At 50.4% G+C, this 121,058-nt stretch overlaps 5 protein-coding genes, 2 long non-coding RNA genes and 1 pseudogene across 17 annotated transcripts; 3 read left to right on the forward strand and 5 right to left on the reverse strand.

The window, feature by feature from the left end:
- Nucleotides 1–4,138: 4,138 nt before the first annotated feature.
- On the reverse strand, nt 4,139–15,459 carry LOC114503186 (zinc finger protein 77-like). Of its 3 annotated transcripts, none has more exons than XM_036032185.1 (4): nt 15,259–15,459; nt 7,997–8,123; nt 5,988–6,168; nt 4,139–5,568 (listed from the first exon to the last, which is right to left on the reverse strand). In XM_036032185.1, exons 1-4 carry the CDS (start codon nt 15,442–15,444, stop codon nt 4,491–4,493), a joined length of 1,572 nt encoding a protein of 523 aa, XP_035888078.1. In that variant the 5' UTR covers nt 15,445–15,459; the 3' UTR covers nt 4,139–4,490. The 3 variants fall into 3 exon arrangements, with proteins under 3 accessions (XP_035888078.1, XP_035888077.1, XP_035888079.1); XM_036032184.1 differs by having other exon boundaries at nt 4,139–5,571; XM_036032186.1 differs by having other exon boundaries at nt 4,139–5,571; nt 7,997–8,311; nt 15,259–15,385.
- A 7,802-nt stretch (nt 15,460–23,261) lies between these two features.
- On the reverse strand, nt 23,262–37,631 carry LOC114502710 (zinc finger protein 77-like). The gene is made up of 4 exons (XM_028519843.2): nt 37,282–37,631; nt 29,380–29,506; nt 27,945–28,134; nt 23,262–27,540 (listed from the first exon to the last, which is right to left on the reverse strand). Exons 1-4 carry the CDS (start codon nt 37,282–37,284, stop codon nt 26,115–26,117), a joined length of 1,746 nt encoding a protein of 581 aa, XP_028375644.1. The 5' UTR covers nt 37,285–37,631; the 3' UTR covers nt 23,262–26,114.
- A 5,875-nt stretch (nt 37,632–43,506) lies between these two features.
- Nucleotides 43,507–53,466, reverse strand: LOC118501986. Of its 2 annotated transcripts, XR_004904654.1 has the most exons (5): nt 52,943–53,466; nt 52,164–52,349; nt 48,973–49,314; nt 47,800–47,977; nt 43,507–46,857 (listed from the first exon to the last, which is right to left on the reverse strand). It is a non-coding gene; the product is annotated as an uncharacterized LOC118501986 (long non-coding RNA). The 2 variants fall into 2 exon arrangements; XR_004904655.1 differs by lacking the exon at nt 52,164–52,349 and having other exon boundaries at nt 43,508–46,857; nt 52,943–53,463.
- A 10,428-nt stretch (nt 53,467–63,894) lies between these two features.
- Nucleotides 63,895–74,451, forward strand: TLE6 (TLE family member 6, subcortical maternal complex member). 3 transcript variants are annotated; one of them, XM_036032193.1, is made up of 17 exons: nt 63,895–64,016; nt 64,555–64,646; nt 65,111–65,184; nt 65,562–65,607; nt 66,639–66,680; nt 70,303–70,365; nt 70,484–70,772; nt 70,889–70,923; nt 71,207–71,267; nt 71,385–71,449; nt 71,553–71,590; nt 72,184–72,436; nt 72,532–72,782; nt 73,079–73,220; nt 73,599–73,749; nt 73,978–74,054; nt 74,226–74,451. In XM_036032193.1, the coding sequence occupies exons 2-17, from the start codon at nt 64,620–64,622 to the stop codon at nt 74,328–74,330; spliced, it is 1,719 nt and encodes a 572-aa protein (XP_035888086.1). In that variant the 5' UTR covers nt 63,895–64,016; nt 64,555–64,619; the 3' UTR covers nt 74,331–74,451. The 3 variants fall into 3 exon arrangements, with proteins under 3 accessions (XP_035888086.1, XP_035888085.1, XP_035888087.1); XM_036032192.1 differs by having other exon boundaries at nt 70,901–70,923; nt 71,346–71,449; XM_036032194.1 differs by having other exon boundaries at nt 70,901–70,923.
- A 1,575-nt stretch (nt 74,452–76,026) lies between these two features.
- TLE2 (TLE family member 2, transcriptional corepressor) lies at nt 76,027–97,621 on the reverse strand. 6 transcript variants are annotated; one of them, XM_036032195.1, is made up of 22 exons: nt 97,208–97,621; nt 96,624–96,668; nt 96,452–96,549; nt 96,001–96,064; nt 95,523–95,567; nt 92,130–92,192; nt 90,727–90,801; nt 90,342–90,525; nt 89,947–89,969; nt 88,839–88,946; nt 87,488–87,532; nt 87,042–87,083; nt 86,779–86,928; nt 84,864–85,002; nt 83,864–84,024; nt 82,780–82,856; nt 81,725–81,974; nt 81,040–81,287; nt 80,757–80,904; nt 79,041–79,191; nt 78,357–78,433; nt 76,027–76,283 (listed from the first exon to the last, which is right to left on the reverse strand). In XM_036032195.1, the coding sequence occupies exons 2-22, from the start codon at nt 96,645–96,647 to the stop codon at nt 76,176–76,178; spliced, it is 2,280 nt and encodes a 759-aa protein (XP_035888088.1). In that variant the 5' UTR covers nt 96,648–96,668; nt 97,208–97,621; the 3' UTR covers nt 76,027–76,175. The 6 variants fall into 6 exon arrangements, with proteins under 6 accessions (XP_035888088.1, XP_035888089.1, XP_035888090.1 ...); XM_036032196.1 differs by lacking the exon at nt 97,208–97,621 and having other exon boundaries at nt 90,342–90,522; nt 96,624–97,027; XM_036032197.1 differs by lacking the exon at nt 97,208–97,621 and having other exon boundaries at nt 89,947–89,966; nt 96,624–97,027.
- Nucleotides 92,723–93,474, forward strand: LOC114502495 (annotated as a pseudogene).
- Nucleotides 97,622–105,912: 8,291 nt separating the features above from the next.
- On the forward strand, nt 105,913–107,930 carry LOC118501987. Its single transcript, XR_004904656.1, has 2 exons — nt 105,913–106,616; nt 107,350–107,930. It is a non-coding gene; the product is annotated as an uncharacterized LOC118501987 (long non-coding RNA).
- A 1,872-nt stretch (nt 107,931–109,802) lies between these two features.
- On the reverse strand, nt 109,803–118,572 carry TLE5 (TLE family member 5, transcriptional modulator). Its single transcript, XM_028522077.2, has 7 exons — nt 118,170–118,572; nt 116,979–117,076; nt 114,522–114,585; nt 113,155–113,199; nt 112,434–112,496; nt 110,974–111,048; nt 109,803–110,873 (listed from the first exon to the last, which is right to left on the reverse strand). The coding sequence occupies exons 1-7, from the start codon at nt 118,194–118,196 to the stop codon at nt 110,652–110,654; spliced, it is 594 nt and encodes a 197-aa protein (XP_028377878.1). The 5' UTR covers nt 118,197–118,572; the 3' UTR covers nt 109,803–110,651.
- Between the last annotated feature and the right edge of the window lie 2,486 nt (nt 118,573–121,058).

The raw sequence follows: 121,058 nt of genomic DNA on the forward strand, positions 1-121,058 counted from the left end.
GGTGGTGTTTTTCAGTCATCAACGTAGCCCATCCCAAGTACGTAAATGTGGATGTGCGGGTTGGAACCCTTGTCTCTCACAGCTTCAAGGCGACAGATATTGGAGCCCATGGGAACACCCCTGCCCTCGATCTCAGAACGTTCTGTGTTTCTGCAGAATGTGGTTATTTTATTGTGCTCCTAGGTAAGATGAAGAACTATCCATTAAAATTATGTTTTGAACACAAAAAAATGATGCTAAACTCTTACGGTATATTGTATGAAATTTCTAAAAATCTGATGTGTCCTGGTATGTTATCAGTCAAAATTTAAAAATGTACGTTGACAAAATAACCAAATTTCCTTGTCAACCGCATTATAACGGCCTCATCTTGGCCATTCCTGAGTCTTCTTTATTTGTAGACGGTTACTCTTCCTCTGATGTGGGGCAGAGGTGTTCCTGCAGCAGTGCTTCGCCTTCAGGGAGGCTCGCGGAGCCTGTGACAGGGCAGGCTTCTGAGAACTAAGGTCAACTTGCCTTCACGTAGGAGGGACAATCATACGCCTTTCAGGTGATTCCCAAGGGTCCTGGTGCAGCCCCACAGTGTGGCCTGGGGTGGTAGCCCCGGCCTGTCCTGGTCTTGCCCACATCGCTACAATGGGCGCGGAACACAGAAGAGCTCATATTAACACCGCAGGCAGGCCTCTGCTGCAGGATACTACTTGCTCTGCTAAAACATCTGGGAGGCAGAAGGGCTATGAACCTGCAGGCAAATCAAGGCCCAGGCACTGCCCTGAGGTGTGGGGGTCCTTGGCCAGGTGAGATGCATGTGGCCCCAGAAGATGTGCTTGATAAAGTGCGAGCCTATTCAGTCCCTGAGACCGTGAAAGAGGTGTAAGGGTTTAGAGACCCGGAGTTTGGGAGGACTTTTGTCCCCACCTGGCACAGTGTCTCTGTCCCTTATGTCACCTGGTAAATAAAGAGCACATGTGAAATGACAGATCAGAGCAGCAGGCCGCCTTTGAGAAGGAAAGCAACACCCACGAGGCTGAACGCTTTGGGCGTCTGGCAAGCAGGGCTGCCACTCCACTCATCTGGGACTCCAGAAGGTACAGGCCACACTGTGGCAGAGACCACAGGAGACAGCACCCCTCGGACAGGTCCCAGCCCTGGACAGGACAGAAATCGGACACGTGCCCGCAAAGGGAGAGCTCCTAGTAGTACCCCCAGCCCTCCTCCAGGTGGAGCCTCTCACCAAGGGACAAGCCCCAGCATTCACTGGGCAGAAGGCAGGCTGTCTGACTGGTGATTCATGGGCTCTGGAAACTCACTCTTTGCTTTAGAGATCAATCCAGTGGTTTGCACAGTAGGAAGCTGAGTGGTGGGTGATCATGAGTGTGACTCGTGGGGTCAGGATGTTTGGGGACAGTTTGGGTTCCTGCAAGAACCTGAGGCAGTCCTCACTCTCTTCCATGTCCAGACCCATAAGACGCCGGTGCTCCACAGCTGTTAGGAAGCAGATGCCCTAGCCCGGGTGCGAGCCTTAGCAGCCGACCCTTCAGTAGCTACAGCAGATTGGGTCATAGAAAGGGTGGCCACGGAGGTGCCCAGGTGGGGTGGTGTATTGCCATGGATGCCGACCACCTTTGAACTACAGTGACTTGCCTAACGTGCTAACTCCATTTACTGTGTGTCCATGACAACACCATAGGCCAGCAATTTTTAACCGGTGTACCACAAAAGGCACACTGGTATGCCACAAGAATTTTTAAAACATGCAATACCTGACTATTTAGTCAGGAGCACTGGCCCCTTTTCCCTTAGGTTGTCAAATCAACAAATGACCAACACAATAGCCATCTGGAGTGAGTGAAGCAAAATCATTCCTATTTTTGGTCAAATCAGCAAAAATATATATTTTTGGTGTGCCATAGACTTTTAGTAATTGGTTTATGTGTGCCATGAGATGAAAAAGGTTGAAAACCCTAGACACCTGCCAAGCAGCCTTGGTACAAGAACCAGAGTTCCCAGCAGGTGCGGGGTGAGCAAATGGGCATATCGGGCCCCACCCTGCAAGTGGGGGTTCCAAATAGGCCTGGGTTGTGTGGGCACTGCGTCTGGTCCAACCCATACAAACCAGGATGCCACCTGTAGGGGGCTGGAGAAGCTGGATACCATGTATATACCCTTGTTAATAGAGACTGACTAGGGGTCACATTTCAAAGGTGATGACACGCAAGACCAGGAAAAGAACACGACACTGAATGGAGGTTCCACCCTCTAGTTCCCGAGCAGTCCGGGCAGACCAAAGTACTGCCCTATGCTTAATACATCTGACTGATCAACCCATAGGGCCTCCCACTGTGGCAACCAGATGGGCACCAAACAGCAACGTGTGGACCTGAGAATCAAAGAGGGCCCATGATGAAAGATCCCAGGAACAGTTTATGGAGTCTTCTGCCTAAGAGGAAACTGATGTCAAAGGTGTTTGGTTGGGGCTGTTCCAGACGGGCAGAGCAAGATGTCAGAAGAATGTGCTGTATCTCAGGCCCACTCGGTTCCCACATATCTGTCTGCTGATGGTACAGAAGATCTAAGGGTCACGGCTTCTTCACGTCTGCCTTCCAAACCCTGTGCATCTTCCTCTTCCCAGGAACTTTAGCTCAGAACCATAAACAGGACAATAGGATATGGTTCCCACTTCAGCCAAGCTGACCACACCATTCACTGGCACCATCTGGACACCAGCTTTTATCCTCCTGCCACGAGCTCTCTTTTAACTCAATGCATTGATTCCAACTTCCAACCAAGACCAAAGACAACGAGCAGAGGTCAAATTGTGAACATAAGCAGATGGGACTGTGCTCTTCCAAGATCTTTCCACAATCACTAACTTCTGTGAAGAACACAGGTATGGTATCCACTAGGAACAAATGTGGAAGAGGTGTCTTTTAGAATTGTAATGAAGACTGAAAGGGAGCACAGAGATGGAGTCAGCTGCAGCTGCAGGGTCTGCGGCAGGGCTCCAGGGAGGAAGTTTTGACACTACAGCCCTCGTATCATGATCACACACTAGGAACATAATGGAAAGTGAGCATCAAAAAAACTTTCACCACCTCAGACAAGGGTTTAATCTCCAAAATATATAAAGAACTTACACGACTGCACTCTAAGACAAGTAACCCAATTAAAAAATGGGCAAAGGACTTGAACAGACACTTCTCCAAGGAGGACATACAGAAAATCCAAAGACACATAAAACGATGTTCAATATCGCTAGCTATCAGAGAGATGCAAATTAAAAACACAATGAGATACCACTTCACACCAGTCAGAATGGCCATCATAAACAAAGCAACAAACAACAAGTGTTGGAGAGGTTGTGGAGAAAAGGGGACCCTAGTGCACTGTTGGTGGGACTGCAGACTGGTACAACCACTATGGAAAGCAGTACGGAACTTCCTCAGAAAACTAAAAATGGATCTGCCTTTTGACCCTGCAATTCCACTGTTGGGACTATATCCTAAGAACACTAAAACACCAATCCAAAAGAACCTTTGCACCCCGATGTTCATAGCAGCACAATTTACAACAGCTAGGTGCTGGAAGCAACCTAGATGCCCATCAGTAAATGAATGGATCAAAAAACTATGGTACATTTACACAATGGAATTCTATGCAGCAGAAAGAAAGAAGGAGCTCCTACCCTTTGCAACAGCATGGATGGAGCTGGAAAACATTATGCTAAGTGAAACAAGCCAGGCAGTGAAAGACAAATACCATATGATCTCACCTTTAACAGGAACCTAAACAACAAAACAAAGAAACAAGCAAAATATAACCAAAGACACTGAAATAGAGGACAGACTGACAGTGACCAGAGGGGAGAGAAGAGGGAATTTCAGGGGAGAATGGGAAGGGTTCACGGGAACAAATTTAAAGGACACATGGACAAAAACTAGGGGGAGGGTGGTAATGGGAGGGAAGTGGGGAGGGTTGGGTGGGTGGGCTGGAATGGGAGTAAAAGGGAGAAAACTGTACTTGAACAATGATTAAAATTAAAAAAATGTCAATCAAAAAAAAAAAAACCTTTCACCTAAGATACCTCAAGTCACACACGAAAAAGGAAGAAAAATCACTTATCACCCCTGAGTCAAAAGACATTACAATGGAAGTGAGACAAGTTTTATATAACTTACAATTCATTAAAGTCAAAGACAGCAAAATGTATGTAGTACAGATGAGGCAGACATAGAGGAGTAATTCTATCTTAAGTGCCCCTATCAGTAACATAAACTAGAAATGAACACACAGGGACCCCTCTTCAGGGGGAGGCACTTACAGGGAAAACTATATTTGCAACAGAAGGCTTCTGTGCAGCCGAGTTTTCATGCACGACATGAGTGAAGATCTAAAAATTTCCCACCTACTTTCCACTCATACGGTTTCTCTCCAGTGTTTCCTCACAGAGCTTTAGGGAAAACTAAATACAGTCCCTATATTCAGAGTTTCTACCCAGTGTGAGTCCTCCCGTGTCTTCGCAGGGACGCGTGATGCCGGAAGGCTTTGCCACACTTCTGACACTTGTAGGGTTTCTCTCCGGTGTGCATCCGTGCGTGCCTCTGCAGGGAGGAGGGACCCCTGAATACCTTCCCACATTCCATACATTCGTAGGGCTTCTCTTCGCTGTGTGTTCTCACGTGCTCCCGAAGGGACGAGGAGTAATCGAAGACTTTCCCACACTCCGCACACTCATAGCGTTTCCTCCCACTGTGCGTTTTCACGTGCTTTCTAAAGTACTTGGGACAACGGAAACTCCTCCCACACTCCTTGCACGCGTAGGGTTTCTCCCCGGTGTGCGTCCTCACATGCGACTGCAGCGAGGACAGGTGCCGGAAGGCTTTGCCACACTGCTGACATTCATAAGGTCTGTGTTCCGTGTGCGTCCTCCCATGTTCTCGAAGGTAGGAGTAAAATCGGAAGGCTTTCCCACAGTGCTCACACACATAGGGTTTCTCCCCCGTGTGCGTCCTCACGTGTTCTCGTAGGTAGGAGTTACAGCTGAAGCCTTTCCCACATTCCTTACACTCATAGGGCTTCTCCCCAGTGTGCATTCTCACGTGTCGTCTAAGGTGGCACCCAAACATAAAGGCTTTCCCACATACTTTGCACATGTGGATTTTCTGTCCACAGTGACCTCTCAAATGTCCCCGAAAGGAGGAGTCAAGAGTGAAGACTTTTCCACATTCCTGACACTCAATGGAGTTTGTATTACTGAGGCTCTTCACATATCTCTCAGATGCTCTCCCAGTGTCCCCACAGTGACAGGGTTTGTGCACACGCTCTGGTTCCACGTGAGGGCTTGGACATGAGACACACGTGCAGGCTTGTCCATGTTCCTCACAGGGATGAGGTTCACATCCAGTGGGAGACCTTGGCTGACTTGAGCAGGCTTTTCCACACTTAGCGCACTCGCGGGGTTTAACTCCGGGCAGGTGTCCCTCCCCCACAGGAAGATCTGTGATTGAGTTCAGGGTGTCTCTGCATGGATGAGCCTCACCCTTCTCACAGGGAGCCTCCAGCACGTGACTTCTGTTCGAAAGAAATAGCACATTATTAGAAATATAGTTACAAGGGATTTCTCTATTTGTAATTTCCACATGGTTGTTAATGATTACTGCGAGTATATATTTTTACCATTTTGAACAAATGGGTATGCTCTCTGTACTGCCTGTGCTGTTACAATGTGTGGAGCAAGCTTAACATTCTGGCTGAGCTCAAACAGAGAAGTAACATTAGTTCAGTGCTTCTTACAATTGGGGTTTCCTGATCGCTCTTTCCAACGGATTCTGCACAGACATTCAGCATCTACAACATGCTTACAAAAATGTTGTCAGGTGGTCGTTCTCTGAGCACACGATTGTCTAGCTAGAGCCATGCTCCTTCTTTAATTTCAAGTTAGTCTAATGCTCTGTCGAGCACCCTCCTGCAGCAGGACTGCCGCTCACCTCAAACGCCTCCCCTGGGTTTGGTACTGGTCACCAGTGTCATGAAATGTCCAGTGTTCTCCAGAAACAGAGCAGGAATCATTTCTTGTGATTCTCACTATGTTGTCTTCACTGGATATTTCAGTCTCCAGGGTTTCCCACCCAGGGCTTGATCCACTGGTGATGGCTTGAGTGCAAGAAGCTGCAACACAGGGTGGCACACAGGCATGTCATGATGTATTGCACTTTGCTTGTTTGTGCTGTGCAGACACCACCTTTTCTACAAATTGAAGGGAAGCCCCTCCACCAGCAAAAAGACTGTGACTCACTGAAGGCTCAGACAATGGTTAGCATTTCATGGCAATAAAGTATTTTTAACTGAGGCATGTAGGTTTTTATAAGACATAATGCCACTGCACACTTAATACATTATAGTACAAATTTCACTTTTACATACACTGTGAAACAAAATATTTATGTGACACTGGCTTTCTTGCAGTGATCTGGAACCAAACCTGCAATATCTCTGAAGTCTGTAATTTAATTTCTTGGGGAAAAAAGAAAAGACCCTATGTAAATTTATTTTCATGTACTGATCCCAAAATGTGTAAACAAATTCTATAAGGAAGAATGGATATGTAAATAAATACTCTGAGACCTCAGCTGTTTGAGACTTTGGCAATATTAGGGAAAATGGGTCAGAATGGCAGCTGGTTCACTAAGAAGTACTTCAAAAGACATGGAAACTGATTTTTTTAATCCTCACCTGAGAAGGATGTGTTTTTACTGATTTTAAAGAGAGAGAAGGTGGGGGGAGAGAGAGAGAAACACTGAAGTGAGAGACAAACATTGATTGGTTGACTCAGTGTGCACCCCAAACAGGGATTCAGCCCACAGGTATGTGCCCTGACCTGGAATCAAACCTGCAACCTTTTGGTGTACGGGACAATGCTCCAGCCAACTGGGCCACCTGGCCAGGGCCATGGAGACTGAATTTTTTTTTAAGATTTTATTTATTTATTTTAGAGAGGGAAGGGAGGGAGAAAGAGAGAAAGAGAGAGAGAGAGAGAGAGAGAGAGAGAGGAACATCAATGTGCAGTTGCTGAGAGTCATGGTCTGCAACCCAGGCATGTGCCCTGAGTGGGAATCGAACCTGCAACACTTTGGTTCGCAGCCCACGCTCAATCCACTGAGCTATGCCAGCGAGGGCGAGACTGAATTTGAGATAAGTATCAGTACTGAAGCAATACTGGAAGGAAACGGGCAAAATGCATGTGCCCAAATGTTCCCCTTACAAGAGGAGATACAAAAAGTCTTACCAAGTGAGTGCGGATGGATGAAAAGTCCAAAAGGAAGGACAGGTAAGTGATAGATGTCACCCTTTTCAAGCACAAACACAGAAAGAGTCGTGTTTCTAACGGATGTATCCAAGTATTAGTCCCTTGTCTGGAACGTGTTCCCCTGGGGGTTGGTGCACGCCAGGTGCTCACCAGGTGCTCACAGGCACCTCGGCCCCAGAAGAAGCATTCCTCAGTCCCGGAGCCGCTGGGAGAGCAGAAAGTGTGTGGCTGCTGCCCTGCTCCTGGAGCAAAGCTCATCATGAGCGAGGATGGAGGGCAATGAACATTCCATGAGATGGGCCAATATTACGATTTTCAAAGCTTTTAATGATGGGTAAGTATGGGTTTATTTTGCAGCATGATTCCCATGTCAAACGTGTACTAACCGCAGTGTAATGTTCTCCAGGTAAAAACCGTAAGCCTGCTCCTACCACCCCACAACAAACTGGAGCCACTATGGTCACACCTGTAAAATTAACAAACCTCAGACTTTTATTCAAGAGAAATAAAAAGTCAATTTAATACATGAAACTTTACCATGGAAAAGCCATCTGACTCTAGGTAGGGTGCACGAATCCTTGAATTGTGTTTATCCTTTTTTCAATGTATTTCATTCTTTGGCTCCGGTAAGAAATAACAATTGTAAGAAATACATCTCCCCTAAAATCTAAGTGAAGGGATGATCCTTACCCACTGAGGCCAGGTTCCTGAAGGTCTCCAGCATCACATCTCTGTAGAGCTTCCTCTGAGCACCATCCAGCAAAGCCCACTCCTCTTGAGTGAAGTTCACAGCCACATCCGCAAAGACCACTGAGTTCTGAAACATCCCACATATTCTGTTTCAACGAGGCACCACTTCCCCAGCACGTGCGGGACAACAGGGCAGACTGACAGTCAGGGACCTGGACTCAATTCCTAGGACTCCTGAGCTCTCGTTCTCATGGGAAATGACAATAAGCAAGCAAACCAAACGCAGCACACTCAGTGATGGCAAGTGCTTGGAACCTTGAAGCAAAGTTTAACCAATACAAATATATATATACACACAATGTAAAAAACTGATTTCTAATGAGATAGAGCAGATTCTGTGGTAAGCTAAAGACTGAAAAATAAAACTATGGTTTGGATAACATGGAAATGGATACCTGGTTTGCTCACAGGTTATTTCCTTGTGAACTTCAAGACCTGGAACCAGGACATCAGCGCATCTCGAACACTGAGATTTCTGGTGTTGCTTGCCCTCACAGTTCTTGCCTCAGATGCCAACAGAGTCTGGGAGCCTGGTCTAGTCCTCTCATATCTGACAAAGATAGACACGGGACCCCTTCTGGGATGAGGTGGACACTGTGGTCACTGACATAAGCCAGGGTCCAGAGCCTGGCACACCTGTTGGGGAAGAGGAGGGCCAGGTTCCTGAAGATTCGGACAGGCCAGCAGAGCCTCTCGGGTGAACAACGGAGGGCCTGCATTTAAGGACAACGGCCGCTCAAAGAAGAATCACTGAGGGGTCTGAAGGTAAGTGAGCCAAGTGTCACTTTAAAGGAGAGAAAATAATAAGTACCCTAATTGCTACCTCTGAAGCCGTGTCAAATGACACTGAATTCATGAGATAAAGAGCCAACAATTATAAAAAGAATCAGAGGTGGTTGAAGATAAAAATATATCCTAATATTTTAAAGAAAAAAAAACATCAATTACAACAAAAACAATGCCACCTCAACTGAGGCTGCAACTAGGCTTTGCTAACCACACACCTGGTATGGGCCTCCTATTCTAAACATACTCACAAAAACTCATGTGAGAACAATAAAAAATAAAGACAAATGATACAACTGAAAAATGGGCAAAGAATGTTGAGTAGATATCTTTCCAAAGAAGAAATACAAATCGCCAATCAGCACATGGAATATGCTAGACAGTAGTCATCAGGAAAACGAAAATCCAAACTACAGCGGATGGCCGCTCACCCCACCAGGGGCGCTGCGGAGCCACACGAGTGCTGGTGAGGATAGGAGGAACCCCCTCGCCCGGCTTATGGGAAATGAAGTGTTAAAGCCACTTTGGAAGACAGCCTGATGGGTCCTTAAAATGCGGAGCATGGTTCTCACCTAACACAGCGACTCCACTTTTAGGTGTCTATGTGCTCAGGGGACGTGGACGAGCATCAACACAAAAACTAACACACGTGATTCGTAATAGCTAAAAACTAGGAAGAACACCGAAGTCCATCAGGTGACTAGGATAAGCAAAACATGGGACTACTCATGCAATGGAATATGTTTGGCAGTAAGAGGAATGAAGTTCTGATTCACGGCACAAAATCAATGACCCATAAAAACATTATTACCAGACAGACTCATGAAGACACAGATAGTGTTATATCACACACAGGAGCCAACCTACAGAGTCAGAGAGTAGACGGAGCATCGCCGGGTGGGGGACCGACTGGATGCCGAGTGACGACCGGAAGACACATGGTTTCTTTTAAGGGCGACAAAAATGTTTCAAATGAGAATATGGGGATAATGGTACAATTCTGTAAATGAATGAGATACAGTTATGTCAAACAAGCAAACTTTATGGTATTTAAATTTTATCTCAATCGATGCTGTTGAAAAATAGGTCTGACAAGCTAAAAATACATTCGTCTTAAGTTAATGGCAGTTTAAAAAAGCAATAGAACTTGTGAATATAAAAGAAAGTTTGAAAAGAGGAAATTCAGTTCTACCTAGCTGGCATAGCTCAGTGGATTGAGTGCGGGCTGCGAACCAAAGCATCGCAGGTTTGATTCCCAGTCAGGGCACATGCCTGGGATGCATGCCACGGCCCCCAGCAACCGCACATTGATGTCTCTCTCTCTCTCTCTTTCTCCCTCCCTTCCCTCTCTAAAAATAAATAAATAAAATATTTTAAAAAAGAAGAAATTCAGTTCTAGTAACATTAAGAGTTCGTTCACCAGCCCTGGCCAGTGTGGCTAGCCAAGCAAAGGGAAAGGTCACCGGTTGATTCCTGGTCAGGGCTCACGCCTGGGTTGTGGGTTTGGCCACCAGTTGAGGCATATGAGAGGCAACCAATCGATGTTTCTCTCTCACATTGTTTCTTTCCCTCTCTTTCTCCCTCCGCCCCTCTCCCCCTCTCTAAAAAGATAAATAAATAAAATATTTTTAAAAAAAGAGTTCATTCACTGGGACAGAACAAGGACAGCGAAAGATAAACCACGCTGGAGAAAATGTGTGCAGTATCTGCACATGACAGGGGACTCCTGCCTGGAGTGTCTAGGAAAACACCAGACACCGATGAACACAGAAAGCAATAAAATGTGACCAAATGACTGAAAACTGTTTCACAGAAGGCGAAACACCACATGCTCAGCTTCAGTGGTGATCAGTAAAAACCGTATGTCCCCAGGAGATTCTGAGTCATACATTTTTGATAAACAAAAATCAACTTAGGTAATGTAAGTGGTGGATTCAAGAATGAAAGGTATGGGGGGCGGGGGGTGTCAATTCTTATGCTCCACCATCATTTCCTGGGAAATTTAAACTTATCCATGAGTATGACCCCATGATTTGTCTCCAAAGTGTAGAAACTTCCGCTGCAATGTTCATTTGGAGACAAAACCCAGGATGCCTGCGGTATATTTGCTGACTAGCCAAAAATACACTTGGAAAACCCTGACTGCAGTGGAATGGATGAGGAAACTGGGGACCCAGCCTGACACGAGCGCATGTCAAACAGACAAGGACTAGGCATCACGGAGAAGCCTCTGCGTGACAGTGACGGTGTACTAATGTTAACATTGGAAATCTAAGAGGCAAAAACCAAACAACACACTGCTTGGGGATGAATAAGAACCGGTAAAGGTATAAAGAATGACACCGACTCAGGAGAGCAGTCACACTGGCAGCGGGAGCAAGATGAGACGCAGCAGCAGCACAGGGAGGCTGTGGGTGCCAACAGCTGCCCAGCGCCTAGCTCCTCACCTAGGCAGTGAGTGCGCGGCTGTTTGCGCCATTGTTCATCTCAATGCGAAATTCAAGCCAACGTTTTACATACAGCCCCAGGGCATCCACAGTACACCTCAGAGCAAACCGCTCCAGCCCTCGTGCAGGGGAGTCTCCCCAGGTTCCATGGCTTCTCTGGGCACCAACTGCTCCTTTTGGGTGGTTCTGGGGGCTGGAGGCCACCTCTAGCGGGAGGCACCCAGCAGTGGCCCACTGCGCTTTCCCTCATCTCCTCCAAAGGCCCAGTTTGGGAGCAGCTTGTTCCCACCCAGGTGAAACACTCGATTCAAGCACCATGGTCATTTGGAGGAGACAAGACCCCCTGTCCCAGAATGTGAAAGGGACCCCACAGAATCACTGCGCCCACCTGTGTTCCAGGATAAACTGGAGGAGGGAAATGCTAGGTCACTGTTATGGATTCAAGTAAGTGGAAACTGAGTATCTCTTTCTGAACACAAGTGTTGGTTTATTATTATCATCATGATAACAAATTATAAATCAATCAATCAGAATTGAACACATCTGCTGAAAACTGAGGCTAGAAAAAGGGAAAGCTTCGTGCTGAGCTGGGCACAGAAGGCGCTGGGATGCTCACAGGTGTCCGATGACAATCCTGTACCCTCCTGGAGCCCCGTGCTCCTGGAAACACTGCTGGAGGTGAAAGGAACTCTCCATCCATTTGTTCCGGAGAAAGGCACACTGCAGGAAGCCCCTCCCTTTGTTTACCCATGACAAGGCTGGACCCAGACCCCACACAATCCTGGTTCTGTGTCTCATCATTGACTAGGTGAACTGCTCATCACCACTGACCAAGCATAGCAAATGCATGTTGGCCAGACTTGGTTCAGCACCCCCAATCCTGCCAGACGGCTGAACTTTGACCTACCTTCATCCAGCCAGGGGACATCTCTTACTAATACACTGATCTGGGGACCTGCCACCCCCACCACACGTGGCACTTCCTAGCTTTGTGGACTCCTCTCTGTAAAGGCAAAATAACTCTTTTTTTTGACACTTGGAGACCCTGTGATGAGAGCATTCTCTGTGCTGCACAGCTCCCGTCCTGCATGTGATGGTCCCTCCTCCCCATCCTTTAAAGGACTGTTTTAAATGAAAGTCTCTCCTTACAGAGCTTGGATGTTTCATATTCCACAGCCTCGTCCGAGTAATCACAAATTCCCACTTTTTTAATCCAAGATTTAGTCAGCCTTCTGTCCTCCCCACATCACCTCGACTTTGGACCCCCTCTTCGAGTGTCCCCACTGGCCCCCTCCGAACAAGCACTACGTTGCAGAACAAGCCCCTGCTGACCCGAGCTGAGAATTCACTCAGTATATGGCGGACAGTCCCATCACACAGTTACCAGAAAAGACCGGGCCCAGAGCAGGTCTGTCTCGGGCCAGCCTATAGTGTGTGGGGTCTTTTTTTTTTTTTTTTAAATTTATTGATTTTAGAGAGATAGGAAGGGAAAGAGAGGAAAAAAAACATCAACTTGTTCCACCCATTTATGCATTCATTGGTTGATTCTTGTATGTGCCCTGACTGGGGAATGAACCTGCAACCTTGATGTACCAGGACTACACTCCAAGCCACTGAGCAACCTGGCCAGGGTAGTGTGCAGGGAAGATTTCACAACCTAAGTCCAGGTGGTTTTGAGAGTACATTTTTAAAGTTGGGGACAGTGAAACAAGGGTTTAGGATAGAAGCAGTGACAGGAGAGATCCTCGGTGGAGCTGCTTTGGCTCTCTAGAAGTGTTATAGGCAAGAAGGGAGCCTGGACAGGGCTGCTTTGATGGTTTTGTGAGGTCCCTTCGAGTTTAGGACATGCACACCCCTTGGTGAAGAAGTACAGGGAGGGAAAGTTGTGGCCTTCCGAGAAGGAGAGTGGCACTAGGACTTAGTTTTGAGGGGTTTTAAAGGCTAGGAGTTTAGGAGACTAATAGATCAATAGAATATTCATCAGCCTTTCAGCGCCGCGGTCTCTACTGATAGGTCAGCTCTAGAACAGGGGGTTATTAGTCATTCAGCTGGTCCTGGCATAGCCTGCCTGGCTTGGCTGCTATTCCGGTCCTGGAATTGAAATATTTTAGGAAGTTAAGGGGAGGATGGGGGGCGGGTCTAAACTGCATGGCCAGCAACCCAGCAGGGGAAGAAAGGCCACCCCGACTGTCAGTTTTGCCTATTGCTAGGCACCCTGGTTACCTTCTGTATCTGTTTGTTCAGCTGTCTTTTTCCCAATTTCACTTGCCAAGGAATTTTCCTAGATTCTTACTACCGTGCCTCACCACCACCTTCCTGCTACCCCCCTCACCCAGACAGGCACTTCTCCGTCTGATGTGAAATGCTGGCATAGCTCTTCGATAAGAGCCTCCTCCCTGCTCTACAGGCTCCCCCATCAGCACCCAATCGGTGGTGATCCGCCCCCATCGGCCCCCAAACCCAGCTGCACACCTGGGTGAGGATCCCCGGGACCCCACCTGGTAAGAAGACACCAGGAACCCAACCCCTGCGGAGGAAAGAGATTCGGGTCCGATTTCCCGGAGTGCGGGTGGGGGAAGACGGAGGAGAAGGACGTGGGAGGCCAGGCCCGCAGTCATTTCCAATCGGTTCTGGCCAGTAGAACCAGCCTCTCCTGGTCTCAAGTTCGACCCCAAGCATTCACCATGCGGAGACGCCGGTGCAGGTTCCCGGGCCCTCCCCGTGGCTACTTCTCTAGGGCTGCGGAAAGGACGAGCCAGACAAGTGGAGCCACAACTGAACAAACACTAGGGCTCCCCAAAACAACGATCACGTGGGCTGCGAAAGCACCGCCTTCGAGCCTGATAGAATGACACTCTGAGGTCTCGCGTTCTGATTGGACCATGAGCTCAGATAGGTTAGAACTCAGGCACACACAAGACCCTGGTGGGACAGAAGGCCAGATCCCTCTGGCACAGTTCCCTAGCCCCGCCCAGTAATAACGATTACTCTCCGGCCCCCCGCCATCCCTGATTGGACGGTTAACGTCCCCGGGCCTGAGTGACGCGCAGAGACAGAGGTCACGTGAATAAACCCCGCAGGAATGCAGATTCAGGGCGTCACCCCTTCCCTGCTACAACTTCTCTAGGGACCGCACAGGCGGTAGTTAGAAAGGTGCAGAAAAAACCCGTTCAGGGTGCGGCTGACTCCGCATCAACCCGCAGGCCAATGGCTTCTTCTGATTTGGGAAGTTCTGACCCATTTTTCCCTCAGATCGCCCCTAGTCCAGAATGAGACAGGAGGAAACAGGAGGGCCTGGATGCACTCGGGGTCAGGGGTGGGCCAGGTGGCATGGTCACCACGAATCTGTTCCCTTCATAAATTCTCACCAGTGGTGCAGGATACAGCAAGGGAAAACATTCTAGGGCACTTTTTATGGTTTTAAGTAACTGGAAACTGCTTATCTCTTTCAGAGAACATCAGTTCACTATTAAACTCATGATAAATTGCAAATCAATCAGAACAGAACATGTCTGGCCTTAATAGGTCACGTATTTGGAGAATATGCATAATTCCGACTATTAGGTTTTAACATGAAGCAGAACAGGATCGCAGTGTCGCCAACTCTGCACCTCGTATGGAAGAATCACTATTTTAATTACTTCATAAATCCATCTCTTCTCCTCACTTTAATGCGCGAAAGTTTCTGCATTTTCCCCACAACAGCAGGGAGACGTTCCTAAGACACTTCCCTGGAGGCAATCCCAGGGCGCCAGCACCACACAACTCACCGCTGAGGGCGTGCACTGAGGTCGGGACCCTGGGGACCCTTACATGGGGACCGGACAGGAGGCCAGGATCACACCTGGCGGCTGAGGGCTGAGACTCCGGTGGGGATGTCGGGGAGAGGGAGGCGCGTTGAGCGCTCGCGGCCCATTACAGCCAAATAGAACTAGCCCTTCCCGCTCTCCGGTCGCACCGCGCACTCACCATCTCCACGCTGCTCGGGAAACGACGCCCCGCACCTCCGCGACCGTGCCAGGTGGGAGCGACGGTGACGGGACCCCTGAGGTCGCGCGTGGAACACGCACTGTAGCACAACTGAGGATGAGAGCGAAGACGGAGGAATGGTGAGCGAAAGAAGAGGTCACGTGGCTGAGGAAGGCGGAAGTGCATGTCTTTGAGTTCGGTAAGTTTCTGCCACACTTCTCCCCAGAGCTGACCGTCCGAAGGTCACTTAAGAGTCGCGGGTGCTCCGGAACTGGCGACCCACCGTCCGCCGAAGCTCCTCAGCACTTTCTTGTCCTTTCGCTGGACCAGGAAGTCCTGAGTCAGTTTCCCAACGGAGCACCACTTTTCCGGAGCCACAACAGGACGTCTCTGCCGTCAAGGTCAGCCCGTGGGGCTACAAGAGCAGTGTGGATATTTGACCCTTGTTCAAGATTGAAGAGTTTGACGTGTGACCTTTGACACCAGCAGGTCTGCCCTCCTTCCCGCCCCCACAGCAAGGCTTGAGGTCAGCAACGAGAGGTCCGGGATCCTTTATCCATGGAAAGTGGGAGCCTGCCGCCTGCCATCCATTATACAAGCACAAGGTGTGCAATGTTAGAATTCAGGTGTGCATTTGCACTGAAAGCAAATGTATGTCAAATCAGGTTCCCAGTCGGTCCCTGTGAATTTTGAAATGTAAAAGGCTATATTTACTTAGATTGCTTAGTGATGTTGCACAGCTTTGTGAGACTACCAAAAACCACTGAGTTTTACACTCAAAAGTGTGAATGTGATGGTATGTGAATTGAGTCTCCATTAAAAAAAAAAAAAAACGTAAAGTCGTTAATAGCCAAGATAAATACTGTCTCCTGGCCACCACTAACATACTTTCTATCTCCAGAGTTGCCTATTCTGGATATCTTCTATAAATGGAATCATACACGGCGTGGCCAGTTGTGTCTGGCTTCTTTCACTGAGCATCATGTTTTCAAGGCTCATTCATGTTGCAGCGAGTGTCAGTGCTTTATTCCTTTTTGTGGATGATTATCATTGTGTTCTATGTACATGCTATGCTTTGTTTAGCCTTCAGCCATTGGTGGACATTTGGAACATGTGCACCCTTTGGCACTTTTGAATAGTGCTACAATGAACATCCACGCACACGTTTGAGTACCTGTTTCAGTATAGGTAGGAGTGGTAGATTGGGATCATAGGTATTTCTAAGTGTAACTGTGAGGAGCCATCAAGCTCTTTTCCACCGTGGCAGCGCCGTTTCACATCTGCACCAGCTATGGACAAGGATTCCAAAATTCTCCACATCTGGGACAACAATTGTTTCTGATTTTTGAACTGTAGTTCCACCACATCCTATAGTTTTGACTTGTATTTTCCTGATGGTTAGTGATATTTTTGTATGTTTCTTGTTCATGGATATTTCACCTTGGAAAAATGTCTATGTCAGCCCTTTGCCCATTTTAATTGGGTTGCTATTTTTGCTATTGAGATGGAAGGATTCTTTGCGTATTCTGGGTAGTAAACCTTATCATGATTTACAAATATGTCCATTTATACTCCGGTTCCTCTTCAGATCGTATAAATCTTTTGCATTTTACAAATATGTTCATTCATAGTGGATGTTTTTTACTCTCTTGATAGTGTTGATGCACAACACTTTTTTTATAAAGGCCAATTTAGCCCTGGCTGGTGTGGCTCAGTGGATTGAGTGTGGGCTGCGAACCAAAGGGTCACTGGTTCGATTCCCAGTCGGGGCACCTGCCTGGGTTGTGGGCCAGGTCCCCAGTGGGGGCCACTTGAGAATCAGCCACACACCGATGTTTCTCTCCTTCTCTTTCTCCTTCCCTTCCCCTCTCTCTAAAAATAAATAAACAAAATATTTTTTAAGAAAAGACCAATTTATATTTTCTTGTGTTGCTTGTGCATCTGGTGTCATATTTAAGAAGCATTTACCAAACCAAAGTTCACCCTGTATTTCCTTCTATGCTGGGTTACCCAGGACAGCCTGCTGCTGGTGGGGGTGAGAATTCTGGCAGAGCCACTTTCATGTCCTGGAACTGGGAAGAAGCCTGATAAAACGCATGTCCCTAGATAATTTTTTAATGTGAAAAGCCATAACGTTTAAGGTAACAAAGCTTCCACTTTAAGTGATAATGGTCCATTCCTATGCCAATGTACTTGTATTATACTTCTGTACTCTCATAGTTATGCTGCCAACATAAAAGTAATTTTTTAAAAGACTTTATGTATTTTTAGAGAGAAGGGAAGAGAGGGAGAAAAACATCGACGTGAAATATTGATTGCCTCTAATATGTGCCCCGACTGGGGACTGAATGAACTGGTGACCTTTTGCTTTGCAGGACGACGCCCAACCAACAGAGCCGTACTACTCAGGGTTATTAATATTTTTATCAGGTTAAGAAAAGCCCCTTCATCTCCTTATTTAGAAAAGCATGGCTATTACTGAACATTTGTTCTGTTTGTAAAATTTAGAAGTGGGGATCAGGAAGTTCCAAGAAAAACTGGGTTGTAGTATTAAAGGAATTTTATGAAAATGATGCATCTGTTGGTTAAGCGTTGACATCGTGCTGACACTGCCCTCTCCTTTATTTGCATATGTTCCATCTTTACATGTTTTGTAGTCAGCAGGGATGTTATTCAGTATAATTTTATGATTTTTAATTAGGTTTCATTACGCTTATTTTGGTACTTGAATTGCTTCAGTTTTACTTTTGTACATGTTATGTTTTAAATTATTCGACTTCTTTCTATACATACTAATTAGAAAAATTTTTATATTAAATTGATATCCTAAAAACCTGTTAGTCATTTTTTCCCTGCTGGTTACCCTTATATGCTTTCAAGGTTCCATACAGTTCTACGCACGCAATTGTTTCAGCTCTGAAACAAGTTACTTTCTTCTTCATTCCTAACTGATACCTGTTTCTCATGGCACTGACGCAGATACCTAGTCAACTGCTGCAGGGGCACTGGAGTGATGCCTATTCTTGTTTTGTGCATAATTTTATTGAACAAGGGAATATTGAATATTCTTGTTCAATATTATGTTCTTCCATAAGCATTTTTTTGAAGAGAGCCTTCAGAAAATGTTGAATGTTTTCATCAATCCTTAAATTACCAATAAATTTGTCATAGATGAATACTGAATAGTATAAAATTATTTTTATCCATCTATTGAGATAATTAGAGATAGATTTTTAAAATGTGGTACCATAACATTTTACTGTAAAATATACATGCAGAAAAATGCATAAAACTCTATCTTTAATCCTCACCTGAGGATATGTTTATTGGTTTCAGAGCGAGAGGAAGGGGGAGAGAGGCAGCGGGAGGGAGCATCAATGTGAGAGACAAACGCTGATTGGCTGCCTCCCACCTGTGCCCCAGCTGGGGCCAAACCCCCTAAACAGGTGTGTGCCCTGTCTGGGGGTTGAACCTGCAACCTTTTTGGTGCCCGGGACAGTGTTCTAACCAACTGAGCCACCTGGCCAGGGTCATAGACGTCTATTTGAGAAAAATATTACAAAATAAAGATCCATGACATCATACCCATACAACACAGAAAGGCCACCCTCACCCCACATCCCACTGGCTGATGCCCTGTCAGAAGCCTCACCCTGCTGTCTCAAAGTCACCAACATCCCAAACTAATACAAGATAATTTCCTTTTCCCCTGGTGTGGCTGGTGTGGCTCAGTTGACTGAGTGCTGGCCTGCAAACCAAAAGGTTACTGGTTCGATTCCCAGGCAGGGCACATGCCTGGGTTGTGGGCCAGGTCCCTGGTTGGGGACTATAAGAGGCAACCCACTGATATTTCTCTCCCTTTCTTTCTCCCTCCCTTCCCCTCTCTCTAAAAATTGATAAATAAAATCTGTTTTAAAAAACATAATTTCCTTTTGTTTCTGTATAATTTTGTCACCTGTGTAGGCAGTACTTTTCCATTTTATATTGCATGTAAATAGAATCACACAGTACGTACTATTTTATAGTACGTACAAAATGTCTTTTGTTCAGAAATGCTAAGAGTCTTCCAGAGCTTCGCCCTTTATTCACATTTATTCATCTATTTTCACCCTTGAAGGATTTTACCTTTTTTGTGTATTGATTCAACTGCCAATGGCAGTTTCACAGTTTTGCTATTGGAATAATGTTTCTAATAATAACATTCTTTTTAAGTGTTTTTTTAAATTGTAGTAAAATCCAGTAACATTCTTACACCTTTATCTCCTACTTCAGTGTCTCCTAATCTCACTCCCACTCCACCTGCTGCAGGCCGGACGCCCTGCACGCGCACAGCACCCCAAGTCCGGCTCCGGGGCTTACATCTCAGCAGACAGCAACTCCGTCCAGCCCTTTGTTCCTGTACAAAACAATAGGGTGACCTTCGACTCCTCCTCGCCCCCCACCTCCAGTCCACCAAGAAATTCTGATGGCTCTGAAATAGATTTGTGAGAATAGCATCCATCCTCAAGGTAACCAAGGGATCTTGGGGAGCTGCCCCATTAGGTCACTTTTGTGCTGCATGTCACTCCACCAAAGCCAGTCTCCCACTGCTGCCAGTGCCTCGCAAGCAACTCGATGTGCCCACCCACCCGCCCCAGAGCTGTCCTGCCACCTCTGCTGCCCTTGCTCCCCTCGCACTCTGCTCCAGGCACACTGGCCTCTGGCTGTCCTTCCCAAATATCCTTGGGAAGTAGATTAGTTTGCTTGGGGTGCCAAGACAGAGGGCCACCAACTGGGTGGCTGAAACAATGGAAATTTATTTTCTCACCGTTTAGAAAGGAAATCAAGCTGTTGGCAGAACTGGTTCCTGCTGGAGGATATGAGGGAGAATCTGACCCAGGCCTCTCTCTCCGTCGCTGCAGTCGCTGCAATCCTTGCAGTCCTTGCAGTCCTTGGCTTGTGGACAGATCACACAAACCTCTGCTTATGTCTTCACGTGGGACAGACATGTCTGTCTTCTCTGGGTCCAAATTTTCTCTTTTATAAGGAAACCCATTACTGGATTAAGATGGACTCTAAATCAGTATGACCTTATCTTGATTATATCTGTAAAGAGTTTATTTCCAAATAAGGTCATATTCTGATGTTCCAAGTAGATAATGAAATTTGGGGGAACACCATTGAACCCAATATATACATATACGTGTACTTGTATATATTTTATAATTGATTTCAGTATCAGCTTTCAGTGTTATCTCAAATAATTATTTTACTGTTCTGCTTAACTATTCTTTGGACCCAGATATATATATGAAATACATAAAATCTGTATATCCATATCCCTTTCATCTTTCAAAGTGCTGTGTATTTCTGCACTACTGTGAAAAGTCAATGAAATCTACAGGTAGATATGGTTATTCATTGTGGGTTAGGCTGGGAGCGCTCTTTCCCTGGGTCCCTGTCGTTATCACCCAGGTTAGAATTCAGCAGTGGCCTCACTTGCATGATGTTGGGAAGGTACTGACAAAGAAGCCACTACTCTCGGGGTTTGGAGCCACCATACAGACTGCCAGAACAGTACATCAGGTTTCTTGGGTACCAGCCTGCAGCTTGCTTTCCTGATAACCAGCCTGGGCGGTCAAGCATGTACCCAAGCAAACACCAACTTTTTCTTTTTGAGTTTTTTTTAGAGGTCCTGGCTTCCACACACGAGCTCCCCGAGCTCCCCATTGTGGATCAGAACCTGTAGTCCTGAGTGCACAGGTTTGGGTTTTCCAGCAAGCCCAAGTGTGCCCACCAGGCCAGGATTTGGGCTGTCACGGTTGTGGATTCTCTGATGCTTTGACCTTCCTCTTCTCTGGTCTTGCCATGTTTGTGTAAGGCCTTATTTCTGTAGTGAACGCCACTCTACTGACAGTTGCATAAGGTCTGGGATCCCGGCTCCATCACGGCCCATATGATGGTGCGGACAACAGTCTGTGGGACTTGGTTTCTCTGCAGCAGCGTCGAGTGGCCACACTGTCCACCCTTCCATGTGAGGAGTAAACCCTGCCCCATCTCGCAGACTGTGCGAGTTTTTGTTACCAAACACAAGCCCTCGGAATGTGTTCAACTTTTATACTTCTGTGTGCTTAAAAATGATGTGCATTTTACTCAGTGATGTGCATGTTTCAGAAAAATCATATTCACTGTTTTCAAACCAGCTGATTATTAACAAATGTTACTTTTCAATGGCTGAGAGGCTGTATTAAAATATCCCCTTGCACTTATGGGTTGTCAAATTAGCCTCACAAAATCTCAATTTAAGAGAATCAGTCTATGTGCTTATGCATTCTTGGTCAACAGGACCAGGTGCCTACAAGTTTAAGGAGTTGGTAAATGTCTGTTCTCATTTAAAACTTTTATTAAAATAGTAGGAGTAAAATAATGATTTCATCAGTGTTATCCAGCCAAAGGCTACGAGGACCACACTGTAGTCCACAGGGAGTCAGGCACTGGCTGAGAGCACCGGGGACACACACACCTCACACAGGACTGTACAATGTGTCAGTAAGGGTGACAAGACATTTGTGACATTGGAACACTTGCCATATGTTAGATGACTTGAGTGTTCTAGGAAGTGACCCTTTACCCTGGATTAGGTGCTGTCAGGAGGTCAGTCTAACTTTATGATTGGATACCTTAGTCGTTCTTATCACAAAGCAGAGAGAATGAAGTGCAGCTGAAATCAGCAAGGAAGCACCTGTCACATTAGAAGCAGGAATGTGGTGAGTTTTGTGGTTTGGATGTGTTCCACTTTTAGCCTTTTTACAGACATGCACTCTCCATCTTGCCTCTGAGCTTCCTGCTCTGGGCTGGCTCTCCGCCGCCCTTCAGGTGCAAAGATAGGGACTGGACTCTAGGATCCTGCTGGGGAGGTGCCCACAGGCGCTGCAGGTACTGGGACAGTGATGTCCAGGTGAGCTATAAGCACTCCTGCCCCTGGCCCTGATTGGAGGGTGCTCCTGGAATCCCTACCCATGGGACCGTATCCAGAGTGACAGGCCTTGGGGAGACAAGATACTGATCCACCAACCCAGGAAGTTGGCTCCAGCAGGACCAGCACCTAGCTTCTCAGACTTGAGTCCTTGTCCTCTTGGACAGATGAGTCCTCGGTTACCCCAGAGTACCCCTTGTGCGGAGCTGTGACAGGAGAGTACAAAAGCACCTATTCACCTCCTGGGTCGGGAGTCAGCTGGGGTTGTATTCCATGAACCCCTGCTCTTTGTTTAACAACAAAGACTCAAAATGACATCACTTTGTGCAAGGCAGGGTCCCACTTGACATTAACCTATAACCTTAAGGGAGGTCCTGCCGTGTATGCCCACCCCCACCTCTGAGGTTTGAAGTGAGCACCCAGAGTCCTATCAACTGGTGTTGGAACCCCACTGTGTGGATGACCCAGAGGTCCCATGGTGTCACAGGTCAGGGCAACTATGGAAGGTTTTATTAGTGGGTCGATGTCCCCATGAGTAATATTGATGAATCGATGATCCTGGAGTGTAAAATGCATTCTGCCAGTTGTTGAAATTGATTAGGTACAAGCTTCTTCCCCAAACAGGTGTCTTTACTGACCGTTTCCTCTCTCAAGTCCCTCATGGACTAGCCACCTTACACACCATCCGAGATATACAGCCACAGCCAGGTAACTGAAAACACAACAGTACTTCCAGACTGCATGTGGCCAGAGAAGTATCACTGGCCATCTGACACAGAGACAGAAACTAGGCTTTGTTTCTGGGGGCAGACCAACAGAACCGTAAGTGAGCTAAATGGAAAGAGAAAAGCATGGCCCATTTTCTCATCAGTGGAAATAATACAAGGGACCAGCCCTGGGCAGTAGCATTAACAACCAACTGCCATCCATCATAGGAAGAATCATCCTGTGGATATTCAGCAAAATTACTGGCAACAAGACAGATGCAAGACAGGAACATGCTTCCCTTAATCCTCTAAGGGCTCTCTGAAAACAAACAGAAGCAGCATTTCCAGAAGTAGAGTTTATTCAAGGCACTTATGCCTATAAGCTGAAGCTCTGTGTGGTAACTCACTCCCATCACAACAGCAGAAGTGCTCACCTCGCCCAGAACACGGTTCGGGTTCTCCACAGACGTCAAGGGGATGTGTACGTCCGCTCCCCATCCCCCACCCTGTTGAGCTGTAGGAGCAGGACGCCTGGCTGGAGACCACTGACTGGAGCAATAGCTAGGTTTTCAATGTTAGCAAAAAATAAGTCATTTTTAAAATACAAAGATGGTAGCTGCATAAAAATGAAGGAAAGACCAGAAAATAATTTCAAAAGGTGTATGTATTTAGTAACATTACCCCAGAATACATATGAAAAAATTGGTTACAATGGAACAATAAATTATTCTTTAGAATGGGTTCATAATTAATTAAACATAAAACACAATAACATGTGTCAGTATACAACAGATTTGAAAACCTAAATAATAGCTCAGAAACAATGTAGAAAACTACAATTGAAAAAAAATGCAGTTTGAATCACATATTTTTTTTAAATGAGCATTAGTCCTGAATAGTGTGGTTCAGTGGCTGAGCAATTGTCTCAGAAAGAGAAAGGTTACCGGTTCGATTCCTGGTCAGGTCACATACCTGGGTTGCAGGCCAGGTCCCACATCAGGGCACGTGCTAGAGGCAACCAATCGATGTTTCTCTCACATATTGATGTTTCTCTTCCTCTCTTTCTACCTCACTTCCCCCCTCTCTAAAAATAAATAAATAAAATCTTTAAAAAAATGAGAATCAAACATTTGGTAATCACATATAAAAATTGAGCATAATTAAACATACTGGGCTTATCATTTAGAAAGCATTCAGCTAAAAGAGAAAACTGTCACAAACAGCCAAATATATTCACAAAGGTGCATTTCCACCATGGAAGTGTCCAAATACATCCATGTAAGTATCAAACAAGAAATGCAAGGTCAGTGCAGCCTCTCAACAATGCAGTCTGGGAGGTATGTTTCCTGTGTTTTGGCTCCAATGTTAAATATGTCAGGGTGGAGTCAGGAAAAAGATCTACCAGTAGAGAAACAAGATACTTCCTACAAAAATCACATAATTAGGAGAGGCATGAAAGACAAAAGGGGTGACAGGATGAGAGAAGACTGCTAAAGCCCATAGCCTGAAGAAGTGGCCTGTTGTACATCAAAGAGTTACAGGAAGAGTCTGTGTGAATCTGAAGACCAAAGAGGGCCCACGATGGGGGAGCTCCTGGAAATGTCTGTGGAACCCGCTGCCTGAAAGAAAACTAACATCAAACCTGTGTTTGGTTAGGGCTGTTCTTAGACAGACAGAGGCAGAAGTCAAGAGAATGTGCTGTGTCTAGGGCCCACTAGGTTTCCACATCTCTGTCTGCTGATGGGAAAGAACATGTGAGGGTTATGGTGTCTTCATTTCCAAACCTCATGCACCTTCCCTTTCTCAAACCTAAGGAGAAGGAAGATGGGATATAGCTTCCCAGCTTACCCACTGACAACATAATACATGGAATCATCTAGACACCACCTTTCATTTTCACACCGTGGGTATCTCTTTGTAACTCAATGTATCGTGTCCAATTTCCAATTAAGATCAGGGACATTAAGCAAAGGTCAAATTAAGAACATAATCAGAGGAGATCTTGCCATAATTACTAACTTCCGTGAGGAACACAGATGTGGTATCCACTAGCAACAAACAAATGTGAAAGCTCCACGTTTCTGTAACAAAGACTACAGTGAAGGGTTGATGTCTGCAGGAGCAAACCAGAAAAGAAAAAATACAGGTCTCAACCCTGGCTGGTGTAGCTCAGTGGATTGAGCACAGGCTGCAAACCAAGTGTCACAGGTTCTATTCCCGGTCAGGGCACATGCCTGGGTTGCAGGCCATGGCCCCCAGCAACCGCACACTGAAGTTTCTCTCTCTCTCTCTCTCTTTCTCCCTCCCTTCCCTCTCTAAAAATAAATAAATAAAATCTAAAAAAAAAAATACCAGTCTCGTGGCATGATCACATACTGGGAACCTAATGGAAAGAGTCAAAAAACTTTTCATCTAAAATTATTATCATTTCACATGCAAATAAAAATAACCACTTAATCTAATCACTATGCTGATAAACCAGAAACTAATACAAAATAATATTGAATGTAAATTGTAACTGAAAAAGGTAAAATATAAAAGTGATATGTCTACCACTCCAAATTTACAAATATAAACAAAGTTCTGCCATTACAATAAAAGAGAGAGAGAAGCCCCAGCAACTCTTAACTGTTGAATGATATTGGGCAAGTTGCTTTGGCTCTCTGAGCCTCAGTTTCCCCAACTGTAAATTTTACACAATAAAAAATCACTAAATTATAAAAAAATCCCTAAATACCCCTAAGTCCAAAAGTAATAATAATGGCAACGAGACAAGTTTTATACAACTATACAATTATTTAAAGTCCAAGATAATAAAGTGTGTAGTACAAATGAAGGAACATAGAGAAATATTTCTTATCTCAAGTTTCATATCAGAAACATAACCAGAAACTAATACACTGGAAATTGCTACTAAGGATGAGCTATTTACAAAGGCAATACCATACAAATAATCATTAAAAGATTCAGCCTGCTCTGAATTTTCATACAAAATAAGTGCTACACCTAAAGGTTTTTCCACATTTTTTCCATCCATACAGTTTCTCTCCAGTGTGTTTGCTCGCATTTACAACCCAATTTTCAGGAAGAATAAAGATATCCCAGTCCTCGAGTTCAGAGTTTCTGTCCATCATGTGTCCTCACGTGCTTGCAGGTATTCGTCACACATGAAGGCTTTCCCACATTGCCGACGTTCACGTATCCTTTTCACTGTGTGTTCTCACATGTTTGCGCAGGGACGTGGGATACCGGAAGGCCTTCCCGCAGTGCTGACACTCATCAGGTCTCTCCCCAGTGTGTGTCCTCACATGTACTCGCAGGTTGTCAGGATACCTGAAGGATTTCCCACACTCCTTACACTCATAGGGTTTCACCCCAGTGTGTGATCTCATGTGTCCTTGAAGCGAGCAGAGACGACTGAAGGCTTTCCCACACTGCTGACACTCAAAGGGTCTCTCCCCACTGTGCATTCTCACGTGTATTCGCAGGGATGAGAGGAAACTGTAGGATTTCCCACACTCTTTACATTCATAAGGTTTCACCCCGCTGTGTATCCTCATGTGACCCTGAAAATGCTGCAGCTGCCTGAAAGCTTTCCCACACTCCTTACATTCGTAGGATTTCTCCCCACTGTGTGTTCGCACGTGTTTCTGAAGGTAAGAGTGGCTGGTGAAGGTTTTGCCACACTGCTGACACTCATAGGGCCTCTCCCCAGTGTGCGTCCTCACATGCACTCGCAGCGAGGCGGCATACCTGAATGCTTTCCCGCAGTGCTGACATTCACAGGGCCTCTCCCCGGTGTGTGTCCTCACGTGCACTTGCAGGTTTGCAGGAAACCTGAAAGCTTTCCCACACTGCTGGCACTCATAGGGCTTCACTCCACTGTGCGTCCTCACGTGGCCGCGCAGGGAGGAGTGACGACTGAAGGCTTTCCCACAGTGCTGACATACATACGGCCTCTCCCCACTGTGCGTCCTTGCATGTTCTTGCAGATTTGTGAGATACCTGTAGACTTTCCCACACTCCTTACATACATAGGGTTTCACTCCACTGTGTGTCCTCACGTGTCTTCTAAAGTATTTCAGACTACCGAAACCTTTCCCGCATGCTTTACACTCATAGGGTTTCTCTCCAGTGTGAGTTCTCACGTGTCCTGTAAGGTAAAAGTAATACATAAAGGCTTTCCCACATACTTTGCACACGTGGATTTTCTGTCCACAGTGACCTCTCAAATGTCCCCGAAAGGAGGAGTAGCAAGTAAAGGCTTTTCCACATTTCTGACACTCAATGGAGTTTGTATTACTAAGGCTCTTCACGTATCTCTCAGATGCTCTCCCAGTGTCCCCACAGTGACTGGGTTTGTGCACACGCTCTGGTTCCATATGAGGGCTTGGACACGAGATGCACGTACAGGCTTGTCCACGTTCCTCACCGGGATGAGGTTCGTGTCCAGTGGGAGATCTTGGCTGACTCAAGCGGGTTTTTCCACACTTAGTACATTCCTGGGGTTTAACTCCAGGCGGGTGTCCCTCCCCCACAGGAAGATCTGTGACCGGGTTCAGGGTGTCTCTGCATGGATGAGCTTCACCTCTCTCACAGGGAGCCTCCAGCATGTGACTTCTGTTCAAAATAGGAAGTGCACTATTAGTGATGAATGATCATAAGTGATTTTTTATTAATGATTATTAAGTGTTAACGATTGTTTTAACCATGGTAAATATACCATTTTCAAGGCATGAGTATATTTTTGGCACTGTCTACATTGTTCCATCTTGAAACAAGCTTATTGCTCTGGCTGAGCTAAAACAGGGCCATAACTTTCAGTGTTTCTTACATCTGGGGTTTCCTCACCATTGTTTCCAACTGGATTCTGTTTCAGACACTCCATATCTAATCACATTTATGAAAATAGTGTTGCATGAAAATCCCGAGTACACTGCTGCTCAGCTAGGTTTATACTTTTTCTTTAACTTCGAGGTGGTCTAACACTCTGCTGAGGCGCCCTGTTCCGCTGTGCCACTCACCTCGGACGCCTCTCCTGGGGTTGGTGCTGATCTGCAATGTTGTGGTCTGTGCAGTTTCCTCTAAAACCAGGCCAGGAATCATTTCTTGTGAATCTTAGTATTTTCTCTTCACTGGATATTTTATTCTCCAAAGTATCCTGCCCAGGGCGTGACGGATGGGTTTTAACTTGAGTGAAACAATCTGTAACAACTGATAGGATAATTCAATTAAATTTCCTGGGAAGGAAATGGTGAAATAAGGAAAATAAAGTAAGAATGTGTGAATTAATTTTCATATTCTGATAGAAAAGAGTAAACAAATTTTATAAGGAAGAACAAATTTGTTTTTTTAAAGGTTTATTTTACTCTCATCTGAGAGAGAGGGGAAGAGAGAGAGAAGGAAACATTGATGTAAGAGAGAAACACCAATTGGCTGCTTCCTGCATGCGCCCCAACCGGGGATCCAGCCAGCAGCCTTTCTGTTCCTGGACAATGCCCAACCAACTGAGCCACTCCGGCCAGGGCGGGAAGAATAAATCTACAAACAAAGAAGGGACCTTTGCTTTTTGGATCTTTGGCAAAAATAGGAAAAATGACTCAAAATGGCAGCCTGGTCACTAAGAAATACTGTAAAAAAGAGACCAAGTAAAGATAAATATTATAAAAAATGTGAAGTTGGGAGGAACTGGGCAAAATGCTCGTGCCCAGGTACTCCCTTTACAAGAGGAGATACAGAGATTCTTCCCACATGAGTGAGGATGGATAAAAAGTCCAACAGGGAGGCCAGTAAGTGTAAAACGTCACCCTTCTCAAACACAGACTGAATCGTGTTTCTAATGGATTTGTCCAAATATCAATCCCTTATCCAGAATCGACTCCTCCTGAGGGGATTTGCTCTCTGGAGTTCTCAGACACAGAGGCCCTAGGTGAAGCCTTTCTTCACAGCCCCTGCTGCCATTAGAAGACAGGTGGTGTGTCTAGCCGATGCCCTGCACCTGGAGAAAAGGTCCTCATGATGGAGGATGGAAGGCAACAAATCACCTGTGAGAAGGACCCAGCGTTGGGCTCCACAGCCAGTGACGACGTGTAGTGTGGGTTTCATTGTAGTGTGACTATGCCGAATTTGTATTAACCACTGTCTCAAGGGTGAAAACTGGAAGCTGCTCTCACTGCCCCAGAGCAAACTGGAAATCCATGCTCACACTTATCAAAAAATCAGGGAACCTCAGTCTTTTATTTAAAAGAAATAAAAAGTCAATTTAATACATAAAACTTTGTTATCATGAAAAAGATACCAGGACTAGATGGGTTCCATGAAGGCTTGGATTGCACCTGGGATTTGGGGCTTTTTTTTTTTTTTTTTTGACATCTTGCCCTTCCTTGGACCCAATTCACAAGGACAACTGTAAGAAATGCTTTTTCCATAAAAGGCAGTGAGGAATGAAGCCATCCTTACCCACTGAGGCCAGGTTCCTGAAGGTCTCCAGCATCACTTCTCTATAGAGCTTCCTCTGAGCACCATCCAGCAGAGCCCACTCTTCCTGAGTGAAATTCACAGCCACATCCGCAAAGACCACCGTGTCCTGAAACGTCCCACATATTCTGTTTCAACAAGGCACCACTTCATCAGCATGTGGGGGAGGCCAACAAAGAATGCAACTCAGTTCCTAGAACTGCCAAGCTCATGCTCTTTTGGGAAACGACAGTGAGCAAGGAAACCAAATGCAGTACACTCAGCGGTGGTAAGAGCTTGGAACTTAGAATCCAAGTGCAAGAACAAGTGATATAAACTTACTCACACTTAATAAAAAATTATTTTTAATGAGATAAAGCAGATTCTGACTATGTTAAAGACTAAAAATAAAATCATCATTCCAATAATGTAGAATTGAATACCTGGCTTGCTCAAAAGTTATTTGTCAACTCCCGAGTGTCAGAAATTCGTGAACACAGATTTCCAGTGCTGCTTGATCTAGGTAGCTCTCACCTTGGAATTCAACAGTGCTGAGGAGCACTGTTGGGTCCTCAACAGTGGGTGTAGTCCCCTCTCATCTGACAGAGGCAGAGACCCAACCCCTCCCAGCATAAGGCGGACCCTGTGGGCACAGGTACGGGCCAGGGCCCGGGGCCTGGCACGACTGCTGGGTAAGAGGAGAACCTGGTCCCTGAAGGAATTTTCAAGCCAGCAGGGCCTCTCAAATAAACAACTGAGTGCCTGGATTTGAGAAAAATGGTCCCACAAAGAAGAATTGCAGAGAGATCTAATGGTAATAAGCCAAAGGCAACTTTAACAGAGAGAAAAAATTACCATATGTACACTTTAGAGCAATACTGGATGACACCATACCAGTCAAGAACAAACAATGATTTTTTAAAAATCACATGTCCACGGTGATGCTGCTGTAAACAACCCCACTGTGCCACCAGTCACGTACATGTACAGTACCGACAATGATGTACCTATCACTTTACAACAATAATAAAGGACCACGTCACTTATGTATTCCCATGGTGCCAAGAGACCAACGAAAGAGGCTGACAATGCCAGCATTAAACAGAGTTTATTAAGGAAACTTACGGACAGAAGCAGAGTCTTTGGCAGCAGGGAGCTGGTATGTCTCTGCAGCAGAAAGGGGACGTGGGTGTGATATGTAGAGTGAAGAGGCAGGTGCTAACACACGTGACTTGTAGCCATGTGGTACATGCTTGTTAAAAGCTATATAATACAAATTGGTAAACATCGGCCCCCTTTTCTTTCTTTTTTTTTTTTTAAGATTTAATTTATTTATTTTTAGAGAGGGAAGGGAGAGAGAAAGAGAGAGAGAGAGAGAGAGAGAGAACATCAATGTGCGGTTGCTGAGGGCCATGGCCTGCAACCTAGGCATGTGCCCTGACTGGGAATCGAACCTACAATGCCTGGTTCACAGTCCGCGCTCAATCCACTGAGCTACACCAGCCAGGGCCTCGGCCCACTTTTCTACGTAAGAACATTCCTTTTAGGTGACAGGGACCCACTCACCCAGAGGTGAATTAGTGCTCAGCTAGCTTCGTGAGATGGCACTGGTCACGTTAAGTAGTGGGAAACACTTTGCCTAACAATTATACTTTTTGTTATGTTGGACTGTACTTTTTATATTTACACAAAAAGCTATAAAACAGGGTGCTGTGTTACTGTGCAGCAGCCTCCTACATCTCCTTACCACATCTCTTTATTGCAGCATTTTTTGTGTGCTTGATTAAATCTCACATTGTTTTGTACAGTAACATGACATCAGGCCTGTGGCCTGGGTGTGTAATAGGCTACACTCTCTAGGTTGGTAGAAGTGTGCACTGTGATATTTGCACATGGACAAAATCACCTATGGATGCATTTCTCAGAATGCATCTGCCATGAAGCAGCATATGGCTGTATATACATATTCACAGCAGAATGATTCAAAATAGCCCCAAAGCGGAAACAACTCAAAAATCCATGAACTGAAATGGAAAGCAAAATGTAGACTATTTGTGCAATGGAATATTACTGGCAATAAAGAAATAAAGTACCGATGATCCACAGCACAAAGTCAATAAACCTTAAATACATTACCAAGCTTCACAAAGAACACACATGGTATTAAATCACTTATATCAGGGGTCCCCAACCTCAGGGCCACGGACCGGTACTGGTCCAAGCCTGTCAGGAACTGGGCCGCATGGCAGCAGGTGAGCTTGAGTGTAATGCACTTAAATCATCCCGAAACCATCCCCCACCCCTGGTCTGTGGAAAAACTGTTTTCCATGAAAACGGTCCCTGGTGCCAAAAAGGTTGGGGACTGCTGATCTATATGAAATGTACAGAAGAAGCAAATCTGTGGAGACAGAAAGTAGCTGAATCAACCACCAGCAACCAGGCTTCGGTTGTGGGGCACGTGACCAAGGTTGACAGCCAGCAGACACAAGTTTCTTATGGAGTGAAAAAAAAATTTTTCTATTATGGGGACAGTTCCACAATTCTGTAAATACACCAGATACCACTGAATTTTATACTTTAAACAGGTAGGCTTTACAGTATATAAACTATATCTCTCTTTTTTTAATCTTTTATTTATTTGTTTGTTTGTTTATTTATTCTAATCATTGTTCAAGTACAGTTTTCTCCCTTTCACTCCCAGTCCAGCCCACCCACCCAACCCTCCCCACTTCCCTCCCATTACCACCCTCCCCCTAGTTTTTGTCCATGTGTCCTTTAAATTTGTTCCTTAAACTAGATCTCATATATAGCTGTTAAAGAAGTTTAGACAAACTAAAAATACTGAATGGGGCAAAAGTAGGTTTACAGTTGTGAGTACACAAAACACAGGGCTTATTCTTGTATCATTATATGTTAATTTATTATTTTCCATAAGGACAACTCTAACCCTATTCTGGCCCTGCACTGTACACCCTTCTTAACTTAAGAAGGCATTTTTATTTAAATACAAAGAACTTGCGCAAATAAATTAAAGTACAGAAGTGGAGCAAAATTTTAGATGTTTCAGAGATTAAACACATTGAGGAGATATTACAAACCACTTGTGGGAAGAGATTTTTTTATATTAGATGTAATAGGATAAATGTACAGAAATTAGTAAACACACCTGAGATGACGAAAGAAAAGAACATGTGAACACATCTGTGGTCATTAAATGAACAAAACCAGCTGACCCCACTGTCCCCACACACCAAATGAGATTCTCAAATGGTTCCTAGGCCAGGTTTCAAATATTTTAAAAAATCAGTATTCCAAATTGTAGGAAATATAACAGAGTATTATCAAGGCCAGAAAGGAACGACTCAAAACACATTCAAAGGCAACAACATTTACAACTACAAAGGCAAAAGGCTTTTTAAAAGGCATCTAATACATAAATGCATAAAAAGCATAACTCAAAACCAAGTTCATTTTATTTCAGACAGGCAAGATGGATTAAATAGGAATTGCTCAATAAGTATAATTTATCTCATTGATGGAAAAGAACGAAAAAAAGACACCACACAAACCATAGGCTTTCCAGTTCACAGAAGCTGAGGACGTGCTGGCCTCATGTCACTGCCCATGGATGACAACACAACTTAAAGACAAGAGGGGAACACACCCAGTCAGAAAGAAAAGGTGTGTACACAAAGCCCAGAGCCAACTTCCCGTGGCAGTGAAACGTTACAACTGTTCCCTCTGACACCTGGAACCAGAAGGAAAGGATGGGCGTGCATACAGTCGCACACCTGTGAAAGCCAAGCCAGTGTGGCCACGGAAAACAAGAGAGTGGGAAAAGATTTACAAAGTGAAAACACTGAACTTGACTAGTATTAGACAATGAGATTTAGTACTTAGAAATTCCCCCACCCTACAGACAAATTATTAAATTTATAACTCATCATAGCAGGGGTGCTGGTTAAAGTATAACATTCCAAAATTAATTTCATCACCAATAATACATCTGATAAGGGGTTAATAACCAAAATTTATATAGAACTCATATAACAACATCAAAAGAGCAAACAATCCAATTAAAAAATGGGCAAAGGGCCTAAATAGACAGTTCTCCACAGAGGACATACGGATGGCCAACAGACATATGGAAAGATGTCCAATGTCACTAATCATCAGAAATGCGAATTAAAACCACAATGAGATATCACCTCATCCCTGTCAGAATGGCTATGGTCAGTAACTCCACAAGAAACAAGTGTTGGTGAGGATGTGGAAAAAAGGGGAATCTCTGTACACGACTGGTGAGAATGTGGACCGGTACAGCCAAGGTGGAAAGCAGTGTGGAAGTTCCTCAAAAACTTAAAAATGAAACACCTTATAGCCCAGTGATTCCACTTCTGGGAATATATCCAAAGGAACCCAAACTACTAATTCAAGAGAATATATGCACCCCTGTGTTCACCGCAGTGCAATTTACAATAGCTAAGCTATGGATGCAAGGCAAGTGCCCATTATTAGACGAGTGAATAAAAAAGCAGTGGTACATATATATACAGTGGAATATTACTCAACCAATAAAAAGAACAAGATCTCACTGGAAAAGAGGCCTCTGCTTCTGGAAACCTCAGCAGATCTTCAGCTCTCAACTCAGAGACGTGATGGTTAGTTTTATGCATTGACATGGCTGGGTTATTGTACCCAGTTCAATTAAACACTAATCAAAGAGCTGCTATGAAGGTATTTTATAGATGCGGTTAACATCTCCAATCAGTTGACTCTAAGTACAGGGGAGGACTCGGGACAATGTGCATGGGCCTTATCCAATCAGCTGTAAGCCTTTAAAAGCAAACACTGAAAGGCCTTAAAAACAAATACTGATGCACCCTCTGTTCATTGCAGCATTATTTACAATAGCCAAGCTATGCAAGTAACTCAAGGGCCCATCAATAGACAAGTGGATAAAAAAGCTATAGTACATATATATAATGGAATATTACTCAACCATAAAAAAGAGTGAAATCTTACCGTGCTCGACAGCATAGATGGACCTGGAGAATATTATGCTAAATGAAATAAGTCAGTAAGAGAAAGACAAATACCACATGATTTCGCTTACATGTGGAATCTAAAGAACAATAGAAATGAACAAACAAAACAGAAACAGACTCATAAATTCAGAGAACAGATTGATGTTTTCCAGAAGGGAGAGGGGACGGGGATTGTGGGAAAAAGGTGGAGGGATTAAGAAGTACAGATTTGTAGCCATGCCATGTACAGCGCAACATAAGGAACACAGTTAATAATATTGTAATAACTATGTATGGTGCCAGCTGGGTACTAGAAATATTAGGGGGAACAGTTTGTAAAGTATATGATTGTCTGACTACTATGCTGTATACCTGAAAGTAATACAAAACAATATCAAATGTAAACTGTAATTAAAAATGTTTTCTTTTTTTTAAAAGATTTTTTATTTATTTATCTTTAGAGAGGGAAGGGAGGGAGAAAGAGACAGAAAGAGAAACATCAATGTGCGGTTGCTGGGGGTCATGGCCTGCAACCCAGGCACGTACCCTGACTGGGAATCGAACCTGCGACACTTTGGTTCGCAGCCTGCGCTCAATCCACTGAACTACGCCAGCCAGGGCTAAAAATTTTTTCAAAAAACAATTTCAGTTCCATGGACAGAGACAGGAAGAAAACGACACATTAAAAGATACCACTTAGTCAGTTTCCTCCCCAAATGCCTGGATGCCCCACCTGCCTCAGTCACCAATTGCCAAGGCCTGGATGAGTGGCAACAGGACCCAGAGATGGAACTGGAAGCCTTGTGTTGTATTTCTACAGGAGATTAAAGTTTCTGGAAGTTTTCTGGTTTCCTGTCAATACAGAGTGAAAATGGTGATCCCAAAGTCACCTTAATAGAAATTTCTATCCTTCACAGGCAAAAAAAAAGGGGGAAGAGTGGCCCAGTGTGAGCCAGCTCAGATCGGCAGCCTGCATCTCACAGCACAAAAAGGAACCCAAGTCAGAAGGTCAAGGACTTTCTGAGCTGGGGGCCGGACTCACCCTGCTGACAGATAGTCTAGAGTGGACCCACCCAAGGAAGGAGTAAGGGGACCCTGAGCCCCTGGAAAACCAAACTCTGGATCCCCACACACCCAGCTTTCCCTCCTCAGTGTGAGAACAATGCCCCCTCTAAGGCCTCAACACTCACCAAGGAGGTAAGCATAAGATCTGACCCAAATTAACTCAAATTCATCAACTTCCCTCCAGCCATAAAATCCAAAGGTTCACTCCCTAAGGATGACCTTCAGGGTTACTCAGTTTGCACAAATCACACTTAACTCCAGGGACTCTGTGGATGATGCGAAACCAACCATCACAGGTCACAATTCACAAAATTTGCATTAATCTTTGACATCAACTATTCGCAGGCAGTGGAACACGATCACACAGGGTCTCACAAACTGCACCCTGAATGGATGGGTCACTACAATTTTTACGTATCTTTTTAATCTGTATCTCCACTGACCTTGCATGAAGGGCTGAAACTGTGTGCATTTTCTCCACAATACTAATAAAAGAGAGGACATTGTCTGTATCTGAGATATTCTTCCTCAGAGACATCTGCAGTTAAGTGCTGGAATAACATGAGTCAGCAGGAAAAAAGACCTGAGACACTTAACCATCTTCACAAACATGAAGAAACTGAGGCAAAAGGGATTCAGTCGTTTTACATCTGCTGAAACCTGAGGCTGCAATAAGAGAAAGCTCTTGGTGCTGAACTGGACACAGAGGAGGCTGCTCACAGGTGTCAGGTGACAATACTGAATCCTCCCTGATCCTGTTCTCCTGGAAACATGCCTGGGAGGTAAAAGGAACCACCCCAACCATTTGTTCTAGAAAAGGGCACGCTGCAAGAACCACTGACTTAGATAAGACTCTCAGATGTCTCCTGTGTTTACCTATGACAAAGCCAGAGGCAAACATCCCAATTCTCTCAGTCCTAAATAATTGGCTGTACTGTTCGTCCAAGCAGAACAAATGCTTGTTGGCCACACTTTAGATTGGCTTCTCTCCTAAACCCAGACCCTGAACGTAGGTCTGTCCTCAGCCTTAGCCCACAGACACTCCCTCCTGAAAACAAACTGGGATGAGGATCTGCCATCCCAACCATACCTGGTCCTTCCTGCTTTTGTTGACTCCCTTCTATAAAGGCAAAACTCAGAAGGCCCAACTCTCTAGATACTTGCAGATGGCATGGTCTGAGAGTTCTCCCTACTACACAGCCCCGGCGCCCGTGCCCTTCCACCCATCCGGTGCAGTAATTCTTTTGAACGAAAGTCTCTCCTTACAAAGCTTAGATTTTTCAAATTTCACAGGCTTGACCAAGTGATCACAATTTCCCACCCAAGATTTACTAGACTTCTGTCCTCCCGACAAGTCCAGCCATTGTCCCCACCTCGTCTGAACAAGCGCTGAGAAGCAGACAAGGCCCCGCTGACCTAAGAATTCGCTGGCCACAGAGAGACGGCGGCTGTCACACCGCCTTCCTGCTCAGCCTCCTGCCACAGAAAAGCCCGCTTCTGATCTGAGACGCGGGCACAGCTCGGAGACCCAAGCCTTGTCCCTAGAGCAGCAGTCTTTGAAGGAAGTCCGGATTTGATGGCATCTGTCAGATTCAGAACAATTCCTCCCACTCCGCGTCCACTCCGCCCCCAGCCCCTGACCGCCAGCGATGGTGGTCGTCTGGTCCTTCCTTGGACCCACCCCGAAACAGAGAAAGGAAACTCAGGTCGGGACGGAAGAGGGGCACGGAGACACGGACCACGTGCCTCTTCCAGCCGGATCCGACCTGTGTGAACCAACCCAGCCTGGTCTTGGCCCGCTCTGTGCCCTTACCATCTCGCAGCGGTGAGGCTGGTTCTCAGGGCGTCGTCTTCCCGCAGCTCCGAAGCTCCGGAAGGTGAGAGAGACAGTACACCCAGGATCGCTCCGGACAGAAACGCGAGAGCGCCTCCGCTGGCGGAGAGAGATGTCAACGACAGATGCCAAAGCTCCAGCCTCCAACGGCGATGAATGCCCCTTACCCCCGCCCCCACAGATTGGACAATGCTGCAGGCACCCGCAACGTGACTGGACGGAACTCCAAACTGTTCCTTTCTAAGGATTCTGACTGGATATAACTCCTATCACGCCACCAGGCCTTGATTGGACAGTGTTTTAGAACCCTTCTTCCCTTGCCTCGTTAGGGCAGTCCTTTGGCCCCGCCTCTACATTCCCAATTTTCGCTCTGGGCCACGCCTCCGTCTTCCCTCATTGGACAAAGTCACTTGTAATGGGCGGGGGCTGAGGTCACGTGGTTGAACTGCACAGAAATAAGGGTTGCGGGATTCAGGACTTCGGTTTATAGCCGAGTCCTTAGGCGCCTGACGTGGGCTGTGAGCCGAACCCGCTCCTACCCAGGCGGACCCCGCGTCTGTCCACATCTCAGGGGCACCACCTTGTCCTCCTGGACCGGACTCAGTTTCCTCGTGCATCTTTTTTTTGTCAGGAGCAGGGGCAGTCCCGACTGAAGGGCCTTGTGATCGGCAAGGTCAATGGTTGCCATAGCGACGAGGCCACGCTGAATTTGTCCCCTTGGTTTAGGCGGGACCGGGGGCAAGATAGGCTTTCGCTTGTAACCTTTGACACCGTGAGGCCCCGTCCCTACTTTGGGGCTGAGGTCAGCAACCCGTGGCTCCAGGTACTTTGTCTCCACTGACAGTGCACACCTGTGTGCCCAGCTGACTTACAGGCCTAGTCTCAGTACAACCACAGGTGTGCGATGTTGGAATTCTCAGGTGTGCATTCTACACTGCAAAGGAAATTTCGTCCGATCAGGATTTTAGTCCCTGTGAATTTGGAAATGTAAAGGATAATATTTGGATGAACATCGGCAGACTTTATTTTTTACATTTTTTCGCTACTTCTATGGAGGAAGGGAGAGAAACATCAGTGCAAGAGAGAATCATGAGAATCGTCGACTGGCTGCCTCCCCTACGCACCTGGACAGGGATAGGCACAACCTAGGTATGTGCCCTGACGGAATCAAACCCGCCACCTTTCAGTTTACAAAAAGGCAATCCAACCAACTGAGCTACACCAGCCAGGGCAAGACTGACAGACTTTAAATGAACATGATCAGTTGGGAGGATCTGTGGAGGGGATCATCCAGGAGACCGCTCACAGGAGGGAGTCTCACATGTTCAAGTTCTCACACACGACACAGCCAAAACTGCAAAAAGAACTCTGCTTAAAATAAAGCTCTATGGTTGTAACTGCCCCTTAGCTTCCTTTTTCTCCTCTGTAAGTACCTCTCTAACGTGGCACAGAGTTCAGTGTATGCATACGGCTCGCTATGTCTCTGTGCACTGCATTGCGATTTTTTTCCAGAATAAATCCTTTTTGGTGATGAAACACCTAGTCAATATTGTTTGTATTTTCCTTATTCAGGTAGTATAGTGGTGTTGCTCAGCTTTGTCTATGTACAAACAGCCACTGAGTTGCCCTAGCCAGGTGACTCAGTTGATTGGAGTATTCTGTACACCAAAAGGCTGCAAGCTCGATTCCAGCTCAGGACACATTCCTAAATTGTGGGTTACATCCCCAGTTGGGGTTGGTATGGGGGGTGGCAATGGATCAATGTCTCTCTCTCCCTCTTTCTCTCTCTCTCCCCCCCCTCCCTCCCTCTTCCTCTTTAAAATAAATATATCATTGGGTAAGGATTAAAAGAGGGAAAAAGCCACCAAGTTGTACACTTAAAAGTGTGCATAAGTCCTGACTGGTGTGGTTCAGTTGGTTGCGTGTCATGCCACAACTGGTTCATCAGTTCGATCCTTGGTCAGGGCACATGCATGGGTTGCGGGTTGGGTCCTTGGTCAGGGCATGTATGTTAAGCAACCGATCGATGTTCCTCTCTCACGTTGATGTTTTTCTTCCTCTCTTTCTCCCTCCCATCCCCCCTCTCTAAAAATAAATAAAATCTTTAAAAATAGTCAAGACAGCATAAATAATAATAGTGTATGTATAATGAGTAAAAGTCACAAGGTGTATAGCTTCTTAACCCTGCACATCAAGATAACTGAGTAACATGCATTAAGATGTTTTTCAGCACACAAAGCAAACCACCTACCGAAACCAAGGGTCTTGATTTAATGTATAATTTTGATTTAATAGGTAGCCCCAGCCCTCTATTCCATTTCTTCCCAGCATGCCCTATGAGCCTTAGCCCTTTCCCTTACTACTCATTAACCCCTAGGCAGCCAGAAACAATGGCCATGCCTTCACTATGCATCATAAAGTTTGGGTTTCTGTTAAGCCTAAGATAAAGTCATGGCTTAAGTTGTGCTTCACCTGACGCGAAGGACTGCTGGCTGAGTTCCCATTAAACCAGACTGAGGGACACTGATACTGACCTGAAGATCTAAAATGATGTACTGTCCTTGCCTCACTAGACCAATCAGCAAGACCCACAACCCCAAACCCCTCACTATGACTGGTGATTTGGCTCTATAAAAACCCTTGTCTGTGAAAATTCAAGGACTCAGGGCCTTTGAGCATAGGCTTCGTGTTCTGGGTGGCACCATTCATAATGAAAACAGCCAGTCTTTCTGCCCTGCAATTCTTGTGGTGTTCAGTGTTTGACTCTGGTACTGCCAGGTGGGTAAATCTGCTGTTCGGTAACATCCCACTGATGGACACGTCCACTTTTTGGCTATTTTGAATAGTGCTACAAAGCACATTCACATAACCTATTCGAGTATCTGTCTTGATATAGGTAGGAAGGAAACAGCAGAGTCTTCAGTCATTCTATGTTTAACTTTTATGAGGAACCACTGGCTCTTTCCCACAGCACCATTTCACAGCACCATTTCACATTCCCACTGAAAGTGGACAAGGGGTCCCGCTTCTCCACATCCCTTTTTTTTATTATTATTGTTTTATTCTAGCCATCTTTATGGGTAGAAGTGGTATCACCTTGTGGGTTTAATTTGCCCTTCCCTGGTGACTAGTGATGAGAATCTTCTCATGTGTTTATTGCCATTTGTATTTCATCTTTGGAGAAATTATCTATTCAAAGGGTTATTTATGTATTTATGAATAATAAAACCTTATCACTGTTAGACTCTATTAATATGTTCAGTCTGTGAGACGTCTTTTCACCCTCTTGATGCCAACCTTTGATGCACAACATTTAAAGTCCAATTTATAAACTTTCTTGCATTGCTTGTGCTTTTGCTGTGATATTGAAGAAATCATTACCAAATCTCATTTTGTAAACACTTTACTCTGTTTCCCTCACTTGTGGGTTACCCAGGGCAACCTGCCGGTGGGGTGGGGATTCTCAGAAGAGCCACCTTCCTGTCCTGGAACAAGGAAGAAGCTCCTGATAAGACCCATGACCCAAGAAAATGTTTTAATGTGGAAGGCATGTAGTTTAAGGTAACAAAGTTTCCACTTTATATTAAACTAGTAAGAAATAATCCTAAGAAGCTGTTAATAACCATTTCTCTATGGTTATCCACATAAAGTTTTGAGATTTTTATATACACAGTTGTGGCAACTCTGAGGAAAATGTGACCTTTTTTTCCCTTTACAAACGTATACCTATTTCTCATGGCACTGGCTAGGCTATCTAGTCTACCACTGAGGGAATTTAAGTGATGAGTATTCTTATTTGTATATAATGTTACTGAACGGGTGAACTTTAACCACCTATATATGTGTCCTTTTGTAAACATTGCCCTTGATGACGCCCTTCAAAAAGTTGTGAGTTCTCATCTATTCCTTAACTCCTAAAAAACTTGTCATGGATGAATGGTGAACAGTGTAAAATGCTTTTTCTGTGTTCATTGAAATAATTTGAGATAGTTTCTTTTTCTTTTTTTTAAATATATTTTATTGATTATGCTATTATAGTTGTCCCATTTCCCCCTTCTCTCCCCTCCACCTTGTACCCCCTCTCCCACCCACATTTCCCCCCTTTAGTTCATGTCCATGTGTCATACTTATGAGTTCTTTAGCTTCTACATTTCCCGTACTATTCTTGCCCTCCCCCTATCTACTTTCAACCTACAATCTATGCTACTTATTCTCTTTACTTTTCCCCCCTCTCTCCTCCTCCCACCCCCCTGCTGCTAACTCTCCATGTGCCCTCCATTTCTGTGGTTCTGTTCCTGTTCTAGTTGTTTACTTAGTTTCTTTTGGTTTTGCTTTAGGTGGTTGTTAATAATTGTGAGTTTGCTGTCCTTTTACTATACATGTCTTTTCTTTATCTTCTTTTCTTAGATAAGTCCCTTTAGCATTTCATAAAATAAGGGCTTGGTGATGATGAACTCCTTTAACTTGACCTTATCTGAAAAGCATTTTATCTGCCCTTCCATTCTAAATGAGAGCTTTGCTGGATAGAGCAATCTGGGATGTAGGTCTTTGTCTTTCATGACTTGGAATCTTTCTTTCCAGCCCCTTCTTGCCTGTAGGTCTCTTTGGAGAAATCAGCTGACAGTCTGATGGGCACTCCTTTGTAGGTTACTGTCCCCTTATTTCTTGCTGCTTCTAGGATTCTCTCCTTCGTTTTTACCTTGGCTAATGTAATTATGATATGCCTTGGTGTGTTTCTTCTTGGGTCCAACTTCTTTGGGGCTCTCTGAGCTTCTTGGATTTCTTGGAAGACTGTTCCCTTTGCCAGAATGGGGAAGTTCTCCTTTATTATTTGTTCAAATACATGCTCAATTTTTTGCTTTTCCCCTTCCCATTCTGGTACCCCTATAATTCAGATGTTGGAACATTTAAAGGTGTCCTGGATGCTCTTAAGCTTTTCCTCGATTTTTTGAATTCTTATTTCATCATGCTTTCCTGCTTGGTTGATTCTATCTTCCTTCTGGTCCACTGTATTGTTTTGAGACTCAGATTCCTTCCTTCCACTATTGGCTCTCCTCCGTATATCTTCCTGCATCTCTTTTATGGTAACCTGCATCCTTTCATGTAACTTGCGCCCAAAATCAACCAATTCCGTGAGCTTTCTGATCACCAGTGTTTTGAACTGCACATCTGATAGATTGGCTATTTCTTGGTCGCTCAAAAGGATGAGTCCTGGGGGACTGATCTGTTCTGTTGGAACATATCTTTCCCTGTCTCTCCTCCCCCCCCCCCAGTCTGGTAGCTCTTGTTACGGTGGGGGGCGGAGCCTTAGGTGTTCACCAGGGCTGGGCACCCCAGTCGCTAGATTGTGACGTTATATGTGGGGGCGGGGGCGGGGGTGGGAGGGAACAATGGCAGTAGTTCCGTCCTCCTGGGCTCAGACCCTTCTCTGGGATCCTGGGCTGCGAGCCTGCCCTGGTCCACAATCGCTGCCTCACTGGTTCCCCCAGCTGCAGCTTGTGTACTCAGGGATCACCGCTGCGTTCTTGCGCCCCGGATGGCTGTCGCGCCGATTTCGTGCCAAATTTTCCCCGACCTCTGTGCGCTGCCGACCTGCACCAGCCCATCTCGTCTTCTCCTACCAGTCTGGATATATGGATCTACTTCAACTTCTTGGCTGTCTGACTTCCATTCAGATAAATCCTCTATCAGTTCTGGGTGTTATTCTGTCTGTAAATTATTGTTGTTCTAATCTTGGTTGTGCGAGGAGGTACGATGTGTCCACCTATTCCTCCATCTTGCCGGAAGTCTAAAGTCACTACATGAGATAGTTTATTTTTCAATGTGGTATGGTGATGAGTTATCTAAACTGGTAATGTCAATCTTAGATATAAAATAATTGACACAATTACAAAAGTAAGTTAATCATCTAGAATGTGACATTTTTACATATCTTCTTAGTTGATGAAACATAAAATATGATATATGTTTTACATAAAACATATTTTATGGTTTTTTAAAGATTTATTTATTTATTTTTAGAGAGGGAAGGGAGGGAGAAAGAGAGAGAGAGAGAAATATCAATGTGTGGTTGCTGGGGGCCGTGGCCTGCAACCCAGGCATGTGCCCTGGCTGGGAATCGAACCTGTGATACTTTGGTTCACAGCCCACACTCAATCCACTGAGCTATGCCAGCCAGGGCATATTTTACGTTTTAATATTATAATCTAATATTGTTAGTATGCAGCTGATTTGAAAACCTAGGTAATAATAGCTTCATAAGAAACAATGTAGAAAACTATATTTGACAAAAATGTACGTTGTTTTGACTCACATATAAAAAATGAAAAAAACACATTGGTAGCCACATATAAATATGGAAAGTAACTAAACAAATTGGGCTTGTCATTTAGAGAAAATCCAGCTGTGAAAGAAAACACAAAAACTATCAAATATGTTCACAAATACTTATTTCAACCCTGGAAGTCTCCAGAAAAAGGAACGCAGTCTCTCAACACCATAAGGAAAGTAAGTGTCCAGCATTTGCGCCTGCAGTGTTAACAGTGTCAGGAGGCAGGAAACAGGTCTTCTGTTGGAGGAACAAGATGCTTCCTGCAGAAATCATATTAGCAAAAACAAAGAAGGGGGTTTGAAAATGAGAAAAGATCACTAAGAGTGGTCATTTGAGAAAGAAGCCTGATGGAAAACCAGAGAGCTATGGGGAAATGCAAGGATCTGTATGAACCTCCACACCCAAAATATCCACAATGGGAAGTTTGTGCAAAGGTGTGCAGGATCTGCTGCCTAAGGGGGAAGTAACATCAAACGTGCGTTTGGTTGCAATAGTTCCAGCTGGGCAGAGCCAGAAATGAGAAGAATGCACCCTAAGTCAGGCCCGCTGGGTTCCCACACCCCTGTCTGCTGATAGTACAGAACATCTGAGGGCCATGGCTTCTTCACGTCTGCCTTCCAAACCCCATGCATCTTCCTCTTCCCAGGAACTTTAGCTCAGAACCACAAACCAAAGGACAATGAAATAAAGTTTCCCACTTCACCCATGCTGATGACAGGATTCAGTGGAATAATTGGGACACAGCTTTCACCTTTACACCACAAGGTTTCTTTTTGTAAACTCAATGCATCACGTCAGATTCCCAACCAAGATCAAGGACAGTGAGCAGAGGCCAAATCATGAACATAATCAGATGAGACTGTCTTCTTCCAAAATCTTTCAACAACTACTAATTTCTGTGCAAAACACGTGTGTGGCACCCACCAGCAACAAATGTAGAAGATGTATCTTTCGGTAAACCAGAGTAAAGTGGGGGGTGGATATCAGGTCAAAAAACTCCTGAGTCTGTAACACTGGACCAAAAGAGAAATTTTAACAATACAAGTGATCACATACTAGAAACATAATGTAAAGTAGAGAATCTACATTTTTTCATCTGAAATTGTATTAAGTTGCACAGAAAATAAAAAAGCAAAAACCAAGATTACCCCAGGTCCAAAAGAAATTATAACAAAAATGAGACAGGCAACACTACATTTGAACATCAAGAATATGAAAAGTATAACTACAGAAGAAATAACTTTAACATAGACAATGAACATGCAGAAATTGTTGAAGATTTTGCTTACCTTTGCTTCATTCATCAAGTTAAATAAAGACTGCAGCAAAGAAATCTAGAGAAGGCTGAGACTCAGAAGGACAGCAATGGAAGAATTAGGAAAGATCTCAGAGCAAAGCTGTGTCATTACAGACCGAAGCTAAGCAACCCGGTGTTCCCAATGAATGTGTATGAGTGCAAAAGCTGGAGAGTGAAGGAGGCTGATGGGGAAAAGATCAACTCACTTGAAATATGGTGTTGGGGGAGACCTCTACAGTTACTCTGAACCATCAGTAAGATTAACAAGCGGGTCTCAGAGCAAAAGAAGCCTGAAACATCACTGGAGGCAAAAATGACAAAACCGAAGTTCTCTTACTCCAGGCACATCATGAGAAGGCAGGGTTCTTTGGAAAGCACAATAATGCTTGGAAAACACAACAATGCAGCAGGGAAACAGAGGACCAACCATGAAATGAACTGACTCCATAAAAGAAGTGACTCTACAGCAGCTAAGCAGGGCAGTCAAAAACAGGATGCCGTGGGCTCATTCATAGGACCACCAGAGCTGAAGCCAACTCAACGACATGCAACGCACACACTTACAAAGTCAAAATCATCTTTACAAGTATAATAAATAAAAGATTTCCATCCTGCCCTGAGTTTGCATGTACAAAGTAAGTGATGGGTACTTCTAAAGGTTTCTCCAAACTCCTTCCATTCATAAGGTTCCTCTCCAGTGTGTTTGCTCGAATTTACAAGGTTTTAAGGAAGAACAAAGGCTTTCCACAGCCCTTGTGTTCAGGTTTTCACCCCACTGTGTGTCCTCACATGAGCTCACAGGTTGGTGGGATACCAGAAGGCTCTGCCACACTCCTGGCACTCACAGGGTTTCTCTTTATAATGCGTCCTCGTGTGTTTTTGTAAGGATGAGGACCAGTGGGAGGCTTTTCCACCCAGGTACACTCATATTTCTCCCTGGTGTGCGTTCTCACATGGCCTCAGAGGGAGGAGTGATGACTGAAGGCTTTCCCACAGTGCTCACATTCAAAGGGCCTCTCCCCAGTGTGCATTCTCGCATGTTCTTGAAGGGAGGAGGAACAACTGTAAGCTTTCCCACAATTTTCACATTTATACGCTTTCACTCCACTACGCATTCTCATGTGGCTTTGAAAATATTGAGACGCCTAAAAGCTTTCCCACACACCTGGCATTCGTAGGGTTTCTCTTCGCTGTGCGTTCTCACATGTTCTCGAAGGGAAGAGGAACAACTGTAGGCTTCCCCACATTCCAGACATTCATAGGGTTTCACTCCACTATGCGTTTTCACATGTCTTCTGAAGTATTTGGGACAACCAAAGGCTTTCCCACACTTCTTACACTCATAGGGTTTCTCCCCAGTGTGCGTGCTCATGTGTTCTCGTAGGCAGGAGTTACAGCTGAAAGCTTTTCCACAACACTTACAGTCACAGGGCTACTCTCCAGTGTGCGTTCTAACATGTCATGTAAGGCAGGAATAATATCTAAAGGCTTTCCCACATACTTTGCAAGCATGAGTTTTCTGTCCACAGTGACCTCTCACGTGTCCCCAAAAGGAGGAGTGGCGAGTGAAGGTTTTTCCACATTCCTGACACTCGATGGAGTTTGTATTACTGAGGCTCTTCACGTATCTCTCAGATGCTCTCCCAGTGTCCCCACAGTGACAGGGTTTGTGCACACACTCTGGTTCCACGTGAGGGCTTGGACACGAGATGCACGTGCAGGCTTGTCCACATTCCTCACAGGGATGAGGTTTGAGTCCAGTGGGAGACCTTGGCTGACTCGAGTGGGTTTTCCACACTTAGTGCATTCCTGGGGTTTAACTCCAGGTAGGTGTCCCTCCCCCACAGGAAGATCTGTGACCGGGTTCAGGGTGTCTCTGCATGGATGAGCTTCACCCCTCTCACAGGGAGCCTCCAGCATGTGACTTCTGTTCGAAATAGGAAGTGCACTATTAGGTTATAGATGATGTCTTGATTAATGATCCATTCATGGTTGGTCATGACTATATTGACTACCCATTTGCCATTTTCAATGAGTGGGTATGTTTTTGGCACTGTTGCACTGTTACAACATAGAACAAGCTTACATCTCTGGCTGAGCTCAAATATGGCCATAACTTTCCATGTTTCTTACAAGTGGGGTTTCCTGATCGTTCTTTCCAACCGAATTCTGCACAGACACTCAGCATCTACATCACTTTTACAAAAATGTTGTCAGGTGGTCGTTCTCTAAGCACACGATTGTTTAGCTAGAGCTATGCTCCTTCTTTAATTTCAAGTTGTAGGAGACCATTCTGCATGGCGTGGGCCCTGCTCCCACTCGGAGATGCACAGGACCCATGCCCGTGGATAGGTTCTCCCGTGGGGAATCGGGCCTGCAATGTGCCTAGGCCACTTTGAGTCTTGCTCTTGCTAAAAAACTCCCTCACCCTGAATAGAGGACATTTACTGCAAAGTAACTTCCTAAAATCCCTGCTAAACCTTCCAAGGATGAGTGTAACTGGTTCAACCACTTTTGCCTTTTCATTTGCAAATGAAAAGGCAAATATCCCTCTTCTGTGATGTGATTAGCAGAATTGGCTCCTTTGTTTTCTGTAAAAGGTAACCACCTAAAGCAGACCTGTGCATAGTAAATGAGGACCATCATGTAATGTGCTGAGAAACCCAATAAAGGCCGGTCACGGCAAGGGCCAAGGCCTTTGGTCCCCTTGAAGAAAAGCCATGCTGTCCCTTTTCCTCCACCAGACTCGGTAGTCCATGTGAATGTCTCATTTCATCCATGATGACGTGGAAACTGCGGGCTGGTGTCTGCATCACAAGTTAGTCTAATGTTCTGCCGAGCACCCTCCTCCTGCAGGAGTGCCGCTCACCTCAAATGCTTCCCATGGGTTTGGCGCTGGTCTCCAGCGTCATGAAATGCCCAGTGTTCTCCAGAAACAGAGCAGGAATCGTTTCTTGTGAATCTTACTATGTTGTCTTCACTGGATATTTCAGTCCCCAAAATATTCCACCGAGAACATGATCTACTGGTTTTGTGCATGGAACATTCTGCAACAATAGGTAGCATATAATTTCTTGGGATCAAAATGGTGTGTTAGAGGAAAGTAAATAGACCATGTGTGGATTTTTTCCATATATGATCCCAAAATATAAACAAATTTTATAAGAAGGACATGTGAACACAGAAAAACTCCAAGGACCTTGGCTATCTGAAACTTTGGCAATAATAGCAAAAATAAGTCAAAATGGAAGTCTTTTCACTAAGAAATACCCAAGAAATGAAGACTGAAACTGGGGTAAATATTATCAGAAGAGCAAAGCAGGAAGGACCTGGGCAAAATGCTCGTGCCCAAGTGCCCCTTCACCAGAGGAGACGCGGGGAGTCGCCCCACGTGAGTGCGGATGGATGGAAAGTCGAGCAGGGAGGCCGCGTAACAGACAACCATCACCCTTCTCAGACAGACTGAGTGTTGTTTCTACCAGACACGCCCGAATGTCATGCCCTTATTCAGAGCCTATTCCTCCCGAGGGCGGTGGTTTTCCTGCTGTTTGCAGAAACAGAGGCCTGGATGAAGCCTTTCTCCACAGTCCCCAGCTACCACTGGGAGATTGGATGGCATGTGGCCACCGGACAAAAGCTCATCACAGGGGAGGATGGGGAACAATGAACATTCTGTGAAAAAGGCTGACACTGTGGCCTTAAAGGCCAGGGACATTGGGCAAGTGTAGGTTTAATTACAGCAAGCTGACCACATCAAATGTGTATTAACCACAGTGCAGCTGTCTCAGGGGCTAAAACCACAAATTTGCTCTCACTGCCCCACAGTGAACTGGAGCCTGTGCTCACAATTATAAAAATGGGGACCCTCAGGCTTTTCATGAACAGTAATAAACAGATTAATATATGAATCTTTGTTTTCATGGAAAAGCTACTTGATTCTCAGTAGGTTCCATGGAGGCTTGGACTGTGTCCCCCAAAGAAGGGACAACTGTAGAAGTATTTCTTCCCTAAAATCTAAGTGAAGGGGTGAAGGTGTCCTTACCCATGGAAGCCAGGCTCCTGAAGGTCTCCAGCATCACATCTCTGTAGAGCTTCTTCTCAGAATGAATGATCCAGCAAAGCCCACTCTTCTGGGCTGAAGTTCATAGCCACATCCGCAAAGACCACCATGACCTGAAATTTCCCACATATTCCATTTCAACAACCTCTTCACCACAAGCAGATTGTGGACATTTACAAATCAGTGTGTGTGGGAAATGGGGAAGGCTAACAGTCAGGAAACTGGGCTCAATTCCTAGGACTCCTGAGCTCTCGTTCTCATGGGAAATAGCAATAAGCAAGTGAACCAAATGCAGTACACTCAGTGATGGCAAGTGCTTGGAACCTGGAAGCAAAATGTGACAATTGATACAGACTTATCTGCAGATAATTATAAGGATGATTTTTACTGAGGTAAAGCAGCTACTGAGTAAGACAAAGATTAAAGAATGAAATCGTCATTCAGATAACATGGAAATGGATACTTGGCTGCCCAAAAGTTATTTCCTCGTCAGCTAGAAGGCCTGCAACCGGACTGTCAGGGTTTTGTGAGCCCTGAGGTTTCTGAGGCAGCGTGATGTGAACAACTCTCGCCTTGGAAAGCAACAGCGCTGCAGAGCCTGGGCTAGCCCCTCATCTCCGACAGAGGCAGAGACACAACCCTCCCAAGAGGAGGTGAACACTGCAGGCATGGGCACAGGCCAGGGCCTGGGCCTGGGCCTGGGCCTGGCATGTCTGTCGGGTGGGAGGAATGCCTGGTTCCTGAAGAATCTGTCAAGCCAGGAGGGCCTTTCAAATTAACAACCAAGTATCGAGAATTTGATAAAAATGGCAATTTTAATTTTAAAAAATCTAAATTGGGCAAATATAATAAAGTATTTTTATTTTTGTTTTTTATAATTTTCTTTTTTAAAGATTCTATTTATTTATTTTTAGAGAGATAGGAAGGGAAGGAGAAAGAAAAGGAGACAAACATCAATGGGTGGTTGCCTCTTGCATGCCCCCTACTGGAGACCTGGCCCAAAACCCAGGATTGTGCCCTGGCTAGGAATCAAACCAGCGACGCTTTGGTTCACAGGCTGTGCTCAATCCACTGAGCCACACCAGCCAGGGTTAAGAAAGTATTTTTTAAAAGGAACAAAATTATACATGTTTCACAGATCAAGCAGATTGTGGACATTTACAAACCACTTGTGGGAAGAGATTTTCTTAGTTACGTGTAATGAGATAAATGTATAGACATCAGTAAACAGAACTGAGATGATGCAAGTGAACAGAACATCTGTGCATGTCCATGGTCACTAAAGAAACAAAATCGGACCCTGGCCCAGTAGCTCAGTCGGTTAGAGTGTCATCCCAATACACCAAGGTTGCGGGTTAGATCCCTGTTCAGGGCACATACAAGAATTAACCAACGAACACACAAATAAGTGGAACGACAAATCGACTCTCTCTCTAAAAGCAATAAATAAAAATTAGAAGAAAAAAAAAGGAGTCTTAACCAGTGTAGCTCAGTTTCTTGGGAGCCATCCCACAAAGTGAAAGGTAGCTGGTTTGATTTCCAATCAGGGTATGTGCTGGGGTTGCGAGGCCCAGCCCCAGGCTGGGGCATGTGCGAGAGGCAACTAATCAACGTTTCTCTCATACATCCATGTTTCTCTCCTTCCTTTTCTCCCTCTCTTCCCCCCTAAGAATAAACAAAATCTTTAAAGAAAAAAAAGGGAAGAAAATCAGTCTATTCGAATATGCCCCACACACTAAATGCAATCTTTGAACACTTCCTAGGGCAGGTATCACATATTCAAAAATCAGTGATTTCTAACCGTAGAAAGAAATTGCAGAGTATTACTGAAACCAAAAAAGGGACCACCAAGAAATATTCAAAGGAGAGTCCACAGGGGCCCTGGGATGACGCTGCAGCACTTACAACCCAGCGCTTCCCCTCTGGCTCATGGCAGGCCTGCCCCCCCCACCCCTACTGAACTCCCTACCCCTGCCCTGGCCCTGGGGGCTGCAGTGCCCTCCCGCTGGTGCATGTAGAGTGGGACCCCAGAACGCAAGAAGACAGCTCCTGGGTAGAGTTGCACTTCAGCAATAACAGGAATGGGAGCAGTGTTCCAGCCTTAGTTTCTACTTACAATGGTGACATGGAAAAAATCCTGCTGGATCAGCTCCAAGAGTTGTCATTGTGACAGCCCACGTGGCTCACAGACCCAACAAGATACTCACAGTGCCAGATACCCAAAGCACTGGGCGGAAAAAAGCTCTCGGTCTGAGGATTATATTGAGAGAAGAAAAGAAGTCAAAAGCATCTTAAAGCAAAACTCAGAATGTATATAAAACTGGTCAAGTCAGCCAGAACTATCCCCGCAGGGAGTTCCTCTCCAAGCCCCGCGAAGCACACGAGTATTCATGAAGAAGAGGATGTCTGTCTTCTCCAAGGAGTTTCCTCAAGTCTTCCTTTTGCTTCTGCTGCTTTGTCATCTGCTGGCCATTAGGCTGGGGACTGGTACTGGATGGTGTCTGACAACCGAGCACCTTTGGATGAAGAATTGGAATTGGCCTTTTCGTGGAACGGGATTTATACTAGAGCTTGTGACACAGCTAACTGCTTGGTGGTGATGAACAGATCGAAGCTGCAAAGAGTAACCAGAACCAGGACTGTGGTCATCATGAGGCCACACCCTGAGCAGTGCTAACAGTGGAGAAAATGAAAATCTCATACACTGAAATAATGAGACAACACTGTTAAATGGTGGTGCAGTCTAGGGTCACATGGCAGCAAGATCCTCTCCAGGAAACAAAAGGGAAGAGCAGCCACAGTGAGCCAGCTCAGATCCGAAGCCTGCTTCCCACAGCGCACAAGGGAACCCAAGGCAGAAGGTCTAGGTCCTCCCGAGCTGAGGGGTGGGTGCTGGGCTCTCCCAGCTGACAGGTAGCCCAGGGTGGTCCCTTCCTGGGAAGCAGCAAGCCCCACCCTTCCCCTGGAAACCAGACTCTGGATCTCCACGCACCCTGCTCTCTCTCCTCCGTGTGGGAACTCCCCTCCTCCAGGCCCTCAATTCTCACTGAGGGGGAAATACTCAGCTGGAATCAGTTTAAGTTCTCACCAAAATGAACTCTCAAAGTCGCCAATTTCCATCCAGCAGTGAAATCCAAAGGTTCACTCCCCAAGTCTAACCTTCCCAGACTTACTCGGTTTGCACAAATCCCAGCTAACTCCGCCAGCTCTGTGCAGGATGCCAAAACCAAGCTTTAGGAAGCAACCCTAGGTAGCCACAAGCCATCCCAGCCCATCTGCAGGTGGGTCTCCCTCTCTCGGGCTCTGTGGCTTCTCTAAGCACCCAACACTTTTGGGTGGTTCTGGAGTCTGCAGGCCACCTGCAGGGGAAAGTGCCCAGCGAGGCCCCACTGCGCCTTCCTTCACCTCCTGCACAGCCCAGCTTTGGGCGCAGCTTGTTCCAACCCATGAGATGCATCTCTTCAAGCACCGGGCGTCATTTAGATGAGACAAAGGCCCTGCCTGTCCCAGCATATGAATGAGATCCCATAGAATCCCTGCTTTCACCCAAGTTCAAGAAAAAAGTGTGTGTGTGTGTGGGGGGGGGGGATTCTGGGGCACTTCTATGGTTTTTAATAACTGGAAACTTGCAGAAAACAGGTAATAGTTTACTATCATCATCATCATTACGACTATAATAGCAAATTGTAAATTAACTCATCAGAACTGAATGCACCCAGTTTCACAGGTCACATTTCACAGGATTTACATTCATCTTTGACAACCAACTATTAACAGCAAGTGGGACAGGATCACAATATCACACTCTGTACTCCGAATCAAAGAGTCACTATGAGGTTTATGAATATTTTAATCCAAATCTCCACCCACCTCTCATGAAGGTGTGGAACTTCGTGCATTTCCCCCGCAATTCCACTGGAAGAGAGGACACTTTCTATATTGACACTTTTACCCAGCAGCTTCTCTGGTTCAGCCCCATAAAAACAGGGGTTCGCAGGACAGAACGAACAGATCTGAGACACTAACTCACTCACTATCATGGAGAAAATGGCAGAAGGAATTCAGTCATCTTACATCTATTGAAACCTGAGGCTGGAATAAGGGAAAGCTCTTAGTGCTGAGCTGGACACAGGCTGCTCATAGGTATCAGGTGACAATGTGGAATCCTCCCTGAGTCCTGTGCTCCTCGAAACATCCAAGGAAGATAGAAGGATCCCCTTCATCCACTTGTTCTGGAAAAAGGGCACACTTAAGAACACCCTTCCCCTTGTTTATCCAAGATAAGGCTGAAACAGATGCTCCCCAATCCCCATCATGCTTATGATCATTGATTGGGCTGAACTAAAGATCTCCACTGACCAAGCGGAGGAAATGCTTGTTGGCCAGACCTGGTTCAGCTACTGTTTTTCCCCTAGACCCCTAAACTTTGCCCCCGCCCTCAGCCTGAGCCCTCAGACACCCTTTCCAAGGACAGGCTGGCCTGGGGACCTGCCATCCCAACCCAGTCCCTCCTACTTTTATTGACTCCTGTCTATAAAAGCAAAACTCAGAAAGCCGAACTCTTGAGACACTTGCAGGTGGTAAGGTCAGAGCTTTCTCCCTACCACAAGGCCCTTGCCCCCAGTGTGGAGCCCCTTCTCCCTGCCCCTTGCAGAAATAATTCTTTTGAATGAAAGTCTCCCCTTACTAAGTTTGGATTTTATATTTGCCATAGCCTGGACCAACTGATCACAATTGCCCATTTCTTACCCAAACTTTAGTCAGTCTCCTGTCCTCCCCACCGTCCAGGACACTGCCCCACACTAGGTCTGAACAAACACTGAGACTGCAGAACAAGGCTCTGCTGTTGTGAGCCGAGAACGTGCCCAGCATACTGGGAATGGTTCCTGTCACACCGCCTTCCTGCTCACATTCCTTCCATTGAAAAAAGCCCTCTGAGATGTGAGCCACATTCCTGTTGCAACAGTCTTGGATGTTAAAAACAAAACAGGCCCCCATGGGGTCATTTATGCTAAACCACACTCACCAAACTTAGTTTCAGCCTATCCCTTGAATGGAATCTTAAACCTGGCAATCAAGAATTACTGGTCAGCACTAGTGAGGTCATCTGCCCGAAAGATCCCACCTTCCCTTAAAGGAAAGTGACCTTGCCACAATCAGCTCCTTGCTAGTATAACTTCCTAGTTCCCTCTCTCATAACTGTAAAAAGCTACAGCTCCTAGGAACACCTTTCTATCTGCTGGGATGGGATGGGGTGACCTTCATTTATGAATCGTTAAATAAAGCCAATTAGATCTTTAAATTTACTCAGTTCGATTTTGTTTTAACAGAAATAACGTCTCTCTTTAATCAAAACCGGGTTTGGTTTTATCTGTTCCAGGGAGGTTCCCCCGACGTGGCCGCCCCCCACCGTGACCCCCAGCGCCCATGGCCGTCCAGTCCCTCGGACACCACCCAGCCAAAGGACTAGGATCTGGGCTTGGGACGGGTGTGAAGCTGAGGGAGCACGGGAAGACCCAAAACACCGGGCATGGCCGAGGGCGGACACCCGGGCCCCCTAAATGGGAACAGGCCAGGACGTGACGCCGGTGTCCCACCCCCTGGCAGAGGGCAGGCACTCCAGTCCGGACCCAAGGGACATGTCCCCAAGGGGTGGCAGGGACAGAACTCCAGGACCCCACTCCGCGCAGTAGGAAGAAAACTCAGATCCGGACCCTGGAGGTTAGGGGTGGTGCGCGGGAACCCGGGCCTGCAGCCGCTTCCAGCCAATTCTTCTGGTTCGAACCAGCCCCTCCAGGTTTCGGCTTGAGCCCCGGCCCCGCCCACTCACCATCTCCCGGTCATTTAAGAATTCAAATCCCGGGCGTCCTCTGCGGCCCGAAACTCTGGCAAAGTGGAACGGTGTACCCACTATGTGTGTGTCCGCCCCTGGTCCTGACTGGAAGATTGTGGGAGCCCCCTCACCCTGATTGGACAGTTCTCTGAAACCCGCCCCATGCCCTAATTGCACAATGCTGCCAGGCACTCTCCTTTTCCGTGACTCTGATTGGATAGTTCAGCCACTGTCCCTAGCTCCGCAGCTTCCCTAGCATCCTCCGCTGGGATCAGAAAATCCTGACTCAGTCTCTGTGGAGCGCCCCTTATCTGGAACCTGGACAGGACTAAGGGCTTGGTGACTTGAAAGGTCAGGGGTCGTCCGGCGACAAAGTCACCTGACAAAGTCACCGTTGGTCAATGCCCCATTTTCAAGAACAAAAACACTAACAGTGATGTCATCTTCTGTAAAGCAGAGCTGGCTCCAGTCTGACGTTTGACCTTTCACACTGGAGTCCTGACTCTCCTCCCCGAACTCAAAGTCTCGGGTTGAGATCAGCAACCCGGAACCCACGGCCCTTTTTCCCCGTGGGAAGTGGGACTCTGTGGCCCTAGACTGCACGCAGAACTCATCTCAGCACAGCCACTGGTGTGAGGTGTTAGAATTATCAAGTACGCATTACACACTGCAAAGAAATGTCTTTTAGACCACTTTCTGAGTTTCTCTACAGGATTTTGAAATATAAAAGGCTGATTGATCGCCTTGGCTGGGTGGCCCAATTGGTTAGAACATCCTCCTGATATGCCGAGGTTACAGTTCCATCCCCAATCACAGCACATGCAAGAACGAACCAATGAATGCATAAATAAGTGGAAACAAGTTGATGTTTCTCTCTCTCTTCCTAAGTTTTTTTTTAAATAGGCCACACACTCATCACACTACCAACTGAGCAATCAATTGTGAAAGATAGAACAGCCATGTCCTGAAAATTAAGACATATTGGGTAATATTTAGAATTTGTGATGGGCTAGAGGGAGGTGGGGAGGGAGGAACTAGGGGATCCCAGGCTCCCCAAGTCCTTGGAGCCGCCACTCGTCTATCCTCAGAGAGCTGCAGCAGGGCCACATCACGGCCCACTGTAGGGGAAGCGATATCGCCATTTTGCAGATGTGGAAACTACAGCAGAGAAACTTTGTTGTTCACTTGGCCAAGGTGGCAAATAAACTCGCAAGCAGCGTTTCGGAGTTGTTCCACCAGCAAACTCCCCGTCTCACACATCAGCCGGCAGAGCGCCTAGGCTTTCGTTGGACAGCCTCTGGTGAGATCACACGACGTCCCCCACCGTAGGACAGTGCCCACGTCAACACCAGAGGCTCAACCTCTGCGAAGAATCAAAACGCTACTCTAATCTGATGAGAAAGTCCGGAGAATAAATTGGCCGCCAGCACGTTTACCGACGCTTCCGCTTCTGGTTCCGGGGTTTCCGGGAGCGGAAATGGAGGCCGGTTTTGGGTTTGCGATTGGTGAAGCCTCAAGAGTGGGGAGAGCCATCTCCTCCAATCACTGAGCAGAGCTGGAATGCGATTGGGGCCCAAGGGCTGAATCCGCCCTTCTAGGGCATGTCTGAGGCTGGAATGGCATTGTGGGCGTGGCTGACAGGAATCCGCCCTGGGGCGTGGCTAGGGCCAGAAAGAACTCACTGTGAAGCTGGGGGCGTGGTCACACCAGTCTAAAGCTCCTAAATCCTCCTGAAACACAGTAACAGTTCACATAAGCGATAAATGCTTGTTTCCCCCAACTTTCTTCATGCTAACCCACTCCTATAAAGATATTCCCATTGTTGGAATGTTTCTTCCTTGACTCTTTTATACCAGAAATGGGGTCAAACTTTGTGCATTGCTTACATGTGGCTTTTACTTATAAAGGCATTGTGATATCCTGTCCTGGCCACTGGATGGCGACCTAGTTCATATTGTCATATTTATGAATATTTTGTTTTTGTGCATTGGGCAGACCTAGGAAAAATGCATGTGGATTCCTCAAATACATTCTCATTAAGCATCTTCTATATTCCCCATTCTGTTCTCTTCACTGAACAAGAAAATCCTTCCCTTACCCTTTTTAGATTCTGGTTGGGAGGAACAAAAATATAAGCATATTAATAAAGAGCATATATAATAAATTTAATGTGTCACAATGTGACAGGGGAGTGGCTGCAAGTGCCTGTCCCTCCTGTTGTCTCTCCCATGCCCCCCCACACCTGTTTGTTTCAAATCATATATAGGAGGTCTCTAACCTGCCCTAACCACTCTCCCTCCTCCCCATCTGGGAACCAAGCCCCAGCTTTTCCCTTTTCTAAGCAAGATGTTTCTGGTACTGGTGGGCTGACCCAGGGTGACTGAGGTAAGTATGGGGCAGGTCTAGGACTCTGGGCTGCTCTTGGCTGTGAGCTGCCATCTCAGGCACCTGGAGAAGATCAGGCAGATGGTGGATGGCAGGAAGGTTGTGCTGGGGCAGCTAGTTGGAATTGCGTTAACAGGTTCAATTTAGGGGGAATTAAAAATTCTTACAGGTCTTCCTTTTAAGGACATGTCTGTCTATTCAGAATTGATAACTTCATCATACTATAGTTCACACAAATCAATTCAGAGAGAATCATACACTTGAATGGAAGACTAGAAAACATCTAGAAGAAGCATAAGAAAAAAATCTGTGACCTTGGGTCAGGCAAAAATTTGTTTGCTAGGACAGAAAATATGACAAATACGCACCAGGAAAACATCAATTGGATAATTAAAATCTGTTAATAGTTGCTCTTTAAAAGCCACTGTAAAAAAATAAATGATAACAAGGAAAAAATATTTGCAAAACATATATTGACAAAGTCATTGTATCCAGAATACATAAAGAATTCTTTCAATGGAGAAAGCGCATGAACACAAAAGGACCACCTGCACTCTCAGAACCTCCTAGTTCAGTATTCCTAGGAAATACCCACTGACTTAGGATGAAGGGACATAGAATGCAATTAACTCTCAAAGTTAAGGGGAGAAATATGCATAATTTACATGTTCACATGCATGTATATACAGACAGAAAGCAATAAATCAAAAGGGACAAAATATTAACATTAAGGAAACTGGTAGTATTCTTGCAACTCTTCTGTAAATTTGAAACTATATCAAAATTAAAAGTTACCCAAAAGTAATTTCCTAGTGTGCACTCTAAAGTTACTGCCACCACGAAACCCCTAATTTAAAACTGATTCCATCCCTGGCTGGTGAGGTTCAGTGGGTTCAGGACTGACCTGCAAATCGAAAGGTCACCAGTTTGATCCCCAGTCAGGGCACACTCCTGAGTTGCAGACCAGGTCCCTGGTTGGGAGCATGTGAGAGGCAACCAATAAATGTATCTCTCCCCCTTTCTCCTTTCTTTCCACTCTGTCTAAAACTACATTTAAAATCTGATTTTATTTTATTTTTTGAAGATTTTATTCATTTATTTTTAGAGAGAGGGGGAAAGGAGGGAGAAAGAGAGCGAGAGAAATATCTATGGGTGGTTGTCTCTCACGTGGCCCCCATCGGAACCGGGTTGGAAACCCAGGCGTGTGCCCTGACTGAGAATCAAACCAGTGACCCTTTGGTTTGCAGCCTGTGCTCAATCCACTGAGCTACACCAGCCAGGGTAAAATCTTTTTTTTAAAGTGATTCCACTTTGGGGCCCTGACACACTGCTGGTGGGAACAGAAGATGATATAGTGTTTTTGGGAAACAGCCCAAGAGCTTCTGAAAAAGTTAAACAGACACATTATAGTACCTCACCTAACGATTCATCTTGTAGGCATTTAACCTAGAGAAATGAAAGCAAATCCCAACACACAGAGCTGTACACGGATATTTATTACAGCTTCATTCAGGATCATCCCAAACTAGGCACGACTCAGATGTCCATCGGGGGGAACGCAATGGAATACTAGTCGGCAATAAAATGGAGCAAAGTACTGACACAGGCAAAAACATAGATGAATCTCGAAAAAATGATGAAAGCCACCAGACACAAAGACCACATATTTTGTGAGTCTATTCATATAATGTTTCTAGAAAAGGCACAGAGAGAGAGAGCTAAGGATGGGAGAAAAGGATTGATTCAAAACAGACAAGAAGGACATTTCTGAGAAGATGGAAATTTTCTAAAATCAGATTCTGGTGATGATTGTACAACTGGACAAATGTACTTAAAATCATCAAACAGCATGCTTAAAATGGATGACCTCATTGTTATGTAATTATACTTCAATAAATCTGTAATAAAAAGTTCCACCAGAAGAGGGTGCCAGAGACCGCATGTTCAAACACTCAGAACCAGCCAAAGGCAGTGATTTTCAACCTTTGTCATTTCACGGCACACAGAAGCTAATTACTAAAATTCTGCAGCACACCAAAAAATATATTATATTTTTTGCTAATCTGATGAAAAATAGATATAAATTTAATTCATTCACATCAGATGGCTACTGCTGTGTTGGCAGTTGTCATTTTTAAAAATATGATCATCTAAAGGAAAAGAGGTCAGTGCCCCTGACTAAATAGTCAGGTATTGTATGTTTTAAAAATTCTTGCAGGCCCTGGCTGGTGTTGCTCAGTGGACTGAGTGTGGGCCTGTGAACAAGAAGGTCACTGGTTCAATTCCCAGCCAGGGCACATACCTGAGTTGCAGGCCAGGTCCCCAGTAAGGAGCATGTGAGAGGCAACCACACATTGATGTTTCTCTCCCTCTGTCTCCCTCCCTTCCCATCTCTCTAAAAATAAATAAATAAAATCTGTAAAAAATTTCTTGCAACCCACCAGTGCACCACGGTACACCATTTCAAAAGCGCTGACCTAGGGGATTATGTTTAATTTGCACAGACTACCTTCCATCCTCCCCTCTCATGGAGGGAATAAACTGGACCCTCAAGAAGGTGTTCTGCAGCCTCTCCATGCCCCATGGGGTCTCGCTGGGATAGGGCCACGCCTTCGTTCACAGGATGCCATTGGGCCAGGCACACTGCAAATTTGTTGGAAAGCTTTCAACAGCCTAAAACAGCCTTGACAATCAAAAGACAACCTCAGCACACCCACCCTGCCCAGCCCTGATGGGGGAGCGTGTCAGAAGCAGGCAGGGGTGCCTGGAAGGCACAAACGCACCTTGGATCCCCAGCTGAGACACAGGCACCCGAGGAAAATAAGCACATACACACGAAATGCACATGTATGGACGCAGGTGTCTTCTGTTCAGCCATCCTCCCAGCAACGTGCAAACGTGACAGGCAAGGAAAAATTAAATTTAAAAAAAAACACCACAGGGTGGTGAGTAGGATCAGGAGCACATGAAAAAGTGATGGGGCCTCCCTGGTAAGAGATTTTTCAATTGGATGGCAGAAGTTGTTTTCTATGAAAACGGGAAAAGAAAGGCTGGAACTTGGATTATTGCTCATCTGTGACCCAACGTTACACCGGCAGAGCCACCTCCAGACTCTTGTCCATCAGAACCTTTGAGATGATAAATGCTTATTGTTTCATGCCACCAAGTTTGGGGGCAATTTGATCTGGGACTCTAGCTGGATTTCTTCAGAAGCGAGAATTGAATCCAGGATATCCAAAATCCACTTCCAGAATGGATGTGCCTTCCTCCAAGCTTGGGTCCATGTGGTGGTCCAACCTAATGCCACTGCATAAGCAGTTCAATGGCAGAAACCTAATTTAGATATGAGCATTATGGTGTAAGGGTTACTAGGCTACATCCCAGAGCAAGATGGCCTCAGTTCAGATCCTACCTTAGACATTTTGTAACAGTGCGACCTTGGGCAGCTTAGGGAACCTCTCTGGGCCTCATAGTCTCCTCCGAAAACGGGGATATCAGGCTTTGTGGAAGATTGAGTAGGTTGCTATAGTTACCTCATTTCTCTCTTGAGCCTTGTAGAGGGCAGGATTTTGCCCCTCAAAAAAGATATATTCCAGTCCTAACCTATTATCCTCCTTCGTTCCCCTCATCTATCCCCCTCCCCACTCCCTTCATCTGTCCCCCCCACACCCTGGGAACGTGACCTCATTTGGACATGGGTTATTGCAGATGTTAAGATGAGGTCATAGTGAAATAGGCTGGGCCCTAATCGAATTACTGGTGTCCTTATAAGAAGACGGAAATTTGGACACAGACACACAAAGGAGATGGCCACATGAAGATGGACGTAGCAATCAAAGTGATGTGTCTCCAAGCCAAGGAAGGCCAAGGATTTCCCACCCCCAGAAGCTGGAAGAGGCAGGAAGGCCCCTCCTCGCAGCCTTCAGAGGGAGCTCGGTCCTGCCAATGCCTTGATTTTGGACTTCGGGCTTCCAGAATGTGAGAATAGATTTCTGTTGTTTTAAGCCACCCATTTTGTGGTCATTTGTTACAGCTGCCCAGGGAAAAAGACTACAAGCCTCTTTCCACCAGGTGGCAGAAAGCAAACCTCAATTAATGTCAGGTAATTTGATAAACTCACATTTCCTGGGGCCAGGTCTATCTAAGCTCATGGGTGGTAATGTGGTGTCTGAGAGTCGGGGCATCTGGGAGGCATCCTGCCCTTGAGCATCTCCCAGCCTGGCCAGTGTCTTCAGAGGGTCCTTGTCCCACCGCTCTTGGTCATTCATTGGCTGGTTGGACACCGGGGTCCTTCTACCTACAGGCTTTCTGCAACTTCTCCCTCACTTCTGACATGTCTCTTGCTCCTGTGGGCCACTGGGAAGCTCTGGGGCTCAGAGACAGAGCAGGGCAGTTGAAGCCTGTCACCGCCTTCCTGCTGCCACTTTTGTGTGGTCATTCCACAGCCTCCTCTCCACCCTGGGCTTTCTCTTGACCCTTCTGTCTGGTCCACATCCAACTCAGGTGACTCTGGGGTCCCTGAGGTACCAGGTCTGAGGTCTCCAAGAGAGGCCCAGGGAATTCCAAAGCTTTGGAAACACAAACCTATTTTTTCTCAAACTTCCATCCAGATCTTGGATTTCCACCAAGTAAAGCACAGCTCAGGAGCCAAGAAGGAAATCTGTGCTTCCTCCTTTCGTCTCTGTTGTGTCATCCATCCCCTTCCCCGGGACTCAGGAGGCTGCCTCCCTGCTGGCCAGGCTGCGGCAGGCAGGGACGGTAAAAGAAAGAACCAGCAGGGAACACACACCAGCAAAAGTTCCAAATGTTATCCAACCCCACACACAGGGCTTTTCACAAGTGAGAATGTGGAATGGCTGCCATAAAATGCTTCAAATTTCTACATAGACCTAGACTCTTCCTTTTTGAAGAAACTCAGATCTGTGCCATCCAGAGGAACTTTCTAGCGTGATGGCAACAGTCTAGGTCTGTGCCGTCGGTGCAGACAGTCCCCAGCCACATGTGACCCCCAAGTAATTGACATGCAGCCAGTGCATCTGAGGAACTGAATTTTAAATTTTATTTAATTTTAACTCTTTTTAAGCAGCTACAGGTACCCAGCAGAAGCCAGACAAGACAAGCCAGCTTCGAACGAGCTGGTATCCCAGCTGAAAGTCTGCATCCACGGGAGGGGGAGAGCCAGGCGCACAGAGGGAGGCAATTAGCAGGCTGGGCCATAAATAAAACACACTTCAATTACAGGCCAGTTGAGGGATCACGGGTGGAAACCTATTTTGCGGTTCATATATGGCAGCCCTCACTTTCTCCGTTGTAGACTAGCCACAAAAACCCAAGGTATGTATTTACATCAGAACCTCTGGGGGCTGCGCATCCCAGGATCTGAACCCTCAATTTCCCTCTAGTAAAAAAGCACAGGCCAGGGGCAATGGGTGAGATCTCTGGTTCATGTGGATCCCTCCCAGGAGCCTGTGGCCAGTTATAAGAAGGTATTAGGGCCCTGTCAGCATTATATGAATTTTGAACACAGCAGGGCTTAGAGCCACTGAGATTAAAACAAGATTAACTCCAATTCAAACCACATTTGGAGTAAAATAAAACAAGAAAGAGAGAATGGAGGTCTCACTGAGGTGGTGACCTCTGAGCCAGAGCTGAAGATGAGGGAGTGAGTCAGTGTCTGTCAGGGGGGGAGGCTGTCCCTGGCAGAGGGAATGGGTAGTGCAAAGGTCCTGGGGTAGGCAAAAACTTGGCCTCTCACTCCAAAACTCTAGACTGACCACTTCACATCTTGAGTAGGCATTTCAAACCAAGCTAAAACAGAACTCTTGAATCCCTCAACAGCCCCCTACAACCCGCCCCCCCCCCCCCCACTTATCTCTGACATCACCTCAGGCTTAGAATACCCACCCACCTCTCCTTCCCACCTTGAACCCTGGGGACAGTGTACCAGCCTCAAGGCCTTTGCAGTAGCTGCTTTCAGTTCTCAGATCCGCAGTCCCTGGGCTTGGAGGGCGGTTGGGAAAATTCCTGATAAAAATGTGTAGCCCGAGGCTTGGCTTATGGGTTGTGCAGGATAAAAGGGAGCTGTTAAGTTTTCCTCGGAAAGGAGGTTTGAAGCTTGATTTGCATTGCACATTAATATCATGAAAACGTTATTAGCTCATATCTGAGGATTAAAGTGAGAGAGCTAAAGATTCCCCCCACCCCAAGTGCCGGCCTCTTCCCCTTCTCTTGCCAATGGCCACTCTTGGGCATCGCGAAAAATTATCAGGCTTCTCACCAAACAGTGCAACTACACGCTGCCCAGTCCCTCTCCAAGTTGCACCCTCTGAACCCAAGCCCCACGCCCTTCTAACTATCCCTGCCCCCGCTAGCATCTTAACTGCCTGCAGCTCTGCACACTGCTCCTCCCTGCAGTGGGACTGCAAGGGTTAAATCCCGTCCCCGGGTGCGCTGATTGACAGCCAGGACGGCGGCTGGGGCAAGACGACCAATCAATGACAGCAGCCGAGGCCCACGTGGGCAGTAGGCCTCGCAATTGGTCAGAGTCCCCGGCGGCCGCCCCCGGAGCCCGAGCCCACGTGCAGCTGCTGCTTGTTCATTGATCCGGTTCGCGGTACAGGTGGAGGCGGGGCGGGGCCGGGGCGGGGTCGGGGCGGGCCGGGGCGGGACCAGGGCGGGCAGGGGCGGGGCCCGACGGGTCAAATGGCCCTCCGGGTGAGGGTGGGGGCGAGGCGTTTCCTCTTGGCTTGAACTTGGCTGACCCCCGCAGCTTCCTTTTTGCTTATTGTGAGCTTCCATCCTAAGGGAGGTGAGTAGGCCCTGGGATTTTAGGAGGACTCCAAGGTCACTGAGCTGGGGAGGAGCAGGCTTAGAGGGGCGTTGAGGGGCAGAAGCGAAGTAAAGAAGGGACTTGGTGTCACAGGAGTGATTGGGGTAGAGAGGTCTCTCCTGCCTGAGAAATTCCTGATTCACCAGGCCAACTCTTACTCGTCCTTCGAAATCTCTTTCCATTAGTGTTCTCCTGTGCTTTGGGGAATTGTCTCAAAACCGAGATTGAGCTTTGGCGTCCTCTGGGATCCCCAAGCCCTGACCACTCTCCCCCCACACCTCATAGGGTGAGGTCCTTGGGGTCCCCAGTGTTAATCAGCACAGCTGCAGCCACCAGCGTGTGGGAGGAGTGTTGAACATAGGCTGTAGGGAATGCAGTGGGGTACTGGAGGTCAGGGCTGGGGTTGGGGGGCCATGGTGAGGGGTACAGGAGGCCCAGGCATGGGGTGTGGCTTGTCTCTCCCTGTCACTGCCCAGCCTTCTGCCCTCAGGACCTGCAGTCTTCTTGTTGCTTTTAGAATCCTCGGGAGTACTGCCTGAAGCCGACCTCTGGTGGCTATCTTAACCCCAGGAGCACCCTCCAATGATGGCAACACCCTCAGGAAGTTTGGTGAGGAGCAGTGTGGTGTGGCATTAACTCCTGGGGGTGGGGGAAGAGCCTGGGGTTCATATCCAATTCTCCTGCTTCTGTGGAGGGACTCAGGGTGGCTGGCCAGGCCTTTAAGCCGGGGTCACTAACCCGTCATACCTGACAGGTGCCAAGGCACTTGCTTTTTAAAATTAAACTTCTTATAACCCAGGTGTAAAACACTGACTATATCGTCTGTTCTGTTAATATTTTACAAGCGAAATCCTCCCTCCTCCAGATGTTACTTCCCAGGGAAGACCACTGCTAAACGTTTAGGCCAGGAGTGGGCAAATTTCTCCCATAAAGGGCCAGAGAGGGAATACTTCAGATTTTTAAGGCAAGAGGCAAAATGGAAGATACTGTATAGCACTTAAGTAGGAAGAGAGAAGGCAGATTCCCTTCTTGTTTTAGGAGATCCCATCTCAACCCTCCCCCACCCTTTCCAGGTTTATCAGGAGGCCGGCCCTGCAGCCCCGGACTATCAGGGCATCCTGGATCAGCTCAAGAAGCAGTTCCCTAGGTGAGGACAATTCATGGGGGCCCTAGATCCCACTGAGGGAAAGAATCCTATCTGGTGACTTGGTGGCAGAGAAGTCCCTTGACCCAAAAGACAGGGCCAGTAATGGGGGAGCCTGAAGCAAAAAGAAAACCAGGAATATTAACCCTGGCTTTTACTTAAATCTTTGATTTGTTGTTATTGTTCGGCATGAATTTCCTTGCAGTTGTGTATACAATTTTTCAATGCTGCATTAAAATCATATTCACCTTGACACTGTCTTAAATGTGGCTCCTTGAAGGGGACCCTCATTCCCTCCCAGCCAGGGGCTAGGGGACAGATGCACTAGTTCTGGGGAAGAGCCCTGCCCCCTCCTCCCAGCTGGTCTCTCTTCTCCACAGGTTCCCCCCTCACTTGCCCGAACAGGTGGAGAGCATTTACTTCTTGGTGAGCCACAGAGCAGGCAGCCCCTCTGGGCAGCCCCTGGAAAGGCTGTCCCGTTTGGCCTCAGGAGCAAGGTTTTGAGACACCCTCTTTATTTATTTTGCTAACTTCGGGCAAGCCAATTAACCCATTGAGTCCTGGCTTCATGTGAGTTTTTCTTCATTAGTAATTTTGCTGCGAAAACTAAAAGTTCCATGTTTAAAAGAAGTGTTTCTACTTCAACAGCAATTAAAATAAAATATTTTTTAAATAAATAAATAAAGGAAGTATTTCTTCAGCCCACCGCACATGACCGGGGTTCCTGCCCTTGAGGGATACATGATCTGTATCCCAGTGTCCACGATGTTCTTTATCCGCAGTGTCCAACAGGACACCGTATGCAGCAATTGAGTACTTTTAAGGGCCTGAGTTTTTTAACTGGTTTAAATTTAAATAGCCACACTTGACTAGTGGCTATCTCTCGGGACAGGGCAGCTGTAAGGGAAGGAGAGGGACAAATACGTAGAGAAACAAGATTCAGAAGATGTAGGCATTACAAGGAAAATAGGTGGGGTGAGAATGAGTAGATTTTGGGCTGAGGTAGTCAGGAAGGGCTTCTCAGAGGAAGTGATGTTCGCAAAGGATAAGGGGCTCCTGCCACCCCTAGAGAGAACTGGGAAGGGTGTTCCAGGCAGAGGGCACACTGTGTGCAAAGGCCCCAGGCAGGACTGTGTATGGGCATGTTGGAAAAGTTAAGGAGGCCAGTGGGGCTGGAGCAGAGTGGGCAAGGGGCTGAGGATGGGCCAGGGAAGGGGGTGGGAAGAGGTCTCTAGGAAACCCCTTGACCTTTCCATCTAGAATGAAATCCAGGGGTCTCCCTAATTAGCTCCCATTCTGAATGTGTGGTCCTATTTGATAAGAGTAGGGACCAGAGAGGAAGAGTGACGTGCCCAGGGTCACACAGCTGGGGGGGAGCATGCACAGCATTCAAATTCCAGACCATTACCCGCTTCCCTTGACTGCCGCTCAGTGTGATTTCTGTTGTTCCTTTGTAGCTCCAGAAGGTTCGACAGGGTCTACAGGAACATCACAGGCAGGTAAGTGAGTCACCAGGAACTTGGGATACAGCTGCCCCTCCGTGAAAGGCGGGAGAGTGGGAGGAGGTGAGGGCAGGGTGGGGATGGGAGCAGGTTGTTCAGGGCCTTCTGGGCCTTGGGGAGGACTTGGGCTTCTTACCCCAGGGGAGTGGGAGTCCTGGAGTGCTGTGGGCAGAAGAAGGGCAGGACCTGGAAGCCCCAGGATATCAGAGGATCCCCGACACCTTGGCAGTGTATCTCCCATCCTCTCGCTGAGCCTCTTCTTCCTGGCCTGTCCCCCCGGGTCCTCCTGTGGCTCAGATGAGGCCAGGCGCATTTTCAGCACTTGGTAGTCGGTTGCTTCAGTTTCGAAGGGCCTGTTATGTGTGACAGACACGCCCGGATTACCATCTTCCCTGTGTCTGAGAGTCCTCAAGGGCCCGGCTCCCAGGCGAGCCAGGGGCAGGTCTGCACCAGGGGCTCTGGCTCCCTTCACAGGGCGCTTTGCCCGGCCTGAAGCATGACTTCCACCCCTGCCTGTCCTCCTGCCACCTGGCCCCTTTCTCTTGGGTTCTGGCAGGACTTCCTGCCTGTGCCAGATGTGACTGGCAGAGGGCCAGGGCCGTGTCTGCAATTTAGCAGGGGCTGGGGTGGGAAGCTTAAGGAACAGGGGAGAGACAGATTGGGGTGGGGGCGGGGCAGGAAGCAACCAGAACAGTTATTCATTCAACAGATATTTATCCATCACCTTGCCAAGTGCTGTTGTAGGCACCAGGGAAATAGCAAAGATGAAGGCAGACAAACCCCTGCCCTTGGGGTGAGAGGAGCTTGGTAAACAAGAAGTGTCAGATGGTGAGGGCGGGGCAAGGTAAGCGCCAAATGGAGCAGCCCCAAGGGGATGTGGGGCATCAGGATGGGAGAGGGTTGCCCTTCAGGGTGGTCGGAAAGGGCTCGGGCTCCGGCTCGCTGAGGTGACATTTGACCAGAGAACTGGAGGGAGCCATGAGGGTATCTGAAAAACAACACATGCAAAGGACCTGGGGCAGGACCACACCCGAGGTGTTGGAGAAGCAGCAGCGAGGCTCCTGTGGCTGGAACAGAGTGAGACAGTGAAGGGGTGAGGGCAGGCTGTGCAGGGGCTGCCAGGGCCATGGTGAGGACTTGGGTTTTTACCCCAGGGAGGTGGGAGCCCTGACGGGCTGTGAGCAGAGGGACAGGACCTGACTCAAGTGCTTATGGGTGTCTTCTGGCCACCACAGGAAGACAGGCTGTAGGGGCTGGGGCAGGAGCTGGGGGACCCGGGAGGACCATCCAGGTGTGGGAGGCTTGGCACTTAGAGCAGTTAGGTGGTGAGAAGTAATCAGATTGTGCACTGTGTCTAGGGGAGGAACCAGACAGAACTTGTTGAGGATCAAGGCGGGGGAGGGGGGTGGGACAAGGCCCCAAGACAGGCTACTTCTGTTGCTGCTCAACCCAGAAAGGCTCCCCACCCCCAGGCGATGATCCCTAGCAGCCTTGACAGCCTTGTGGTCGGGGAACAGACCACCTCCTCCTCCCTCTTGATTTCCCAGCTTCCTTGCTGTGCATTTAAAATCCCAAGCAGCAGCAGCAGCTGCCCCCCTGCTCCCCACCTTCTGCCTGCACGCAGCTCTCCCCAGGGAAGGCCAGCTAGCAGGCAGGAGGGAGCAGCACTTTTCATGCTGAGTGCATTAAAGTGCCAGTAAATTGCACATTAACGAGCCAGGGCGAATTGGGGAAGGCTCCCCTGGGCCTCGTGCTGCTGGGAGGCCCAGCTGGGGAATCCATCACTGATGGCCCCAGGAGGCAGCAGCCCTGAGCGCCTCTGAGGGCTCAGAGCAGGGCTGCTACGTCCCAGCCCCTCCCACCACCTTGCGGTTTGCCCAACAGGCAGGGGCAGGGGGCCAGCTGTTTGAGGAGGCAGGTAAACACTGCCTGGCCCCCCTGTTTTCTCTGACTCTGGGGAATTGGCTTGGCTTTTCTGGGACTTAGTTTTCTCATCCGCAAAATAGGAATGCCAGCAGTGCCTGTTAAACAGTACTGCCTGCCGTTGGTGCTTATGCTGCATTTCTTGTTTCTTTTTTTTAATTTTATTTTTTAGAGAGAGGGGAAGGGAGGAAGAGAAACATCAATTGTGGTTGCCTCTCATGTGGTCCTCACAGGAGATGTGGCCCGCAACCCAGGCATGTGCCCTCACTGGGAATTGAACCGGCAACCCTTTGGTTCACAGCCCAAGCTCAATCCACTGAGCCACACCAGCCAGGGCTGCTGCATATGTTTATTAACTATCTTTCTTTGTGAAAGAAAGATGTTTTCCCAATATTTTGGAGGTTTCCCTGGGCCAGACAGTTCTGGGGAGCTTCTCAGCGTCTACCGGGAGGGGAGTGGGTATCTGCCTCCAGAGCCACAGGCCAGCCAAGACAAGAGTCCCTGCTATCCTACACGGTAGCCATGGGACACATGTGGCTGCTTGACTTAAACAAGTGGCACCAGTCACATGTCAAATGCTCAATAGCCACATAAAGCTAGCAGCCACCCCACTAGACAAGCAGCTCTAGAACAATTGTCTGTCCCTATGTTCGGTCTGGTACTGGATTAAATATAGCTGCACGCACACACATTTCCACACTTCAAATTCCTGGCAATATCGGCTGGGAGGTTCCAGCTGTGTTTGCTCTGTTCTCAGCTGGGCGTCGGGCACACTCTAGGAATCGCTGCCCTCGGTTCTAGGTGCCTGTGCTGCCAGGCTGAGCAGTCACTGGCCCCATGTAGCTGTTCAACACTTGAAATGTGGCCACTGGAACTGCAGAAATGTCATTTTTAATTGTACTTAACTTAGTTTAAATAGCCACCGTGGCTGGTAGCTTCCATGCAGGGCCGCACAGCCCCGTGGAAGGAGAGGTTAGAAACAGACACAGCGTCTGCATCAGGGCGCGGAGAAAACCGCAGGATATTAGGTAGGAGGGAGCACGTCCTCAGAGAGCAGAAAGGTGGGCGGTGCAGAGGTAGAAAAGGAAACAGATCGCTTAGTCCCCTCCATGACCCTAGAAGCTTTTTAACTGAAGTTGGAATCGGTGCAGTCCTGTGGCTCTACTTGAAATATAAAATAACGTAAGCGACCCTCCCACTGGGTCTCCCAGTTGTCCTACTGCCTGCCAGCCCCTCTCCCCAAGAGGCAACAATCAGTTTCTTAGTATCTTTCCAACGTTTAAGCGAATTCCAATGTCACGCCTATGCGGGGACACACGTACACAGTTTTTGCTTCCTGGAACCATTTTAAAGCCACAGTATTCAGGGTTTAGTTTTCAGACATCCCCAGAAAACAGCTGGACATGAACCCGGATCTGACTCCGCTTTCTCCCATGCTATCACAGCGACTGTCCTGTAAGGTTAGATTTTATCACCCATGGTCGAGGCTGCCCTCTGGGCACTGAAGCCTCGCTTTACACAAGGTACAGTGCCGAGGGCTCTGTCGTTACCGGGAATCACTCCCAAATGTTCAAGGTAGGTTGTGCAGCCCCGTGTCACACATGGGAACCTGGCTTACAGGATGGGGCTCGAGCTCAGGGCTGTCGGTTACAAAGCTTTAACTAGAATGATGTCCCCCACCCACACCCCCACCCAGGTAGAAAATTTCCTACAGATCATGGAGAACTGCAGCCAATCCCTGGGCTTCCAGGCTGGGGAGGTAGGTTTCTGCATCCTCCAGGAGGGAGGGGCATGCTTGGGGCAAGGGGCACATCCTCTCGTCCCTCACAACACGGTGCCCGCAGCACCAGGTAAGCCAGGCCTCCTTTGATGAACAGGCTGAGCAGGACTCTCAGAGACCCGCCAGCCCCGTGGCTTCCCAGCACCCAGAGGTCAAGCCCCCACGGCCCTCCAGTCTTCAGGGGCAGAACTCCAAAGACGTCATGGCCACAAGGTCATCTGATTGGCTCCAGTGGCCCTCTGGAGTGGACAGGCCCCCAGCCCAGCAAGCAGGCGTGCGGCTACCCTGGGACTCTGAGCCCCAGCTTTGGCAGGATGTTCTGACCCAGCAACTTTGGCAGATTTTTGCTGGGACCCACGATAAGGCAGACCAACTGAGACGCAGGCGTGAGTCTTCCTGAGGGAGGGAAGGGGGTGGCCTCGAACTGTGTGGAGGGCAGCATGGATTGAACCTTGTTCTCTACTGTCTCTCTCCATCGTCTCCCTCCCTCTCATCGTCATAGTGCCAGAACAGGTGCCAGAACAGGTGCCAGACCTGGTAAGTAACCAGGCTGTGCGGGTATCCTGGCTGGGCTCCCAGGTGGCGACGTTCACATCTCGGTGGGATCAGTCCACCTCCTCCACCCTCGGCCCTTTCGTGCCCTCCACGGAGCCAGGACTGTGCCTGAGACTGTCTCCAGCTCTTTCTGGGTGGGAGGACTTGGGCACTTGCTTAGTCCCGTCCTCACTGCCTGGGCCTTGTCCTTAAGGTTTTCTGGTTCTAAGACTAACCCTGTGCAGATCCTCCAGTCTGACCAGATCTCCGTGTTTCTTACGGGCAGAAAAGCCAGGACCCAGAACCAGGCTACTTTGGAGCAGAACCCTATACCGAAGATACTTTGGGTAATCCCAGTGGGAGGGGGCAGGCAGCCTGCTCCAGGGGGCTATGCCTGCTGCTGAGCCGCTCTTGTCTCTGCCCAGTTCTCAGCCCACCTGTGCCCTTCCACACACCCTCTGCAGGTTCCCAAGAAGGGAGCACAGAACCAGACATGGCACCAGGGATGATGCTGTCCTGCATGGCCCAGGTGAGACCAGGTCTCAGTTGGTACCCTCCCCCGCTACTCAGAGTCTGGGGGCCTGGGCACAGAGAGCCAACCTGGCTTAGCTGTGATCTTGACCCACCTGCAGGAGCCTTCTGGGAGAGACTGTTCCTTTCTGAAGCCCCTGTAAGTGTTGGAACCGCCCCTCCTATCTGTGTCTCTGTCCCCAGGAGGTGGAGGGGACCAGAAGTACAGGCATGTCCTCACCCCTCCCACAGTGCTGTCCCTGAAACTAGAGATGAGGGGTCTGGGTAGGGATGTGTGACTTCATGCCAGCATCACTGCCCCTCCCCCCATAACCAGCCTGTGTTCAGGGGATTTGGGGAAGGAACTCCCCCGGAATGGCAGGGGGTAGGGGGCTGTGTCGGAGCTCATTGTCATTGCAGACAGTCCCAACCTTGTGGTCTGAAGCTGGGGGAGCCCAGATGTGGGGGAGAGAGCTTTCTTAGAGGAAGGGGCATAGTGGCTAGGACCTTGAAGAATGAGCCATTGTCATCCAGGGTGGGGCAAAGCATTCCAGGCAGAAGGGAGTGGTGTTTGGTTATGGGAGAGGGAGAATACCTGGAGGGGCGCTGGTAGGAGACTGGGGAAGTGGTGTGGAGTCGGGGAAGAAGGCTGGGGAGAAACCCCTACATCTGAAAAAGAATGAAACCCCCCTCTAGGGCTTGCTGGGCGCCTCCCTCTAGGCAGGCCAGTAACCCAAGGTCTCCTCTCCTAAGATGCTGGGACCCCGAGGACTTCGAAGACACATGGAAGGGGCCAGACGCCTTGCCCTGGCGGTCCAAGAAGGTGGCCGTCCCACACCGAATGGAGAAGAGGCGGATGCTAAACCACGGGGAGCTCGTGCTGGCCACGGCAGTAAGCAGCTTCACGCGGCACGTGTTCACCTGCAGCAGGGGTGGCATCAAGGTGTGGAGCCTGGTCCGCCAAGTGGTGGAGGACAGGCTCCCCGACAGCCACCTGCGTGTGCAGGTGAGAGTGGGGCTGGCTGCAGAGGGTGGGGCTTGGGGGAGCGGGAAGAGCTGCCTGCAGCGGAGGGAGCTCACTAGTGCCTCTGCCCATCCCAGGCCCGCAGGGCCTACCTGCGCACCTGCCTGCTGTTCCCCAACAGCACCGCCCTGCTGACAGGTGGCCACAACTTGCCCGGTGTGAGTGTGTGGGACCTGATGGCACCCTCCCTGCACATAAGAGATGAGCTGCCCTCTGCAAGTCTCACCTGTCAGGCCTTGGCTGCCACCCTGGAAGACAGCCTGGCCTTTGCCAGTTTCAGTGATGGCATCGTCAGGATCTGGGACTTGCGGGATCAGAGCGTGGTTAGGTGTGGCCCCAGGGTGGGTGGGTGGGGTTGCCCTGAGAAATCCTTCCAACCTTGTCTGCTGAGCAAGGATTCAGCAGTCTCAAGGTTAAAGCCCCTTGTGTGCTTGAACCCAGATTTGAGATGAAGATCCAGGTTCAAATCTTGGCTGGGCTGTTTTTTCAAAGTTCAGTCCTGGTACTTTCTCTCTACATCAGTTTCCCCATCTATCAACTGAAGGTGGTTGGGCAGGTGGTGTTCCTTGGGTCCAAAACTTAGAGTCTCATTTCCAATCTCCTCCTGATGCCTCTCCTGGCTAGGGACCTGCTAGTCCCCCCAAATGGAGCCAGGAGCATCGCTGTCAAAGACCGGAAGGTCTGGGTTGGGGGGATGGATGCCTGTCTGCGGTGCTGGGACCTGAGGACCACCAAGGAGCCCCTGGAATACCAATTTGAGTCTCAGGTGTGCAGCTGGGATGTAGCCTTTGTAGTCAGGTAGCAGCTGGGCCTCAGGCTAGAGAAGGAGATAGATGTGGGGGGGTAGTGGTACCCCAAGTCTCAGTGATGCTGGGGGGAATAGGGATCATTAGAAATATTCTTTCCTGTTGCTCAAATAGCATTGGATGCTTTCATAGTCTTTGTGATACTCCCATAAAGTAGAGAGGACCAACCCATTCTACAGATAAGCAAACCGAGGCCTAGAGATGTGAAATTGCTTGTTGGGGCCTTGCAGCCAGGAAATGGGCAGGTGCTCAGCACGTGGGATGGGTCCCTGTGCCCATGTCCATCTCCTGGGCCAGGCAGGTCCCTGACCAGGTTCCTTCCTGCCACCCACCCCCAGATAATAAGCCTGTCCCCCAGCCCCCAGGAGGACTGGATTCTGGTGGGCACAGGTAATGGCCAGCAGTGGCTACAGCCCACCCTCGGGGGCCAGAAACACATGGTGGGCTGTAAGAACAACACTATCCTCGGTCTCAAGTTCTCCCCTCTCGGTGAGTGGCCAGGAGTAGGGGAGTACCCTGGGGCCCCCAACCTCCCACAGGACCCCCCCTTTCTGACCCTTCCCGAGCCCCTTCCCCCCTCTACCCTTCACCAGCAGGAATCTCTCAGGTGATGCTCTCCTTGGGGCATGCGGGAGGTGGGGCTCCCTCCATTTCTCAGGTGTCAACTTTGGCCTTTGGCTGCCAGCTTTGATCTGGTGCCCCTCTGCCTCCTTCCAGGCCAGTGGTGGGTGAGCGTTGGGATGGACAACCTGGTTAGCATCTACAGCATGCCCACAGGAGCCATGGTGTTCCAGGTACCGGGGTGGGCTGGGCGTGGGTCAGGCGGGGCTTAGGGATTCTGGGCGCTCGGGCTGAGCCCAGGAGGCCCCCTGCAAAGGCCCCGTAGGGACCACATTTGAACTGACAGGCACAGTTAGGGGCAAGGATGAGTGAGCTCTCCTTGTTTTGCTCCCTGACCCTCCCAGGTACCCGAGACCACCTCTGTCATGTGCTGTGACGTGTCCCTTAACAACCGTCTGATTGTCACAGGGTCCAGTTACCACGCCTCCGTGTACCAGATCATGTACTAACGGGCTCACTACTGTCATCTCAACTCAGGGTCCTTTTCCTCCCCCATGAGGGGTCGTGGTGCAGGGGCATGACAGGTGGCTGGTGGTCTCTGTCACGTGTAATAAAGCAATGGAAAAAGCAGAGCTGGTCTGGTTCTGTGTCCTGCACCCTGGCCGTCTTGCAGAGATCTGGAAAGACCCTGTGCAACCTGGGTCTCTGAGCCATCAAAGCCCGAACCCCCTCTGCAGGGAATGAGCACAGAGCACTTCCCCCGCTCCCCTGCGCTGACCTCTCGTCTCACAGGAAGCTGTTTTTCTGCCGCTTCCTGAACAGTCCCAGAGATGGGGTTCTGTCCTTCCCAACGCACCCTGTCTGGCTAGACCAGAGCTCTTCACCCTCTCGGTAGGGCCCCAAGATCCGCATCTGCTCCTGTCCCAGAGTAATAACTGTCCCAAACGGTGTCAAACAGGCCTACCTTCCTTAGCCACAGAATTCTTTTCCTCCATAAAGTGCCTTCAGTTCTCTGAGTGTGGCTTTTGTTTCAAGTGGGGACCCTGCCACCCTGCTATCTCCCTCCAGAAGGTCCCAGCAGTTCCCTGCTTGGACCTCCTGCCCCTTCTAACCCACCGTCCTTGTGGCTGCCCACAGGGCTCCCAGAGCCCAGATCTGTGTCTCCGCCCCTGCCAGCCCTGCCCTTCCGCTCCCACTGCCACAGCTGCCTCTGCCGGAGCCTGATCTGGAGCCGTCCCCCCTTGTAGCCTAGGACCCCACCTGACCCTTGCCTTCCTGGTTTTCGCCAGGCCAAGCTCCTTACGTCTTAAGTCTTTGCACATTCTTTTTTTTTTTTTTTAAAGAATTTATTTTTAGAGAAATGGGAAGAGAGGGAGAAACATCAAGGTGTGGTTGCCTTTCACGCTCTCCCTACTGGGGACCTGGCCTGCAACCCAGGCATGTGTCCTGACTGGGAATCAAACCAGCAACACTTTGGTTCACATCCGGTGCTCAATCCACTGAGCTGTACCAGCCAGAGCTGCACATTCTATTTCCTCTGTCTTTGTGACCCTTCCAAGTGGCTGTTTGTCCTCCTTTAGCTCTCGGCTTAGCTGCCACCTCCTCTGGGACTGGGACTTTTGCCGTGATGACAACAGTGGGCCAGGCACCATCTGCCAGGCCCGTTGGAGTTCTCTGGGTCTCAAAGGAAACATGACTACAAGCTCGACGGCCACACGTCCCACTGTAACCCCCAACCCTTTGTGCGTGGAAAGTGTCTTGGGGTGAATGTCCCAAGTGCTGGCACTTAAAGTGATACCTGAAACTTTTGGGCTAGGGATTTAAAAGCCACGTACTTTCTGTCTCCTTGCTCTGTTGGACCCTGAAGTTGTGTATCAAGGTGGTGAGACCCCCACCAGCCTGGAGCCCTGAGTGTCTACATGGAGTTGAGCTCCACATGCCGCCTGGGCTTGCCTGAGGAATGTGTACAGTGTTCAGCCACTAAGACTGGGGGCTGTTTGTTACACGGCAAGACTTAAGCCACACTGCCCGATACAACACCCATTTCTCACAGTAGATCCCCATAGTATTTCATGCATGAGTGATCTTGTCCAGATCAGGAAAAAGGAAAGACTGACCCATGGTCACACAGCTAGAAAGTGACCTTCAATGACAGTTGCCCAAGAGCAGCAGCAGTGCCCAGTCCCCAGCCCATGACAGGAGGCGACTGTGATAAATACATTTATTTCCCCAAAGTCCCTCTGCCCACCCAGCCCCACATCCAGCAGGGGAGGACATGATATTCGGGGGTATTGGGCTCTCTGGTTCGCATGCCCTTCCCCCAGGAGTCGGGCCAGGGGTGCAGGAAGGGATTCTCAGTAGACCACCTCGTACACGGTGGCCTTCTTGTCCCCTGAGCCCGTCACGATGTATTTATTGTTCCCAGAGATATCACAGCTCAGCACGGAGGACGACTCCTTGGACTGCAGCAGGGAGGGAGGGGAGGGGGAGACAAGGCGGAGGTGAGGCGTGGCTGACGCTGCACAGGCTGGTGCGGGCTCCCGACCACCTGCACGACGTCCAGAGGGAAAGACAAGGCATCTGGGGCCACTGCCAGCCTCCAAGGATGAGCCTAGAGTCAAGGTGGGGCCGGGACAGGACTTGGGACAGAAGAGCCCAGAGGGGAAGCCAGGAGCAAATGGGCAGCACGAGTTCCACAGAGGGTCCTTTCTGCCCCTGGAAAGGGCAGGACCTCTGTTATCTGGACTCCGAGAGAGGCCACGGGAGCACTGCCCCTCCCCGGGACACCGAGAGGGGGCACCCGGCAGACCACACGGGCACCGCAGGGGGCTGAGCTCAGAGCGCGGGGCCCGCGGCAGCGCTCGCTCCGCAGATTCTTCCTGTCAGGGGCACACCCGTACGTGCTCCGGCTTCGCCTAACGGCCAAGTAGCCTATTTTGCCATGTATGGCACGTTCTTTTTTGCCCACATTTTTGAGGGAAAAATAGCAATGTGTATTATACGTGGGTAGTACTAATTCCATATCTATATCAATGTTTTTAACTTTTATTTATGCTTATGTATTAAAAGTGTAACTCTAGAAAGCAATAAGGATATCCATATGCAAAATAATACCCTGGAATACAACAATCAGTTTTGTTTCTAAATATAATAAGTAACTGAATTACAAAATTAAAATGGAAGATTTTTTTCCTGCAAGTTTGGGCCAACAACGTGGGTGCGTCTTATGCACGGGAGTACCTTATACATGGCAAAACAGGTCAGTCAGTCATCAGCCAGTACGCCCAGAGGCCAGCCCTGGCCGGTGTGGCTCCGTCCGCTGGAGTGCCATCCCGTGGATGCAGGGGTCGAGGGTGTGATTCCCGGCACACGCCTCGGTTGCGGGTTTGGTCCACAGCCGGGGTGTGTGCGGGAAGCAGCCGATCAGTGTCTCTCTCCCTCTCCCTTTCGCCCCTTCCCCCTCTCTAAACTCAGTGGGCATGTCCATGGTGAGCATAGAAAACAAGTCCAGGGGGTAAATAACCAGCCTCACATTCTTATTTCAACAACCCTTTAAAATGTGAAAACCACTCCGTGCCCACTGGGATGACTACGATGAACACAACACAATAGTAAGTGTTGCTGAGGATGAGGAGAACTTTGAACCCTCCTGGGCTGCTGATGGGAATGGAAAATTCAGAGAACGGCCTGGCAGTTCCCACGAAGACTGAATTGTTATTGGCGGCTCCACTCCCAGACAGACGCCCGGGAGAAGTGAAAATGCGCCCACGCAGAAACACGTGTGTGGAGGTGCGCAGCAGCGTGACTCGCAGCGGCCAAAAGATGGGAACCGCTGAGTGACCGTCCACAGATGAACGGGTCATGTGTGGTCTGTTCATACAACGGAGTGTTATTCGGCCTTAATTACTTTTTAAAATTTACTGATTTGAGAGAGAGGGAGAGGGAGGAAGGGAGAGAGAAACGTCGATTTGTTGTTCCACTTACTTATGCATTGATTGCTTGACTCATATGTGCCCTGACCGGGGACTGAACAACCTTGGTGAACCGGGACAATGCTCTAACCAATTACGCTGCCCAGCCGGGGCTTTCAGCTTTAAAAATGAAGGAAGTTTTGACACCTACTATGAAACAGATGAACCTTAAGGACGTTCCACTTGGTGAGAGCCCAGACACAAAAGGGCAAACACCGTGGGGTCCCAGTCCCAGGAGGCCCCGGAGGAGTCAGAGCCACGGAGATGGAAGGAGGAGGGTGGGCGCTGACAGGGTGTGGCATCACAGCGTGAATATTTAATACCACCAAACTGTGCAGTCAGAGACCGTGACGCTCGCAGACTTTGTCATCGTTCACCACAATGAGAAGGGACACAGGCTGTGCACCAGCATGGCCTGTTGGCTGAAGTTCGCAACCAGGCTTCAGCAGCCGCCCGCAGGCGAGAGGCTTGGCGGACCCCACCCCAGGCTTCACCACCAGTGCAGCCACCTTGGGGCCCCGGCACACGGCTCCCTGCCAGGGGCAGCTCCAGCCGGCCACATACCTGGAAAATGCTGGCTCCGTAGGGCGTCCTCCAGGCATTGAGCAGGTTGTCCTTCCCGGTGCTCACAAACCACCGCCCTGGGGGAAGGAGAGCGGGTAGGAGGAGGGAGGGTTGGAGAGAGCCTGGGGCCGTGGGCTGCGGCCTGGCCTCTCCCTTCAGGGCACCGCTGCCCTCCTTCGGACAAGGTCCCTTAGGGAACTGAGGCTCAGTCCGTGTTTCCAGGTGGTAAAGTCAAGGGCCCACGACTCCATCTGGTCTTCAAGAACGGGCTGCCCCCAGGAGGGGGCTGGCCAGGTAGAATACACCAGGCCCGGTCCCATCTGAATCTCAGTGAACCACAAATCGTCTCTAGTGCCATGTGTCCCAAGTATTTCATTATTGTTACTTTCTCAGTAACATATGTGTCCCATGCAATATTTGAGACATACTTATGCTAAAAATTACACCTTTTTTTAGTGTAAATATGTCCCATGCAATATTTGGGATGTATCTGTACTAACAAATTGGGGGCTTTTTATTGTAAGGACGCCCTGTGCATTTGGGACATGCTTATGCTAACAAATTATTTGTTATTTATCTAAGATTCTGATTTAACTGTTTTTGTCGTTGCTGTGTAGCACTGTCTTGTTTTGGCAGCCCTCTCTCCGCGAGCTGCAGCCCCACCCCAGTCCCAGACAGACACACCGCAGGAGGCGAATTTCAGGGACAGCACACAGCTCTCATGGAGGTGCAGCTGGTACTTCTCCGGCTTGCGGACGTGCAAGATCTCAACATTACTGCTCTCCATGCCAACGGCGAGCCAGTCCTGGTTGGGGCAGTGGCCCAGGGAAAAAATCTGGGGGCGAAGAGGGAAGAGATGGGGTCAAAAACCCTTTGGGATGGTGGGAGATGCCCGGGAGACAGGGGCTGGGGGAGGGGAGGGGTCCAACTCTCTCCCTCCGTGGCCCCTGCACAGAGAGGCAGCTGGCCCAGGGCCCGGAAGCAGCAGGCAACTGCATGTCAAATCATTAATATTAATCAGCATTACACGGAACCCCGGGGCCTCACATCCATTATCTGCTCTGAACGCACAACAGCTCTGGGAGGGAGGGGAGGGGCGGGTGGGTGAAGCCGGGCGAGGACAGTCGCTGCCCTTGAGCAGATGGTGGAAAGGAAGCCGAGGCCAAGTCTGGCTCAAAGTCAGGCAGCAAGTCCAGCAAGTCCGTGAAGGACCAGGCCTTCTGACTCCCAGCTGGGAGCTCTCCCTACGTGCCAACACCTCCTCTCGCTTTGATTGGAAATGACCCGGTAGCCTCCTCATTGTGTGCCTCACCCCACAGGAGGCACAGAGAGGAGTAAGGCCCTGTTCCATCCTAAACCCCGCGAAGTCTTACTGACAGGTGACACATGTATGGAAAGAACTGTACGTATATAGCAGAGAGAAGACTGCGAGGTTTCACAGGTCCCCTCCTGGCCATGCAGAAGTGTTCCTGTGTAGACACAGGTGCCCAGGTAGGAGGGGAGAAACTCACCACGGGATCCCCTGATAGGTACACAACCCATCTGAGTTTCAGAGATAGAGGATGGACAACTATGTCCACTTGCACCCCTGACTTCCCTGCCAAGAAAACGTTCAAGCAAAAAAGAAGGTAGAACAGAAAGAGTTGGGGGACAGAAGTGTTGGGGGCTTCAAGGAGGGGGCAAATTGGATGGGTTTTGAAGGATGAGTAGGAGTTTACCAATTTGTGGCAGGAAAGGAGAGTCCTGTCAGCCAGAGGAAACAATAAGCAGAACCAGAGGTGTCACAGGCATGGGGGGTTTGAGACGTGAGAATGGAGACCTTACACAATAGTCCAGGGGGCTTCTGCCCCGCCCCCAGACAGTGGTACGCTGAGTCTGGGTGCAGGAAACCTCAAGCCCTGTCCCTGACTTCGCTCAGCCCTGAGAAGCCCCCTGTTGCTGTCTAGCTCCCTCCCTCACAACATCCTCTCATCAGAAACCCCTGTGTGCCCAGCTCCTCTGTCAGCCTCCACCTTGCCCCGCAGATCAGCAGCTGCCCTGCCCATGGTGAGTCCTGGGGTGGGGGCAGTCAGAAGCTCTCAGCAGGATCAAAAGAAGGCTGGGTGGAGAAACCAGCTACACAAGAAGAAACAAAGGAATGGAGGGACGGCTTGGCGAGAGCATCTGAGAAAGTGACCTGAGGGTCTTAGCAGCCCCACAGCATGATATGAATCAGCTCCTTTGTGGTTCCCTGTGTCTCTGGAGAATAGAGGGGAAGGCCTGTGTCTGAAGGACAAGAAAGATGAACACAGATAACAGGTATCTGGTCCTGCCAGGCATCTGGAAGTGGGTGCCTTAGGGGGAGAAGGGGGGCCACGATCCTGAGCTTCTACCCCCCTCCCACCGGACACCTGCAGGCACCTGGGAGCTGAAGTCATGCTGCTGCAGCTGGCGGCCCTCCCGCAGGTCCCAGCAGCGCACAGTGTTGTCCAGGCCCCCTGTCCAGAGCCGAGTGCCATAGTCAGAAATGTCAATACAGCTGGCACCATCCGTGTGGCCCTGGAACTGCCTGGAAGGAGAAGGGCCCAGGCGTCCATCCTGGAGTCTGTGCTGCTCCAGCATCCTCCAAGGCCACTCTGCCCCCACAGCACAAAAGAGAAGGAGGCAGGGGCTTGCCCAAGGTCCCAGGGTGCACTCCACCCACCTAACCATGGTCTGGTTCTGCAGGTCCCAGACCACAATGTTGCCGTCGCTGCAGCAGGAGAAGCAGACCTTGGCGTCGGGGCTGACGGCGAGGGCGTAGCAGGCAGGGGCTGAAGAGGTCAGCTCAGCCTTGATGCGGGGGGTCGGCGCTGCCAGGTCCCAAATGGACAAGGTGCTGGCCTCACCGCCCACAATAAGGCTCCGGCCATCTGGCAGTAGCTTGCAAGAACGAATATAATTGTCCCGATTCTGGGAGCAGAGAGAAGGGCGTGTGGTTAAACCCCCAACCTTCCCTCTAGGAGCCCACCTGAAGAAGCTGCGCCCCACCCCTGGTTAGCGTGTAAGTCCTCCAGGTTGGCTTGTAAGCCCCACCTATTAGGCTGTAAGCCCCAGCCAAGGGGCTGTAAGCTCCAACCCACTGGCCTCTAAGCTCCTTCTCACAGACTTCAAGCTCTGCCCCTGACTGGTCTGTAAGTTCTACGCATTGGCTAATAAGCCCCACCTGGTTGACCTACAAGCCTCACCCCACTGACCTACAAACCCCACTGACCTACACCCTGGTTTGCCTATAAGGTCCACCCCATTGACTGATAATCCCTGCCCCTGCTTGACCTGTAAGCGTCAAATGTTGGTCTTTGGCTTGCAAGCCCCGCCCCTGTGAGTCTGCCTGCCCTGCCCCACCTCACCAGGCAGTCCAGCTGGGCCACTGGTGTCTTGGCGCCAGGCTGGCCAACATCCCACACCTTCACGCAGCCCTTGCCTCCCGTGTACACGTGCTGTGTGGAGCCACTGATGGTGACCGCGCAGACCACCTCGCCGTGAGCCAGCGTGTGCAGCTGCCGTGCGTGCCGTGGAATGCCGGCGCCCACCAGCGCATCCGATGGGAAGGGCACCGGCTGCATCTGCCCGTCCGCAGACACGTGGAAGGAGTAGGCCCTGGACAAGAGGTGGGCATGAGACATGGGGGGAGGGGCACCCCAGAGGGCATGGGGGGGCGCTCTGTACCCTCTTCCCAGAAGGCAGCAACGTGCCTCTGCCTGTCTGGTACCACCCCCCCTTTTGCCACCATTTAGGGAAGGGAACCACATGACTAAAGGGGGTGTGGGGCAGTCAGTGTGGCACAAAAGAGGAAAAGGAATCTATGAGGTGGCCCGGTGCATGGAACAAGCACTTAGTATAAGTTTGTCCACAGAGATGCCTTGAGTTCCAGAGAATGCTGTCCAGTAGTGGCCACTGGCCATGTGTGGCAAGTTAAACATTTCAGTTCCTTGGATGCACTGGCCACATTTCAAACATTCAAAAGCCACAGGTAGCTGATGGCAATGAGACTGCAAAGCAGCCGGTGTAGAATGTCCCCATCACGGATGCCTGGGGCCAGGTCATTCCCTGTGGGGGGCCATCCGGGCATCTGGGTGTTGAGCAGCATGCCTGGCCCCCACGAGCTAGAGGCTGGAAGCCCTCGGTTGTAATAACCAAACATATCACCAGATGTCATCAACTGTCCCGAAGCGGGGAGACAAAATGTACCCCTGTTGAGAACCACTAGTCTAAACTTTGTTGGTTGCCTACCTTTCTCTCCAGAGAGAAGGAAGAAGAAAGAAGGGAGCAGGTAGGCCTGAGGTAGGCGGGAGCTCCTGGGGTCTTACAGAAGAGACTTTCTGGAAAGGCAGCAGGGGACCCCCAGCCCCACTCCACCGTGGAAGTGCCTCAGAGGAAGCAGGGAGCCCAGCCTGGTACTCACGGCTTTCCCCCAGGGATGGTGGGCAGGGAGGAGGAGATGGACGACCCTCGAAGATGTGGGTGAGACTCAAATGCCATCTGCCAAAATGCCAAAGGGGGTGTCACGAGGCAGGTGACTCAAACCTGCATGTGCCCTCTCCTGTGCTCCCCTCTGCCAGCTCCCCCTCCATTTGCCAGAGGACCCCAATGTGTTTATTAGCCCCTTCCCAAGAAGACACAGACGCCCTCCCCTCTCCCATGCCACCGATGGGAGAGGCTTTCACAGGAGGGAAGGCCAAGGTCTCTGTCCAGGGAACCCCAGAGCCCCAGAGCTGGGAGGATCCTGACGCATCTTCCAGCCAATGCTCGGAGCAGGAGTCTGAAACTACAGCCCCTGCTTGTTTTTGTGAATGAAGTCGTGCGGGCACGCAGCCACACTCATTCATTTATGTGTTGTCTGTGGTGGCTTCTGAGCCATATACAGGCAGACTGGAGTAGTTGTGACAGAGACCAAAATATTTACTCTCTGGGCTCTTACAGAAAACATTTGCTGACTTCTTTTCTATGACATCTCTTGCAAGTAGCCACCCAGCCTCCAGCCTGCCTCCGAAGGCACCTTGATCCACGCGGGGACGGCTCCCCCTGTCAGCCGTCTGTCCCGCACTGCCTTCTGGGCCCATGCAGGCCCTCTGCCTTAGCGCAGGGTCTCATGCCTCACTCCTTCGACTCCTCCTCATGGAGCGCCACCTCCATCTCTCTCCCCAGGCTAGTCCTTTGCAATCTACCAGGGTTGTCACTGTCCCTTAAAAATTAGGGCTAACAACAGACAGCATCTGCCAGGTGGCTGAACAGGAGCCCCGTGGCTGGGGCTGTCTGTTCCTCTTAATGCTGCATAATCAGTTGCTCTTTCTACAGGCACAGGCGCTGATTGGTATTACACTGTGGAACTACTGAGACCCTCAGACTATCTTCCCACATGCACTCGCCAAGCCAGGACTCCTCCCTTGTCCCAACCCCTTGTTTTCCTTTGTGTAACTGGTTTTTCCTCCCAGCCTCCAGTTCTTGGGCCCTGCTGACACCTCCTGGCATCTACACTGAGGACTCACCATGGGGGAGCGTCCATATACCACAGAGCCGCTGACCTGGGGGGACAGGTGGAGGCTGACGTAGGAGCCGGGCACAGAGAGGTCCCCATTAAGTGCGCTGTGGGAACCCAGGCTGAAAGATGCAGTGAAGGGACTGGACAGGGTCAGGGGGCTCCTCAGGGCTGCGTGAGAAGAGACAAAGGCAGGTCTTCAGATACCCTGGACCTGGACCCTGCCCCCCATGGCCTTGGGTACCAGCACCTTGGCCTGTCATCCGGGGCTCCCGTGCTCCGACCCAGCACTCAGCATGCTCTGTCAAATCTCCAGACAGTGACGGATGCCGTTTCCTCGGGCTGCCTCCTCCTTTCCTTCCGCAGTTTCCGAACCCCTACTCATCCCTCAAAATCTAGACCCAATGTCTAACGACGTCTCAGGAATGACCTTCAGCCTCTCCAGTCCACCCTTGGCCTCTAGCTTGTCCTATCTTGGGCCCCTCCTTCTACCCCAGCTGTGAGCACATAGGACCGGGAGTTTGGGGATCTGGTACTCCTCCCACCACCTGGGAGCTCCTTGAGGGCAAGCTCCAGAGCTGATTTCTTTCTGGAACTCCAAAGCCAGCACAGGACTGGCCATAAGACATAAAAGAAGAGCACTGCCAACCCTATATTATTAACGGGGAACCTGAGGCTCAGAAAGGTTGGGTCCCTTGCCCAAGGTCACACAGCTGATGAGTGTCCAAGGCTGGCCTCAAATCCAAGACTGACTCTAAATCTTGTCTTTCCAGTGCACTAGGCTGAAGCCCCTGAGTAAGTCACTTCCCCTCCCTGAGCCTCAATTTCCCCACCTGTCAAGCCAAGACATAGAAAACCAAGGCCCAGAGATGGCGTCCAACTCAGTCATGAAAAGGACGGAGGCAATGCTAGGGCTAGAATGCAAACCTCCTGCCTCACCCACCCCCTGCCGCTTTCTAGAACTCCCCCAGAGAGAAGACCTGCTCCGGCAGGGACCAGTGGGTGCTCACCAATACTGTCTGTGGAAGGCGTTGGCTTGGCAGTGAGCTGGCGGAGGTGGCTGACCGAGCTGGGCCCCGGGGTGGATGCATCCTGGGGCGGGGAGGAGTCGCAGGACTTGGAGGCAGGGGTGCTGGCTGGAAGATCATTCTGAGGGGAAAAGGCAGTACTGAACACCACCAGGCACCTGGTGCCCTGCGGGCCAAGGATCTGGTCAGAAATGGATGGGAGAAGGGAGTGGTAGCCCTGGTAGACCGGGCTCATGGAAGGTGGCTACACTGGCAGTGTACCTCTCTGCTTTCAGACACCTTTAGACGTACGCACACCAGGAGAATGGGACCCACAGCTGACCCCCTGGGCACAGGGACACATGGCTGTCTGCACACATCAGAATGCCAGGCAGGCACGTGGGCATATGCATGGCACACGTGCATGGCAAAGGGAGCCAACATGCACATGGTGAGGACTGTGCATGTATAAGGTGTGCGGTGTGGATACGCTGTCAGGAACGCAGGTGTAGACAGAACGGTGCACGGTGGGCCCATGGAAGGGCATACCCTGCAGCAAGTGGGGGACCCCAGAAGGAGGCGACAGGCAAAGTTAGAGGCTGTCGGATCCCCTGGGGACAAGGAATGGGAAACTCTGGGATGAGCTCATGACACCGGAGGCCATGCAGCATTTTCCCAGATGAAGGAACAGCAAACCCAGTACTTTCCTTCCCCACACAGGGAGGAGGATGTCCCCCACAGCCATTCCTCCCCATGGGGACACTGGAGAAGAGGGGGAGCCAGACCCCCACACAGGAGCACGCCGTACTGTCTCGGCTTTCTGCCATTGAACACTTTGCCTTTTAAGAGACTTCGCATCTTTGTCTTGTGACGGTTGCATCTTAGCTTTCCATCACTAAATGACACACATTGTGACCACCAGACCCACACCCCCACGAGAGGAAGTGGGTGGGGACAATGTGTGGACAGGGGCTTCTCCCTTAGAAAAGAGCTGCCCCACCCCTCTGACCTGGGGTGGGAGGAGGGCACATGAGGAACAAAGTGAGCCCCAACCTTGATGGTTGCCACAGCAACCTATTGGGGGGGTAGGCCTAGAAATCAAAGCAATCTCCCAGGTAGGTTCAGGGCAAGGGTCTGGGGGAGACTTGGGGGAGGAAGGGACAAATAGAGCTGAATTAAGAACTCCCCCAGGGGCCCTGGCTTGTGTGGCTCAGTGGATTAAGTACTGGCAAACCAGCACTTAACCAGCAAACCAAAGAGTCGCTGGTTCGATTCCCAGTCAGGGCACATGCCTGGGTTGCAGGCCAGGACCCTAGTGGGGGACAGATGAGAGGCAACCACACACTGATGTTCTCTTATTTCTCCCTCCCTTCCCTTTTCTCTCTCAAAAAAAAGAAAGAAAAGATTTCCCCTAGGGGAATATTCTTAAGTGGTCTCTATACCTGGCATTAAATCTGGGAAGAAGCAAGAAGAAAGTTGTTCTGATATCAATCCTGGTTCCTGGTGGGGACAGCATCTCAGGTTGGGGCTGGTGTGTCTTCAATGCCTCTCAAAGGCAGGGCTGAAGTCTGCCTTGGGAATGACCCATTCTGCAGTTCCAATGCTTATTTTCAGGGGATTTCTTATTTATTGCAAGAGATACTTGACTTCCCCACAAGATGGTGAGTTGCCTTTTAATATGTATTTACAAAGTTTACTTAAGAAATTTCCTTTTACTGTTTATTTAGGTGCAACAGATTGAGTCTATTTAGGAAAGATTACCTGAATAGGATTTTAAGACGGTGGCCAAATAATCTGGAAGAGGGTGTTGGGCCACATCAGCCTGGCCAGTTTGTCATCGCATATCTAGTGAGATCGTGTCTGTTTCCAGGCCCCCAGGGTGAATGAAGTGAGTCTTAAGACCTCCCCAACTCCTTACCAGGACGAGCTCCTTGGCTCTGGGGAGCGGTGAGCTGAGGCTGGAGGCCAAGGAGGCTGGACTTTCCACAAGGTCCCGACGGGCAGGGACGCAGATGGGCGCCTTTCCACATGGGGTAGAAGTTGGGCTGGGGGGCTCTGAAGGCTGGTCCTGGGTTTGAGGGGGTGATGTCGAATGGGGTAAAGTGGGTGAGAGAAGACAGCCCCTCTCTGGAGTCCTCCAGAACCCCACCCCAACCTCTGGATAGGACATCTGCAACCCACCTTGGGAGGATTATGAAACCTCCTGTGCCTCAGCTTACTCATCTGTGAAATGGGTTTAATGAGGGGGCCTGCTCTCTAAGAACAAGCAGCAATGACTTATAAAGGTTTGGTTTTGTTTCTCCCCATTGGAAAGATGGAGAAGAAGCAGCCAGGGAAGGAGGGGCCACTCCCCCAAAGCCATGCAGTGAGTCAGCCATTGCTGCGACTCATCTCCAGTGTGTCCTGGCCCTCCGTTTTGCCACCATGCTGTGGAGGGGTGTTGGCCTGAAGCTTCTGGTGACCCCTGCTTCCCCTGGCCCCAGACATCCCACAGAGGGGTCCAGTAACCCCACTCCCTCTGGGCCCGCCGCACCCCAGAAAAGCCACCACTTGCTCCGTGCCCAGACCTAGTTCGCCACCTCCGAGTCCTGGAGGTCAGAAGTTGAGGAGGCTGGGCCTCAACTCACCTCGTCCACCACCAGGTTGTAATCACTCTTGTCCTCGTCGCTCTCCTGGGGGAACATGGAGGAGAGAGCTCACCCTGGCCAGGCCCATGCCCCCACACTCCCTTACATCTATTCAGAAGGGGGAGTATGCACCAGCAGGTCCTGAGTTGGACAGGAATTCCGGGACTACAGCAGCCCATTTGCTTGGTTTGGAAGGGAAGAAGGATTTGCTCAGTGCAAGGGAGGGCTTGGGGGTGGGAGGTGGGGGGTAGGCGGGTGAAGAGGGTGGGTCACTCCTGGAAAAGGATGAAGGAGATAGTGCTGAGTGCCCATGACTTGCTGTGTGGCCCTGAGCGCCTCTTAGCCCTCCCTGAACCTCAGTTTCCTCTTCTGTGTGGTGGAGGAAGGGGTGAGAGTCATTCAAACCTCCTTCTCACCCAATCACGTGCCCACCCACTCCGATCCCCACGGCCCCAGCACAGATCTTATCCCCTCCTTGATCTCCTGGCCTGCAGCCCTGCCCCTTCCAGGTAGCCTTCCAAGCTCCAGAGAGATGTTCCTAAGACCTATCCCACATTTGCTCTACATCCTTCTATGGCTCCCCATTGCCCCAGGGGAGAGACACGTGCTGGGCTGCCTTCTGGTTTGGCTGGGAACCAAGGGAAGACCAAAGGCTGCAGCCTGGAGTCCACATCCACCCAGTGGGTGGGTTTCCTTTGACTTCCTTATCCCCAGTTTTCTTCTTTAAAACAACATTAGTTGCTGATATTTATAAAACAATCTATTATATTTAATAATTAAAAAAAAAAGATTAAAGGCTTCTCTGAGAAACAGCAAGATTGGCCAACACTGGGCTCACTAGACAGGTAGGACCAGGTCACAGCTGCCCCTCTAGATGGGACGAGTGCCCTCCAGCTGGCCAACTCCCAAGCCTCACTTTCAGCACGACCCCTGGGGCACTAGAGTTTGAAAGTACAGGAGCAGCAATCCCTCTGACAATGGGAGAGGAGGTCCCAGCCCTCCAGGGAGGGGTCAGGGACAGCTTCTTGCAGGAGAGAGCAATTTTTTGTGTGTGCCTTGATGGAGAAACAGGTTTCTGAGAGGCAGGGGGAAAGGGATTCTAGGGTGAGGGAACAGCTAGAGCAAAAGCCAGGAGGTGGGAAAATAGTGTGTGGTCCAGACTTAAGTGACTAAAGAATTAAGCCTGGCTCCATAGGGTCTCTTCTGATTGACCAGTGCTCCATGAGCAATGGGGAGTTATGGAAGGCTCTGGAGTGAGAGAGTGGTGGACACAGCTGGCTCCAAAGGGTGGGGTTTGGGACTGGTCAAGGCCTTGTGTGCCCGCCCCAGTCCCTGTCTTGCCCCTACTCACATAAGGTCCTGACAGATCTTTTTCCTCAGCTTGCTGTTTCCCATTGCCACCTGGGCCACCTGGCTGCTCCTCTTCCACCACACTTTCAGGGGGCGAGGGGGATGCACTCTGCAGAGAGATAGGAGCCAGGCAGGAAGAAGGGTCAGGACCTGGGCCCCAGACTGCATCCTGGCCCAGCCAAGCCTGAGTATCCCTACTGCTGTCGTTAGGATCTGTGAATCAAGCAACATGCCTGGAAAATGGGACCTTCTGTGTCCCCAGACATCGCCCAGTGTCCCTTGGGGGACACTAGTGCAAGTTGAGATGAGCTGTAAGTGCAAAATGCATTTGGATCTGGAGTCCTAGTTCAATAAAAATAATGTGAAATATCTTATTCATAATTTTTATGTTGATATCAAGCTGAAACATTTTGGATAAATTACATTAAATAAAATATATGATTGGAATTAATGTCACCTGTTTAACTTTTTTAATGTAGCTACTAGGAAATTTACAGTTTCATAGAAGATTGTGGAGATATCAGTACAAGGCTAAACATGATGAAGTTGCAAAGAACCACACACAAACACACACACAGTGAATGCACGTAAAACCCTGAAAGCTGAAGAAGCACAGTGGGTTCTACGAATGTAAATTTCCTAGACTTGATACTGTGTTTTTGTTTTGTAAGAATTTGTCATTGGGGGAAGCTGGGTGAGGAGTACCCTGGACCTCCCTGCACATTTCTCTGCAACCTCCTGTACATCTACAATTATTTCAGAATTAGTTTTTAAGAAATTACATATGGGGCTCACATAGTATCTGTTGGGTAGTGCTCTTGTAAACAATAATATTAATTGGATAATGGATAAATTAATGAATAGAAGTATGGAAGAATGCTACTAGAGGCATGTGTTCATTTATTCAATTGCAAAATTAGCTCAAGGTTGGAAAATTTAAATAAATAAAACTTAGCCTATGGGCATCTGCTGGCCAACACAGCTTGAAAGTTGGACGTGGCCTCTACTCAGGGGCTAAGAACAAACTCAGAACGAACAGCTTTAGCCACACATGAATACAAAGCAAATGTTATGTAAGAGGGCAAGTCCCTGGATGTCCCTCAACTTACCCTGCTTGGGGCTCTCTCCACTGCTGGGTTGGGGGCAAAGGAGCGAGAGAGAAGGAAAAAGAATGAGGGTTTCATTGCCCACGGTGCCAGACATGGTGCACATCCCTCTACAGTTTATAAAGCCCTCTTCCCAGTTCAGAATCTCCCTTTTCCTTCCAATACCCTTCCAAGGAGTGGATTATCCCTTTCCCATACCAAACAGATAAATGCCCAGAGACGGTCAGTAATTTGCCCAAGGACGCACAGCCAGTTGGAAGTAAAGGGGCCCTGCAGCCCCCTTTTCACTCCCTCACACTTATGTGAGTTTGGTGCTCTGAGCAGGGCGGCCTGCCAGTCCTCCACCACCACACCACACCACACCCCTGGGCCAATGCCACCCTGCACTGCCCACTTACCTCTGGACCCCTCGGCCTCCACACCTGCCCGGTCCTCCTTGGCAGCCGCGGCCAGCTGAGCCTGGGCGGCCAGTGCTCCGGACAGGGCCAGCAGCCCCGTGGCACTGCCACCCACCAGCCCAGATGGGCGAGGGGTGAGGGGCACAGGGGGGGCGTGGTGGGACAGCGGCTGGAGCTGCTGCTGCTAGAGAGGAGCAGGGGTGGGCCAGGGGCAGGTGGGAGGGTTGGGTGCCCAGTAGTACCCCTGGCCCAAGAGGCCGCTGAGAGTGGGGACAGGGTCCACCCAGGCCAGCTGCCCACACAGCACCCCCAGCTTTGGCACCTACTGATACGGGGATCTAGGAGTGGGGTCTCCCCCGGGCAGGGCAGGGGCCAAGAGACTCACCCCAATGAGGCTGTTCAGCTCCCCCACAGTCACCTGCTTGGCACGTTCCATGGCCTGTAGCACCTGCTGTTGATGCTGGGAGGTGGGGGATATGGAAAACAGGGTGCTCAAGAGAACCCCTTCACCCCTTCGGGGGGGCTGGGAGCCCCCATCTGGCCGGGCAATGCCCTGTGGGGCCTGCACTCCTCTCCCACCCTCATCCTCACTCCGGCACTCGGTATTTCACTTCTACCCATCTCTCCCGTTCCTTTAAATATTATGAAAAACAAAAAGAAACAAAACACATAAGTGCAGTTAAAACTAATAATTATAAGTTGGGGCTTATAAATTGGGATCTCCCTGCGGCACTGCAGACACTGGGGCTGGACCGTTCTTCGTGGGCCCGTCCCGGGCACTGTGGGGTGTTAAGCAGCATCCCTGGCCACACCCACTGCGTGCGGGGGCCACCTCCGGTGCGACAACCACAGGTCTGCCCAGACATTGCCCAGTGCTCCCTGGGGGCAGGATCACCCTCAGGAAAGAACCACTGTATAAATTAGCACCCATACACACACCAACCACCCAGATCAGGAAACACAAACGGGCAGCGCCTGGGAGGCCCCGTGTCCCTGCCCGCCTGCCGCAGTGCCCTGCTGCCCTCCCCTCCTCCCTTCCACACAAGGCTCTCTTGTTTTTCTGTGTGGTGTTCCCACCTACGGCTGCCTTCCCAAACCTGCCTGAATTTGTCCATGTGGAACTATTTTGTCCCAATCCTACGTTCTCTTTTGTGTCTGGCTTCCTTCACTCAACGTTCTGTTGTAAGCCTTATCCACGATGTGGCTGTGCTGTGCTCAGCGTTCGGCGCTGGAGAACTTTCTGTGATGTGATGATTAAAATCCCTCTATCTGCTGTTGGATACAGAAGCTACGGGCCACACGTGGCTACAGAGCACTTGAAATGTGGCTGGTGCAACTCCCACACTCTTCTCTCTGTCCCTGTACGTCTGACTCCCCTAGGGACCTCCTGTGAGTAGAACCACAAAGTGCTTGTCCTTCGGTGTCTGCCTTATTTCACGGAGCATCATGTAAGCACTCACTTTTATTTCGGGTGCTTACTAAGCACCCAGCATTGTCCTCATCACCTTCTGTGTATCAGCTGTTCTACACTTCACAACAGAGGTACAGAGAAGATAAGCAACTTGCCCATGGCCAAGGCACACAGCCGGGATTCGGACCCAGGCAGCCTGGCTCAGGGCTTGAGCCCCACTCCTCATCCTCAGCCACCGCCCATCTTGGAAGCCTGTGCCCCAGCCAGTGCCCCAGCCTTTAAGCCACTCAGCAGAACCAGTGCCTGTGGCACACAACTCTTCCCACCCCCTTCAGCCATCTTCCAGCTCCCCTCCCGCACACACCAGGCCCACTCACCTCCTGGGTGAGGAAGGGGATAATCTGAGCGCAGATGCCGCTGAGGCGCTTCACAATCTCGGCCTGGCAGGAAGTAAGTGGGAGGACCTTGGGTGGGGAGGTCCGCTGGGAGTCCCAGGTTGGAGCCCTGGCTGGACCTGTGTGCCTCTCTGGGTCTCGTCTGCAACCTGGGGCTGCAGCCGATGCAGCACACGCAGCGGGAGGGTGTTGCGATGTGATACAACAGATACACACTTGGTCTCTGTGCCCAGTTCCTGGCATAGACTCCTGAAACCCTTGGGGTTTCTGAGTGAAGGGGGTATCTTTGATTACTTATAATAAGCCCTTTCAACCACACTTGAGTTTATTCAAGGACTGTGGCTTTCAGCCCCATCCCCTGACCTCCAAGGAGGGAGAGGGACTGGGACTGAGTCACAGATGGCCAATGATCTAATCAATCACATCTGTGTACTGAAGCCTCTAGGTGGCAGAGACAGAGTAGGTGCTTCCAGGTATCTGCGACCACCACGCCTCCAACCACGATGCCTCCAGCCCAGAAGTGCCCCAGGTTCTGCTGTGATGCTGGACAAGCTGGACACTTGGTAGTATGGTGGGGAAAGGCAGGGGCCATGGCCCTGATTGAAGGGGTGGGTGATGAGATGACAACCCTTTTCGAGGTGCTTGCTTGCCTTCTGATGCTGGCTCTCCCCTGGGTCTGAACACACACCTCAGAGGGTGCTGCTCCACTGCCCCAGGCGTCAGGGACCCCAATGCCAGCACAGCCCAGCGAAGCAATGGTGGCCACCAACAGCATCATAGAGGAGGCCCCAGAAGCCGAGGCCCCAGGAGCCAAGGCCCCCAAGACACACAGGTCAGGCTGCACAACCAGAGCCTAGTGCAGGGCTCACAGCAAAGCCGCCACCCCTGGACTCCCCTGGCCCAGGAATCCCTAGGACTGAGGCTGAAATTCTTCAGCGATTAATGCAGGTGGCCAGGGCCCGGTGCCATGACACCACTGGTTCCCTGAAAATGACCTAGTTTGCTGGCTGGGAGCAGTAGGCACAACTCACTCACCAAGGACAGCTGCTGGGAGATGGCACCCAGACCCTAGCAGCCTTCACCTCCCTCCCAACTGTGTTTGCTACTGCCACACGTCCACAAGGGCTGGTCCCCCTAACCCCCTCTGCCCACCAGGGTCAGAGCCAGGCCCCTTGGGGCTGGACATAGGCAGCCCCTCCTGCTGCCCCTGCTTCTGTGGCATGACCAGATCCAGTACTGGTCCTCCTTCCCTCTGACCGCCACTCTGGGTCTGGCCAGCCTCACCCTGCTCCTCAGTATCCTGGCCTCTGCCACGTGCCACCCATAGTGCTTCTGAAGGCTCTTGGCAGTGTGGCTAGCCGCTCCAGACCTCACTCCCCATGACACAGTGGGAGCTGCTGTCTGTCCAGGCTCTCTTCCCTGGCCTGCCTCTTCTCACTATCCTGGAGCCAACCCTGCACAGAAGAGGCTGAAATTCAGACTCTCCAGGGCTAGGCGGGGGCCCCTCCCTCTGACCTCCATGGCTCTGAGCCACCTTTGAGGGCGGCTGGCCCTCAGCCCCCACTGACAGTCAGCTCCTCCTCGAAGGTCAGGCAGCTGCTGGCACTCTTGGCCCTGGGTACAGTGAGGCCACGCCCCTGGGACTAGCTTAGTGTGCCTGAGGACCCAGCCACCTCTAGTTCCTAATAGCTCGTTGGGCTGATTTAGGGGCCGAAGGACTGGGGGGGGGGGGGGGCGGGGGGGGGTTAGAGGGGGTTCTCTGTAACATGTGCAGATTAAATAACTGTGAAGTTTAAAAAAACTCTAAAATTTTAGATAGGGTACAGAGAGCTTCCGGAGTGGGGAGGGGTGAGCATGCAGAGGTGCCGGGAGGGTGGTGCCGTGGGGAGGCCATGGAAACTCCGAGCCCTGCCCCACAGGTCGCCCTGTGCACCTTTCCATGTAGCTCTTCCTGAGTTATAACCTTTATAATAAACAGGTAATAGTAAGAGATTTCCTGAGCTCTGCGAGCAATTTTACCAATTATTGGACCCATGGAGGAAGTGGTGGAAACCTCCCAATTTATAGCTAATTGGTCAGAAGTACCGGTGGTCCAGACTTGCAGTTGGTAACTAAAGAGGGGGCAGCCCTGTGGAGCTGAGCCCCAAACCTATGGGGTCTGCACAGACTCCAGGCAGGGAGCGTAAAAGTGGGGCTGAATTGCAGGACATCCCGCTGGTGCCAGAGTTGGAGAATTGACTGGTGTCCAGAAAACCCACACTTAGCGTCAGAAGTATAGAGTGAGAAGAGAGTGGCCTTACTTGTAGGTTTCATCTGGGACAGGGTTTGGGCTGGGAGTACCCCATTAAAGCTGAACAGAGGGGCAGCCGTGTGGGTGGGGAAGGGGGTGGTGGTGGTACATCCAGGTCTGTGCACGGTCAATCTGTGCTTTGCCTCTGCCTGGGTTTCAGGGGTGCTGTGTGCTGTGTGTGTCAGGGATACGGGTGTTCCCATCAGGAGGGCAGAACCAGCCTCCCAAAACCTGAGCCCTACCCCATGCCCACCACCCATAAGAAGGTTTATTTATTTCATACACCCATGGGACCGCATCATGCTCCAGAAAGACACTTTCCCTCCAGACCAGAACCCACACACACTTCTAGGAAAGCATGCCAGGATAGACACCCCCCAGCACCCTACATTCCTAGCCCACCTACCCAGAAGACCTCACACTAGGCTCCACCCATTGACTCTGATATTCTGATGGAGAGAATCTAAAATTCCACCAACCTCAGAATCTCCATCCTATGAGAAGCCATCAAAGAACCTTGAGGTCAGCCTCAGGATCTCAGAGTCAATCTTGAACAACTGAAGTCAGTTTCAGAACTTGCGGTTCTAACTCAGAACCTTGAAATCACTTTCAGAAGCGTAGGAGACTCTCAGACCTTCAGAGCCCTGGAGCTGGCCTCAGACCCCTCACAACAGCAACAGAGGCTCGGGGTCACCTCAGACCCTGAGGGTCCGCACGTCAGATTCGCCAGGGTGAAAGGGACCTCCAGCACAGTCCATCTGGCCCACGTGGGGACATAAGTCACCTCCACAGCCTCCCTGACCTGGCTGCTGGCCTCCAGCTATGAACCTTCCTTGACATAGACACCTGGCCCTGGCTCACTGCTCCCCTCTCTGCTGGACAATGACTTTAGCTGCAGAACAAAGTCTCCAGAAGTTGAGAATCTGTCTTCTATCCCGAGGCTAAAATCTGGCCCCCTGGTCCCAGAGATTTCAGGTTAAGACCCCTGTTCCCCAGTCCTGCCTTGCCCCAGACTGCCCTAGTGCTGGGTCCCCCTCACAGCCCCCTGACCCCCTCCCTCCCTACTGAACACCCAACACAGTTACCTGCTTATGCATTTCAACGTTGAGCCCATAGGACATCTCATAGTACTGCAAAGGAAAAGCCAGTTGGAACATCCACTGTGCCGCTGGATGTCCAGCCCTGTGCTGGGTGACTCTGGGTCTTCCAGGAGTCCCCAGGCTGGGTGATCACAGAAGGACACAGATCATCACAGCCCCATAGGACCCCCTAGAGGGAAGCAGGGCCCCTCCACTCTCTCCAGGGAGGTGGGGTAGGTGGTCCCCAGAGAGCCTGAGCCCTCAGATATGCCCGTAAGGACAGGGGACATCCTTGTCTTATTGTTCTTAAGAGCTGGGAGGATCCTGGGAGAGAGCCTAGAATCCCAACCAGCCCACTATATGGATAGGGAGAATGAGGCCCTAAAAGGAGGGAGGACATACCCCAGAGCGGCACACTGAGTCCACATTCTCACCCAGAGCCCTGCTTCCCACTCCTCCCACGCTGGCATGCTGACCCCCTCACCATGACATAATGTCGCTGCATTTCAGTCTTCTCACTGGCCAACTTCTCACATTCCAGCTTGAGGCTGGGAAGGAGACAGGGCATGGGGGCCCCACTCTCTCTGCCTCCCCCAAGGGAGACCCACGGACACCCCATCTGGGTCAGTTTCCAAAGTGATGGGTTTGACTCAGCCCCCCCACTTCCCTACAGCCCCCCGCCCCGTCCCAATCCCTCCCCACTCAAACTGCCCCAGCACCAAGTGTCCCCATCCATCCCCCCCACCCCCGCCCCGCTTCCACCTGGAAGCCCTCGGCTCAACCCTGGGGGTCCTCCCTTCTCCCCGCACCCAAGAGGCCCTTGTCTGGCCTGGCCCCGCCCCTCGCCCCACTGGCCCTGTCCCTCTCAGCGGGCTCCCAGGTGAGCACGCAGGTGAACTCCCGGTCCCCCGGGCGGGGCGCCCCGCCCCCCTCACCTGTGGTACTGAGCCTGCAGGAACTGGAATTCCTCTTTGATGCGGTCGCATATCTCCAAGATCGAGAACTTGAAGGGCTGGCCGGACTGAAGTGGGGCCTGGGGGGGACGTCAGGGTCTGAGTTCCCGGGCGCCCGGGACCCCCCACCCCCGCAGCCCGGGACCCTACTCACCGGGTGCCTTCCCTGGGGGTACATCCTGCCGATCCGGGAAGCCCACTTCGCGCCGGAATGTGACAATGTGGGGGTTGGCGGGGGAGAGGCTGGGGGTGGGGGGCAGCCCGGAGAAACAAGCCGGGAGCCGAGGCGGCGTGGGGCGGGGGACCCCGGAGTCCCCCGCGTCCCCCGAGCTAGCGCGAGAGGTCGAGGGGACTGAGAGGGGCGCCGAGGCCCACTCCCCCGGGCAGGGGCGCGGGGCGGCGGTCGCGGAAGGTCGGCGAGCCGCGGCCGGGTGTCTGAGGCGCGGGCGGCGGGCCCGGCTCCGAGCCGCCTCCCTCCCGCGGGGCTCGGCCGGGAGCCGCGGGCAGAGCCGCCTTAAGGTGGCGCCGCCGCCCCCGGGGCCCGCCCACCCGGCCCACCAGCCGCCCACCCAGCGCCCTCCCAGCGCCCTCCCAACCACCGGCCTCGGTCCCCAGAACCCACCCCCTTCCATTGACCAGTGCCGGATGGGAAACTGAGCCTCGCGTCCAATCCCACACACGTCGTCCTCCCTCTCCCTCCCGGAGAACACAAGAGAGAAAAAGCAAGGAAACAAATACCTGGTGGCCCAAGGTGGGGAGTCGCTCGGTGGAGAGAGGAGCTGTTTGTGGTCAGAAATGGCCTTTCTGAGGACGTGAGCTAAGACTTAAGGATCAGGAGGAAGCAACCTTGCCAAGCGCTGGCAGGGAAGCCTCCCCCAGGGGAAAGAATAATAACCTATGCAAAGGCCCAGAGGAGGGAAGGAGGTGCTGGGCAGATCCAGGTTCACCCCCACTCCGGGCTTCGGTATTGTCTGAAAATGGCAGGGTCAGGGGCTATTTTTAAATGAGACGGTGCATGAACAGCCCTCAGCCTGGCATGGCACACAGTAAGCTCCCAGAGGTGGGAGTTGGTGTTCTGATTGCCACCACCAGCAGACTGGTCTGCCTCCCCTCTCAGGCTATGGGGTCCTAGAATGCAAAGTCCCAGTGAGAATGGAAACAATCTCTGCCATCAGACTGAGGTCCCTGAGGGCAAAAGCCCCACTCTCCACCACAGACCTCAGACATCCAGTAAATGTCCTTCAACATTCACCTGGGAGGTGGGCAATTCTTATTCCCATCTTGTGTATGAGAAGCCTTGCGGTCATTCATTAAGTCAATCAACAAACATGTAGAGTGCCTACTGTGGACCAGACACTACTTGAGGCTCTGGGGCTCAGGAGGGAACAAAACAGAGAAAAACTCTTGCCCCTTGTTAATGTCTACACCTATGTCAGTAGGCGAGTGAGTGAAAGCATACAGAAGTCTTTATTGGACTTGTGAGTGTCACTTTCCAGCCAACAAATTTACTGAGCACCTACTATATGCCAGACATCCTTTAGGAACCAGGAATACAAGGGTGGATGAAGGAGAACAGATTCTGGCCTTGTCTGAGTTCGTGGGAGACAAGATCACAGCTTAGTAATTATGGAATTACTTGTGTGCACAAAGGAAAGGTTTAGGGAGCAGTGACAGAAGTAGACAAGAGGGAACCTGTTTATCAGGGGTGTCTGGGAGAGGCCTCTCTAAGGAGGCTAACATTGGAGATGAGACCTGAAGGATAAAGATAGAAAGCCACGGGAGGAGAAGGAGGAGAGATCCGGAGAGTGTGCGTGTGTTGAAGGGGGTACTCCATGGCTCCCTACTGCCATCAAAATACAATCCACACAGCCCTGCACAAACTCCTCCTTGACTTCCCCTCCCTGATCCCTTCACTTTCACCCTCATTCACTCTGCTTCTCCTCTCCTCACTGTTCCTACAACTCACCAGGCACAGTCCTGCCTCAGGGCCTTTGAACTGACTTCCCTCTCCCTGGACAAGGCTCCCTTGCTTCTCTGTCATTCAAATCTCAGCTCAAATGTCACCTCCTCAGGAAGGCCCCTGCTGGCCACCCATTTAAGCAGCATTCACCATGTCATTTTCAAATACTGCATCCTATTCTCTCTCTTTCCAGGTCCTAAAAGAGTTTGTTTTGTTTTTGACATGATCGTATTTCTTCCTGGATTGTTCTAGTCGTTATTTGTCTCCTCCTAGTACTAAGCTGTGTGCGGACAAAACCTGTCTTGGTCTCTGCAGAGCTGGCACACAGTAAATGCTCAATAAATAAACAGGCATAAGGATGAGAAGAAACAGCTGATATAGCTAAAGGCAGCAATCACTGGCCACACTTCTGCTGGGAAATACTAAGGAAAAGGGAGTTCCAGGATTCCACAGTGCTTCTGGTTCAGGATGGGCCTGGGGGGGCGGGGGGGGGGGGAGGCGGTAGTGAGGTCTGTGAACTCCCCATTTAAAAACCTTTCCAGGCAGCCTTTCCTCCCCCTGCCTCCATGCCCTCCTGACTACTTTCATGAGGATGGTTCTAAGCTCTGGTTCCATCCCTGGTCCCTACCCTGAGACCGGGCCACCAACTAGGCATCTCCCCTGGATGCCCCCCAGGCCTATAGAAAAAGCATTTTCCCAGACCTGTTGACTCCACAGTCCACCCTGATCCCTCAAGACACAGAGTATCAGCCTAGCCTCCCCTCCCGCCATCACCTGCCATGCAACCCTGCCCCCCATACCACAGCCCCCTGCCTGCACCAGCACTTCATCCTCTCCCAGTGGACCTCAGTGCAGTTCCCTGCTGGAGCAGCCTTCCTCTTGTCACCTTCCATTAGAGCCTGGCCCTCCTTCACTTAAGGTCTTCTTGAGGCTTCTTGTTGACCTTGGGACAAATTTCCAGATCTTCGAGCTAGCACTGGTGCCCTTCACCTCCTGGCCTGGCACAACTTCTCCTCCCTCCACACTTCAAACACTCCCTCTGCTCCAGCCACACCAGCCAGATGACCTAATCTGTGTTCTTTCCCTCTGGGCCTTTGCTTATCTCTTCTCGAATTCCCTCAGAACTTTTTCTGCCTGGACAAAATCCATTCCTTCAAGGCCTGGCCCAAAAGGCACCCCCTTCCAGACATCTCCTCCAAAAGGCATCCTCCCCTCCACACACACATTGAACACAGACTGTCTAAAGTTGGTAGATAAGTGGGTAGTTATCCTATAACCACCTCCTCATGATAGAAGATTCTGGGGCCCTAGAAGGCACCTAGCCCCAGGCTTCTCCCATGGGTTAGGGAGGAGAGACAGCGCTTAGGACACACTCCAGTGTCCACAGAGTCATGCCAACACAGAGGGGCAGACCCAGGGCCCAAGGAACCCAGAGTTAGAACAAGTCTCTGACTGGTGGACTCAAGGGGGCTTCCTGGAGGAGGGGACCTTTACCCACAAGTCTTTAGATCTCTCAGCCAGGCACACTCCACAGGAGAGTGTAAATACAGATTTGTGGATTGCCTGAGAAGCCACAAGACCACACACAAGGAGGAGACTTTTTTTTCTTTCTCTAAGCAGTAGCATCCTCAGCCTGGGAACAGTTTTGAAAATTTGGGGAGGCTCAGATGAGAGCAGTCTGTGAGATGGGGGAGGGGGGTTAAGGGGTCTCTAGGGAGCCTGTTACTCCATAACTCTCTGGAATCCAACATTATACCAGAGCAGGAGGCAGGGAAAAGAAAGCCTCACCAGGTATGAATTACAGCCTGGGCAGCGTAGCACAACCTTCTCATTTCTCCAGCTAACTTGTCTGCCTTACGACTTCAAGCGCCACCTCTCTGGGCCTCAGTTTCCTCATCTGCAAAATTTAGGAAGAAGTTGCGAAATAGAGGGAGGAGCTTAACTTCTGATTTCTCTCCTCTCACTGTACAGAAAGTCTCAGCTCCAGTTCCTGCCTGGGTTTTTTTTATGATGTGGATGTGCGTTGAGTGCGAGTGCGTGTGCGTGTGCGTATGTGTGTGAGAAAGGAAAAAGCTGAGAAGGAGCGCTGGGACCCCATTTTGCTCAGACCACCTTAAATCAGCCTCACAGCTCAGGCTACTGTGGAAATTCCTTTCTCTGCGGTGGTTGGCTGGGCACACCAGCCAATCCGTCCGCGGCGATCCCACATGGGTCCGTGACGTCACAACGGGAGCTGGCGAATGGGAATCAGGGAACTGGCAACCAATGGCAGGAGGTACTAAGATTGGTTGGGCCAATCGGGAAGCGGGGAGGCAAAAGTGGGATGTGAAGAGTGTGGCTCCCTCCGCCCTAGAGAAACTGAGACCCTCGTGGATGCCCAAGCCCAGCCGGGTAGGAGGGGGATCTGGCTCTATTTGTATCTTAAAACGGAGAAGCGAGTTACCCTCTGAGCCTGACGGGTCTCCCTTTATAAACAAGAGCCCTTCATTTAATAACTTGCTTGCAAAAGCCCAGCCACCTAAGAGGCCGACTGGGCGCTTTTCGCCCTATTTCACTGGTAGGTAAACTGAGGTAGAGAGGAGTTGAGTCACGCTAGACCTCTCGGGGAAGAGCTGAGACTATCACGGGAGCCCAGAGGTTTCTAGCACCGCTCAGTTTTTGTCTCCAAGTCAGATGGGGGAGGGATGGGCCGATGTATAGGTGGGGGGGGGGGGTAAGTCTTGCTTGTCCCCCGTGCCTCAGTTTACCCGAACACAATCCGAAGGGGGAGAAGTGAGCACGACTTCTTGGAAAGACTACGTTCCCCAGAAGCTCCCGCGCGGCGCCCTCCAGAGCTGTCAATCAAAGTAACGTGGGTACCTCTCCGCCCGCGCTCTCCCTCCAGCTTCCTAGCTCCTGCCAGCTCCCGCTCCCTCCCCGCCAGCTCCGGGCCCGGTGCGGTATAATTACAGCCCATTGATCCGACCCGGGCCGGGAAAGCGGCTCCCTCGGGGAGGCCAAGCCTTTGGCTTCCGACATCGCCAACCTCTGCCTACCGCCCTCCCAGAAGAGCTGCTGGGCCACCAGCCAGGCCTGTCCCCTCCTGCAGGCTAGGGCTCTTGGGTGACCTCAGAGCCTCGATTCCCTGCCACGGTTGGCAGTGAGCCGCACACCCCCTGGAAAAATCACACACACGTTTCCTTCCATCCAGGAATATGGGGAGCCCTACTGCCTTGTTCTAGCGCCCACTGCCTCAGTAACCTTGAGATTCTTGAGGCCTTGTTCTGCGCCTCAGTTTACTCACCTTTATAGTGAGGTCGTTCAACCAGACTTATTAATGAAGCCAGGGTTTTGTTGTTGTTGGGGTTTTTTTTGTTTTGTTTTGTTTGTTTGTTTGCTTTTGCTGTCCCACCCGAGAGCAGCCAGGTTCAGGCTATGCTGGGGACTTGAAGGTTCCCAACTTTGGGGAAGTGGTGGGAGGCCCAGGAGAACCCTCTGAGGCCCCCATGATCAGGGCTGGGGTAAAGGGGGTGGTAGGGTTGGGGGGCTCAACCAGGACTGAGGTCCCTCCTTGGGAAGTTGGGAAGGCTTCCTAGACATCAGGTGAGGATTTTAAACTGGGGTTCTGCAGAATGCATAGGATTTGTCTCTTAAGGAGTGTATTTGTATCAGCCTAACCCAGCGATTTTCAACCCATGTGCCATGACTGTTTAAAACATGCAATACCTGACTATTTAGTCAGGGGCACTGTCCTCTTTTGCCTTACATTGTCAAATAAAAAAAAAAAATGACAACAGCCAACACAACAATAGCTGTCTGGTGTGAAGGAATCAAAATTATACCTATTTTTTGTTGTTAGATCGGCAAAACTATACATTTTTTGTGTGTGCCCCAAAATGTCAGTAATTATTTTACGTGCACCACAAGATGAAAAGGTTGGCACTTGCTTCCCTGACAGAGTGGACAAAGGAAAGATGAGGCAACCTTAAGTCCCTCTTGGGATCGAGGAGCCATGAACTCTTGACTGCTGGCCTTGCTGGGTCCACCTCTGAACCTTCACCTGGCTGTGAAATGGGGGGAGGTGGGTACACCCATGGACTGCAAGCCCCTCTGCCTACTCTCACCAGGGTTTGTAAAGTCGCCATAGGCTCAGTGGCAAGAAGCACTCCAGCCTCTCCCTGGGCAAGAACTGGGCAACTCAGGGAAGAAAAGAAAGGCAAGGAGCTCAGCATGGACCTTGGCTGGAGGAAATGAGGTTGATAATAAAATCTTCAAATAAGTCAAGGCCTATAAAGTACTCAACATAATTCACAGTAAATGCTCAGTGAGGGACAGCCATGTGCACTCCCAGTAGGCCCCGGAGGGCCCTTCTCTCCCTCCCTGACCTCACACCCCACAGCTGGGGTAGGCAGTCATTCTCCATTCCTCCCACATCTTTGATCAACCATTAGAATGCAAATCAGATGCCATCCTCCCCTCTGCTTAAGAACCTTCCATATCTCCTCATCACTCAGAATAAAATACAAACTGCCCACCTTTGTCTAGGTGATCTGACCCTGTCTCCTCCCTGCCCTTATATCCTCCCCCTCTGTCCTTCACTCAGTCACCTCTAGCTACCTGGACCTCCTCCCTGATCTTTCAACATACACCAGGTCCCACCTCGGGGCCTTTGCATGTGCTATTGTTGCCTTTGCCTGGGCCATGGTTTTTCTTCCCTGCAGTCTTGGATCAAACCCCACATCCTAAAAGCGGGCTGGGGGACTGGGATGGAAAGACTGCTTTGGGAGAGGGGTGCACTGTGTCATGTGCAGATAATGATTTGTTGAGTTGTACGCTTGAAACTTGTATGGTTTTGTAAACCAATGTCAAATAAAAAACACCACGTCTGAAAAACACCACATCTGAGTGAGGCCTGGCCTAGCCAGCCTGGCTACAGTAGCCCCTACCTCTCTGCCTGGTCAACTTCTCATTGCCTTTCCTTCAGCAGCCTCCTGGCTTTCTGAACACTTGCTACGCCTTTGCTTGCATTTGCTCATGTGTTTATGGTCTGCCCAGGCCCAGCACAGTCAGTGCCTGCCCCGTGTGTTTGTGGGGAGAATAAAAGGCAAACCTAGAGAGCGGCAGAACCTCACTTAGGTCACCTAACATGTGGAACAGGGCCCAGGGTCCCTGAAAACCTGCCCAGTGCCAACCCAGCCCTACAGGCGTCCTCTGCAATCTGAGGTCACACTATCCTGATGGCCTGGGTTCAAATCCCACTTTGGCTGCTGTGTCATTGTGATTCTGTAAAATGGAGGTCATGATCAAAACTTCAACCCATTGTTACAGGGTCAAATAGTTAGGTTGATGAACCAGGTTTAACTATTACTTGGGGGGGGGGGGAGGGTACACAGGGCTGGAGCTGGTACCATTCATGTTTTTAAAGCCCTGGAGGCATCCTGGTCATTGCCTCTACCCCACACCACCCATGACCCCTCCATCCCAAGTCTGGGCCTCACCCTCTGCACCCTTTGCCCTGGCATCCTCCTGGCCCGAGCCCAGGCTGGCCCAGCCCCCTGTAGGCACTGCAAGGGTGGAAGAAACCATTGGCCCCAATATGAATCACTCCTGCGGCTTCTAGTCTGTGCTTAGACCTTGCACCCTCTCTGGGCCTCAGTTTGTTCATTTGGAGAAACGGTCTAGCCCTTGATAATGGTACCTGCTGCTGTTATTCTTGAGCCAGCGACTTTGTTCACTTAACCTTGTGTGTGATTGCTTGGCCTTGAAAAGTAGGGGCTGAGGCTCTGCAACAGAATACTCAATCCTGCCTCCAAGCTTTTGCTGCGGTGGTTCCCTCTGCACCACGCCCCCCCCCCCCCCCCCCCCCCCCCCCGCCCCAGCCGTCTCCCTGTGCAAGGCATCTGCTCCTGTCACCCAGGTCTCAGCTCAAATGTCACCTCCTCAGAGGGGCTTCCCATTTCCTGTCCTTCTCTCTGGCCCTGCTGTATTATTCTTCCTGGCACTTGACTGTGCTCTGAAATTATCTTATTTACTAGTTTGTTGTCTGTCTTCCCCACCACCCAGTGGGTTCACGAAGGTGGAGAGGGCCTAAGTCAGCATCTCTGGGCACCCAGCTCAGTGTCTCATTCCCGGCAGGCAGGCGTCCAATACATTCTGGTTGCTGGTTGGTCTGGCTTGGTGTGTGGGGCAAAGGCCCAGGGATGCCTAGGGACCTGTTCAAGTCACACGGCCCCACTCTGCGGTGGGCGCTGCGGCTGCAGTTCAGGGACCCCAGGGCTACCCCTCCCACATCCCACGTCTGTCCAGCCGGGCAAAGTGCCAGATCGTCCGCCCCTTCCTCCCCTAAAGCCGCTGCTGCCCAGGGAACCCGCCATTACCCACGCAGTCTGAACCAGCGTGTAACCCAACAGGCCCGGGCAGGTTCAGCAGACGGCCAGGAGCGTGGGCTCTGTCCTGGGATCCCAGAGGCGGAGAGGGGAGGGGTACAGGGAGAGTGGGGGAGAGGAGGAGGAAATGGAGTGGACAAAGCTCTAGGAGGCTGAGTGCAGAGCAGAGGGTCAAGGGCGGGGGAGGGGCAAGCTTCCCGGCTTGGCAGGCGCCCAGCAACTGGGCCCACAGAACACAGCGGCTGGGAGAGGCTGGTAGTGGGAGGCAGCTGGAGGGGGGTGCCACTTGGTTGGATGAGAGGCGGGGAAGGCAGGGAGGCGGGCATAGAGCAGGGACACACAGAGAGAGTAGAAAGGGAAAGATCTAGAAAGACCTTGAAGGACAGAGGGAGAAATAGATCAGAGAGAGAGAGAGAACACACGGCACACCTAGAGAGGCCGAGACTCAGACTCCCAGAAGCAGGAGGGTGGAGAGATAGAGCAAGGTGGAGACCCAGGAAAGACCCTCAGAAGGGTGTCCTTGGCAGTGAGCAGGGGGTCGGGGTGCTGCACGCAGCTCCAAATGTCAGCAAACATCTAAATGCCCCAAGGGCCTCTTCCTGAGCCCCTACATCTGTCTCCACTACAGCCTGGCTCGAGTCCCCAGAAAATCTTGCTCATCGCACCTCCGGGTGTGGCCCTTCCCTGTTCAAACACCCTCAGGTGCCTCACAGAAGCCCTGGCCCCCTCCTTCCCATCCAGGCAGGCAGGGTCCTGCAGGGCAGGCCCAGACCCCCTCGTGGCACTGGCTCCGCTGCCATTCCCTCACTTTCTCCTGCAGTCTTCACTTAACACCTACTGTGTGCCCTGGAGGATTCGCAGCTAAGCCCTGGGAATTCAGGAGTGACCAGAAGGAACAAACCTAGTCGAATAAGGAATGCATATCAGAGCGGGGACATTGGAGAACAAGGGAATCTTTGTTGACTTAAGTTGTCCGTGGCAGTCAGTGCTGTGCAGATAAAACAAGCAAGAGAGGGGGTGGTGGTGGCAGAGAGTATGGTGGCTCTGGGGACAGTGTGTTCCAGGCAGAGGGGAAGGCTCTGAGGGGGTGGGGGCGGGGAGCACACAGCTCTGCCCACCTGCACTGGGTCCAGAAGCTTCTCTTTCTCTTAAACAAAAGGGCTGAGGTCTTGGACCCCACAGCTTGGACCTTCCTGAACCAGAAGGCAGATTCCACAGCCTATGCCCTTGGGCGAGTCACTCTGAGTTTGAAGCCTCAGTTTCCTCATCTGTGCCATAGTCCTTCCTTCGTGGGTATTTTCAAGAATCAATGGAGAGAAGCAGCCAGGCCCTCCGCCAAGGCAGGGGCACAGCAGGTGTTTGGCGGTCACAGCTGTTTATTGTTTGTTGTCCTCGATGACTTGCTGTCCCTGATTATTTTTGGTTGCTCAGAATGGGGACCACGAGTTCTGCCAGTCAAGGGCAGGGGACTAGGCTGTGGCCTGCCTCGTTTTGTCACTTGGACGATTTCCTGCCCTTCCTGGGGCTTCAGCGTCCCCCTCTGCACGATGGGGGTAGAGGGAGATGATGCGGAGGACTCCGAGTTCACGGCAGCGGCGCTTCTTTCTTTCTCCTCCAAGCCGCGAACACCCAGATGACTCGGGGAGGAGGGAGGCCATGTAAATTTTTCAGACAGCAGATGTACCTGGCTGGCCTGGAATGTGAATCTTTAATGTGTCACATCCTAGTTATAGTTCGTATTCTGAGGGTGTTTTTCTCTCAGGCTGGGGAATTCAGCCGTTCTCCCAACCCCTGCTGAGCTCCGGAGGCCACACCGGGAGGGGTAGGTGGGCCTGGCTCTAGGCGCCGGGGTGTTCACAGTTCCCTCCCCAAGTGCAGGAGCGGTGTGTGGGAACAGGGTCTGCGTCAGTGTCAGGCCACTGGGACCTGTGGGATTCTCCAACGCTAAGGACATTAGAAGCATTGTATCGCCGGGGAAATCGGGGCAGAGAGAGAGCTGGGGACTCCCACACCCTGGATGTACTCAGGTTCCCTGCTGGAAACACCCTTGGAAAGGGGGAGGAGGCTGGGAGAGAGGAGGGGTCGGATGAGGCGAGAGGCCTCCCAGAGAGATTCACGGGGGGAGCAGGACCTGAAAGAGGGGCGCCGGGTAGGCAGAGAGGGATGGGCTCACCCTAGTCCCCACTGCTCCCCTCCCCTTAAGTCCAGTGCCCAGGGAGCTGGGAGCGTCGCTCCCTCTCCTTCCTGCTCCCTGGGCTCCCTCCCCGAGTTCCACGGCCCCTCCCCCTCCCTTCTTTTCCTCTTCCCCCTCCCCACCCCCTCCACCCCCTCTCTTCTTTCTTCCCCCTTCTCTACCCCCTTTTTACCGTCACCCCCCTCCTTCCCTCCATTCTCTTCCCCTCCCCCTCCCCTTCTCTCCTCTTCTCCTTTCCTCCTTCTTCCCTGCTTAACGCCCCCTCCACTCTCTCCCCCTCCCCCTCTCCTCCTCCTCCGGCCCCTAACCCCCCTCCTGCCTTCCTACCGCCCCCCTCCTCCCCTTTCTCCCGCCTCATTAGGCGCGGCCGCGGCGCGGGGCCCATTAGCGGATCAATTAGCCGAGGTCGCCGGCGGCGCGTCGTTAAGCGCGGGAGACCGCGGCTCCGGGGAAGCTCCGGTGATGGCACCTCCGCTCGCCCGGCTTCCCGGCCGAGATCCCGCGCCCACCACCTCCAGCCCCCGCGGTCTCCGGGACCCTTTCTAACTCCCAGGGGACCCGCTCCGCTGGTGGAATGGCGGCGATGGCGGGCTCGGAGGCCCAGAGGGAGACCCCAGGTCACAGACGTGTCTTTGGCTGAGCAGGATCCCCACACCTCCCTTAGAAAAGACCCTTGGGTGGGGGCTGTCAGGTTTGTGACCCCCGCTCCCCCAATGCCCTTCATCAGCCAGCAACATCAGTGGTGATAATATTAACTGACAGCTAGTGAACCTTTGCAAGCTTTCTGCTAATTCTCCCAACAGTTTCCCAGAAACTGCGATCAGACAAGTGACTTCATGCCTCAAATCACTACTTAGGGTAGGAGCCGGGCACAAACCCAGGTCTGTCCTCAATGCATTTGCTAACATGTATTGAGTTGCTTCTATGTGCAAATTTCAAAAACAACAACAACAAAAAATGCAACTGACAGCCCCCATCCCTTTTCTGCTTTGTTCTCTATCAACAAGCCTCCTGATACATTCTGTATTTCCCTTATTTGTTTATTCCACCCGGGAGGGCAGGGATTCATGTGTTTTGTTCCCCACTGCGTCTCTGGAGCTCCTAGTTAGGTCTCTGAATGAATGAGTTGACTGTGCCAGGCTCTGCTCTAAGCACTTTCCAAGCTTCCAAGCTGGGGGGGGGGGGGGGGCTGTCACTCCCCTGCTTTGGGGGAGGGTCAGGGGGAGGCCTTCAGAGAAGTAACTTCTGGAGTCTTGGAGGATTAGAAACCTAGGGAGGGGAAACAAAGAGAACCTTTTTCCAGGCAAAGGGAACAGCATGTGCAGAGGCCTCCAGACAAAGGAACAGCAAGATGTTCCAACCTGGCTGCAGCCTGCTGGGGAGGCCCAGTTGCAGAATCTGTGGGCCTCGATGAAGAATTTAGAATGTATTTTGAGGGCTATGGAGGACAAAGATAATATATTTTTTAAAAAACAACTTTTTAAACTTGTGAAATGCAACACACAAAAGAGCACACATTGTAAGTGAACAACTTGATGGATTCGCTCAAAGTGAACACACTCCGGTATCAGCCCTCAGGGCAGGAAAACAAAACGTGGCCAGACCCCAAGAAACCCCCTTCACTCTTACCCCCTGCCAAGGGTGATCAAATGAGGTCACTTGGGCCTGGCTTTGTTCTTTATATAGATGGAATTACACAGTATCTACTCTTTTGTCCAGCATCAAGTGTGAGAGCTGCATGGTGAATACAGTAGTGATAGCTACTTTTTCATGAAAAAGGTAGCAGGAACACCTTTTTCATGGCCATGCAATATTCCATGACACAACTATGTCACAGCTTATGTATCCTGTGCTTACTGGACAGCCAGTAGTTTCCAGTTTGGGGCAATGATGACTAACTACAGGGCTGTGAACACTCGTCTTTGGGGGCAGATTCAAGTGGCACGTCTGCTGGGGGCTGCATCTGGCTCCAGAGACAGTACTCCTGGGTGCCAAAGAGGAATGCAGATGTAACAATTCGTACTCCCCAAGTGGGGTGAGCGCGGGTTTTCAACAAAAGGATAAATATTAAGCAGTGAGTTACCCCATTACACTGGCATTTTTAGGGGAGCTTTGGCTGCAATGGAGAGACGTGGGACCTGGCAGGAGGCTGGTGTGACCACCCAGTGTCCTCTCTCCTTTTGGTATCCTTTCTCTCCTTAGGAACAGGAGACATTTACCCTGAGGGCAGTGGGCCATCACCACCCTTCCCCCCACTCCCAAGGGAACCCACTGAATTAGGGAGGCAGATGAGAATTTCCTGCACTTAAAAAGTCCCCTGGGTGCTTTTTAATCCAGCTCCCTGAGGGTGGGATTTCCATGCTGTGCAGCCCTTGCAAAGTTGGGATGGCTGCCCACCCAGGCCCATATCAGGAAACCTTTCATTTTAGCTCTCCTTCAGGGTTGAGATTCAGTGGGGGTTCTGCGTTCTCTGATCTGGAAAGAGGGTCTGTGTATGTGTACATGGTGGGGGCCGATTCTTCAGTCTCAAAGAGTTTCACTTATAGGGGGGGCCTTCTGGCCTGTTGCTCAAAAACCAGCTCTCCCACACCTCCAGTGCCGGGGCTGGCTGTGTGACCTACAGCTTCCAGCTGACCCTCTCTGGTCTGTGCATCAAGTACGGGAGACGGACTACACTCACAAGATGGACTCACCTAGGACTCTCAATATTCAGTCCTGTAACAGAGGAGGGAGCCCAGACATGAAAGAAGTCCCCTCCTCCCAGGGAAGGGGGAACCACAGGCAGCTGCAACACAGAGGCAAGAACACAGCAACCAACCTTCTCACATCTTTATTTGAAAGGCACAGCTAAGCCCACCCTCGATACAGCATTTTCACTTCTCTGCAGAGTTCAAACGACTGAACACAACAAAAGCTGACAGTCTAAAAGGCTATATACAGACACAGGTGTGGGTGTTGCTTTTTTTTAAAACATTTTTCTGTCTTTTTTTTTAATCCCCTTAAAAGACAAGCTAGTATACTGGAAGAAAAAAAAAGTAAAATAAAAAAAAACAAGACAACTTGAGTACCCTCATCTTTATTTGGGAAAGGGAGAAGGGGAATCTTGGGTTGCCCACCCCACCCTGCTCATCCTGGCTGGGAGAGTCTTGAGGACCAGGTGGGCACGAGCGTCTGGAACTAGCAGAGGTGAATGGATGGGAGGTGGAGGGAGAGAAAGGGGTGCCCAGGGCAGGAAGGGGCAACTAGCATTGTGTTTGCATGCAGTGCCAGGGTGGGAAGCTGGGGTGTGCCCCGAGGGCCCAGCGGGCAGACTGTCAGTCACACGTGTGCGGAATGGGGAAGTGCAGGGGGTGTTAGACTTCTCGAGGTTTTGCTCCCTTCTGACCTGGCCTCCCATTTTCGTCCCCAGGCCTCAGCTGGCCTTATCTGTGGTGCAAGCAGGTGTTCACCCGTTCAGGCTGCAGGGGGGAGGAGGAAGGAGACGGGGGGAGCCAGAGCAAAGCTAGGGGGTGGCACACAAGCAGGGCCAGGGCCCCAGCAGCTACCATAAATACTACCAGGAGTTGAGCCAATCCAGAGCTGCACTGTCTTGCGGTGAACATTCCTCTTTCTGTGTGTCTTGTCTCCTCTTTGTCCCCCCACCCTCCCCATCCTGGCCCCCCGCTAATCTGACTTCTCGCCGTCATCCTCCTGGTGGGTGTCACCGTCGTGTCCATTCTTGTCTTCCTTAGAGAGGTGGGCCTGGGAGCCCAGCGCGGACAGTGAAAGGAGGCCGGTGCCCGCGCTGACCGCCGGCAGTGAAGGCGGCTGCAGCCCCACGGGCAGTGGGGTCAGGGGCAGGGCCAGAGCCTGCAGCTGGGACAGCTGGTGGGCTTGGAGCTGCTGCTGCAGGGCAGAGGCAGGGGGGTGTTAGCTACTTCCAGTCCACTTGCCACCTGCCACTCTTCTGACCCCCTACCCCCCACCAACCAGGTCCCAGACTTACTCGAATGATGGAGTTCAGCTCTGGAGCGGTGACCTGCTTAGCTCTCTCGATGGCTCCCAAGACTTGCTGCTGGTGCTGGAAGGAGAGGCCAGAGGGGGCTTGTGCCAGAACCCAGGAGAAGCCCCACGTGGCCTTAGTGCTATCCCCACCCCCCACAGCTCTCCATCATACCAGAAAAGTCCCCTCTCCCGCCACTTCCTTGCACCAAGTCTTTTCATCTGGGAAATGGGGACAAAGGGAGATGCATAGAAGACCCAAAGGGGTTGGGACAGATACTTAGATAAAGACCTTTGGGGGTGTCAGAGAGAAACTTTGGATCGTGCTATCTGACACCACGTGCAAAGAAAAGCGCAGCGCACAACCAGGCCCAGCATGCAGGTAAGTCCTGTTCTTCCAACAGCTCAGAGACTGCGCTGTGAGACCTGCTAATGTGCGCTCCTGTCCTTGCACAGCTGGGGACAGCCAGTGAATTCTGGCAGGGCTGGGGTATGACTCTAGGTTCAGGAAGTACCTCCCACCCTTTCCCACCCCCTCCCCCCAAACCAGTGTCTCTTCTTTGCCATATTCCTTTGTGTCTTGGCTGCTGGGAAGCCCCCAGGGCCTCCAGAACCCTTTTCTCTGGGCCTTACGGTCGGTCCCTAGGCATGTGCATCCCTCAGAGGTCCCTGATATATGGGTATAGATAAAAGGGGAAATGATGAATTATCAACAGGAAACCTGGCAGAGAGCAGGAGCTCGACCTTACAGTCTGGCGGGGCACTGGTGTGGGGTCTGTGTGGACCAGGTCTTATGCCGGAAGTTTGAGGAAGGGCTGGGTGCCTGGTTCCCCGGGGGAGTGCACGTGAGCCTCCCCCAAGTGCATACCTGTGTATGTGTGTTTACATCCACTGCAGCTGCGTCTCCTATGTAACTATGTCATGTCCACATTTGTACCTGGGCATATGTGCATATCTCTGTAGGTTTGCACAGAGTGTACATGGTGTGCATCTATGTATGTGTGGGCACCATGTGTATCTGTTGCATCTATGTTTATCCACGTGTTTGTCTTCCTATGTGTACAGGGTGCCTTCCCCACACATGCCCCTTGTCCCTGGCCCAAAGCAGCCCACAGGTGAAATCTCAGGAGAGTGAAAGGTAAAAGCAAAACAAGGGAAAAAAATTCTTGGTGCAGCCTTTGGCATAGCTGACATTTTTACAGCGAAATGACTCACTCAGGCTAGGAATTCCACAGCAGGGTGAGGCCCCTCCTTCTATAGCCCTGCACCCCTGGGGGCTCTCCAGCCTGGGGATTTTTTTTGCACAGGCTGTCTAGTAGCTGGGAGGTCCAAAAAGGGGAGGCGTGTGCCCTGGGGCATCCAGCTCACTGCTGCCCCAGGTGACTTCAGTGGGGAGGGCCCCAGCAAGTCATGGTCCATCTTCCTCCTCCTCCTCTTCCCTAAAGCCCCAGGGGCACCGCTCACCTCTTGGGAAAGGTAGGGGAGGACCTGGGCACAGATCCCATTCAGCCTCTTGACAATTTCGGCCTAGAACAAACACACAGACTCTTTAGTTCCCAGTCCCCTCGTGTGGGTGCAGGCACAGACCAGCCCAAGAGGCCCGGGGTTCTGCCTAAGAGGGATGAGCTCAGACAGGGTGGCATTGACACTTGGGGCCCACCAGCGTCCGATCAGTGGCAAAGGTGGGATCTGAGGCTGGTGCTCTGCCCTGCAGCTAACAGTTCAGGCACAAGCCGGAATCCAGACTGGGCCACTCCGGGTCTGCGTGACCATGAGCAGATGACCCCCAGGGTCTGGTAGGTAGTGAGCACTCCGTCGGAGAGAGGGAAGGAGAGGGTAGGGCAGTGGCGGCATTATTCTGTGACATCCCTGATAGTGACCTCCTCGGGGCAAAGGTGGCTAAAGCAAGGCTGGAGAGCGAGGGGTAATCGGAGGGTTACAGGGAGCGTAGGTATAGATATCACCTTCCTGCCACTGTCACAAAGGAGAGACAACAGGGTGGTGGTGGTATTTTGAGGGAAGGCCTCTGCCCCTCCTCCTCAGGTAGAACAACCTCTCAGGGAGGCCTAAGAAAGAAGGGGGGCACTCGGGATGGAACAGGATCACAAGGGCAGAACTTGGTGTTCAGCCAAGGGGCGGGCTCCTACCTGCCTGGGGGTGCCATGGAGAGAGCGAGAGGGCGTACCTGCTTGTGCATCTCAATGTTCAAGCCATAGGACATCTCGTAGTACTGCGTGAGGGGAGACAGAAAAAGAAATGGGGGCAGGTGAAGGATGGGTGGGCTCAAGAGACAAAGAGATGGGAGTGACAGAGAGAGACAAAGGGGGAGGGAGAGAAGAGGAAAAAGCAAGATAGAGACAGGGAGCAGGAAGTGATGGAGAGGGGCGAGCAGGAGGAGACAGGAGGGGGAAGACACCCACACTGGAACAGCCCAGGTGCCTGGTGGGGCTGCTTAGAGCTGGGGGAGCTCTAGGGCCTCAGCCCCAGCTTGGCTCCCAGGTTTCTGGGTGAGTATCCAGCCCCACCTCCCCCAACACACACACATTCCAGGGCTCTTAATCTTTTATCTTTATGTGTCTTGTCTGCGGGTGGCCCCAGACTGCAGGGAAGTTTGCCTTCCTGGGTATAAATAATGGAAGATAAACAAAGCCTGCTGGGTTTGGCTCTGGAGTCAGCAGCCCCCCTCCCCGAGGCCCAGATCTAACCCTGCCCCCTCCTGTTCTAAACCCTCTCAGGGCTTCCGTTACCGGCCACCTCTGGACAGCCAAGTCGCTCCTACGCCTTTGCTGGGTCATTTTCTCTCCCCACCTCCATCCCCCCACCAGGCTCCTACTCATTCTTCAAGACCCCAGGGGCAATGCCCAATTCTTAGAGCAGCCTTCCTCTGGCTCCCCTCTGGAATCCCCCAGTCCCTCCTGGGTCCTTCTCTGCCCAGCCCCCTCCCTCTGGGACTGGGAGCTTCAGTCTGGTTCTGCCCCCCCCCCACAGTCTGGGAGAGCAGGGCTAGGGACTGGGCCAAGGCAAGAATTTTTGATGCAGAAATTGCCACCTGGTGGGTATGAAACAGCAAGTGATTCTGGCAGTGTGGATGGGCAGGGTCTCAAATGTCAGTCCAAAGAATGCCTTGTTACCCTTCCCTCCCACCAACCTCAAAGGTGTCAGCCTCCTGGAAGGTGGTGTTATGTGTGTGTGCACATGTGTGGAAAGTCTAGGAGTCCTCTTCCCAAAGCTTGGGAGAGGAGGGGTTAAGCACTGGGATGCCTGGATCTTGGGGGCGGGGATCCGGCTGCTCCCCCACGTCAGTTCCTGGCTTCCACAGCCACTGCCTCTTCTGCTGGCTGCCAAGGACAACCAGGGGACCTGGCAGGCCCAGACTGCAACCCGGTGGTTTGGCACCTCCACCACTGCCTGGGCCAGCAGCCAGGCCAGCAAGGTGGACCCTGAATCCCCACACTTCCCAGAGGAGGCGGCTGGGGTTTGGGCAGGAGCTGCTGGTGGTGGAGGAGAGCCTGGGGCCCCCAAATTCCCGCCCACTCGCCTCGGCTTGCTCACCATCACATAATGACGCTGCATCTCCGACTTCTCGCTGGCCAGTTTGTCACATTCGAGCTTCAGGCTGAAGAAGAACATGGGGAGAGGGGGTGGGGGCTGGGCTGAGCCCCAAACTTTGACAAGGGACAAACACTCTGTGAGGATGGGGCTGGGGGAGCCTCAAGTACCCTAACTGTAAAATGGGCATTAGGAAATCAGCTTTACAGATCCAGTGGTGGAGAAAACAATGATAATAAAAAATAACGAGTCAGAGCAAATGCTCTGACTCTAGGTCAGCGAGAGTCAAACAACCTTTTACCCATCCCCAAACCCGATGAGGTCAGTACTGTGAACATCACTCATCGTACAGATGATGCAGTAGATGCCCAGAGAGGTTGAGTAACTGGCTCAAGGTCACACAGCCAGGAAGTTGGCTTCAGAGCCACACTCTCAACCACGGGGGGGGGGGGGGGGGGGGGGGGGGGACGACGACTCTCCAACAAGGGGGAGGGACAAATAGAAACTGTGAAGGAGCCCAGGAGAGGGCCAGGGGCTGGCTGGCAGTGCTCTGGGTTGAACTCATCAAGAAATCTCCAATAGGACCCAGCCACTATAGGGGCCTTGATTTTACTAGGGGTTAAAGTTCTACTGTTGGTTAATGAGATGGTGACACCCCTGGCCTCTCTCAGGCTTCCCAGCAAGGAGGAGCTGTGGGCATTTCTCAAAGCCCCTCTATTAGGGCGTCAGGTAGAGAGATTGATGTAAAAGTTAATCTAGCTAGACTGGGTTCAAAGTTCAGCCCCCACAACTTGGATGCTGTGTGACTCTGGGCGAACCCTTCTACCTCTCTGGGCCTCAGTCTCTGTACCTCTTGAAGTATCAACCTCCCTGGGTGGGGTGATGAGGATGAAATGGATTAAGACTAGAAATGTTCTTAGAACAATGCCTGGCACTGAGTAAGCATCCACTGAATACTTGTTGATTTCCATCACCCCAGGAACCCTGCGTGTCACTCTGCCAGACTGACCGTAACTGTCCACTCCAGTCCAGAGACCAGCCACAGCTGGGGTTGTTGTGGCCCCTTTGAGTTTGTTTTCTCCAATTTTTAAAAAGTGATCATTTGTTGCCAACATTTAAAAAAAAGCAGACAATTTCATCCCAAATTCTGGATCTCTGGCCCCTCGTGAGGGCCTGGCAGGTCCTGCGTGCCAACATGGTAGGATACCTCACAAACAGTGTGAAGCCCAGGCCTAGGGAATGGTGTCCCCAAAGCTCAGGGAGGGGTCTGGCTTACGGAAGGACACGCGGCACCATGGCAGCACTGTGACCCTGGTCTCAGAGACTGGCAGTCCTGGTGCTCACTGTGAGGTGGGCATGGACCAGAGGGGTGGTGGGAGGACCCCCTGCAGCGGCTCAGAAAGGCCAGACCTGCCGGGCAAAGACCCTGAAACGTCTGTGCCATGGGACCAAGACAAAGCTCCTGGGCGTGTGCCCTTCTGCCCTTCGACCAGCACTGTCTCAATGTCCTCATCTTTGAAGTCGGCACAGTAATAGAACAGCAATGAAGATTAAACACAAGGATGTGTATTCAGTAGTTAACACTTGGGGAGCATGGGAAGTACCCTAAGAGGTTGGATGTTAAAAAAAAAAGAAAGAAATATATGTATCACCACTCTCCACTTCTTTTCGGAGAAAACCCAGGATCCTTTCTCGTGGGTAAATCAAAGTCCAGACGGGGCCCAAGACCTCGCTGAAATCAGTGGCTGGGGACCCCTTCTGGTTCCTAGACAAACCTCTCCTCTGCCACACACAGGTGGAGAATTTGCATTCTTCGAACCAGAAACTGGGTGCGCGTGTCAGTTCTGCCACTTTCTAGCTGTGCTTCCCCTAGAAATCCCTAAGCTTTCCATGCTTGGTTTCTCTCCGTGTAAGGCACAAACAGTAATAGCTCCTTCCCCTCAGGTCCTAGCATGTGGCAAATGTTAGAGATTAAATTCTGGGGGGAGAATAAAAATCTCTTGGATGCCAGGAACCCTTTCCCCCTAAACTGGGCGGAGAGATAACAGGTTGCAGAATTTTTTTTTGGGGGGGGGGGATTTTTTCATTACTTTTTCTTTTGGGAGGTGGGAGTCCACACCAATTCCAGTTGTTGGGAGGTTTTCAGTTCAGTGGGGATTGGGGTCGGGGTGGGGGTGGGAGAAGGGTTCTGAAGCCATACAGCAGCTGAGTGTGAGTAAATGATTTAATTTTGTGCCTCCGTTTTCTCATCTGTGAAATGTGCTGCTCTGAAGACTAAATGAGTTTAATACTGGTCAAGTGCCCAGGACAGCGCCTGCCATACAATAAGACACTCTACACTTATATTTTTTCAAGTATTTGTATACAGCAGGGCCCACCACCTCCGCTCCAGGCCTCCTTCTTGCCATCTGCGTTGGGGGCTTCACCTGTTCCCGGGCAGGGACCCGAGCTCCGGCTCACCTGTGGTACTGCGCCTGCAGCAGCTGAAACTCGTCTTTGATGCGGTCGCAGGAGTCGGAGGTGGTGAATTTGAGTTGCTGGGGTAGGTGCGACGAGCCCTGTGGGTAGGGGACGGCCCGGGTCAAGGCGGGTCGGGCGGCCGCTCACTTCCCTCCCGGGCGCCCCGAGGCAGCAGCCGGCGCAGCTGCAGCGCCGCACCCCCGCCCCCAGCTCTGCCCCACTTCCCCGGCCGGTGTTTACTGCCCCTGGCGCGGCCCCCGCCTTCGCTTCCTGCCCCCGCCTCTCCCGGGGAAGCCAGCCGACGGGGTGGGTGCGCCCGGAGCCTCTATGTCCCTTGCCACCCCCAGGCTGTGGAGGTGCTCTTCAACGCCCGCCCTTGGTGGGGGGCAGGGTGCGCCCTCTACTGCTGCTCCAAAGCGCCGGGAGGGGGGTGCACATCCGAGAGCCCCAACTGCCTCCGGAAGAGGGGGAGAACGCGTCGTAGGGAATTCCCCCTCCCCAAGACGGGGAGCGAGCCCTCCCCGCAAAGTCCCATTCGGGGAGGGGCCTCTCTCAGCACCCGAAATTCAACTGGGGGCCCCCACCCCAGATTCCCTGCACCCTTCCTCCACGCCGCACTCTTCCGGGAGGGGTGCGTCTCGAATCTCCTCCCGCTCCCAGGCCCCGAATGCAGGCCCAGCGTTAGAGGTGCCTAGTGGGGCTACCAGTGCGCTGGAGGCCAAGGCCGCCCAAGCCCTTCTTGGCTCAGCGGGGGGCGGGCCGCAGGGCTTAGGGGCTGGGGTGGGGTCCGGAAGGAGAGCTGGAGAGGACCCCGCCTGGGAGCTGGGGGGACTCCGGGCCGGGAAGCTGGGAGGGGGATAAGGAGCTACAGTGGGGGAGAAAGTCTGGGGAGCTGGGGGTGGGGTAGAGTATCGCTGGGCCCGGACCTGGAGGGGACCCGGCCATGGAGTTGGGGGGAGTCGCTGAGCGAGGAGCTGGGGGAGGGAAGGCGCAGGGCTCGGATCTAGAGGGGGATGGTACGGCGGGGAACTGGGGGGCGCAGGGCCGGGACCTGGAGGGGGTGTGCCAAGGGAGGACCTGGGGGGGCCCACAGGGCCGGGAGAGGGGAGAGGGGGGATGGACCGCCGGGAGCTGGGGGGTGCGCAGGGCCCGAATCTGGGGGGAGGGCGCCAGGCCACGGGCCCCGCTTACCGAATGCCTGCTTTGTGGAAACATCATGTCAGTCGCTGTGGGGGGGCGCGGGCTGCGCCCCGGCTGTGCGCCCCGGCTCCGGCGCCTCGGGGCGCCGGGCGGCCGCGCCTTTGTCCCGGCGCCGATCAGTAGCTCCCGGGGCCGCCGCCGCAGCCTCCTGCGCCCGGCCTCGACCGCTTCCTGCGCCCCCTCCCCGTGCGCCCGGCCCCGGCGCGCCCCGGGCCCCGCTTCCTGCGCGCCCGGCGCCCCTCCCGCCGCCCGCCTCCTCGCACGCCGGGCCGCGGCTCCTATTGTCTAATGGCGGCGACGTCGGCAGTGGCCGCGGCCTCGGCTGCGCGGAGGCTCCGACTCCACCTGCTGCTGCCGCCCGGGCCCCGTGCGCGCCGCCGAGGGGGGGGCGCGCGCCCGGGGAGGCCTGTGGATCCCCACCCAGCCCGCCTCTCTCGGGCCGCCAGTGCGGTGACCTTGGGCCTGGCTCAGCCTCGGCCCCCAGCCCCCGGCACTGTGCTGTCGCCCCACCGGGCTAGGTGGACCTGGCAGCCGCCTCGGCCTCGGTTTCTCTGTCAAAAAAGAGGCCCAGCGGCCCCCATCGAAACCACCCGCGCTGTCGGGGAGATCTGGACGCGTGCCAGAGACATGCTCTGTAACCTTGGCTTCCTGGCTGTTCTCTCTGAACCTCATTTTCCTCTATTGTAGAAAGGCAGGAGTCATACCTGCAACACACATGTATTGAGCACCTACTGTGTGCCAAGCCCTGCTCCAGGACGTGGGGTGGGGGTGGGGGGCGTGTAAAGTTCCAACCCTGGTGGACATGACAGATGAGACAAACATTTGAGCCCAAACCCCCGCAGGTCAGATGGTAGTAGCAGCTATGGAGAAAATAAACCAGGGGTGAGCGCCAAGAGGGTGCAATTTTAAACCTGGGCAAGTCAGTGATGGCCTTCTTTCCTGAAAAAAAAAAAAAAAAAAGGACCTGAAGGTGACAGAGGCAGCCAATAGGGGTATCGGGTATGGTGGCTTATTCAAGGAGACAGTAACAGCAAGTGCAAAGGCCCAAAGACAGCCCTGTTTTTGGTGCAGGGGAGCCTGGCAGGAAATGAGAGCAGGAAGGCAGGGCTAGCAGCTTCCAGCATCGGAACAAGGGGCCTTCCCCCAGAATGGCCTGCTCTTGGGTTCATGATTTGCTGTTCCGGTCTGGAAATTCCTAATTATTTTGAACAAGGGACTTTGAAGTTTCATTTTGCATTGACCCTGCAAATTCTGTAGCTGGTGACGCATTATTGATACAGGGCCTTGTGGGCCACAGGAAGGACTTGAGATTTTACTCTGAGGGGAGTGGGATCCACAGAAGGCTGTGGGCAGATGAGGGGTGGGGCCTGGCTTGGGTTTTGATAGAACATCTCTCCCAGCCATGTGGAAACCGGGCCTCAAAGAAGTGGTTGAAATGATGCATGTTACAGCCCTAGCAAGTGTTCGATGCAGTCTTTTAATTCTCATATCATCTTCAACTATGCGGCTTGCCCTCTACAAATGAATAACTTTTTTGATCCTTGGGTTTTCTCATCTGTAAAATGGAAAGTTAGGACCTCATCACTTTTCCTGGGCAGATGAGGGCCTACGATGAGAGTGAAATGAATAAGCAAAATATAAAGCCCATGCCCCCCAACCAAAAGAAATCCTTCAAGAGAAATAATACTTTAATGCAATACTTTTAAAAATAAAAATTGATGCCAAAAAATGACAGTGACGGAAGGACTCTAGACTTCAGGTGGTGAGCACACAGTGAAATATACAAAGGTTGGATTATAATGTACAACCTGCAATTTATATAATATTAACCAATGTTACTCCAATAAATAAAAATAGATAAAAATGCATGATGAGCAAAATGTCAACCTATTTTAAAAAGACAGGATCCAGCCCTTGCTGGTGTGGCTCTGTGAACCAAAGAGTTGCTGGTTCGATTCCCAGTCAGGGCACATGCCTGGGTTGAAGGCCAGGTCCCCAGAAAGAAGTGTGCAAGAGCAACCACACACTGATGTTTCTTGCCCTTTCTCCTTTCCCCTCTGTCTATAAATAAATAAATAAATAAAATCTTAAAAAAACAACAACAAACCCACAGGATCCAGCCCTGGCCGTTGTGGCTCAGTTAGCTGGAGCGTCCTCCTGTGACCGAAAGGTTGCGGGTTCAATTTCCAGTCTGGGCATGCACAGGAAGCAGCCAGTTGATGTTTCTCTCTCCTTTCCTCTCTCTCGCTAAAGCAAACGTTTGGAAAGTTCTTCGATGTTCCCCTCGGGTTCTGGAATACATAGACCCCACAAATCATATGAGAGTCCCTGACTGGAACAAGCTACAGAATTTTGGGGGCCCCGGGGGAAAATGAAGATATATGGCCCCTTGTTCAAAGTGATTAGGAGTTTGGAGATGCACGGTTCTTTGCTGGAGAGGACAGTCCTGTCTGAGTGCCTGAGCTACCTGCCCATGAAGCTGGCCCTGCCCCCAGCGCACACTCCCGCACACACCATGGGGACCAGATGCCCGTTCTCCTGGGAGGCTGCCTGCACCTGACCCTCACCTGGGCAGGCCCTTCCCAGTATGAGGGTGCTCTGCAACCAGACACTCCCATTTTAACAGGCTCCAGGGCTGGTCGCAGACACTCCCAACCCAGTGGGGTCAGGACTGGGCCACAGGAAGGGACTTGGGGCTTTGCCTTTGAAGGAGAGTAATTATAAAAAAGTCATTTTCAGAAAAAGGGGTCTTTAGGCACATAGCAAAGCCCAGAAATGTGACCCAAACCATGAATAATAATAAACTAAGCCACCTGCACATGTTTTTACTATCACACCAGTCGCTGCCTTAAACACGTTAAGTCTAGGTACTGCCATTAT

The sequence above is a fragment of the Phyllostomus discolor genome, chromosome 8, assembly GCF_004126475.2.
Source record: "Phyllostomus discolor isolate MPI-MPIP mPhyDis1 chromosome 8, mPhyDis1.pri.v3, whole genome shotgun sequence".
NCBI classification, from domain to species: domain Eukaryota; kingdom Metazoa; phylum Chordata; class Mammalia; order Chiroptera; family Phyllostomidae; genus Phyllostomus; species Phyllostomus discolor.

Bases quoted from the DNA above. Each gene is read 5' to 3' on its own strand.
- LOC114503186 (XM_036032184.1), bottom strand. From the start codon at position 15,444: ATGCACTTCCGCCTTCCTCAGCCACGTGACCTCTTCTTTCGCTCACCA. The intron at 6,169-7,996 runs GTAAGGATCATC...CCTGTGTTGCAG, and splicing joins CAGGAACCTGGCCTCAGTGG to CTTCTTGCACTCAAGCCATC. The intron at 5,572-5,987 runs GTGAGCGGCAGT...TCTTTCGAACAG, and splicing joins ACCCAGGGGAGGCGTTTGAG to AAGTCACGTGCTGGAGGCTC.
- LOC114502710 (XM_028519843.2), bottom strand. The intron at 28,135-29,379 runs GTAAGGATGGCT...TTATCCTATCAG, and splicing joins CAGGAACCTGGCCTCAGTGG to TTGTTACAGATTGTTTCACT. The intron at 27,541-27,944 runs GTGAGTGGCACA...TATTTTGAACAG, and splicing joins CCCCAGGAGAGGCGTCCGAG to AAGTCACATGCTGGAGGCTC.
- TLE6 (XM_036032192.1), top strand. From the start codon at position 64,620: ATGATGGCAACACCCTCAGGAAGTTTG. The intron at 66,681-70,302 runs GTAAGTGAGTCA...ACCCCCACCCAG, and splicing joins TACAGGAACATCACAGGCAG to GTAGAAAATTTCCTACAGAT. The intron at 71,450-71,552 runs GTGAGACCAGGT...ACCCACCTGCAG, and splicing joins TGCTGTCCTGCATGGCCCAG to GAGCCTTCTGGGAGAGACTG.
- TLE2 (XM_036032195.1), bottom strand. From the start codon at position 96,647: ATGTACCCCCAGGGAAGGCACCCG. The intron at 92,193-95,522 runs GTAACTGTGTTG...ACTTCCTGCCAG, and splicing joins ACGTTGAAATGCATAAGCAG to GCCGAGATTGTGAAGCGCCT. The intron at 90,802-92,129 runs GTGAGTGGGCCT...CCCACCTCCCAG, and splicing joins TCCCCTTCCTCACCCAGGAG to CATCAACAGCAGGTGCTACA.
- TLE5 (XM_028522077.2), bottom strand. From the start codon at position 118,196: ATGATGTTTCCACAAAGCAGGCATTCG. The intron at 117,077-118,169 runs GTAAGCGGGGCC...CCCTACCCACAG, and splicing joins TTCCACAAAGCAGGCATTCG to GGCTCGTCGCACCTACCCCA. The intron at 110,874-110,973 runs GTAAGTCTGGGA...TCTGCCCTGCAG, and splicing joins AGCTGAACTCCATCATTCGA to CAGCAGCTCCAAGCCCACCA.